The following is a 144,179-nucleotide window of genomic DNA, read 5'->3' as shown; positions in this document are numbered from 1 at the left end:
GGTATGTTTTAATTTATTCTATGCAATGCTTGTACATTTGCAAATGGAGGATTCTCATATTTCTTCAATTCAGAAAATTGTCCTGCCTCTATCTTTTGAAACACTGTTTTTCCACCATTAACACAATTGCATATGTCAGGTGTTCCTGTAACTGATGTATGTCAGAAACATTCAATATATTCTCCATACCATTAACTGTTCTTTTAATGTGTTTATCTCTCTTCACTATAGTTAAGGGAAATTCCTCAGTGCTAACTTCACATTTACTCTCTTATTTATTATTAGCACTGCAGACTTTATGCGGTCTGTTAACTTATTTTATTATATTAATAATTAATATTGTTAATAGTGTTAATAATTAATATTAATTAGTTAATTAGTTAATAGTTATGTTAACTATTTTATTGCTATGTTTTTCTATTCCCAAGATTTCTAATTATAATTTTAATTGATCGGCTTTTAATATCAATCAGTATTTTATTTCTGCCTGCCTCATAATTCATTGCCTGTTCCTTTCAACATCATTCCTCCATTTACCTTTGTGAGGCGGTTCAGTTTCTTCTGGAGTGAATTTATGCTTTGAGGTTTGATTTTATTGACTATTTTCATACATTATGGGGTTCGGAATTTGATTATCAGGTTCAATCTGGGTAGGAAGTTTGTCTTTCATTTCTCTTGCTCTCACTCTAGTTATTTTTGAAGTTGTGCTTCTCAGCCTACCCCAGTCCACAGGGCAGAACAAGATTTTATATTATAAATTATAGGCCTTCTCTTGCAGAGTAAACAGAGGCTATCATAGCTCCCCATTCAGTCACTAGTGTTTTTTCCTTGAGACTTTCTTGTATTGTCTGGGATTTTCTTCTGATTTACATTCCTTATTTTCTGATTTCTATGTCTTTCTATTTCTGGGTTTACTTCCTAATTTTAGGAAAGAATTACCTATTTGGGAAAGAGTGTGAGTTAAATTTTGGAGAATTTCCCTTGCTGAAAATGTCTTGATTCTACTTAATAGTTTGATTTCTCTTTGAATTAAAAGATACCACTCCATTGTTGTCTAGCAATTTGTACAATGCTTGAGAAATCTGTTCTATTTTTATTCATAATCTTTTGTATGTGACCTTTTTCTTTCTGTAAGATTTTAGGCTTTTTATATTTTGATGTAAATTTTACAATGATGTATTTTGGTATGGTCACGTTGGTGAACTTCAGTGTGAAATTCAGTAGGTAAATTCACATCTACGTGAAATTCAGTATGGAAATAAAGTTCCTGGACATTTTATTGTATTTAATAATTCACTCTCATTGTCCTCTCATTTTCTGGAGCTTTTATTAATGGGATGTTAGATTTTAATGTTTTTTGTTGTCCATTAGCTATTGTGAATACTGCTGCTATGGATATGAGTGTACAAATTATCTCTTCAATATTCTTTTCAATTCTTTTGAATATATACCAGAAGTAGAATTGTTGGATCATATGATAATTCTATCTTTATTGTTTTAATAAGATATTTTTCCATCCTTTCACTCTCAACCTATTTGTATCTTTAAATCTAAAGAGTCTCTTGCGTATAGCGTATGGTTGGATTGTGGGTTTTTTCTAACCCATTCTGACAATCTCTTTTTTATTGGAGAGTTTAATTCATTTATATTTAAAGTAATTATTTATAAGAGGGGACTTATTTCATTTTGCTATTTGCTTTCTATATGCTGTATAGCTTTTCTCGTATTTCCTGCATTACTCTTTTTTGTTAAGTTTTTGTAGTGAAGTATTTTAATTCCCTTATCATTTCCTTTTGTATGTATTCCATAATTATTTTCTTATACATCTTAATTTTAACACTAATTATTAAGTAGTCGCTAAATTAATGAATTAATTTATACCAGTCGAACTTCAATAACTCACCAAAATGTCTGCTCTTTCATTCCTCTGTGCCCAACTCTTTTCTTTTAGTGATATCACAAAATGACATTTTAATACAATGTACATTCAAAAATAAACTACTGATTAGTTTTTAAAATACATTAGTCTATTAGATTATGTGGAAAATGAAATATTTTGTTACAAACCAAAGTTAGAATGATGTTAGCTTTTAGAGTAATAATTATTCTAAATAAATGTATTAGTTTCTCAAATCATATAGAAAACAAAAATGAAGTTACAGTTGTTACCATAATGTTAGTTTCTTTTTAATTGTACGTATATTTACCTTTATTGAGATGTTTATTTCTTTATATGACTTTAAGCTTCGTCTAGTGTCCTTTCATTTCAACCTGTAGGACTCCCTTTCGCATGTCTTATGGAGGTCTAGTGTACAAATAATTTCTCTGCTTCTCTTTCTCTTCTTTTTGGAACTACCAAAATGCACGTTAGCACATCTGATTAATGTTTCCCAGCTCTTTTGGCTTTGTTCGCGTTTTTCATTTCTTTTTCCTTTCTGCCCCTCAGCCTGGATAATTCCACGTATTCTATATTAAAGTTCACTGATTCTTTCTTGTGTCTGCTCAAATCCGCTTTGGCTTCTTTTTAGTTTTTCCTATCATTTTAGTGATATTTCCATTTTGTTCATACGTCATTTTCCCATGTCTTTCTTTAATTCTTTGGACGTTGTTAAGAAAGGGAAAAAACTGAGAAGGGTTCGATTTAGCAGTCTACTTGACCCAGGAAAGGGTTCTAGAACCAGGCAACGTTCCAGAATAAAAATGGTTCAGAATGCCCTCACCTCCTTAAAAAGTGCAAAGAGGAAATGACCTAGATATTAAATGATTGGTGCAGCCTGGCATTTGTTTATTTGGGCACAATTAGGCAGCCTTCGACCTGGGATTGGCTAAGGGGTAAACCGCTGTGATTGGCTGAAATTTAGTGGTTTAGCTGCAAGAGTATGCTCTTAGATTAAGTTCCAATCTGACTGCACATCAAGCTAGGCTGCAGTTCACCATGTAAGACGCCCCTTCGAATTCAGGGAGGCTGGTTTAGGTCTCCTTATTACAATTCAACAGCGAGTGTGGTTTAGTTCTCCTTATTACAGTTCAATAGGATCTACTGGTCTTTCTCAGTGACCGTTTCTGTTGATTTATTTTTTTCCCTTTAAATGGGCCATACTTTCTTTTTTTCTTTTTCTTTTTTCGGGTACTGGGGCTTGAACCTAGGGGTGCTTTGCCACTGAGCTACATCCCCAGCGTCCCCCTACCTTCCTTTTGAGTTTTTAATTTTGAGAAGGGATCTCGCTAAGGCGTAGGGCCTCGCAAAATTGCTGAGGCTGGCCTGCAACATGCGTTCCTCCTCCATCAGCCTCCTGAGTGGCTAGGATTACAGGCACGAGCCATGGAGCCTGGGCATACTTTCCTTTTTCTTTATACAAAGAATGTGATTATTTGTTGTTTTTGAAAGCTGGATATTTGAATCTAATGATGTGATAACTCTGGTAATCAGATTCCTACCCTTCCCAGGAGTTAACTTTTTTGTTCGATTGCTTTTTTTTTTTTCTTTCTTTCTCTCTCTCTCTCTTTTTTTTTTTTTTTTTTTTTTTTTTTTTTTTTTTTTTGTAACCTGTTCCCCCATGTCAAAAATCAACCTGAGTTATATACATAAGGTCTCTTCAGATTTTTTTCTGAGCCTGTGCCTTTCCCTGGGCACATGCAACGACTTTCTACTTTCCCCTGAATATGCGGTTGCATTTGAACGTCCTAGTCTTTAGTGTCTGCACTGGCACAGGCCTGTAATCCCAGGGACTCCGGAGGCTGCAAGAGGATCACAAGGCCAAAGCTAGCCTGGGTAATTTAGCGTTGCCCTAAGCAACTTAGCGAGACTACATCAAAATAAAAAGGGCTGGGAACGGGTTGAGAGCTCCTGGGTTCAATCCCAGGTACCAAGACAAGAAAAAAGGAAAATGAAAGGGAGGGAAAAGGCACTGACCCTTTATATTCTCTTGCCTTGCTTCATCCAGAGGAGGAGGCAGGTTTTGCTACCTTGGAGGACCCGATTGGGTGGTGGTGGTGGTGGTAAAGGTGGTACAAAGATGACTGTTCTCCTCTGTGGCCGCTCCTCTGTGTTCAGAAGCAGCAGTCAGTGATTAGAATACAGAACCGTACTGGTAATGCAGCTCAGTATTAGTGCACTTCCTTAGCAAGGGTGAGTGTCTGCGTTGTATCCCCAGGACACAGCCCCCTCCACACACACACACATACATATAACACACCTCACCCTCCAAAAGAAAAGAAGATTCCTTTAACTGTAGAACAAATATGGTCCTTGTCCAAATGACTCTTGCAAGCTCTGTGTAAGCTGTTCCAAGAACAAGTACCCAGTTGCCAGCCTGGGGGATACAGGGTGGGGGATGAGCTAAGAGCTCAAGTTGACCAAAATTAACTGCAATTTTCCAGCCAAAAGTTGCAAGCCTTAAATAGACATTAGAGTTCCAAAATAGTTACATCAGGGAGATTCTACCAATCCTCAACTAGGTAGGGTGCCAGATGCCTGGTGCTTGCTACTCTGCCATCCTTCCAGGATATTTTTCTAAATACCTTTTATTTCTGTAAGTCATTTTTTGGAGGGAGGAGAATTTTTATGTGTACTCCATGGATTCTGTTAATTATTTTCATTATTAATTTAAAAATAATCTGTCTGTGTCAACACTTGTATAAGTAGAAGTCTACTTAACTCCCCTTCCTATTTATCTGGCAAATGTTTTAATCCTTCTGTTACACTTTGAGCTAGGAGCTGAATGTTGATAGCTTGTATCTATTTTTCAGTTACTCAGCTGCCTGAAGTAGTTGTGGAAAGAAGGAAAAGAGGTGGTGGAATAATGTAGTCTACTTATGAGCATTTTTCATTTAAATTTGTTGAGTATCTGTTGTTTTAGAGGCAGTTCCTTCTGTCATGGAGGAACATAGGCCATGTCGATGACAAGATCAATCTTCAAGTAAAGGCCTATGGACCTATAGACATATTCTTCACTGTCAGTCGATTTATTTAGTAATGCAAAGTTGGTTTTCGGTATTAACTTTCCCTTTTCTGCTGTGGTCTAGTCTTCCCTCTAGTCTTCTGATTTAGTCAGCCCTTTCCCATCCTTTTCCAAAGGACCTGACAAGAACAATTTTAGGGGATAAAAAGTTTAGTTGAGGGTTCACGGTTTCAAAGGTCTCAGTCCACAGATGACCAACTCAGTGCCTCAGAGCCCATGGTAAGTGAAGACATCATGGCAGAAGAATGAGGTAGAGGAAAGCAGCTCATGACATCACACAAGGAAGCAGAAAACGCTCTGTTTGATAAGGACAAAATATATACCCAAATGCATGCCCCCCATGACCACCTCCTCCATATTTTACCTGCCTAAAGTTACTACCAAATTAATACCTATAAGGGGATTAATGCACTGATTAGGTTAAGATTATTATAATCTAATCATTTAATCTGTAAACTCTTGCACTGTTTCACATATGAGCTTTTAGGAGACTTCTTATCTACACCATGTTGTCTCCTTTGCTGTTAGGAAATCAATGAGACACAAAGCAGCTTGACCATTGGGTCTCCTTCCTCTTTCCTCCTTTCCCTTTATGCCAACTTTAAAATTGTCATTGAAAATGTTAAAATGTAATACACATGCAAAAAGTAGAATTTTTTTTGCACCTATCTTTCAGGATTAGCAGTTGTCAACTCAAGACCAATCTTGTTTCATCTAAACTCTCTCCTATATGTCTTCCTCTTACTTTTTTTTTTTTTTTCCTTTGGTGTGGTGCTGGGGATTGAACCCAGGGCCTTGTGCATGCAGGGAATGCACTCTACCAACTGAGCTATATCCCCAGCCCATCTTCCTCTTACTTTTGAAGTAAATCTCAGACACACTATCATTTCATTTGTAAATATTTCATCAGGTATTTCTAAGTGACAAACTTCTTAAACAACAATACATACCTAATATTATACCTAAAATATTAACAAGCAATTCTTAATACCTATAGTCTTCAAATTTCCAATTGTCTCATAAATACTGTGTGTTTTTGTGTTTGAATTAGGAGCCAAGTAACTACCACACATAGTGATTAGTAAGTGATTTATGTCTCTTTTTAATCCATAGGTTTTCTTTTCTGTCTCTCTTTTCCTCACAAGTTTTGGTAGGCTAAGAAATCATATCATTTGTCCTATGTAGTTTCTCAAGTTCATACTGATTTTGCCCATGGTGTTGTTTAATACATTCTTCTGATATATATATTTTCTGTATATCGATAAGACTATCTCATAGGCACTTTTTTTGTTCTTCTGTAATGCCTAGTTTTCTCTCTTTCTTGTTGTGATATTGGCAGATGTCAAGTGTATTTAATTGGCAATCAAAAATTATTCATCCTTTCTCCTTGCTACTTAGAACTACCATTTTAGCTCAGGTGATGACTGACCCCATGTCAGGATATGTCATGTTTGGTTTGATTCAATCACAATCCTAATTTGCTTTGCCATCAATTGTTTCAGAGGTAAGTATGTGACTCAGTCATGACCAGTGAAATATAAAGAGAAAATTTTGGAGGGAAAAAGTTTCTCCCTGATTAAAAATGATGATAAAAAGAAAGACATTTTCTGCCTTTGCTCACCTCTACTTGGACCATGGCCAAGGGAGGATAAAATGCCTGTTGCCACTCTTATTCTTGTTCTTTATAAATTATCTTCTGTTTTTCTCTGGAAGTCTTCAGAATTTCCTCTTTGTCATTGATATTCTTAAATTTCACTAATAATTCATTGAGTTTTTTAAAAATTATATTTCTTATTTGACAACCTGTAAGCCATTCAGGGAAATTTTTTTCCAAATATTTTCTCTTCTCTCATGTGGAGCTTCCTGTTTTCAAATATTGGCACATTTATTTCTGTCTTACATATCTCTTGTCTTTCCATTTCTTTTCTTTACTATCTTATTATGCTTTTCTGCATCCTTCTGGGAAAATCCTTAACCTGTTCTTATGCGTCACTGAGTTGTTCTGTAGTTTAAGCCATCTTGTCAGTCATCAGTTCTGTCAATTATTTCAACTGCTTAATTTTTATATTTTGTATTTCACCATTCTTGTAAAGATTTCTTTTTCTAGTTCTATATGGTGGTAAAATCCCTCATCTCTTTAAGGATATTTAACATGTTTATTGCTCTATTAATTCTTCATCAGAAAGTATGTGTCGTTTGGTTTAAGATCTTTCCTTCTAATTTTCTTCTTGAGTTTTGGGAATGTGTACTTCTTTTCTGGATGTATGTTTGGGTCAGATTGAAAACCAGGTCCTAGTTAGAGTGTATCCCTAGTTAGTGTGAGAGTTTGAGAAGAGAGGAAAGAATTGTCCAAGAAATAAGCAAGGCAGGCCAAACATTTCTAAGAGTATTTGCTCTTAGTTGGTGAGATTTTCAGTGATTTTCCTTCATCATTCTAGTGACCATATGATTATCATACACATTGGAATGCTTGACTGTAAAGAGACAGAGATAGGGAAAATAAGTATACATAAAAAATTTCCTGGGCAGAGTTACATTGTCCCTTTACTCAATTTATGTAATTTTTTGGTATGAGAACAAGGGCAGGTTTTTGTAGTTTCTGGCATATGTTTGTTAAACTCTTGGCTACTCTGTAGCTTATAGCATCATCTATTCTCCTCCACCTGGCTGAGATGTTCTGAAATCTATTCTTATATCAATCCTAGCTGTTTTGTGTACTTTAATGTCATCCATATGCTCTCCTCTGTGGCACATAGTAGGTGTTCAAGAAAATTCCAGCTGAATAACATTAAAAAATAAACATTGGAAATAACATTGGGGAGGATACTGCTTGAAGCTCAGCTAACATTTGGTAGATCTCCAGGAGTTATCACCTTATAACATCTTTGACCAAGGAGTGTGACCATGTTATGTTAGATTTCCTAGGCTGTCTCATTTTTTCCATTTCCATATGCACTTGATTATATTGTTGGGGGTGGGGAGTTTGAGCTTGAGCTGAGAGATCAGCAGAAGGAGCAGATTCATTTTAAGAGAACCTAGATCTCCAAATTTATCATTTATTTCTTTTAATTATTAGTGTAGTTCTTAGGATTGCGTCTCAATAGCTAGTATCAAGCTATGGATAAAAAGCATGCTTACATATTTGTAAATGCATATATAAGCTTGTTCATTATGGTATGGTATGATATGATTTAGAGAGGAATCTGTAGAACAAACTGCATTTTTCATTTATATATTATTTTCAGGAGAAAATTTCACTGTTTTATATTGATATGCTTTAGGTCCATGAATCATGTATTTTAAAATTCCCATCAAAATTCCAAGGACATTTATAGAACTCAAAAAAGTATTTATGAAATCTAGTTGGAAAAACAAGAGGCCCAGAATAGCCAAAGCAATCCTTCATGAGAAAAGTGAAATAGGAGGCATCCCAACACCAGACCTTAAATTATGCTGCAGAGCAATAGTAACAAAAATAGCATGGTATTGGCACCAAAACAGGCAAGAAGACCAATGGAACAGAACAGAAAACACAGAGACAAACTCACATAAATACAGTTATCTAATACTAGACAAAGGCACCAAAACCATGAGTTGGAGAAAAGATAGCCTCTTTAACAAATGATGCTGGGAATACTGGAAACCCATGTGCAGTAGAATGAAATTTAACCCCTGTATCTCACTCTGCATAAAACTCAATTCCAAATGGATCAAAAACCTTGGAATGAGACCAGAACCCCTGAACCTGCTAGAAGATGTTGTAGACCGAACACTTCAACATATTGGCTCAGGACCTGACTTCCTTAACGAGACTCCTAAAATACACTAAGTAAAGTCAAGCATCAATAAATGGAATGACATCAAATTAAAAAGCTTTTTCACAGCAAAGGAAACAATCAAGAGCATGAAGAGAAATCCTACAGAATGGGATAAAATCTTTGCCACCTGCATCTCAGATAGGTCAGGATATACAGAGAACTAAAAATAAAAAATAAAATAAAAAAAAATTAACACCAAAACTAAACAACCCAATCAATAAATGGGCAAAGGAACTAAAGAGACACTTCTTAAGAAGAAATACAAATAGTCAACGAATATATGAAAAAATGTTCAACTTCTCTAGAATTAGAGAAATCAAAACTACACTGAGATTTCATCTTACTCCAACCAGAATGGCAATTATCAAGAATACAAGTAACAATAAATGTTGGTGAGGATGTGGAAAGAAAGGTACACTCATATATTGCTGGTGGGACTGCAAATTGGTGCAACCACTCTGGAAAGCAGTATAGAGATTCCTCTGAAAACTTGGAATGGACCCGTCATTTGACCCAGTTATCCCTCTCTCACTTTATACCCAGAGGACTTAAAATCAGCATACTACAGTGATGCAGCTGCATCAATGTTTATAGCAGCACAATTCACAATTGCTAAGCTATGGAGCCAACCTAAGTACCCTTCAACTGATTAATGGATAAAGAAAATGTGGTATATATACACAATGGAGTATTTCTCAGGCATAAAGAATGACTTTATGACATTTGCTGGTAAATGGATGGATCTGGAGACCATCATGCTAAGTGAAAAAAGCCAATTCCCAAGCCAAAGTTTGAATGTTTTCTCTGATATGTAGAAGCTAACTCATAATAAGGGTCTGGGGGAAGAGAATGGAAGTTCAGTGGATTAGACAAAGGGGAATGAAGGGAAAGAAGCCGGGTGGGAAAAGGAAAGACAATAGAATGAATCTGACATAACTTTCCTGTGTACACATATAAATATGTATACCACAGTGAATTTCACCATTGTGTACATCCACAGGAAGTTAATTAAAAAAAATAACTGAGTAAATGGTAGTTCAGTAGAGTGAAGGGAGCAGGGGTGGGGAGAGGGAAGGGAAAGGTATATTCCATGCTTATATAATTATATCAAAATATATTCTGCTCTCATATACAATTAGAAAGAACTTTAAAAAGCCAAAAGAAGTTTGTAATCAAGATGGAACTTTGTATTATCACCACCAACATTATCTTTACCATTTACATTACACTGAAGGTGCAATGGATTTCCCACTTCAATCTACCAACCAAGGGTTAAGTATGTTTTGCATAACTGAGAATTTTAGAGATCATATGCCCTGAAGCTAATAAATAGCAGTCAGGTCTTCAGAGCCAACTATTTAAAGCATTAATCTAGATACCCTATCCCTACCAAGTATCCTTCTCAAGTATAAAATATTACAGAGTCCTTTCTTAAGCTATTATTCAGCATTCTTTTGCAGGTCTTCCTTCTCTCTTTCAGTCATATTCTTTCCTTCTTGTTTCACTCTTTTTCTTTGCTAACTTCAAGGTTCAATACCTAAGAGATGAGCAAAAGAATGTTTAAGTGTTGCGTGTTAGGAAGAGGAAGAAGAAGGAAGAAGAGGAAGGGGGATAGATGAGGTGGATCTAATATTTTAGTTTACTTAATACACATATTTTATTTCTTCTGTAATATAGATGCAGGTTTGCAAGGTTTTGTAGGTGAATACATACATATAAGTAGGACTAAAGTTATAAAATGAATGAAGGAGGGGGTGCAATTTCTTAAAGTGAAAAACAAAAACCACATCAAAGCAAAACAAACTTGCCCATATCCCCCAACAGTCATCTTTTATTATAAAAAAAAAGAGAGAGAGATGCCATTTTCTCTATGATGTGTGTGCCTGTTTCTGGCTTACATACAAATGAAGACTGGGAGAGAGAGGGATGTTGTGTAAGGAAAGAAAATTCATTTTGTAAACATGTTCCATCATTCCATAATGTCCCTTTTGGCATTTTCGTAAGATTTCTCCTTAAGACTACTGTGGCTGTTTGTTCATTCACCTTTTCTCGGTGGAAGTGGATGGACTAACGGACACGGTGACAAGTAACAGCTTCCTAAGACAAAAGTGAGGATTTCTCACAAGCTATTTTAAACAATAGAGAAAATCTTGTGTATTGCTATGGCTCAACATTTTCAAAAGCATACGCTGACAATGAAAAGTAATTTATTTTATACATCATTTAAAGTTTTTAAAAATATCATAAACCCTAAACATGCTTAAGACCACGGAACCATAAAATAAAAGGCAAAAACGTCATCTTAATCCCCTTAATATCTTGGCATATTCCTCCGCCTCCCCTCCTTTCTGTTGTTAGTTTGTAACAGTTGCTGCCATACCCTTTTTTTTTTTTTTTTTTTTTTTTTAAGGAAGATAATTTGTGTGAAGAATGAGACTGACTTAATAGGTTGCATTTCTGAAATGGTCTAAAGGAGAGAAGAGGAGCCACATTTGTACTCTTTGTCCGGTCCTGTTGAGTGAGGTAGGGGAAGATTCCTTTGATGGGGATGAGAGACTCTCAGTGTAGACAACTTTCGGACCAGTTGTTAAATATGTGTATGTGTGGAGTTCAACATGTCTCCCAGAGTTGTGGACGGCAGCTTCTTTCGTTGACCGGGACTTCAATGGTTGCTAAAAGCTGCGTGTCAGTAGCAACTAATGGGAAGACGCCATTTGCTAAGCCGGAACTGATTAAAATCTGAGAGTTGAGCCCATTCCCAGTCAGCAAGAGCTTGCCAAGAGCACACAGTTCCTGCTTCTGGTGTCTACTCTGAAGAGCACAGAGTGGACGTCTGTCTGCCATTCCATTGGCAGTAGGACCTCTGCAACTGCCGGTGAGCAAAGCGGGGGAGCAACGAGTCAGTAGACAGGCAAGAGTGCTAACTGGAGAGGTCAGCAGTGAGTCCGGCTCCATGGCCTACTCTCGCCAAGATGAGGCGCGGACCCAGTCGGCCTCCGTTGTCTTCCGCTCTCCTCAGGTGCAACGCGGATCCCTCCGCCGCAGCGTGCATTCCCGATAGCGCTGCGCCCGGCTTTCCGGCAATACCCGGATGGAAGGGTAATGGCCGCCATCAGGGACTCGCAGGCAATGGGGACCACGACAGGTATTCTCCGTGAGCGGGACCGCCCGGACTGGTTAGGATGCCGGAACTTCTAGATGGCCAGCCAGAAGGCAAAGGGCGAATTTGTGGGGACTCTCGGGTATCCCCAACGGGCTCAGGGATCCGCCTCTTGTGATAGGAAGCGCCTGTTAAAATAGTCCCGGGCATTCAGCGCTTCCGCCTAACTTGCTGCAAAGTTTTTCTGGAGAAGTCAGTCTTTTTACCCAGCGCTTTTGCAGGCTGCTAGAGCTGGCATATTCGCCTTGTAACTGGGGGTTCTTTTAAGTCTGGGCTTTTGGAACTCCCCACTTTTCCACATCCTAGAGACTGGGCGGGAGCGCGGCACGGTGTGCCTCCGCGCGCCCGAGGGGGCAGCGGAACCCCGGAGGAAGGGGCGGATCGGGCTCGGTGTTTGGGGCGAAGCGGGGCGCGCGGCGCTCGAAGCACCACTCGGCGGCTTCCGCGGCTGGTGGAGACTGCATGGGCACCCTCGGGCCGCACCCCTTGAGCTGTAGGTTCGCTGGCCCGACTCGACGGCATCCCTGTTATGGTCCCAGTCTATGGTCATTGGGGGCTGTTTCTTGCAGAGGTGCTAAGCTCCCTGGCACGCGCACCCTCCTCGCCCTCGCCAGGGCTGGGCAAAGGTGCTCTTACCTGCAGACCCCAACCACACCCAATGGCAGATGAATTTCTGTGTAACTGGCTTTTGCACTTGTAGGGTCCATTTTGAAACTGTTCTTAACATGGTGTCCTCTTTGTCAAGTGGGTAGTCTCTGACTAGATGCCTTTGGTAATTGAAAGTATATGGGGGTGACTGTACATAAGGTAAAATGTTTTAGGTCTTAAGTAGACCAGTGAAACAGTTGTAACTTTAAAGTTCCGAAAACAAGAGTTAAGGCTCAGTTTTCTTTTTTAGGTTTAAAATTTGGTCTTTTAGTGTTTGTGAGCCATTTTAGTGAAACATGGTTGAGCATGTTATCAAAAGTCTAAAAAACCTTAGGAAAATGAAATAAGTCAATGTTTAAGGGATTCATAAGAATGTTGAACTTTGTATGATTGTCTTAGTCATGAACCGTGAAGACAACAAACACATCAGGGTAGAAAATTAATTTGAGAGTCTGTGCATATTAGGCATAGTCTACAGATACTGTTTGAATTTGCTTTTTCTGAAGCAAGAGGTTTAATTTGTAGTCTAAAGTTAGTATCTTCAGGTTGAATAGATAGCAACCATTTTAATTGACTCATTGAAATTCCCTGTCGTTCTCAGAGTTTAACTGCAGATCTATGGAAATGGATTCATTTTCTTTCAGCAATTTTTTTTCCCCCTGAAATTTATAGACATCGTGTTGCATTAATATTTTCAGGGCGTTGGCATTTCATGGGGGAAGGTAAACATAGTAGAACACATAGATTTTTGCTAAAATTGTAATTACCAATTCGAAACATTTTATATCTGGTTTTATGAAAAGATAAAAGGACAGTGACCACAATGAATATCTACTAGTTGAACGTTTAAGTGCTTCAGATTTTTACTATGGCATACTTCATATCCTATCCTGTCTGGTAATAGTATACTGTGATACCCAAAGTTTTTCTATTTTGAAATATTATGAAGGGAAATATTTTACCTTAAATCTCTAATTTGACTTAAAAATACACCTTACAATGCCCTTTTAACCTATTTTTGTTGTTATTTTTCTGTTGCAGTTTGGAATTGTTCTCATTGGAGTATTGTGTGCTTTAAGGCACTTAATACAACTTTTATTTATTTATTTAAATTATATGAGACTTGAATTTTGCCTGGATTCCTTCAGGTGCTCTAGTAAAAGATTGTTGACAAAACACTATAATCAGAAGAAAAGGACTGTTACAAAATGTTGAAATTTTACTTATTATCTGATTCAGGTCTGTAGGCATTGAATGGGATATTGACTTCACATGGTGAGCAGTTTTCATAGGACATTATACCAGAAGTGAGAATTGTTAAGAGATAATGTGGTAGTGGGATAACAGAGTTATTATCAGGTACAAATAATAGTTCTCGTTTTGTGATGTTGGGCAAGACTAATTTTCCCTATTTTATAATAAATAAAGATATTGAATAGATTAATTCTACACTTTGAGTTGTAACTTCTGTAAATGTATGATGTTATCACTGGTTATCAATGATAATATAATATGCATACATATAGAGGGGTGGTTTTTCAAAATTATCCTATAGTGAATGTGAAGTGAAACTGAATTAAGTACAGTAAAGTTTTACTAACAGTTCTTGTAGTCAAAATTTTAAAATCTTGCATTTCATTTGCAGATATCAACTCCTCCTTTGATCATTGTTGCTGATTATGACATTGTCCAAGCATTAAATTGTGTGCCTTTTATTCCTTCAAGAAAGAGGTATTGTAAAGACTGAAGTACCTGGAGTGTTTAGTCTGTTATATAGTAAGTTTGTATGTTTTAATACTGGATTAAACTAAAATAGTTACTTAAATATCATTTTTATAAGTTGTAAGTTATACTTTTATTTTTGACCTTAATAAAATAAAATATTTATACATGGGTTTTCCTTTTAATGGAAATCAAAAGGTAATTTTTGGTTTTATATATTACAAACATTTTGCTTAAAGCTCTAAAGATGAATTTTAGCTTTGTTATCTTTATGAATGTAGAGGTAGCATTAGGAGCATCTGAATAATGAACATTGGAGATAAAAATGGTAGAAACTTGTTTCATAGTGGTATAAATGAACAGAAGAGTGACTGTTTTGGTCTAGTAAGTGCTAAGTAGTACACGTAAGAAAAATTAGGTAATATGTATTTACATTATGATTAATGGAATCTACATTATGAGTCAGGAAAGGGATTTGGGAATCACTATAGATTTATTACTGGTTTCCTGGAGACAGTCGTCTGAATATCCTGTTGTGGACAAAAGAAAAGGCAAAAAATCTGCTAATAAATCCAGGGAAAGCTGGGAAATGTACTGGAAAATATTATACCATTGTATATTTATTTACTCCTGACACACAGATGTCCCTGTTTGTGTTTAATAGGTCCTAGCATCTTTGAAATCCAAGAATTCTTGGGTAAATTCCTCTCACCAAATGTATTACATACATACATTAGTATAGTCCTAAATAAGGAAAAAGATTATGTACGTAATTGCTGAAGAGCTGAAGCAAACTGTACCACCCTACATTATAATTTTAGTAGTCATAACCATGTTCTCCCTTGATCTTCACCAGCAGATGGTTTTCTTTTCAGGGTCACTTTTCACAAAGGCATACATTTTTAATTTTGTCAAAAAATTATGACAACTATTTTGAGTAGAGAGCAACAAAGTTGGAATTGGGATACCAGGTTATCACTTATGTTATTTACTTGAATAGCTTCTTCCTCTATAACTTTTGTTTGACCTCTTGCTAGGAGATTTACATGGGTACTGTGTTATTCCTAAGTAGAGAAACTGATGCTGAATACTAAGAGTTTTTATATTATGTTTGATCTACATTATTCAGAAAAAGTAATAAAAGTCCTTGGAATGAAAGCCTCGGATGTAGTGAAGTAAATAAGAGACTTATCTGATGACTTAGCAAATGATTTGGATTATTGCGTTTTGAAAAATTATGGGCAAAGTTTGACTAGAAATTTGTTGTAATTGGTTTGGCTGTGTGAGAAAGTGTCAGAATATTAAAATGAAAGTGCTTAGGATAAATACTTGGGCCTGGTAATACATGCTTGTAATTCTAGCTACTTAGGAAACTGAAGCAGGAGGATCACAAGATGGAAAAGAAAAATAAAAGGGGCTGGGTATGTAACTCAGTGGGCCCCTGGACTAATCGCCAATATCCCCCCCCCAAAAAAAAAAAAAAAAAGCTTAAAGAGGATTAAATGGGCTTCCCAGGGGTCTCATTTCAAGAAGTAGTAATAGCTAAAACCAAGTATTGACTTTGTAAAAAGTTAAGTAACTCCAAAATACAGTGAAGGCATCACTAGTTCCTATTTGAAGTTGGGTTGTAGGTTTTGACTGGTGGAAGACAAACACATTTTTGTCCATTCAATATCACACCATTTGAGGAAACAACCTTCACTATTCTGAGTGGTTGATGAGTGTCAGTCAGTATTATAACTCATTCCTCTTAAAACAGTGATGGTCTCTTACTCAAGCAGAACCTATTAAAATTCTTTGAAATTGATGTATGAATGCTATGAGAAAGAAGCTCCCTTTTCTTTGAGGTTATTAACTTGGGAGGGAGTTGGTGACATTCTTTCCCATGTGTATGAGAATCCCATCTGTAGAGGGATAATGTGAAGCCATTAGAGGTAAGATATGGATGGAGTGATAGAGTGCCAATTTCGGCCTTAGAGCATGTATATGGTACCTGTGTTTTTCTTTTGATTCTGTGAGCTGCCTGTCCTCAGTCCCTTGGGCTAAAATTCTGTGTATAATTGATTTGAATGGGATTGCAGCAGAAAGTGTTCTTATGAAGATTTTACGACTCTTGTAAATTTAAGGAGCATGCTTCACATGGTCATTCATATCCTCCACATATTTGCTCCTTTCCTTCACCTTATAAAAGATGCTTTTCACTTATTACTTATTCATCATTCATGCATACATTCAGTTCTTCCTTTGTTCAACTTACAAACATTTATTGTCTATTACATGTAAGTATGTGCAGCTCCCTGAATGGTTAAGGATTATATGCACAAGGCTGAGTGGATGGTGGACTTTATGTAATGTAGCACATTTTAAAAACATATTTAGTTTAAACAGACCAACAAGCATGTGTTGAGAATAATCAGTGCTATGTTTATTTTAATAAGAATTAGAGGAGTTCTTCAAATTCTAGCATTCAAAGTGCTTTTAGTTAAGGAATTTGAATTCACATATGGGGAACAACACAAAACAGATAAATGACTGCACAATTGCATTTTAAGTTCAGTTAGGAAGGAAATTAATGAGGATTGGCCCATGGAGGGAGAATTTTTTAAGGAGTTATAACTGTCTATGGGTTTTGACTGGTAAGTGGAGTTTTGATAGGCATAGAGAAAAATTAAAGAAACAGTGGGGGGACAAGAAAAGAATGGAGGAACTTTGGATGGTGTTGAGGAAAATGGGGTGTGGGAAGGAAAGATAGTAGTCTGAGACAGACATTATTACCCTATGTACATGTATGATTACATGAATGGTGTGAATCTACATTGTGTACAAACATAGAAATGAAAAGTTGTACCCCATTTGTGTATAATGAATCAAAACACAGTCTGTAAAAATAAAAATAAAAAGGGGGAAAAAAGAAACAGTGGAGTTGGAAATGATTATGGGCTGATTCAAGATGAAGTGGAGATTGCTTTGTAACATTGTTTTTGGGGAGTGAGAAGGTGGTAGCAAATAAGATTGACTTTTTAGGTAAATCCATATATGTGGCATTTGGAAAGCCAACCAGAAATTTCATTTCTTTCTACTTAGATAGAGATTTCTTTGAGAAAATCTTTTTATTTCTTTTAAGATAATGCCATTTTGGGATGCTGAAATATAAAGTGAATGTAACAAAATGGCGTAAAATTATTCATTGTGGAAAAAACTTTGTTATGTTTATCTAACTTGAATTTAAAAAAAAATAGTAATTAACTTGGAATGCTATTGTATGTTTCATATATATATTTTTTTACCTCACCTTTTTTGAGAGGTTTTTCAGTATAAACAGGTAAAACCATACCCTCTTTAGAATACAACCAGTTCAAAACTAATATATTTATAGATATAAAAACATTTTAAAAGAGACAAAGAACAAAATAGAAGTAATAATACCTGATTGCTTTTATATTTTTGAGGTTGATACTAGGAACAATATAGAGGTTAAGGTGTCACTTTGTCATTCAGTGCTCTTTGTTTTAGGCCCTTGCCTACCTTTTTCCCTCATCACCAGTTATCTGACCTTCAACTGGGAGAGTATCAGTTTGAGTATTCCATTATACCATGGTTGGCAAACTTACTGTAACAGACCAGATAGTAAGTTTTAGGCCATATGGCTTCTGTCACAGCTATCAGCTACCATTATAACCTGAATGCAGTCACAGTATGTAAATAAATGCATGTGGCTGTGTTCCAGTGAAAAGTTGCAAAATAGACTACAGTCCAGATTTGGTTCACAGATTGTAATTTGTTAGCCTCCATGGTAGACTTAATCACTACATTTCACTAGCTCTCAGTCATGTGTGCCTACCTGCTAACATCTCTGTCCGCACCTCTAGTTACTACAGGGGATTCTGTGCTCTTTTCTAAGTTTACTTGCAACTTATTCACTAGATTCTATCCCTTCTGACCTGTTGAAAGGCATTGCTACTCTATTTCTTTCCTTACCTTTACAGTTTTTCTATTTTACTAGATCATTTTAATATTCCTTTACAATCTTTCTATTTTACTAGATCATTTTAATAAGCATTTGATCATACTACAATTTCTCCTACCTATAAAAAGCAAGAAACAAAACAAAACAAAAACCCTATTTCAACTTCTCTACCTCTTGATCATTCATGGTAGAACTCCTTGAACAAGTTAACTATACTACAGTTCTACTTCTGTTCCCATTTTCTCTTAAATTCATGCTAATCAGCCTGTCTCCATTGTTAATTTCACTGAAACTTTTCCAGTCAGTGTCACCAGTGACCTTGACATTAAAACCAGTGGTCAGTTCTTAGTCATCCTCTTACTTGACAGAATTATTCCCTTATTCTGGGAACATTTTCTTCATTTTGCTTTCAGAATACTACATTCTGATTACCTTTAGTCTCACTGTTTCTTTTCCATTTTGTTTGATGGTCCTTTCTCCTCTTATTCCTCTGTGTTGTTGTATCTTGAGGCTCAGACTTTGAACTTCTTGTATTTACTTATGTTTATTTCATCCTGTTTCAAATATGTAAATTCTTACATATATCTATCCTTGACTCTTAAAATTTTATCTTGCACATCCAGTTACCCATTCCACATTTCCAGTTGGATGTCAGATAGACATCTCAAATTTTACATGACTAACACTGACCTTTTGATATAATTCCCTGCTACTTTCATAGTCCTTTTTTTTTCTTAGTAATGAGCAACTCAGTTCTTCAGTTGCCGAGGTCATAATTTTTAGTTATCTTTTCAGAAAGTATGTCAGCTAATCTTATAGGCCATGTTTTTCAAAATATATTCAGAATCTTACCGTGCATTATTGTCTCCATCACGACACCATCTTCTGTTACCTAGATAGTTGTAGTGTATTAACCTTCAAACTGGTCCCTTGCTTCTACTCTTAGAGCCTTCCCAAATGCTTTGTTCTTAACATAACAGCCAAAGTGTGATCTTTTTAAAAAAGTAATTTGGTTCATGTAACTTCTCTGCTTCACTAGCTTTCCATATCATGCAGAGTAAAACCAAAGTCCTTACAGCATCATCCATCAAGCCCCAAGTCCTTTTTTTTTTTTTTTTTTGACAGTACTAGTGATTGAATCCAGTGCCTCGTGCATGCTAGGCAAACATTCTACCACTAAACCACATCCCCACCTGTTTTTAAAATTTTGATTTTGAGGCAAGTTCTTACTAAGTTACCTAGACTGACCTCAAAACTTGTGATTCTCCTGCCTTAGCCTCCTGAGTAGCTAGGATTACAGGCATGCACCACCATGCCTGGCTCCCATGTTACTTTCTTTGACCTTATCTCCTGCTGCTGTGCCTTTCACACTTTCATTCAGTCTGCTGATGTTCTTGGCATTTCCCAAATAAGCTAAACATGGTGCACACTTTAGGCTGGTAGGGTGTGGCTGGAGTGGGTGGGTCCCTGGGGCATGCCTTTGGGGTATATATTTTATCCTTATTGAGCAGAGCTCAATAAGATTTTGGCTCTAGGAGGCTGTGGTTGTGGCTCAGTGATAGAGCACTTGCCTAGTAATGTGTGAGGCACTGGGTTTATTTTATTCCTCAGCACCACAGAAAAAATAAATAAATAAAGCTATTGTCTCCATCTACAACTAAAAACATTTTTAAAAAGATTTTGATTCCAATTAGACTTTTTTTTTTTTTTTTTTTGGGTGCTGGGAAAGCCTCCATATCACTCTCCCAACTCCTAATAAGGCCTTTTTAAGTGAGGTCTCCCTGACTTCATATTTAAAATTGAACTCTTTGGTTCTGCCTTTTCTTTCCTGCTTAATTTTTTTCGTAGGGAAATCAGTGTCACCTTTGAATATACTATATACAACTTAGTTACTTTATCATCTAAATAACTAGAGTGTTAGCTCCCTGAGGGGAGGGATTTTTGTTTCCTCCATTCACTGTTGTATTCCCAGTGCTTAGAACAAAGACTGGTACCTACTGGGTGCTACCTATAAGCCCAGCACAATCCCACATGCTAGTGTTACAGCAAAGAAAATGTTAGATATGGTCCTTATGGTTATGCAGTGTATATCGCAGTGATAAAGACAAAAATAAATTGACAAATAAATATTGCCAGAGATTAAAGTGTTAAGAAAAAGGAATACAGAGGGGTAAAATAATACTTTTTTTCTTTTTGAGAATGGGATGACTTAGATGAGGAAGGCCTTTTTAAGGTGGTGACATTTTAACTGAAACCTAAAAGATGAGAGGGCTTTCTCCGTTTGAAGGATGAGAAAAAGAACATTTCAGGCAAGTGGCAAAAGCCTGGATAGGAAGCTAGGAAAGGAATATTTGAGGAGCCGAGGGTTGTGGTGCCTTGCTGCAGTATTGTTATGGTTTAGCTGTGAGGTATTCCCCAAAAGCTCATGTGTGAGACAATGGAAGGTTTAGAGGTTAAATGTGTGGGTTTTGAAAACCTTAACCCAATCAGTGAATTAATTCCCCATAGGAGTTAACTGGGCGGTAACTTTAGGCTGGTAGGGTGTGGCTGGAGCGGGTGGGTCCCTGGGGCATGCCTTTGGGGTATATATTTTATCCTTATTGAGCAGAGCTCTCTGCTTTCTGGTGCCATTTTCCCAGATGCTTTCCTCCACCACACACTTCTGTCATGATGCTCTGCCCTTAGAAATTGAGTGGGCCATCTGTGGACTAAGACCTCTGAAGCCATGAGCCCCGAAAATTAACTTTTCCTCCTCTGATTATTCTTTTCAGGACTTTTTTGTTACAGCAGTGAAAAAGCTAACTAAAACAAGTGTATTTAGATGGAAAAAGTGATCTGAGATGAAGTTGAAGAGAGGTCCAGGATGAGTCTTGTTCTGGCCAGGCTTTTGTAAAGAAATTAAGTTGTATTTTATGTGCCTCGGTGCTATAGACTGGAAGTCTACGTCTCTCTTTGCACCCCTAAATTCATATGCTGAAATATTAATCCCCAGTGTGTTGGTAATAGGATGTAGGACTTTTAGAATGTGATGAGGTCATGAAAGCAGAGTGTTCATGCATAGGATAAGAGTTTGTATTAGAGACCTCAGAGAGCACCCTCACCCCTTTCACCATGTGAGGATGCAGTGAGAGGATGGCTGTCTGAATGAACTAGGAAGTGAGTCATTGTTAAGTGAGATATCAGATAACTGGTGCCTCCATCTTGGACTTCCCAGCCTCTAGAGTTGTGAGAAGTAAATTTAAGCCAATTATTCTGTAGTATTTTATTATAGCAGCCCAAATGGATAAGACACTGGGAAGCCCCTAAGGATTTTTTAGCAGAAGAGCATTGTGATCTTTATTGAGATTACTTTTGTTCCTCTGTAGGGAATGGATTTAGAAGACGATGGTAGGCAAGAGGGAAGCATGGGTGCCAGGTAGGAAGACTTGTTTTAATTCAGGTTCGACACAGTAATAGCCTGGGCTCAGATGATGACAGTGGATATGAGGAGAGGTATTTTGAAGACAGAATTGATCAGCTTGCTTGTGGATTAATGGGAAGTAAGGGAAGGGGGGATTGAGTAATTGGATTTTGGTGTCATATACTAAGGGAATTCTGGGGAGTGAAAATTTTAACCATTGGAGACAAGTATTTATAGACAGAAAAATCAAATAGTTTCTATCATTTGAGGAAGTTGAGGGGAGTGGATTATATGATGATACATGTTCTCCAAATCAAATAGCAATTCGTCTTTTTTTTTTTTTTTGCGATGCTGGGGATCGAACCCAGGGCCTTGTGCTTGTAAGTCAAGCACTCTACCGACTGAGCTATCTCCCCAGCCCTCAATTCATCTTTTGATTTTCTTCTCTTCCCTTATATATTCCAGAATTGTAAGTAAAATCTGCCTATTCTATATCACTGCCACAGCAAGATGACAAATGAAAGGAATGAAGGATGAAAATAATCTTTCTTCTTCCCATAATGGATTTAGTAGTCTTTATTTCACTTTGGACTACTTACTTCAGACCTTTCTCCCAAATCCTACATATTAAAAATGAGATTGCTGATTATGTATGTAAGTATTTTAAATCAAACATCAGATTGTTGCAGGAAGAAAGGTTATATATTCTTTGAAGTTTGCTATAAAGAGATTTAATCTGAAATCACAGAAAGTCAGATATTTAAATTAAAAATCAGTGGGTAAATTAAGAATGTGTTAGGTACCTGTGTACCCAATCTTGGTTGTTGAGAAGGTTGAAAAAATATAAAATAGTACCATAAAAAGGCTCTTATGTTTGCATTCTACTGTCATGTATAACTAATTATAACAAATTTTAAAAAATATAAGAAGGCTCTGTTTTAAGAAGTTTATAAATAATCTCTTAAATTTAAAAAGTGAAATGGCATAACAACGTAACACAATTTGTATGCCAAGGCACATGCTTGTAATCTCAGCTACTTGCAAGACTGAAGCAGAATTACAAGTTCAAAACCAGCCTTGGCAACTTAATGAGACCCTGTCTCAAAATATAAAATTATAAGAAAAGGGCTGTAGCTGTAGCTCTGTGTAGGTGTTTGCCTAGCATTCTCGAGGCCCTGGGTTCAATCCCAAGTACTACCAAAAAAAAAAAAAAAAAAGATCCAAACAAACAAATAAAACAGAACCAGATGGTGGTAAAGTGATGAGAAGTGACTACCCTTTTTGTGGATATTTAAAGAAGGGAGAGATTTAGTGTGTATTGCATAAGTTTCATGTCCCTATAGGAGAGAATTTGAAAATTCAACTGTTAATGAATTTATTTAGAGGAAGGGGAATGACATGCCTGGTGAAAGGAACAATATGAACAAAGGTGAATAAAAGTATGTGTGGGTATCTTTTATATTAGGCAGTTATGAATCATAGTTTCACAGCATAAGAAATGTTTTCCCTGAATCAGGAACAATATCTATGTATTTTAATATTTAATTTTAAACTTGTTCATGCCATCCCACCTTAGTGGTATGTGGCTCATATGTGCACTATACTTAATTACATTTGCATACTTAAGCCTACATTTCTATTTTCTGTGCTTATTAGGCAACATTGATTGGAAGGGAGCTGGCTTTGGTTATGTATGTCCATTCTACAAAACTTTTTTTCTCATTTAAAATATAACAGGCATTAGTTCCTCTGGTGAATTTTTTAAAAACTTGAAACAGCTACAAAAAAACATAACAAAAAAACCTCAAAGTATTTTTTTCCAAGTCATGAAAAGATAATAGTTATTTCAAGAGCACTTATATAGGTTCTGCTTTGAAAGTAATAGTCTTAGGGGCTGTTTTGTTTTGCTTTGCTTTGCTTTGTTCTGTTTTCTAGATTCTTCTTAGGCAGAACCTTGTATATTTCAGCAAAATTTTCCTGCCACGTGCAGGAAAATCTCCAGTCATATATGAGTGTTTCATACTTATTTATCTCTGCAGAAAAAAAAGTGGGTGATTCAAGGAATGCAGTAGTTACAAAAAAAAGTCATGACTGTTTTCCTGTCTATGTAATGTGACAAGTTACTTGCTGAGTCACAAATATGGCTCAGCTAAAATCAGAGTTGTTCAGTTCTTTGTGTTTAAGCAACTAGAATGTAGTAAGTAGCACATAGATTTTCCTTTTTTAGGCTCTGTAGTATGTCTTTGCTTTTTATTTTGTTGTAAAGAGTAAACAACTCTCCAGAAGTGGTATAGTTTGATTCACTCAGATTATCCTTGGCATTTGCCTTGGGGGTTTCTTTGTACCCAATGTCTGATTCCTGGCCTTTGTTAACATTGCCACTTCCCTGGTTCCTCACTTTTGATTTTAATTGTTACTCTAGTCTTCTAGTTTTCTCACTCTGTTTTTACTCTTTGGTCAATTTATCTTGCCTTGAGGTGCCATTCTAAGAATATTTCTGAAATACTGCTTTTGTAATTTCTCCGTCCTCATAAACTAACAATGGCTTTTAGTTACCTTTCATATCAAGTTCACATCTGTCCTCTGTAGTCTTTCTTACTTAATTACCCCATTATACATTCTCTCTTTGATCTAGACCCTTCAGCTCCTTGAGAGAAAAATGGTTTTCTTCCACCATTTCTTTCTGTTTTCCAGGTTTAGATAGCCTTTGCTTCCTTCTTAAATGTTTTAAGTCCTATGTCTCTTCAAAGGACCTTCACAAAACCTTTATTTTTATTAAATAAACAGCATTATCAATTTTTCATCCTAAGTAATAGAAACCAAAGTGAACTACTAGTTCAAGCTGAAAGGAGGAGTTACTTTAAAGATACAGGATTCCTAGAATTCAAGGGCAGGAGCATATGGGCAGACCTCAGGGTGCCTAAGAGAGCCAGTGATTCTCTCTCTATTGATTTGGTTTGTTTCTTGTGTGGTACACCATGCTGTCATTCCTTTTAAACATTAACCTGTTATCAGTAGTTTGGAGAATGTGTTTCTATAGATTTGTTTATGTATAACAAATATACAGTCATTGGATCTTTCCCTTGACAAAAATGACATAGAAATGACATAGAAATGAGGATCTTTCCTCCTAATTTAAAAATGTATTGCATGCCTTAATCTGCAACTTCCTTTATTTTAAAAATTAAAAATATTATTCACAATAAATATCTTTCCAAGTCAGTTCAAAGCATACATATTCTTTCCCTCTTCCTTCCCCCTAATTCCCATCCTCTATTTCTTTTCTTCACTGGCCAATAGTGGGCATTAGAAATATATAACGTGTTGGGGCTGGAATGTGACTCACTCGCCTCCCATTTGTGAGGGCCTGAGTTTAATCCCCAGCACCACAAAAAACAAAAACATGTAATATAACATCTGTAACAATCAGTTGGCAGGATTTTTCTTATTTTAATTTGTTTTGGATTCTATGGATGTTACTCTGTTTTCACTTAGATTCCTCTGTGACTTTATGTTCTTTGCCCATTTTATAATGAGCTTTTATTATTGTGAGACACATTTGTATACTGATGCATAAAATATACACATGGCTCAGATAACAAAACAAATAACCTGTATACTAACTGTTGTAAGTAATCGATATGTTCTCTTTGGTTCTGTCCTCCCAACCAATATGAAATTGCTATTCTGACACTTGGTATTTTTGTATTAACTCCAAATTCTTTTAGTTTTGAAAATTCGGTTAACAAGCCTAAATCTAGCACTAGGTATGCAGTGAAAATTAACAGTGCTATTAGATGAAGGCTCCCAGGGATGCCAAGGTGAACCAAGGCACTGTGCCATAGTCTAACTTTAGCTTTTGTGGTAGTTTACTTTGGAACCCTTTTGGAGAAGTTGGTGTGTAAAGGCAAAAGACCTAGTAGGAACCTTAGGGCTCATCATAATCAGAATGTGGTGAGTCTTGGACCAGATATTGGATATCTGGTAGAATGAGTAGTGTGGTCTGAAATTGGTTTTTTTGAGATCACCATGACCTCAGTGGATCTGAATATAGGAACATGAAAAGGAGAACAGAACAACTGTTCATGTCAACACAAGTCCAATACAGATGCGATCTGGGCCTGGCTCACTTGGGAGTTCTGTGATGAAGTTGAAAAGATGGTGTGAAGTTCTTAGTGATGAGTGTTCACGGTGTTTTGTCTTTGGAGTGCCTGCTGCAGTGTGATCTGGTGCCCAGTTGTTATCCTGGGATTTCCCTTCACTGTCATCTTGGGGGTATTACTTCTCTACTACATTTTATCTCCTGTTAACTGTTTTCATGTCTTTTCTGGTTTATTTTCTGATTTGGGTGGAATGTATCTTCTAGGAACTTCTTAAGGAAGGCTATCTGACTATCTGGTAAATTTTGAGGTTTTTTTTTCATGTCTTCATTTTATCCTTACACTTGATCAATAGCTTGGCAGAGTACAGAATGCTCGGTTGAAAGTTTTACCTCAAGATTTGAAGGTATTGCCCTTTGTTTTTGTCTTTCTGTTGTTGCTGAAATGTCTAAAGCCTTCTGATTTCTGATCCTTTGTTATATGACTTTTTTTTCTCTGTGGAAATATTTGAGATATTCTTTTTGCCTTCATCATTCTGAATCTTTTGCAGTGATATACCTTTGTTCATATGAGGTGCCTTGCTGTGCATATAGTAGACATTTTTATCCTGGAAACTGATTTTTTACAGTTCAGTACTGTAAAAAATTATTGATGGTTGTGTTCCTCTTTTAAGATGGTTGTGCTTTCTCCATTCCTGTTAAGTCAATGTTAGATGTCAGTGTTAGATCTGAATTGCTTCTCTTCCTTGTTTCTCCTATTTTTATCCTATATTTTTCTCCACTTTCTGAGAGGTTATCTCACCTTGACTTTCCACACATTCTACTTCCCCTCTTTCCTTTCCTGCCCTTCTTGTACTGGGGATTAAATCCAAGGGCATTCTACTTCTTGAGTTACATCCTCAGTCCTTTTCTAAAAAAAATTTTTTAAGTGTTGTGACAAAGTCTCCCTGAGTTGCCTAGGCAAGCCCCAAGCTTATAATCCTCCTGCTTCAACTTCCTCAGGACCAGTGATTACAGGTGTCTGTCACTGTGCTTAGTTTTTTTCTATTATCATTGTTATTGTTATTATTATTATTAAGACAGGGTCTTGCTGTGTTGCCTGTGTTGCCCAGGCTGTCCTTGAACTCGTGGTTCTGCTTCAGACTGCTGAGTAGCTGGGCCTACAGGCATGTGCCATTGCTCCTGGTGTTTATTATGTTTATTTAGAGTTCATTTTTGTTCTCTTAATATTCCTTTGTTTTGTAACATTCTGTTCTTATTTCTTATCAATGAGTTTTAGAAAATGTTTTGTCTTAATGCATAATCTTCAGTTTAACAGTCACTCTTTTCCATTGATTTGGTCTGGATTATGAACTAATTTTAGAGGATGGCCTCAAATGGCTTTACTGTTTGATTGAAATTTGACTTTGCTGAAGTATTTGCTTAAAATTTTTTTTTCCACAAAGAGTACATATGTCATATATTCTCTGAATCCGTTTATCTAAAATTGTTTCTTCCTAACATGAGAATTTTCCTGGATGTAGAATTAATTCTTGGGTTAATCCTTTTCCCTCAAAAAACTATGTTATATCATAGTCTTCTGGCATTTACAATTGTGATTAATATTGGTGTCTGATTAAAGTTGGTGTTGCTCATGAAAAATTGATTACCATTTCAGGTAACTACATCACCACATTTTGGGTAGCATTTAATTTTTATCCTTTAAAAGAATTTTACAAGGATAAATTGTAGATATTGAGTTTCATATTCTCCTTACTGTTAATCCTATTTGGTATTTGGGGAGCCTTTGATTTTGGAAATTCAATTCTTTCTGGTTTTAAAAACATATTTTTTTTCTTGTTTTCAAAATCATTATTTCTTTCCCATCTACTTTGTTCTCTCTGACATGACAGTATGCTCTTTTTTTTTTTCCAATGTGTTATCTCAAGTCTAGATGCCAATTCTAGTATTTCCCACTTTTCCATCGACAGCCATAGTCTAAAAATAGTAAATAGACAATTCAAGAAATAAACATGCATAAGTTTTTCATAAAGTGATGGACACTTTCTCTGCCCTTCCTAGAACAGTAATCATCCTTTTGTCTAGCCTGTCCGTGCCATATGTGCCACCTGCCCCTTCATCACTTAGTAGCTCTTTTCATATTAGATTCGTCTTCATGGTATCAGTGCTTTGTTCAGGTAACCCATATGTACTAGCTATGTCAAAATGACTGCATCATCCACCTCACTTCTTCTTGTCTTGCAGCACACAAGAGGGGGAGTTACACTATAAGAATCTGAGGCCACATTCACATAATTTTATTATGGTCTATTATAATTGTTCTATTGTATTATTGTTGCTGTCAGTCTCTTGTTATACCTAATTCATTGATTAGATTTTATCCTAAGTATGTAATGATGGGGGAAAAAACAGTGTATATGAGTTTTGGTTCCACTGGGAAACTTGGAATATATCCTCCCCAAAATAAGGGGGGACTACTCTATTTTTTTATTTACTTTTATTTGTTTTTTAACTTTAGTTGTAGTTAATATTTTTCACTTCTGGATGGTAGAAAGGGGGAGAGGTTTCTCTTGAGTATTCAGATTATATGAGGCAGAAGGATGACTTGAGGCCAGGAGTTTAAGGCCAGTCTGGGAAACAAAGGCAGAGCTCAGGTCAAAAAAAAAAAAAAAAAAAATGTAGTTGTTGGTTGGTTCAGCATTTGTTTTACTCTTCTCTCACTAGACCATTTTTAAAAAACATCTTATAATATACTTATGGAATGTTTTTCTAGTTCCTAACCATTTTGTAGTATTCTCTTTTTATTATAGTATTTGATTATTTCAATGAGTACTTGGGAAAAGGTGGAATTCAAATGGCTTAATTTGCCATCTTGATGCAGGAAACTCCCCAGATTATTTTAACACTTATAGAAATTTTCTTATTTTAAGACTTGAGGTGTTGGACAGGTCTCATGACCTGTAGTTTTAAGTAGCACATTTAAAATCAGTAATCCTTGTTGGTGGGGTAGAGATTGAACTGTAAACAAAAAGAGCATTAACCAAATAGGTTGGAAGATTAAAGTTATGATAAAATTTCTCATTACTTTTTGTACTTCACCTGAATGTAGTACATTTTTTAACCACAGGTGGCAACCCTAGCGTAAATTGCTATCAAGTATTCTCTTGCTTCCACATGCTTACCGGTTGAATGTATTTGAAGACAAAATAGATTCTCTAGACAAATTTGAAATTTGAGGGTAGATTGCAAACCTGAAACTACCTAAAAGTACAACTTCCCTCATATGGTATTTTATATGTTATAAATTAAATATAAAAATATTGACATTTAACATTAATTATATAACAATTATCAGACTGAAGACTAACTGGATTTCTTTCTTTTCTCAGTATTGTTTTGCAATTTTTGTTTCTTTTGTCTGGCAAAAATGTTCCTAATGAAGTTTTTTAAGCTCTTGTATTTGAACCTGAAGTTAGTGAAAACCTATATGAAGACTCAAGAGTAGTATAGAAGGTGGCAAAGGTGAAACAGGACATAAGCAGTATCTGCTAGGCATCTAAAGCATTTTGATACTCAGAAACAAAATAAAGATTTTTTTCATAATGTAGTTTTAATTTCCAAGTGAGCTGTAATTAAGGAAGGAAGAAGTCAAATTATCTGCTGTATTTTTAAATCTATTTTATTTCATAAACATTTTGACTCCTGAGTTACACAGTAGAGTCATTTGAGAGATTGAAACAGTTCAGTTTTCTCTTCAGAATTTCCTCCCCCAACTCTTGCCCTCGTCACTGAAGGAAAATCAGGAAGGGGATTTAGTAATTCTGTTTTTTAAAAAAATAATGTAATTCTTACATAAAATAACCTCAGTAAAGTAGTGAATTAAAACTCAACTCTTCCATTGCAGAGACTTCTCTTATTGGTAATGAGTGACTGGTCCATTCTACTAGAAAGAAAAGTACACTGCTTTGCTCATCATTTTGGAACTTTCCTTAAGTCCCTTCTTGGTGAGGGGATAGTGTCAAATGGCTTTCTCAGTCTTCTATCCCAGCTTCCTAACAGTTCCAGTTAATTTGGGTAGCTCTTTGTTTATTTCCTCCCATTCCCTCCACATCCTTCATCTTGTATTACTTTTTCTTTATAATATTGAAGAATTATAATAAACATTCCATTTCAGGTTCACTGTTTCAAAGATGGCCTCATTAAAGAGAGAGTTATGATCAGTAGCTTAGTTTCCTCTCTTTAAAGGGCTTGTTGAATTTCATAGTGACTTTTTTGAGTACAACTTTCCCTGTAGGGATCATCACTGAACATTTTGTTTTCTTGTTAAGATAATGCAACAAAATATTTGATAGAGTATTTGCTTATATGATTCTGTAATTTGTCCTATTCTGAGTTTTTAAATAAAATTTTTAATCTAGAGAGATTTAAATCCAGAATCTTATTCAATATACAAGGAACAGATAATCCTACATCCAGCTATGACAACATGTGTAATTGTAAAGCACATTGTCTTTGTGTCAGAGAGAGACATAAAAAATAGATAAGGGCTATGCAATAGATAGGGAAATTAATAAGCCTTTCAAGTAGCTCTTGAGTTATATTTTCAGTGTGGATTTTTAATTTTGTTGAAAATGTTAGGAGTTTTTAGGACTGCAGAAGTGCATATGGGGATGAAAACAAATGTAAATCTATCCTTCAGAAATACTTAATATGCATTGCCAGTCACTGTGGGGCATAATCCCAACACCTGGGGAGGCTGAGGCAGGAGGATCACAAGTTTGAGGCCAGCTTCAGCAACTTAGCGAAACCTTGTCTCAAAGTACAAAGGACTCAGGATGTAGCTCAGTGGTAAAGCACCCCAGTACCACAATAAACAAACAGATTTATGTACATGATATTTTATGTGCAAGGACTGATCAAGGACTGAAACTGTATCACTCTTCGTAATAGCAAAACATTGGAAAAGATTTTGTCCCACCAGTGAGTATATGGTTAAATAAACCAGAATACATCTGTTCTGTGAAATACTCTGCAATCATTAAAAAGGGTATTTCCAGGCCCTGGAAGGAAGTCTGTGATGTAAAAGTGAAAAAAGTAAAGTTGCAAAAGTTTATGGATAGTATTCTATTTACATAGGAATAAATCGAGAAAACCCCATATATATGTATAACTTTTATCTTTATTCATCCATCTACCATTAGGTAGTAACGCTCTGATTTTGTTCCAGGGAACTATCCAGTCTCTATTCTCTAATATCAGTTCATGTTATTGGATGGTGTTTACATGCTTCAGGCTCCAGTGAAGGGCCTGTAAATCAGGACTGATCGTTCATAAAAATTTATCTCACTATAGGGATTTACGCTTAAGAAAATTTGAGTCAAAACTTACGTTCTACTTTTGAGGGAGTAACATGCTCTTTTCTTATTCTTGTACCTAGAAGGGTGTTAGCTTTGAACTCCTTCCAGCAGTGATGTTGGCATCACCCTGAGCCCAGAAATGAAGCCGCGAGGAGGAGGAGGAGGTACCAGAGGCAGATTACATTGTTTGTGCATCTAGGGAAGCCTCCTCTCAGCCTAGTGTATTAGACATCTCCAGTATTTGTAATTCTGTTTTGCTTAGATCAGACTGAGTTGGATTTTTGGACATCTGTAACTGAGAGCACTAACTCTTGTGCATACAGGTATATGTTATAAATACATAGAAAATGGTCTGGGATTTTACCCATCAAAATGTTAACAGTGCTTCATGGGAGAAGAATTGAATTGAGGGAGAGGATACCAAGGGTCCTTTCTTCTTTTCGCCCTAAATCTGTATTATTTTGATTTTTTTACATGTATCTAAAAATGAGCAGAAACAAAAATTGGTTAAAAACCTAATAATAGAATACTACATTCTAGAGAGAGCCAGGTATAAATTACTGGTTTTCTCCACTCTTCTCTGCCTTCATTATTTTGAATTATAAAATGTACTACAATGCTACTTTTAAAAATACTTATAAACATAGTACTGAAGGTATTTTTTAGTGTCTTCCTTTCTTGCATGAACCCTTTCCTCTGGTCATACTAGTGTACTCATTATCCTCTGGATACCTGAGTCACATTGTTATCAACTTTTCTCACAAGTGGTTATTCAAAGAAAGCTGTGGGTAGTATCTATTTAAATTCAAAATTATGCCAACTGTGTTTTCTAAAATAATAAAAGGAATACATAGTCTAGCAGGGGAATTTGTGCTGTTTCTAGTATGACAGGAAACATGGAAAATGTAGTTTAGACCCTAAAATATTAGGCTTTTTAAAATATTTGGATGGTTTTTATGGAAAGTCTAAGGAATGTTTAAAGATGATACCAACCCATAAAATCGAGGTTTGTGATGTACACATGTAGACACAAATGTTAAATAATCTTCCTAATTTAAAAACATTTGTCATTGTCAGAGAAATGAGAATGCTAAGTGAACTTTCTAGATCACTTTTTTTGGGGGGAGGGATACTGGAAAATGAACCCAGGGGTACTTTTCCACTGAGCTATATCCCCAGTCTTTTTTATTTTTGAGACAGGGTCTCATTAAGTTGCTAGTCTCAAACTTATGATCCTCCTGGCCTCAGCCTCAGCCTCCTGGGTGGCTAGGATTATAGGTGTGTGTCGTTGTACTCAGCAGCTCACATTTGATGAAATTTTTCAATATGCTAAAATGCATTAAGTAATTTCATACCTTCTTAAATAGGGTATTCTTAGTATGATAGGACTCTTTCTTGACATGTTTTGGGGCCGTTATGATGTTATAAGTAGTTGTTCTGTTTTGCAGAATGCCCTCAGAAGTTATTGGCACACACATAACTGTTTTGTTCTTAGTCTAGGTTACTCTGACTAGGTATGCTTTTAAGATTGTGTGCCTTACCCCCTTTTTATTGGGGTGGAAATCACATAACATAAAATAGCCTTTTTTTTCTTTTTTTTTGTGGCGCTGGGGATTGAACCCAGGTCCTTGTGCATGCTAGGCAGGCACTTTACCAACTGAGCTACATCCCTAGCCCTTAAAATTGCCATTTTAAAGTGGATACAGTAGTTATACTTACTACATTTATCTTCTGTACACCCATCACCTTCATCAAAATATTTTGATCATCCCCAAAGGATACTCCATACCCATCAAGCAGTCAGTTCCATTTCCCGTGTTTCTTTCAGCTCCTGGCAACAATGAACCTGCTTTCCATCTCTGTGGTTTTAACTGTTCTGGATAGTTCATATGAATGGAATCTTCTTTTCCTCTTCAGAAATATTTTTGCTCTCTCTGCTAAGGAACTCTTAATCTTCTTCATTTGCTAAGGATTATGAAACCAACACAATTTTATTTAAATTGTTTGGAATAAGTCAAATCTCTTGAGAATGTGCAGAACTTGCCTAAGAGGAGAGCTCATGTACTTTGATGAATGGACTTTGTGGCATCTCTTTTGGCTAATGCACATCCTGCTTAATATTTTCTGTTCCTTGTTTGTGTACTGGAAGGGTTGCTGGATAGTCAGCACTGAATAAGCAATGTATTAATGCATATGTCCTCTCTCCTTTAGATTGAAAACTGCTGTAGAGCAGGGACCATGTTTTTTAAGCTTTCCATAGTACCCATCAAAATACTTGATATTCATTAGGTATTTATTAGTTTTTATTAGATTTTTTTTGGGGGGGGGGGTAACCAGGAATTGAACTCAGGGGCACTCAGCCACAGAGCCACATCCCCAGCCCTATTTTGTATTTTATTTAGAGACAGGGTTTCACTGAGTTGCTTAGCACCTCACTTTTGCTGAGGCTGGCATTGAACTTTCAATCATCCTACCTCAGCTTCCCGAGCAGCTGGGATTATAGGTGTGTGCCACAACACCCAGCAGATTTGGGTTGTTTTAAAAGCCTGTTTTTACACTGGCTGTCAGACTTTGGGAAATGTTACTTTTATAAGAAAAAATTTAATTGTACAGATATTTTGAAATGGAATTGATAGTATTTAGAAGTATGAAAATCTAGTTTTTTGACACGTAGAAATATATTTTTGGACATGCAATATGACTACAAAAAATAGTTTTTTTTTTTTCTAACGAAACCCGTGATAGTCCTCTCTTGATTATATGTAGCAATAAGTAATACCTTATATGTAGTAATACCACACCGTGGATTTTGGAAAATGGAGAACAACCTTAATTATAAAGTTTCATATGTTTGAACCTTACCCTAAGATTCTGGTATGGTGAAGGTTCCATGGGTGGTTATGATTCTTGTCATTGTTGACAAATTGCTCTATAGGGAATATTCTCATTTCATGTGGAGTGCCCACTAGGTACCATTGAACTTTTATCTATCCCTTTATTATTTTTTTGTACTTTTGAAGAACAGGTTTTTACATTTAGTGGTACAGTGAAAATTTAAAGTAAAAATTTTAACATTTTACTGTACAAGGCATGGCATATTACTAACTAGTACCCTTCTGATACATACCATCAGTTTAGCATATACATTAATGTGCTTTTTAGATGTGGCCTATAATAGATTTGAGAAATATTATAAGGATATCTTAATCTAGAAAGTAATTTTATTTTTATTTTTTATCATATTCCCTCAGTAAAGGATTTCTGTGGGCTGGGGTTATAGCTCAGTGGTAAACACTGCCTAGCATGCATGAGGCACTGGCTTTGATCCTCAGCACCACCTAAAAATGAATAAATAAAATAAAGGTATTGTGTCCATCTACAACTAAAATTAAAAAGAAAAAAGGATTTCTGTAATAGTGAAGTTCCTAGGTATTTAGATTAATTACAATTTAACATGTCCTTTTGGACATTAGGAGTGGCGCTTAATATGATTTACACTTTATTTTATTTAGCTTATTCAGTTTTATCTAATATTCACTTATGTATTTAAGAACATAAAAATAAGAAATGTAAGTTTTCTAAAATACAGTTTGATAATGTTTACTACTGAAACTTTAGTACTCAAATTCCAATCTCAGCAATATAATGATTACCATACCTGGTAATCACATATAGAAAGTAATGGTTCTTAACAATTTGTTAACAATTTTTATGTGTGTTTTCCTTTTTTTTTTTTTTCCTTCTTCTTTCTTTCTTTGGCACTGGGGATCGAACCTAGCCCCTTGCACATGCTAGGTAATCGCTAACTGCATCCCTTTTTATTTTGAGATAGAGTCTCACTAAGTTGTCCAGGTTGGCCTTGAATTTAGTGATCCTCCTGCCTCAGCTTCCTGAGTAGCTGGGTTTACAAACATATGCCACCACAACCTGGATATGTGTATTTTGTCATTTAATTTTCACAACAACTTTGTGAAAGAGGAAGGGGAAATACTAATTTCCCCCCATTTTACCGAAGAAACGAAAACACAAATTCAAACTGCAACCCGACCAGTAGGTACTTTAATTTATACAGATGGATAAATAATGGTTATGTTCTAACCTGCCAGAGGCTTTCATTACTTCCATCTGCCTGAGTACCAGGGACCAAAAAAAAATCCCAAATAACCCAAATGGTAGGAAACCAGGCAGGTTTAGATAGACTTCAAGAACAAGGGAAATGTGTTGTTTCTTTCAATTTTTCCTATTTATTATTTTTTACCAGTTAGTAATGATAACTTTAGATAATAAATAATGTCTTTTGTTGTTTGTGTTCGATGAATGAGGCTTTTATTTTAAATGTAGATCATCCCTGGGGACCTAAGGAAATAGAAAATTTGGGTGAAATCTTTTGGGGCTGTCATAAGGTAATATGTGTAGGGTCAACTATGCAAGTAAAAAAGTTAATGGAATGCATAAACCATGTGTGTTTAACTGGTATAACTGGAGCTTATGTTTTTTTTTGTTCTTGTTAGAATTGTTTTTTCCCAGAACTGGCATATGAACCCAGAGCCTTGCAAGCAGTCTACCACTGAGCTGCATTCCCAGTTCCCCCCTCCCCCTGCTTTTTGAAAAATAATATTTTGAGACAGGGTCTAAGTTGCCCAGATTAGCCTTCAATTTGTTATTCTTCTGCCTTAGCCTCTCGAGTAGCTGGAATTATAGGCCTGTGCTACCATGCCTCGCTCTGAAGATTTCTATTCAGTCAGGTGTAGTGGTGAATGCCTGTAGTCCTAGCTTCTCAGGAGACTGAGGCAGGAAGATCCCTTGGCCTCGGAGTTTTAGGCTGGCCTGGACAGCATAATGAGAACCTGTCTCAAAAAAATAATTTTTTAACCCTGTTTTTTTTTTTTTTTTTTTCTCTTTAATTTTAAGAGATTGGCTTATCTCACTTAGCATGATATTCTCTAGCTCCATCCTGCAAATTACCTGCAAATGCCATAATTTTATTGTTCTTTATGGCTGAATAATAGTCCATTGTGACTATATACCACAGTTTCTTCACCCATTCATCTATTGAAGGGCATCTGAGTTGGTTCCACAATCTAGCTATTGTGAATTGAGCAGCTATAAACATTGATGTGGCTGCTTTACTGTAGTGTGCTGCTTTTAAGTCCTTTGGGAATAGCCAAGGAGTGGGATAGCTGGGTCAAATGGTGGGTCCATTCCAAGCTTCCTGAGGAATCTCCACACTGCTTTCCAGAGTGGCTGCAATTTGCACCAATTTGCACTAATTTGCAACTCCACCAGCAATGTACAAGTGTGCTTTTTTCCCCACACTCATGCCAACACTTATTATTGCTTGTGTTCTTAATAGTAGCCATTCCAATTGGAGTTAGATGAAATCTTAGGGTGGTTTTGATTTGCATTACTCTAATAACTGGAGATGACAAGCACTTTTTCATATATTTGTTGATTGCCTGTATATCATCTTCTGAGAAGTGTCTGTCCAGTTCCTTAGCCCATTTATTGATTGGGTTCTTTGTATTTTTGGTGTAAAGTTTTTTAACAAATTTTGGAGATCAGTCCTCTAGCTGAATTACGAGTGAAAAAGATTTTCTCCCACTCTGTAGGTTCTCTTTTCACATTATTGATTCGTTTCCTTTGTTGAGAAAAAGGAATCCATCCCATTTATTGATTCTTGCTTTTATTTCTTGTGCTCTGGAAGTCTTGTTAAGGAATTCTGGTCCTAAGCCAACACGGTGAAGATTTGGGCCTTGTTTTTCTTATGTTTGGTAAAAGGTCTCAAGTCTAATTCCTAGATCCTTGATCCATTTTGAGTTGCGTTTTGTACAAGGTGAGAGAGAGGGGTTTAATTTCATTTTACTACATATGGATTTCCAGTTTTGCCAGCACCATTTGTTGAAGAGGCCGTCTTTTCTCCAGTATGTTTTTGGCACCTTTGTCTAGTATGAGATTAACCGTACTTATGTGGGTTTGTCTCTGTGTCTTCTAGTCTGTACCATTGGTCTGCCTGTCTGTTTTGGTGCCAATATCATGTTGCTTTTGTTACTATGCTCTATAGGAGAGTTTAAGGTCTGATATTGTGATACTTCCTGCATCACTCTTCCTTGCTCAGGATTGCTTTGGCTGTTCTGGGACTTTTATGCTTCCAGATGAATTTCGTGATTGCTTTCTCTGTTTCTATGAGGAATGTCATTGGGATTTTAATTGGAATTGTGTTAAATCTGTACAGCGCTTTTTGAAGTATGGCCATTTTGACAATTTTAGTTCTCCCATCCAACATGGGAGATCTTTACATCTTCTAAGATTTTTTAAAAATTTCTTTCTTTAGTGTTCTGTAGTTTTCATTGTAGAGGTCTTTCACCTCTTTTGTTATATTGATTCCCAATATAACACATTCCCAAGTATTTAGTTTTTTTTTTTTTTTTTTTTTTTGAGGCTATTGTGAATGGAGTAGTTTTCCTAATTTCTTTTTCCGAAAATTCATCACTTATGAATAGAAATGCATTAGATTTATGCGTGTTGATTTTTATGTCCTGCTACTTTACCGAATTCATTTATTAGTTCTAGAAGTTTTCTGGTGGAGTTTTTCAGATCCTCTAAATATAGAATCATGTTGTGAGCAAATAATGATAGCTTGACTTCTTTTCCTATTTGTATCTCTTTTTCCTGTTTGTATCCCTTTAATTTCTTTGGTCTGTCTAATTGCTCTGGCTAGTGTTTTCAGGGATGATGTTGAATAGAAGTGGTGCAAGAGGACATCCCTGTCTTGTTCCAGTTTTTAAAAGGAAAGTTTTCAGTTTTTCTCCATTAAGAATGATGTTGGCCTTGGGCTTAGCATAGATAGCCTTTACAATGTTGAGGTATGTTCCTACTATTCCTATTTTTTCTAGTGTTTTGGGTATGAAGGGGTGCTGTATTTTATCAAATGCTTTTACTCCATCTGTTGAAATAATCATGTGATTCTTAACTTTAAGCCTATTGCTATGATGAATTACATTTATTGATTTCTGGATGTTGAACCAACCTTGCATCCCTGGAATGAACACCACTTGATGGAGGTGCACTATCTTTTTAATATGTTTTTGTATGCGATTTGCCAGAATTTTGTTAAGGATTTTTGCATCTTTTGTTCATCAGAGATATTGGTCTAAAGTTTTATTTCCTTGATGCCTCTTTGTCTGGTTTGGGTATCAGGGTGATACTGGCTTCATAAAATGAGTTTGGAAGGCTTCCCTCCTGTATTTCATGGAATACTTTGAGGAGTGTTGGTATAAGTTCTTTGAAGGTCTTGTAGAACTCAGCTGAGAATCTGTCTGGTCCCCGACTTTTCTTGGTTGGTAGGCTTTTGGTGACTGCTTCTATTTCATTGCTTGGAATTGATCTGTTTCAATTGTGTATGTCCTCCTGATTTAGTTTGGGAAGATCATATGTCTCCAAAAATTTGTCAATGTCTTTAAGATTTTCTATTTTGTTGGAGTATAGCTTTTAAAAGTAGCTTCTAATTATGTTATGTATTTCAGTGGTGTCTGTCTTGATACTTCCTTTTTCATAACAAATTTTAGTAATATGAGTTTTCTCTATTAGTGTGGCTAAAGGTTTATCTATTTTGTTTACTTTTTCAAAGAACCAACTTTTTTGTCAATTTTTTGAATTGTTTCTTTTGTTTTAATTTCATTGAATTCAGCTCTTGATTTTAATTTTTTTCTCTCTTCTACTTTTGGTGTTGATCTGTTCTTCTTTTTCGAGGGCTTTGAGCTGTAAAGTTAGGTCATTTAGTTGTTGACTTTTTTTCTTGAATGTGCTCCTTGCAATGAATTTTCCTCTTAGTACTGCTTTCATAGTGTTCCAGAGATTTTTGTTGTTTCATTGTTCTCATTTACCTCTAAGAATTTTTTTTAATCTCCTCCCTGATGTCTTCTGTTATGTGTGCTTCATTCAATAGCATATTATTTAGTCTCCAGGTATTGGAGTAGTTTCTGGTTTTTGTCATTGATTTCTAATTTTATTCCATTATGATCTAATAATATCTCTTTTTTTTTTATTTACTAAGGGCAGCTTTGTGGCATAACATATGGTCTATTTTTTTTTTTATTCATTCTGTTATTTTTTCCCTTCCCCCCACCCCTCCCACCCCTCTTTTCCCTCTATACAGTCCTTCCTCCATTCTTGCCCCCCTCCCTAACTGTAACTCTAACCCTAACACTAACCCCTCCCACACACCCCCATATGGTCTATTTTAGAGAAGGATCCATGTGCTGCTGAGAAAAAAGTGTATTCACTTGTTGATGGATGGAATATTCTGTATATGTATGATAAGTCTAAGTTATTGGTTGTGTTATTGAGTTCTGTGGTTTCTTTGTTCAGTTTTTGTTTGGAAGATCTATCCAGTGGTGAGAGCGGTGTGCTAAAGTCACCCAGAATTATTGTGTTGTGGTTTATTTGGTTCCTGGAATTGAGAAGGATTTGTTTGATGTACATGGATGAGCCATTGTTTGGGGCATAAATATTTATAATCATTATGTCTTCCTGATTTATGGTTCCCTTAAGCAGTATGAAATGTCCTTCTTTATCCCTTCTGACTAACTTTGGCTCAAAGTCCACTTCATCTGATACACGGATGGAAACCCCTGCTTTTTAACTGAGTCCATGTTTGTGGTATGTTTTTTTCCCATTCTTTCACTGTTAGTCTGTGGATTTCTTTTTCTATGAGTCTCTGGAAGGCAGCATATTGTTGGGTCTTTCTTTTTAATCCATTCTGCCAGTCTGTGTCTTTTGATTGATGAGTTTAGGCCATTAACATTCAGGATTATTATTGAGATACGATTTGTATTCCTGGTCATTTTGGCTTATTGTTGGTTTTTAACTTGACTTGGTTTCTCCTTTGATTGTCTTTACCTTTAGGGTAGTTCCTCCCTTTGCTGACTTACATTGTCGTTTTTCATTTTCTCCTCATGGAATATTTTGTTGAGAATGTTCCATAGTGCAGGCTTTCTATTTGTAAATTCTTTTAACTTTGGTTTGTCATGGAAGGATTTTATCTTGTCCTCAAATCTGAAGGTTAGCTTTGCCTGGGTATAAGATTATTGGTTGGCAACCATATTCTTTCAGAAATGTGTTGTTTCAGGCCCTTCTAGCTTTTATGGTCTGGGCTGAGAAATCTGCTGATATCTGTATTGGTTATCTCTGTATGTAATTTGATGCTTTTTTTCTCACAGTCTTTAAAATTCTGTCTTTATTTTGTATGTTAGGCATTTTCGTTATAATGTGCCTTGGTGTGGATCTGTTGTAATTCTCTACATTTGGTGTTCTGTAAGCCTCTTGTATTTGATTTTCCATTTCATTCTTCAGGTTTGGGAAATTTTCTGATATTATTTTGTTGAATAGATTTTTCATTCCTTTGGTTTGTATCTCTGTGTCTTCCTCAATCCTGATTATTCTTAAATTTGATTTTTTTCATGATATCCCCTAATTCTTAGAATTTCTGTTCATGATTTCTTACCATCTTCTCTGTTTGGTCAACTTCATTTTCAAGATTAAATATTTTGTCTTCATTGTCTGAGGTTCTGTCTTCCAAGTGATCAATTCTGATTGGTGATGCTTTCTGTTGAGAGTGTTTTATTTGGTTTATTATTTCTTTCATTTCAAGGATTTGTTTGTTTGTTTTAGAATCTCTGTTTATTGAAATTATCTTTTGCTTCCTGCATTTGCTCTTTTAACTGTTTATTGGAGTGATGGTTCATTGCCTGCATTTGCTTTCTTTATTTCATCCTTGGCTTCATGGATCATTTTAATTATGTATATCCTGGACTCCTTTTCTGACATTTCTTGTACCATGCTGTCAATGGATTCTATTAACATAGAATCTTGGTTTGTTTGGAACACTTTCTTCCCTTGTTTTCTCATGTTGTTCACGTATCTTCTAGCAGTGTCAATCTGGGATATTGCATTTTCCCCCCTATAGACTTATAGTGACCCTGAGAATGAACCCCTGGTCTCCAGCAGGCATCTCAGGGTGGGATTTGCCTTACGTAGAGATGGCGGCTTCTGCTTCCAGGATAGTCCAAGATGGGTGCACAGGCTCCAAATGTGTTGGCAAATGGGGAGCCACAGTGCAGGGTGTGGGTGGTTGGGCTGGGGGTCCTGGAGATGGGGCATGGTTGGTTGGGCCAGGGGGTCCAGGAGGCAGGGCACAGTTGGTCAGGCCAGGGGTCCTGCAGGTCTTGGCTTTTGTCCCAAAATGGCAGCAGCCATGTGTAACCAAGCCTTCGGGTACTGTGACAGTAGACTTCCAAGCAATAGCAGGCAGCAGGTGATCTGCTGGTGGTCTGCGAGCGGCCTGCAGGTCAGTGGTGGGTGATTGACAGGTGGACCTCGGATGGTGGGTGATGGGTAGGTGAAAAAGGCAGGCAATGGGCAGGCAACTGGCAGGCAACAGGCAAATGGCAGATGATAGGTGGCAGACAGTGAGCGATATGCTGACAGAACGGGTGATGGCAGTGGATGAATGGGTTAAACAGCAGGGGATCGATGAGCAGCAGAGACTGCCTCACAGAGAAACAGATTTTCCTCTAATTGAATCCATGGTTTTCTTTAGGTGAGAAAACTGAGGTGCAGAGAAGCTCAAGCTTTCCCAGTGTCATATAATAAAATTCAAACTAAAGTATGTGTTTCCTGACTTTCAAATAAGTTTTAGTTTTACTTTAAATGATTACTTCTTGCTAAGCTGTTCTTAATATATTTAATAGATGTTTTGTATCTTTAATATACATACTTGATTAGTATTCCTAATCTGCCAAAGTGAACGTAAAGATATGAAATTTAATTTTGTAAGGAAATTTTAATTTTTTTTTTTTTTTTTAATTTTAGGTGAAATGGTGTGGGAAAAATTCTGGTTATTTTGAAGATGTCTGAACACAGTATCGTTTCCTGTTTAAATTACAGATAACTTCAAAAATTTTCAGATCAAAAGAAACAGAGTTTTAATTAAATCATGCCATCTGAACAGAAACAGTTATTTTGTGATGAAAAACAAACTACATTAAAAAAAGAAAAAGATGTGCAAAAGGTGACGTCTGATCCTATCAGATCAGCACCTAGACCAAAAATTTCAGAAAGTCGTTTTCATTATGAACTAAAAAATGTGAAAATTGATTTGCCGAAGATAAATATTCCAAATGAAGTCCTAGTGAAAAATGAAGTTGACAGATACAGAAAATTATTTCAGAGGAAACCACAGACTGCAAGAAAATCCATCAGCGTAAAGACTGTGAGCTGTGTGGAGGAGTGCATATTACTTCATAAGTCTGAGAGACCTGAAGAAGAGGGAATAAAAATGTCTGCAAAAATACTCAATTTCAACTGTTTAAAATGCCGAGACAGCACTCGCTATAGCCCAAATGATTTACAGAAACACTTTCAAATGTGGCACCGTGGTGAATTACCTTCATATCCTTGTGAAATGTGCAGTTTTTCAGCAAATGACTTCCAGATATTTAAACAACACCGACGAACCCACAGGAGCACTTTAGTAAAATGTGAGATTTGTAACAATGAACGTGTATATACTTTATTGGATTTGACAAAACATTTCACATCTACACATTGTGTTAATGGTAATTTTCAATGTGAAAAATGCCAATTCTCCACCCAGGATGTTGGCACATTTGTCCAGCACATTCATAGACATAATGAAGTTCATTATAAATGTGGTAAATGCCATCATATATGTTTTACCAAAGGGGAGCTTCAGAAGCACCTTCATGTGCATTCTGGTACTCTTCCTTTCACTTGTCAATATTGTAGCTATGGTGCCACCCGGAAAGACTATCTTGTAAGACATGTTATAACTTTGCACAAAGAACACTTATATGCAAAGGAAAAACTGGAAAAAGACAAATATGAAAAAAGGATGGCCAAGACTTCATCAGGACTCAAGTTAATACTGAAAAGATATAAAATAGGTGCATCAAGGAAGACATTCTGGAAACGTAAGAAAATTAATAGTGGAAGTGACAGAAGTATAGAAAAAAATACTCAAGTGCTTAAAAAAATGAATAAAACAGTGACCAAATCTGAAGACCAGAGCTATCTTGGTGAAGAATGTTTAAATGAAGAAAAGGGTGAAAAACTACACTGTGAGAATAGTGATAAGCTTGCAGAGTTGGAGTCAGGAAAGCCAGCTCTTCTGTCCACTGGTCAATGTAATGGAGCCGAGGAGGCATCCAGTGCTACTTCAGGTTTCTTGAAGACTGCTCTACAAGGACCTACAGTGTTAATGGTGAAAAATAATAAAATAACAATTCCTGCTAACTACAGTGCTAAGTTTATGGGCTTCAAGATGGTAGATGGAAAACAGCATATTGTAATAAAATTGTTACCTACAAACAAGCAGAATTTATACTCACCAGCCTCACAGTCAGATGCTGCAAAGGACAGTACTACTAATTTGCAACCCCAGACTTTGGACACACCTGGATTTTTAACAAGAGTAACAACTGAGTTAAGTGACACAGTTTATATGAAACCACCTCCATTTTCATGTTCATCTGCTGTACTTTCAGGGAAAGTAATTTCAGAAAAAGAAATGACTTTGATATCAGAAAGGAATAACATGCTTCAAACAGTGGATTACAGTAAAAGTGTGTCTTCTTTGCCAACAACATCAGAATTGGTTACCCCATCAGTGAGTTTGACCACAAAAGTTGAAGCAAGGGATAATGTTGACTTTTGGGGAAATCATATTCAGAGTCATCCTGAGGTGTTAGGTACTACTATTAAAAGTCCAGATAAAGTCAACCATACTACCAAACCAAATGCATACAACAGTGGAGATATGCACAACTATTGCATTAATTATGTCAACTCTGAGTTACCTGCTGAATCCTCCAACCAAGGATCATTGCCTTTTCATAATTATTCAAAAGTGAATAACTCTAATAAGCGTCGTAGGTTTTCAGGAACAGCAGTGTGTGAAACCCTTCTGAGAGAGTCTTCATCAAGTAAAACAGTTGTTCAGCAACCGGTCAGTGAGACAGCTTTATCACTAGTGAGGAAGGAGAGTTCAAACCCAGATAGCCTGTTATCATCTGTCAGCTTTTTAAATGATAAAGAAGGAACTTTAAAAATGAAAACTGAAATTGAAGAACAAAGTGTTTTAGAAAAAGGACAAAGCATTGAGGGACAAAACTTGTACACTAATGAAAACCAAAACTTAGAGAATGGAACTGAAAAATCTAAATGGAATGACATTTCTAGTGTTGATTCACCTATGATGCCTAGAATTACATCTGTTTTTTCTCTCCAGAGCCAACAGGCATCTGAATTTTTGCCACCTGAAGTAAACCAATTGCTTCAAGATATATTGAAACCAAAATCTGATGTAAAACAAGACTCTGAAACTCCAAATAAAAGCCTGCCACTTCATTGTGACCAATCATTTCAAAAACATGAGGGAGAAGGCACAATCGTTGAATCTTCAAAAGACTTCAGAGGGCAAGGCATCTTCCCACTTTTATCTGACAGTGTAGGTGTTGGTGTGCCTGCAAATGATCTGAATTTAAAATGTAATGGAAAGGAAAAACAAGTGCTATCCATGTCACAAGATGTGAGAGATTCAGAGAAGACACCTAGAATTTCAGGTATTGGCACGTTGCTTAAGACTCAGTCAGATGCAATAATAACACAGCAGCTTGTAAAGGACAAACTACGAGCCACTACACAAAATTCAGGTTCTTTATATATGCAGAGTCCACTTCTAAACTCAGAACAAAAAAAAACTATATTTGTTCAAACTCCAAAAGGTTTTTTTATACCATTGCATGTTGCCAACAAGCCTGGTTTCCACGTTGTTTCAGGAAGACCACTTCCACTGGTTAATACGCAAGGTGTACCTCCTCTTCTTTTAAACAAGAAACCTGGGATGATTTTGACATTTAATAATGGGAAACTTGAAGGTCTTTCCGCTGTCAAAACTGAGAGTGCTCAAGTTTGTGGAACTGTAACCAAGGATCCTTGCAAAACACCTTTTTTAAAAGTAGAACAAAACAACAATTGTCTTACACCTGCACTTTGCTCCAGCATTGGCAGTTGTTTGAGCATGAAAAGTAGCTCAGAAAATACATTGCCATTAAAAGGCCCTTACATTATTAAAACATCAGCAAGTTCTTCAGTGAAAGCTGTTCCTATTCCCAGTGCACTGTCTGAGCAGCGGGGAACAAAGTTGAATATCTTGGATTCAGTAAAACCTCAGAATGAAATTTTTTCAAAAACACCACTTTATACCCTCTTGCCTGATGGCACACAAGCTGTCTTTTTAAAGTGTGTGATGCCAAATAATGCTGAGCTGCTTAAGCCTAAGTTAGTCCAAAATAGTTCTTATTATCAAAATATACAGCCAAAGAGACCTGAAGGAACACCACAAAAAATATTGCTGAAAATTTTTAACCCTGTTTTAAATGTAACTGCTGCTAATAATCTATCAGTTAGCAACTCTACATCCTCACTGCAGAAAGACAGTGTACCATCTAATCAGACTATAGGTGGAGAGCAGAAAGAGCCAGAATCTTCTAGAGATGCCTTACCCTTCTTATTAGATGATTTGATGCCAGCAAATGAAATTGTTATAACCTCTACTGCAACATGCCCCGAATCTTCTGAGGAACCAGTATGTATCAGTGACCGTTCAGAGGCCAGGGTATTAAGGTGTAAAACAAATTGTACAATTGAGAGAAGTTTCAACACAAGAAAGACTTCCAAAAAAAATTTTTCAAAAATAAAAACAAGTGTAAGAAATAAAGATTCTGAAACTGCCTTTGTGACTAGAAACAGAAACTGTAAACGAAAGTGTAGGGATAGTTACCAAGAACCTCCAAGAAAAAAATCAACATTGCATAGAAAGTGTAAAGAAAAGCCTAAAGCTGAAGATGTCCGTGAAACATTTGGATTTAGCAGACCTAGGCTTTCAAAAGATTCAGTTAGAACTTTGCGGCTTTTCCCTTTTAGTTCCAAACAGCTTGTAAAATGTCCTAGGAGAAACCAACCAGTTGTGGTTTTAAATCATCCTGATGCAGATGCACCCGAAGTAGTGAGTGTAATGAAAACTGTCACTAAATTTAATGGACGTGTACTTAAAGTTTCATTGTCAAAAAGAACTATGAGTGCTTTACTAAAACCAGTTTGTTATAACCCTTCAAAAACAACTTATGATGATTTTTCCAAGAGGCACAAAACATTTAAACCTGTTAATTCTGTGAAAGAAAGATTTGTGCTAAAATTAACACTCAAAAAGACAAGCAAAAACAATTATCAGATTGTAAAAACTACCTCTGAAAATGTTTTGAAAGCTAAATTTAACTGTTGGTTTTGTGGTAGAATATTTGACAATCAGGATGCTTGGGCTGGTCATGGGCAGAGACATTTAATGGAAGCCACTCGGGATTGGAATATGTTAGAATAATGTATCGTAATTACCAAGGAAAAGAAAAGCAACATTACCTTAGAAGAAAACAGTGAGTTGAATTACCATACTACAGTTTTTACTTAGTGTAGTTCCTGAAATTAAATGCTTTGAAAGTCGATTATATGTCTTTGGAAAAGCAAAAACTTTATGTGTGGTATTTGAAAATGCCATCATTGCACACATAAGTTTTGCAAGAAACTAATCAGCACAGATATATCTTGATTTTTTTTTTTTTTTTTTTTTTTTTTTAAGATGTGTTTGTGGGAAGTTAGGGCTAAAGAAAATTTTAATAAAAGTTTTCCCAGTTTACTTTAGAGACTCTTAGTAGAGGGTAATGGCAGCCCCATTCCCTCTCTTCTTCCACCAGCCTTATGAATCTGATAAATACAGCTCCTCTGAAGATGGAGAGCTCTTTCACTGATGGAGCTGAAGGAATTTCTCCTCTCTTGTGAAGATCTGAGAGCTTGGGTAAAAAAGTTACTCTACATCTGCTAAATACAGTTCATTTAAAGGGTATTAGACTCCTTCAAAAGTATATTTAACTCACTATAGTTACATCTTAAATAAAGTTCAGAGTTTAGGTCAAGTAAGTCCTGTTTCATGTTAAGCTTTCTCCTACGTCAGAAATTGGAACATCCTCCCAATGTGATTTTCATTTTCTAAATGGCCATGTCAAATATTGCAATAGATGGGCAGCCACAAGAGAATCTCTGTCTAGTTTCAAGTCCAGTTAAAGAATTTCAACATTTTCCTTAAGCTGATTATATTCTCCAGTGATCCCATTGCACAGAAATACGCTTATCTGATTCAAATTGTCTCCTCTAAATCAAGTAACCATCTTTTTTCTTGGTTGCCATTCCTTTAACCGTGGAACACAGAAGCACTTCTAAAGGAATAGATTTTCTTGAAAATTAAACTTTTTTTTTTAACAGATAATATTTTGAAGCAAGATTAGTAAGGCAGATCATATTTTTGTCAGTTTACTATTATCTGAACATGTTCAAATTAGGACAAATCATTTTTGTTAGCAACTTTTCAGTATGATGGACAACCCAAAGTAGATATATACTGATTGTTGGTGTTGGAAACTGGGGAAGAATTAACTGTGGACTCTGGCAGTTCATAAAACTTTTTGGAACATTTCCTAAGGGACATGCCCAGAGGAGTTTCTGAGTGAACATTTTCATGATAACAATCAATAGATTTAAATTTTTCACCTTGTAAGTTTGGATCAAATTTTTTTGGATCATTGGATAATGAAGTTCTTACATTACAAAATTGTGTGCTGTATGTTTTTTGTTACATTGTTACTGTAAGTGTTAATGCTATTTTCATTGATTGGATGAAAACTTCAGGGCTTCTTTTCTGTATATAAGAAAGAAATGTGTACATATTTTTTTGTACTTTGTTATGTAAATTTTGCACAGAAAGTTTTTGTCATAAAATTTATTTTCTTTTAGTTTAATTCTGTGCATGCACTAATAAAACTGGTTTAATTTTAAAAGAATACGTAAAACTTTAACCCATGTTATTTTCTATTTTTCCTGGTTATTATTTCAGATGTAGGTTTTTTTTTTTTTTTAAGGGTAAAATTGATTTTTCAGGGATTGAACACTATTGTTAGCAAGTGCCTAAAAAAGATGTGAAACAGTTTACATATGTCAACTGTAACAGTAAGGTCCCAAATGGGCCCATTCCCCTAATAGTTTTTATTTTGAAGAAAGCCATACATAGATGCTTCAAGCTATCTTGCTATGCACATTATACTTGTACTGTTTTTGTGCAGTTAATCTACTTTCTTAGTGAAGTATTTTTTGTATAAAACCTGTTAAAATTGTGTTTCTTAAATTGAGCCTAAGAATGGAATTGATTGGAAATACACAGTATATATTAATATTGTATATGGTGTTTAAAGAATGGTAAAGCATTGTTAATTTCATTGTTCATTGTTGAATGTTTTCTTCAATTAAAGTTATCTTAAGTTTGTGTTTACACAAGAATTTTTTTTACTGTGCTAAAATCTAATGGGAATTTTATTCTGATTGGGTAATTGCTTATATTTCTAAGTATGTGAGGTTTTTTTTTTTTTTTTTTCTTCCATGCTAGTGAACTATACAAAATAAAGTGTGGGACTCTCCTTGCTAAAAGTCATAATATGAGATTTTGTTTGAAAAGGGTCACATTTACCATAATTTTCTTGTGGTTGTGCTGTCAGGGTGAGCCATAGGTGGCTTACGCTCTTCAGTACCCTACAACAGTAAAACTGAAATGCTCTGTTGTTAAGGATAGAACCATAATGAGCCACGGCCTCCGGTCAATACAAAGGAGAAAAGGAATTATACTGCCAAACATTGCGATGCTCTAAAAATACTTTCCAAATAGCCTTTCCAGAAAAATTAATGTTGAGATAAACTTGTTTGAAAATTTTAAAAACCACTTAAAATCAGCTGTAGATATTCAATGGGAACCTTTTGGTTTTGTTAAATTAGGTTATCTGAAGAACACAAACCTGCTTTGAACTTCTTTATGGTCAGAGCAGGAAATAAACAAAACCCTCTGTCTTTTCTTTTTTCTTGATTGAAATTGAGCTAAAGATGACTCCAAAAATATTTGGTATTTTGAAGTTCTTAGTGTAACCAAAGAGTTGGTTTCATTTTTTTCAATCAAATGTCAGGGTCAAGAATTGGTTTTATTAATTTTCCATTTTATCCATTTCCATTGATGTGGGCCTCTCACTGTTGGTCTTTGATTTTAAAAAATAATTCACTTTTCAAAAAAGTTTTTCCTGCTGAGTATTCAGTTGTACAGATTGATATGCAACTGTTTTTATGAAAAATGTTATGTTTTCATTGAGGGGTCAGCAGTTTTTTTTCAGTAAAGTGAATGGTAGATAACTTAGGCTTTATAGGATATAGTCTCTGTTGTAATTACCCATCTCTTAAAAATGCAGTGGTAGCCATGAACTATACATAAATGAAGGTAATGCGTTTTAATAAAATATTTACAAAAATATGCAGTAGTGGGGCTGTGATGGAACACTTGCCTAGCATATGTGAAGCACTGGATTCAGTCCTCAGCACCACACAAAAGTAAATGAAGTTATAAAAAATTTTTAAAAAATAAAAAAATAATAATAGGCAGTAGTTTGGATTTGGCCCACCAGCCATAGTTTACCAACTATTGCTGTGCTCTTAGAGTGGGGTATGCATTTAACAATACAAATTTGATAGTTTGTGATACACTCCATCTTGTAAAAGAGTTACAGAGTATAAAAACTAAATTGTGATACATAAAGTTGTCAGTGTAGATATTTTTGTGTAAAAAGTAGAATTAAGTAGTAAGTATAATGAAATCAATAAGTGGGTAAATGTGTCATCTGTGTGCCACGACTAATGCAACTTACGGAGGGATTTTAAAATGAGGAAAAAGCAGAATTGCAGAAGTTATGTCCAGGTTAGATAGGAAATAGATACTATTTTTTTTAGTCATTTGAAATAGTTATTAAAAAGTAATAGATTTTGCATAGGACACGATGGAGGTGAGGTGAAAGTAGAATATTACCCACTATACACACAGCTGGCAGATACTTTTAAAAATGAAATTCCTTTTTACCATTGACATTTGCTTTTTAACTTGGGGTATGTACCCCATTTGGGTTAGTAGCTTGACTCTTTGCCTTAGAAACTTGTTCTTAGTAAAGTATTCCATCTGGCAAAACTTGCTGGGAAATTTTTTTATTTCATTGTTGCCAATTAAGAGTAGCATTAGAAAATTTTCCTTATAATGGACAGTAAAAATGGTTGATTTTGATGCTTGTTGATTTATATGTGCTTCCTTTAAATACTAGACAGTCAAGAAATAATTAGTATCTTGAAAGAGATGATGAAGTCTGAGTCTCTTTTTGACCAGTTCTCTAAAAGGGTTTCTGTTAAATCACTGCCTCCAAACTCAAGAATCATCTTTCTTTAAAAGGAGAAGAAAAATCACAACAATGTAAACTTTTGAGTAAACAGTATAGGAAAAACATTATAACAGATCAGTTTAAAAAGCTGTGATGTTAGGAGATGCGGATAACATACTTAATTTAAATACTCATCCTTAGCAAAGAGGTTTTTATTGTTAGGGGAATTCTTCCCTAATAATTTAGAGCACTTCAACCCAAAGTGTGAGTTTTGTTCAGGTTGCAGCTTTTGAAATACTTCTTTCGATTAAGGAATGAAACATCAATGTCTGCTATCAACAAATGTTACATGTTATTGCTAATGTAAAAGGATAGGAAAGCAAAATACTGTGAAGGACTTGATTTCAGTGTCTTGAAAGTCCAAGGGAGTACACCGAAAATTACATTCCTTGAAAAATTAACAGTAATTCACTGGGAAAACAGGTTTTGGTTTTTGTTTTTTAAAGGCCCATTTATAGTAAAGGCACAGAATAACCGTAAGAATTGTATGAAGCTACTGAAAAACTATAAACTGGGAGGTAGACAGGAATATCTCGATGGAAGATTAAATATACTCAGCAGATTACATTTTTCCACAGCTTTGTTCTCTCTGCTTCTCCCTCAACAGCAGTTCCAGGGAGGATGTGGGTAGAGCATTCAGTGAAGAACCAATTTTTCATTAACCCCACCTCCTGCTTCCTAGCACAACAGCAGTTGAGAGGGTTGGGGTGAACTTCAAAGACTGATGACATACTATGCATTATAAGGTCTGTATAGGATTCTCTGGAGAGAGAAAACCCATAGGCAGTATGGAGATATATATGAGAGAAGACTTATTAGGGGAATTGGCTCACATGATTATGGAGGTTGAGAAGGTGGTCTGCAAGCTGGAGACCCAAGGATGATAGTAGCTTTCATTGCTCAATCTGAGTCTCAAAATTTCAAGACCAGAGAAGCCAGTGGTGTAAGGGCTGGCGACCAAGAGGCTGCTGGCCTCCAAAGGCCAGAGACCCAAAAGCCCCAATATTCCAGGGCAGGAGAATGTCACCAGTTTGCTACAGGAACAGTGTGCCCACTTCCTCACTCAATCCATCAGCACACCAGTCTCTGGAAGTAACTTCAGAGACACATCCAGAAATAATGCTTTACTAGCTCTCAAAGAATTCTTCAATGTAGTCGTCAAATTGATGCCTAAAAAATCTCAGGGCCCGACTTTATTTGGGGCAGGCCTGGAACAGTGAATATGCTAAAGAATTGCTTAAAAACTATGCAGCAAGCACCTAAAATTTAGTTGGAAGCTAAAGGTTGCTGATGGTACCAATAGATACAACAAGATATTTAGGGGAAAGAGATAAAAGAGTCTGGATAAAACTGCAGATAATCCTTGTGATCAGGAAGAATGCATACTGAAGCCTGTGACCTAAAAATGAAGAAAGAAGGAACTGACTCAGGAGCAACCCCTAGGAGAGCCAAGGGAGAAGTTGAAGAATACTAGTATCTGAGGCTGCACACTGAAGAAGGAATAGGCTTCATGAATTAGTCCAGACATGTCACTAAATAAAAACAATACATCTGAGGAAGGGGACAAAGGTCAATATGCAGATATGCTGTAAAATGTTACCTAAAGCATACAGTTACAACACAAAATTATGAGATGGCAAAGAAAAGTGTGATCCATATGCAGAGCAGCAGACAATAGAAATTTCCTTTGAGGGGTATCATAGAATAAATCCTGAGCAGCTATTTTAAATATGTTCAAAGAACTAAAGGAAACCATACTTAAAGAATTAAGGAAAGTATGATAATGCCTTATTAAATAGAGAAGGAAATAGAAACTATAAAAAAGAGCCCATATAAATATTCTGGAGTTGAAAAGTACAATAACCAATCAAAAAATTCAATAAAGTTTCAGCAGTAATTTAAACTGACAAAACAACCAGGAAACATGAAAATAGATTAGAGATTATGTAATTTGAAGCATAGATAGAAAAGAGGATGAAGGTAAAAAAAAATCTTCACCCTAAAAAAATACACAAAAATTAACTCAAAATAGATCATATATTTTAATGTAAGCAAAAACTGTAAAACATTTAGAATAATATACAGAAGTAAATATTTGTAATCTTTATTGAGACAAAGCTTTCTTGGATATGAAACAAAAACAAGGTCAATTTTTAAAAAATACATAGAAATTTTATTAGAGGAGATTGTAAAGCTAATCTATTTGTCTAATTCAGATTAATCTCAATTTCAGTAAGTGACCTATATAGTTTTATTCCTTCCTATGCTATTTTTGTCACATATTGCATATTTATAAATTGTCCATATATATAGATTTATAATTGTTGCTTTATGGGGTTGTTGGCTTTTAAAGCAGGAGGAAAAAGAAGTCACAAACTAAAAATTCATTTACTTAAAAAAAGTATGTTCTTTATTTTTGTATTGATATTTATATTTACCTTTGTCAGTGTTTTAAAATTCCTTCATGTGAGTCTTTCCAGTCTCCTCTCACTTCAGCCTGAAGGACTTTGCTATAGTCTGGATCTGGAATGTTTCCCCAAAGGCTCATGCTACAGGCTTGGACATCAGCCTATAGCACTACGGGGGACACATGGAATGTTTAGGAGGTGGAAGAAAATCACTGGGAGTGTGATCTTGAAGGGGATATTGGGACCCCCAGCACCTTCCTCTCTTTTGCTTCCTGGTAAGATTACATCTGCACCATGAAACAAACAGGATGGGAGATGTCAGGCTTACTTCTTTTGTAATGACCCTCTCAAAAAAATTCAAAGAATCTGCTATTTCATAACCCAAATGGCTCAGGAAATCCCACTAGGCCTCACTGAAAGTTTCTACCACTAAAATAGTGCCACCTTGGGGACCAAGTCTCCAATCACATGCCCCTTGGAGAAAACTTATACCATGCCCAAGCTATAGCACATATATAAGTTCAGAGAAATGCTGGACACACTTAAGTGCATCGTACGTGTAATAGAAGTAGAAACAAAAAATATTTAAAAAAATGATGACTACAAATATCCTAAATTTGATGAAAAACATTACATTTCCAAGAAGCTTAACTAAAAATAGGATAAATTCAGAGATCCATAGGCATACATGTTATAGTCAAAATGATGGGAGGGAAGAAGAAAATCTTGAGATCATTAGGGAAAAAAAGACTGAAACCAACTCATTACATGCAAGGAACTGCCAATGAAATTGACAGCAGACTTCTCAGCAGAAACAATGAAGGCTAAAGGGAAGTGGATGACATGCTCAAAGTTCTGAGGAAAAAAAATAGTCTACCAAAGACCTTATTTTAAGCAAAACTACCTTTCAAAATTGAAGGCAAAATAGACATTCCCAGATAAACAAAAAGAGACAATTCATTGCTTGCAAACTTGCTTTACAAGTAATACTAAAGAAAGTTTTGCAGATGGAAAGCAAGAAAGATCTCAAATCTACAACGTAACTTTATATCTTAAGGAACTAGGAAAAAAGAGCAAACTAAACCAAAAAGCAAACAGAAAGGAAATAAAAGAGAGTTAAAATAAATGAAACAGAAAAGTACTAGAGCAATGAATGAAACCAAAATTTAGTTCTTTTAAAAGTGTAGCAAAATTGACAATCACCAGCAAGGCTGGTCCAAAAACTGAAAGGCGGAATGTTTTCCCTCATAAGTGGAGAATGATATATGATGGGGGTGGGGGGTGGGGGTGAGAGAAGAATGGGGGAACTTTGGATTATGTAGAGGGAAATGAGAGGGAGTGGGGTATGAAAAATGGTGGAGTGAGACAGACATCATTACCCTATGTACATGTATGATTGCATGAATGGTGTGAATCTACATCGTGTACAACCATAGAAATGAAATGATGTACCCCATTTGTGTACAATGAATCAAAATGCAGTCTGTAAAAAATTAAAAGATATATAAATAAAATAATAAAAAAGGAAAAAATAATCAGAGAAGATTCAAATTACTATACAATGTAATGGAAGAGTAGACATCACTATTGCCCTCACCGCTTAAAGTGAATATAAGAGAATACTGTAGATAATTGTATGCCATATAATTAGATAACCTAGGTGAAATGGGAAAATTCCTAGAAAGAACTATCAAAATTGTCTTAAGAAAAAATAGAAAATACAAAGAAACCTATAGCAACAAAGATATTGAATTAACACCCCCCCCAAACAGAAACATTCTAAGAAAAACCCAGGATCAGGTGACTTTAGAATCTAAAGCTGAACACTAAACATTTAAAAAATAAATACCAATTATTCACAAACTCTTCCCCCAAATAGAAAAGAGGTGTTATTTATTTATTTATTTATTTATTTATTTCAAATAGTTTGTTTTAGCTGTAGGTGGACACAATACCTTTAATTTTTGTGGTGCTGAGGATCAAACCCAGGGCTCACACTTGTTAGGCAAGTGCTCTACTGCTGAACCACAACCCCAGCTCCATACATACATAATTTAAACAGATCAATTTCAAGCAATGAAATAAAGACTCCATCAAAAGCCTATCAACTAAGAAAAGCCCAGGACCAGATGGATTCTCAGCCAAGTTCTACAGGACCAGATGGATTCTCAGCCAAGTTCTACAAGCCTTCTAAAGAAGAATTAACACCAATACTCCTCAAATTATTGCATGGAATAGAAAAGGAGAGAACCCTTCCAAACTCATTCTATGAAGCTAGTATCACCTTGATACCAAAACCAGACAAAGACACATCAAGGAAAGAAAACTTCAGACCAATATCCCTGATGAACATAGATGCAAATTTCTTAATAAAATTCTGGCAAATCCCATACAAAAACATACTAAAAAGATAGTGCACCACAATTAAGTGGGGTTCATCCCAGGGATGCAATGTTGTTTCAACATATGGAAATCAATAAACGTAATTCATCACATCAGTAGACTAAAAGACAAGAATCATATGATTATCTCAATAGATGCAGAAAATGCATTTGACAAAATATAGCACCTCTTTATATTCAAAACACTAGAAAAACTAGGACTAGTAGGAATGTACCTCAATGTAAAAGCTATATATGCTAAACCCAAGGCCAACATCATTCTAGATGGGAAAAAATTGAAAGTATTCCCTGTAAAAACTGGAACAAGACAGGAATGCCCTCTTTCACCACTTCTATCCAACATTGTTCTTGAAACTCTAGCCAGAGCAATTAGAAGAAATAAATTAAAGGGATAGGAATAGGAAAAGAAGAGCTCAAAATATCCCAATTTGCTGATGACATGATTCTATATTTAGAAGATAAAAAAAAAATTCCACCAGAAACTTCTAGAACTCATAAATGAATTTGGCAAAGTGGCAGCATATAAAATTAATAACCCTAAACCAATTGCATTCCTATACATCAGTGATGAATCTACTGAAAGAGAAATTAGGGAAACTACCCTCTTCAAAAAAAACTGCCCTGCCTCAAAAAAAATGGGAATCAGTCTAACAAAAGAGGTGAAAGACCTCTACCATGAAAACTACAGAACACTAAAGAAAGAAATTGAAGAAGACCTGGGAAGATGGAAATGTTTCCCATGCTCTTGGATAGGCAGAACTAAAATTGTCACAATGGCCATACTACCAAAGGTGCTATACAAATTTAATGCAATTCCTATTAAAATCCCAATGACATTCTTCATAGAAATAGAAAAAGCAGGGCTGGGGATATAGCTCAGTTGGTAGAGAGCTTGCCTTGCAAGCATAAGGCCCTGGGTTCGATCCCCAGCACCGCAAAAAAAAAAAAAAAAAAAAAAAAAAAAAAAAAAAAAAAAGAAAAAGCAGTTATGAAATTCATTTGGAAAAATAAGAGATCCAGAACAGCCAAAGTAATACTTAGCAAGAAAAGTGAAGCAGGAGGCATCACAATACCAGACCTTAAATTATGCTACAGTGCTATAATAACAAAAACATCATGGTATTGGCACCAAAACAGACATGTAGACCAATGGTACAGAGTAGAAGACAAAGAGACAAACCCACTTAAATACAGTTATCTCATACTAGACAAAGGCACCAAAAACATACATTGGAGAAAAGATAGCCTATTCAACAAATGGTGCTGGGAAAACTGGAAATCCCCATGTAGCAAAATGAAATTTAACCCCTCTCTCTCACCCTATGCAAAACTCAACTCAAAGTGGATCAAGGACTTAGGCATTAGAATAGAGACACTGTACCTAATATAAGAAAAAGGAGACCAAAATCTATATCATGTTGGCTTAGGAACCAACTTCCTTAACAAGACTCCTAAAGCACAAGAAGTAAAGAATCAATAAATGGGGATGGAGTTGTGGCTCAGTGGTAGAGCACTTGCCTAGCATGTGTGAGGCACTGGGTTTGATTCTCAGCACCACATATAAATAAATAAATAAAATTAAAGATGTTTATCAACATCTAAAAATATTAAAAAAAAAAAAAGAATCAATAAGTGGGATGGAATCAAACTAAAAAACTTCCTCACAGCAAAGGAAAAAATCAAGAATTGAAAAGAGAGCCTACGGAATGGGAGAAAATCTTTGCTAGCCACATCTCAGAGCATTAATCTTTAAGATATATAAAGAACTCAAATGACTTAACACCAAAAAAGACAAATAACCCAATCAATAAATGGACAAAGGAACAGAGCAGACACTTCACAATCAGTCAACAAATATATGAAAAATGTTCCACATCTCTAGCAATTAGAGAAATGCAAACTAAAACTACACACAGAGCCCATCTCACTGAAATCAGAATGGCAATTATCAAGAATACAAGCGACAATAAATGTTGGTGAGGATGTGGGGAGAAAGGTACATTCATACACTGTTAGTGGGACTGCAAATTGGTGCAACCACTATGGAAGACGGTATGGAGATTCCTCAGAAAACTTGGAATGGAACCACCCTTTGACCCAGTTATTCCACTTCTAGGTTTGTACCCATAGGACTTAAAATCAGCATACTGCAGTGATGCAGCCACGTCAATGTTTATAGCAGCTCAACTCACAGTAACTAAGTTATGGAACTAACCTAGGTGTCCTTCAACAGATGAATGGAGAAAGAAAATGTGGTATATATATACAAAATGGGATATTACTCAGCCATGAAGATGAATGAAATTATGGCATTTGCTGGTAAATGAATGAAACTGGGGAATATCATGCTAAGTGAAATAGGCCAGTCCCCTAAAACCAAAAGTCTAGTGTTTTCTCTAATATGCAGATGCTAATTCACAATAAGAGGCCATTAAGAAAGAATAGAAGTACTTTGGATTAGACAAAGGGGACTGAAGGGAAGGGAGGAGGAATGGGAATAGGAAAGATAGTAGAATGAATCAGACATCACTATACTATGTACATATATGATTACATGACCAATTCTACATCATGTACAACCAGAAGAATGAGAAGTTATACTCCATATAACATGTCAAAATACATTCTACTGTCATGTATAATTAATAAGAACAAAAAATACCTCTGAAAATGAGGTAAAAATTTGAAGTAAGAAAGTGGAAAAATAACAATGTAACAATTTAAAAATGTAAGATGATTCAGCAGCAGCAACCCTGCACTACCATAAGTGTTAAATTTTTTAGGTGGAAGGAAAATGATACCAGGTTGATATTTGAATCTACACAAAGGAATTAAGAGCACTGCTTTTTCCCCTTATTCTTTATTTTAAGGAAAATTAACCATTAAAAGCAAATAAATAATAATAACAAAAACATGTTACAAAGTCTTTAGCACAGCAATAAAATGCATAATGGCAGTAGCATAAAGTCTGGAAAGAGGGAATGGAATACAGTGCTGTATTTGAAGATAGACTATGGGAAGTTCAACATGTATATTGTATATCTATTTTTTAGAAAGCATCTGTCAATATTGAAGGTAGAATAGATTTTTTAAAAAACCCTCCACATGGGTCTGGGGTTGTGGCTCACTGGTAGAGTGCTTGCCTAGCATGTGTGAGGCTCTGTGTTCAATACTGAGCACCACATTATCAATAAATAAAATTAAAAAGGTCCATTAACAACTAAAAAAATATTAAAAATGAACCCTCAACACAACAAAAGGCAAAAAAAGAGCAAAACCTAAAAAGGTGGTAAAATATGGAAAACAAATAGGAAGATGGAAGATTTAATCATACTAGAAATTACATAAAATGTGAATCATATCAACACTCTCATCAAAGGCAGAAATTGTCAGAGAGAATAAAAATTGTAGACTTCAGAATCAAAAGTAATACTAAGGATAAAGGGGAACATCTCAATGATAAAGAGATCCATTTTTTAGGAAGCTATAACAACCCTAAAGGTGTATTCCTATAATACTAAACCTTCAAAACCATGAAGCAAGATGGACAGAACTACAGTAAGAAATCAACAGATCTACCATTAAGAGGGAGACATTTCCACACTTCTCTCTCAGTGATTGAAAGAACAACTAGCAAAAAAAAAAAAAAAAATGTACTAAGGACATTGAAGACTTAAACAATATTATCAACCAACTTGAACCAAATGACATTTACAAAATGACATTTACACTGCACCCAAGAAGAGCAGAATGCACCTTTCTTTTTTTTTTAATAAATGCATATGGGACCTCCACTGGATAACTACAATTTTTCAATAAATTTAAGAGAAACGAATTTATGCAATGTATGTTTTCTATCCAAAACAGAATTCAATTAGAATTGAAAAAAATATTTAGAAAATTCCAAAATATTTGGAAATTAAACATTATATTTCTGATTAACCAGTAGGTTAAAGAAGAAGTCATAAGGGAAATTTCAAAATATTTTGATCTAAGACAAAGTGAGAAAACAATATCAAAATCGGTTGGATGTCACTAAAGCTGTGCTTGGAGTGAAATTTTCAGCTTCAAATACAGTTTGTTTTTTTTTTTTTAAATCAAGATTTAAACTCAATTATTTAAGTTTCTATCTTTAAAAAGTTTGTAAAGAAGATCAAATTATATTCAAAATAAGGGGAAGGAAGTAAAAAATAAAAGTATCCATGGAAATCAACAAGTAGAAAACAAATGAATAGAGAAAATAAATAAACCCAAAACCTGATTCTTTGGAAGGATCAATAAAATCAATAAACCTTTAGCTAGACTGACTAAGACAAGAAAGCAGATGCATATTCCCAATATTAGGAACAAAAGTGGAAGATTACCATGGCTTTTGCATAACTTTAAAGTATTATATTACAATATCACCTTTATGTAAGTAAATTTGGTATCCTGGTTGAAATAGATTTTTTGAAAGACACAAATTAACAAAACACATGGAAGAAACAAAATCACAATATCCTGTATCTGTTAAGGAAATTGAATTCATGATTTAAAACCCTTGCACAAAGAAAATTTCAGCCCTGATGTCTTTGTTAGTGAATTCTATGAAAAGTATTAGGAAAAGTCAAGGGAAGTAGAACACACCTGTAATCCCAGCTTCTCAGGAAGCTGACACAGGAGGATTCCAAGTTCAAGGCCAGCCTGGGCAAATTAGCGAGACCCTGTCCCAAAATAAAAAATAAAAGAACTGGTAATGTAGCTCAGCGGTAAAGCATCCTTGGGCTCCATTCATAGTACTGAAAAAAAAATTAGGAAAATACAGTGTCAATATCAATAAAATAGTACTAATGCTACATAAGTCCTCTCAGAAAGAAGAGAAGGGAACATTTTTCATGTCGTTATAGGGGTGCAGCATTAACACTGATAGGAAAACCTGGCAAAGACATTACAAGAAAACTGTAGGTCAGTGACCCTTACAAATGCATTTGCTAAAATCCTTAATACTAAATTAGCAAATCAAATCCAGCCATCTATAGAATGGACAATGTATCATGGTTAAGTCAGGTTTGCTCCAGGAAAGCAAAATGAAATATTCACAATACATATACACACCAAGGGACTTGTATCTAGAAAATACAAAGCATATTTACCACTTGTTAAAAAGGGAACAAATAATTCAGTTTTTAAAATGGGCAAAATATTTAAAGACACACTTCATGAAAGAAGACGTGCACATGAGATGTATAATATTAGTCATCAGGAGCAGGAAGCAATTGAAATCTGCCACATTGCTAATACCATGGTGCATCCATTTCAGAGACAGTTTGGCAGTTTCTTATAAAGTCAAATATGCACTTTCCATGTGACCCAGGATCATTCCTACGTATTCACCAAAGAGTAATAAAAACACATATCCACATAAAGACTTATACACAAATGTTCATACAATTCCTCCATGTAGCCCCAAACTAGAAAGAACCAAATTCCTATCAACAAATGAATGGGAAAAAAAATTGATGTATATCCACATGATGGAATATTATTTAGCAACAAAAAAGAAATGATGTGATACACACGACCATATGGATGTTTCTCAAAAACATTCAAGCCCTGGAGTGTTTTTTCCTAAGTTTCCTCCATTTCCCTTTTTGATGTCATCACACTTATCTAGAGAGTCAGCACTTTGGGCACGGTTTTCTCCAGTAGCTGTCTGTCTCCAGCCTCTTCATTTTCAACTTATAATGTCAGAAAAATGTTCACAAAGCACTCCTTCTTTATGTCATCATGAAAGCCAACAAAAGTAAAATAAAATAAAATACAACTGGTATTCATGTTAACATTGAGTGCAGTTCTCTATAGGCCCAGTCCTTCCCCCAACCCTCAGAAGAACACCTTCTAAGATTTCTTATCAGACCAATAAAATATTTTTTTCTCATATTAGTAAGTTTACTTATGAAGGTAGGTCTTCTGACTTGTTCTGATAACCTATTCCAGGAGTCGACCTTGAACGTTTTTATCTTAGCTTTGCATGGGTAAGGACATAATCTAGGTTCCCTCTCTAGACTTTTCTCCCTTGGTTAGAGGGACTTCCATTCTTCAGGTTATCCAGAGTTGAAACAATGGAGTCTGTGGATCATCTCGCTCCTCTATCCCCTGTAGGCAGTCAATAATTCTTCTGTATTTATTCCTTACACATCTCCTTTTCATCTATATCTTTATGTTGGACCCCAGGCACTACCTCTGTCTTCTCACAGTAGGTCATGTAATAATTCAACTATCTCCTGTACTTCTAGACTTCTAAATGGGCCATTTGAGTCTTCAGTTGTGATAACCTCATTTATTGAGAATCTACTTTGTCATAGCAATAGGCATTTGGATGTACTATTCTTATAAAAACTCTGTAAGGCAAATAAAAAACCAAGCTCATTGAATAACTTGTCCAAGATCATAATAGCTGGTGGGGGACAGAGCCAGCATGAATTCAGTCTGGGCATCAGTAGCTCATTTATAGGAAAGATACAGAAAACAGGTGAGATTTACAACACACTCCACACTGGGAGAGGGAAAGGATGAGGCACTGCAGTTGAGACAGCAGTTTAGGGCATATTAGTGGGCACTTTTATTCCCTCTTACAGTTTTTTATTTAAGTGTTTTCCTAGTGAGAGGATATTCTTTTACATACAGTAATTCTTAGATAAAAGTCCATTTTTATAAAATGATAACTCTGACTCAAAAATCTCTGAGTGGCTATTTGGATACTTTCAGGGACTCTTCCTTTCATATGCCTGATATACATACTGAGAGGAAGCTTGGTAATTGTTGGTTGAATTAATGAATTGATAATTCACACTTTTGAATATTTACAATTCTTAATATGTTCATTGAACAAGCCCACAAGGCAAATTGCCTTATCACCTCCATTGAACAAAGGGAGAAACCAAGTTAACACCATCTGCCATTGTTGGAGCTGCAATTCAGTTTGAGGCAATTTATTCCAAAGCCCTGTGCTAAACCACATCAGTATCCTGCTTCTCATCTAGTGAAGGCATACGTTTAGGGTTATCCAGGTCTTTAATAGAATAGAATGCCCATTTTGTTATGTCAAAGTTTAAGAAGAAGGTAGAGCAAGTGTCCTTAGCCTTTTATCGTTGGATCTTTGATCCATGGTTAGGCCTCAGGGTCCTCAATTCATGAAAATTAATGTGAGATTTTGTGCATATGCATAAATATATTTTTCCCTTTCAGCCAATGCCCATACTCTTATATGATTCAAAGAATTTTGCAACTACTATAAGATTAAAAACCACAGATAAAGAGAAAATATTTGGGATTTTTCTTAAAATATAATCAAGATTATTAAATGCCCCAAAATGTATATAGGTGGATTTATTTAAAGAGTTATCCACAGCTAACTTTTCATCTTTACTAAGGAGATATTGGTTAGGGAATTAGGAATTAATGTTTGTTAGACATAAATTAGTGTTAGGCGCTTATAGTATGCTAGCTTTTTTAACTCTTGTATCACTACCAGAAAGATATATTTTTTTTTACAAATGCAAAAACCAAGGCTTACAGTGGTAAGATTATGCCGAATGATATGGTGATAAATGGTAGATCTAGGATACCCAGAGCTATATCTAAATTCAATATCATCCCACTTCATGGTTAGACACAACCACTAAGTGCCCAGGGCATTTGGTATAATTAGCCTTCTGGAGCAGATCTTTTAGTGGTTTCATGCAACTCTACCTACAAATAGAGGCCATGCTATGTGTCACCTTAAGGACGTTTTTAAGAACAGAAATTTGGTCCCACTTTAAGATCGCAGCCCAAGTGCTGCTGGCTTTTCTGCCCATTTCTGCATTCTCTTCTCTGGGACTCCCTGTCAGGCAAAGCTGACTCAGCTGCAGTGAGTAGTTTAGCTGTCAGAGTGCAGGGCCATTGAATGACTGCGGTGGCTAACTTGATAGACCTCAGTGCAGGTTTCTGATGTCCACAGGCCAAACCTTCCTCTCTCAGTTGTCCACTTCAACAGACTTGCAGCATTCCTATTACCACAGCTGCTGTCTGGTTTGCAACATTCTCAAAACAGAAACAGGAACTGGGATGGTGCGTTTCCTTTTTTAGCTTCTATACCATGTACTTCTCTTTGACCAGTGTGTCCTGTCCCATCACCCACCTTGCTGGAGAATTTGTCTGTGAAAAACCACTTATTTGTCAAGCATTAAAAATCATGACCAGGCTTTTGAGATCTCTTGAAGGCTTTTCTTGCCTCATCCAGAACACCACTTGCAGAGGAAGGTTTTAGAGAAGCAGGTAGTGTTGCCCTCTTCTATGCAATGGGGGTGGGGCTGGTGGGAAGACTGGCGTGTTGAATTGGGTATTTCTCCCAACACTGGGAGAAAGAGAATTCCTCTGCAGAGAAGGGCTTATCTCCGGGGTCTCCCAGCCTCTGCTCCAATAAATCCAGCCCAGCAGTACTGAATATCAACCGATTTTGGATTAGCATAACAGTTATGATCCTCCACCTTGCTGGGATAGGCCACTTGGGGGAGGAGAGTGGGGACCAGGCAAAAGAGGTTGTGATGGAGCCAGGGTCCTTGTGGCAGCAGAAGAAATGAATGAGGATTTACTCACACAGATTTACTTACACTGAAGAAAGCTGATAGAGAACTAATACTTCATACTGTGAATGGGTTCTTTGTTTTACAAAAGATGACCCATTTTCTTTAAGTTGTGAAGTGTCCTCTTAAATACATTCTAAATGATTCCATTGTTTACTTAAAAGGGGAATGAAAACTTTCCATACACAAAATTTCCCAAAACCATACCGATCTAATTTCATTGTAGAAAGTATATATCAATTGTATTCGTTTTCTAGGGTTGTCATAACAAACTACCACAATCCAGGTGGTTTAACAATCCCAGAAATTTGTTGCCTTCCAGTTTTGATGCTTGAAGTCTGCAATCGAGGTGTCAACAGGGTTGAAACCTGTAAGGGATATGGCTGTCCTTGTTTCTTCCTGCCTTCTGTAGGTTTGCCAGCAATCTCTGGCACTCCTAGGCTTTAGATGTGTCACTCTGATCCCTCATCTGCACATGGTGTTCTCCCTGGGTGTCTCTGCATGGTCTCTGTCTGTGCATATCTCTGTCTGTGTCCAAATCTCTTTTTCAGAAAGACTCCAGTCATTGGATTAGTCCCTAACCTTCTTGGCCTCACCTGGACACAGCTACATCTCTAAAAACCCTGGACACGTTTCAATCCATAACATAGTTATCATGAAAGTATGACATGTAAAATTGCCATTATCTTTGCAAAGTGAGTCTGAGTTACTCTGAAATCATTACCTTCTACCTTTCAGAACACTTGCAGATACTGTTATCTTATTCAGTGATCAGTTGTGTTTCTCATCTTAATTATTCATCTTAATTACTTGCTCCATCATTCCAGTGCAGTCTAAAATACACAGTAAAAGAGAGGGCTTTGATACAACAAAGCATAATACACTGCTGGACTGATGTCAGAACGTGGCCATGGCTGCTCACAGTGGTACTTTTTATTCCTTTAGCATTCATCAATATCTGTTTTTCTGTCCTTGTTCTGCTGGATGTTTTCCTTGGAATTGGCTTTCCCATCTCGTTTATCTGTCTCTTACTTTGAACCTCATATCAAGTTTAGGTTCCATTTTATAGGCATGCAGATCAAAGAGGGTATAATTATTTTTAATAAGCAAAGCTAGCAACATAATCTTGGAGAACTTCCAGAAAGTTCATTTCCATATACATCTCCCATGGTTGGGGGCACATAAAAAAGAATCCAATGCATCCACCTTGTCTGTACTTAGAAATGCCATACATTGCCTATAATACTTTGTTTTCTACACATTAAAATTTTAACAAGGCATAATTGTCAGAGCACTGATAATAGGCAATTCAGCTACATTTGTGCCTAGTAACCATTGTGGGGCCTAAATTTTCGACATCTTTGTTGGTCCAAGAGTATAATTTTCTTGTTTTGAAATATAGTGTTCTTGATGGTGGATGTAGCTCAGTGGTAAAGCACTTGCTCAGCATATGCAAGGTCCTGGGTTGGGTCCCCAGCAACGCCCCCACCACATACATACACACTAAAAATACAGCGTTCCTTTCTTATAAGACTGAGAATATTTTATTCCTGTTTCTTTTAAATACATTTGTTTGGAGAATATTAGTAGCATGGTAACTCAACCTCCCCAGGTATTAGTTCCTCAGGTCAGGCAACAGACTGAGTAAGTGCATGTGAGCATCTTAAAAAGGAGTGGATGACCACCTCAATAACTGCCTTAATCTTCTATTTTATTATTCATGATTCATAATCCAAAATATGAAGTTTGGGTACTTCTTCTCAAAAGGAGAAACTTGAGGGAAATATCTGAAGCAAAGATATTGACCTTCTTTTTCTTTCTTCATGAAACTTTAACTGCATATTTCAGTCTGGTGGAATCTTTTGTGTTATTCTGACTGTCAATAAGAACCAGGGGACTGTGCTGATGATTCTTGATGATTTCAGTAACACTTCCAAAGTACTAGAGGAAGAAAATATAAATGAGTTAGATATTGGCACTCACGTTAACTTCACGTTCCACTCCTCTCATCTTCTCCCCCTTTCTGAACCGGGTAAAATTATTAGGTCCCAGCTGACATTCTACCCCCAAAGGTGTGATTTGAACAGGCTGAATCCTACAGGGTGGCACAGTCTGTATTTTCCTATATTTAGTAAGACTAGAACACACTGGTATCCTCAATTAGTATGACTTCTTGGAGTTATTACTTCACGGAGTTATGATACAACGTTTTAACATCTTGCTTTTTAATTAATGTCAAACATGAAACTATCATGTGATGAATTTTTTATATTCTTTACAAACACATAGATTATTATGTTACCAAGTCTTAGATACAGGATGCTGTGATTTGGACCTTGAATGACTCCCAAAGGTTCATGTGTTAATAGTTTGGTTCTGGGTGGGGGGTGTATTGGAAGGTAATGAAAACTTTAAGAGGTGGGGCCTAGTGGGAGGTCTTTAGTTCACTGAGTGTATTGCCCTCAAGGGGTATTACAGGGACTCTGGTCACTTTCTCTACCTTTTTTGTTTCATCATGCATTCCCACCATGTTCTGTTGTCTTGCCGCAGGTCCAACCAACAGAGCCAATTATTATAGACTGAAACATCCAAAACTGTGAGAAAAGTAAACTTTTTCTCTTTGTAAGTTGATTATCTCAGGTATTCTGTTATAGTGACAGAAGCTGACTAAAATGCAAAGACCAATGTAATAAATTAACCTTAGAAATTAGTACTGGAAAAAATTATTTCCTAGATAAATTTATGGTTTTTTTTTCTCTTCAACATGTAAAGAAAGCTTTATAAACCCTCATATTTCCATACATGCTTGGCTACTAGAGTTAACTTAGTGCCTAATTTACAATGAAATTTCATGACAGACTCTCACTATACAGATTATCTTTTTGTATTTTAATTTCTCTTGTATGCGGGTTTTAATTTAAGGATGTCACAAATTTTGTTATGAAAAGTCTTCAAAGTTTTCAACGTAAGATTAAATAAATGTAATCCAGATAGTGAAATGAAATGCATTGAGGATACAGGAGTGCTACAAGTTCATAATGATCAAATAATACATTTAGAATAATTTTTTTAAAGTGGTAATTATCCTAAGCAGTGCTGAGAACTTAGAAATTAATATCAGTTTATTTTCTTGTCTCTTAATTTTTCAGATAAATAAAAACATCTGGAATAAAAAAATTTAAAAGCCTTCATTAATTGTTTGAATGACTTCCAAACTCTACATTTTGAATAAAGTATTCAGAATATTGGTTAACTTTTTCAAATGAGATACCAGTTGTCTCTTAAATAACTGGCTCTCTGAATGTTAGGTAAGAGAGGAGAGGGAACTTCAAATACTTTTATTCCTTATTTCTTACTTTCTTTTCAATTATGTGTCCCTCTTGCAATCACCAATGAAATTATTTTGTGACAAATCCCATAATACATGCATTGTTTGTTTGGCATAGAAAGTTGTAAAACCAAGTGCAGCTGGAAATTAAATTTCTAGACTAAAGGACCAGGAAATAAAATACCACAGCCTCTCTGAAATGGACCATAAGTGAAAAAGTATGTTCTCAACCCAGGAAGCACAGAAGAGACACTAGTGAACACCCCATTCTCTCCATCTAGACCCTGAATCATTTTTGAGTATTGTTCTGTTGCAGTGTTTGAGGACTGAAATGTTTGCAGTAGGGCCTTGACTTGAATTGAAATATTTGAAGTAGGGAATGGAATTGAAGCATATCAAATTTAACCGAAAGATGAATTAGACATAATGTAGTTGCAGTTTTCCCTCAGTTCTGTTTTTTTTTTTTTTTTTGTCACATTGAGTTTGAGATATTCACATACACAGAAAAAAAAATTGTTTGATAACTCAAAATATCATGGCCAATAAGTAAAGCAGACAGTTGTCTAAACTGCAAAATTACTCAATACTACATCATCCAATGCCAAAACAACTGCATGAAAAGTTAAACAATTAATAAGTTGGTTACTTTATTGACCTGTATGTACACAAACACAAATGCACACACTTCTGAAAAAAATATATATACACACAGTCAGGATCATGTAACCAGAATTTTCATTTTCCATTCAGATGATCAATATATGGAGACATGATTTTCTTACTATAGATAATTTAAGTAAGAGTTCGAACTGTCAGTACATTTAGATGCCATTATAATAATATACTAATGTTTTGGCTCAGGAGATGGATATGTTGGGAATGGGGTGAAATACTGGTCTATTAATTCTGGAATAGGCTAAGAACTTCCTAGAAAAACAAGGGAGCCCACAGCCCCTCTGGGAGCTCAAAATTTATGAGAGAATTTCAGGACCTCAAAGCAGGACAGCTCCCTCACCCAACTTCAAGCCTCATAGAAAAGAGCTAGACACCAGAGGCGGCTTTAAAATGAAATCCTCCCTCCAAAGTCACTGTTTCCTACCAGAATCACCACTATCTCCTACCATTGATTGTGATTAAGGAGAATTTTTAAAAATTTGTAAGATAACATTATCAGCAAGAATGAAGAGTTTTATGAACAAGGAAAGGCAATTCTGTTAAGAGTTTAACTTATGTTAAATGGCAATGCATTTTTTTTTCTACAACTTAAAATCTACAACTTAAAAGCCAAGTTTAGTCTTAGTGGTCTCTGAATTAAGAGTTTTGCATTTTATAATTGAGACTTAAAAAAAAAAAAAAAAACCAAAACCCATTAAAATCCTAGAAGACCACAAGGGAAAAGCTTTGTGACACTGGATTTAATACTGACACTAAAAAAAACAGGCAGCAAAACCAAATATAGAAAATAAGACTACATCAGACTTAAAACCATTTTGTTCATCAAAGAGAACAATCAACAAAGTGAAAAGGTAACCTAACAAATGGGGAAAATATTTGCAAATCATTTATCTGTTGAGAGGTTAATATTCAGAATATATGAAGAACCCCTAAAGCACAACAACAAAAAGGGTGAAACAATCAGATCAAAAAGTGGACAACTGTTTTGAATAGACATTTCTCCAAAGATGATATCCAAGTGGCCAACAAGCTTATGAAAAGATTCATATTATCAGAGAAATCAAAATCAAAACCACAATGAAATGTCACCTCACTTTCATAGGATGGTACGCAAACACACACACACACACATACACACATACAGTAACAAGGGTCAGTGGGAATGTAAAGAAGTCGAACTCTTGAACACTGTTGATGGGATTTTAAAAAGGTTTAAGTACAATGGAAAAGTATGGTTATTCTTCAAAAAATTTAAAATAGAAGTATGATATGATCCAGCAATCCCACTTCTGGATATATATCCACAAGAATTAAAATCAGGGTTTTGGAGAGGAATTTGCACACTCATGATTATAGTAGCACCATTCACAATAGCCCCAAAGTGGAAGCAACCCAAATGTCCATCAGTGGGTGAATAGATAAACAAAATACAGTGTATACACACAATGAAATACTATGTAGCCTTAAAAAGGAAGGAAGTGCTGTCACATGCTACCACATAGAAGAAGCTTGAGGACATTGTGCTCAGGGAAATAAGCCAGTCACAAGAAAGCAAATACTATATGATTCCACTTATATGAGATACCCAGAGTAGTCAAATACACAAAAACAGAAAGTAGAATGCTGGCTACCAGGGGCTGGATGAAGGGGACAGGGGGAGCTTTTTAGTGAATATAGAATTTCACCTCTAGGGGCTAGGGAGATAGCTTAGGGAGATAGCTTAGGGAGATAGCTTAGTTGGTAGAGTGCACGCCTTGCGTGCACAAGGCCCTGGGTTCGATCCCCAGTACTGCAAAAAAAAAAAAAAAAAAAAAAAGAATTTCACCTCTAGAAGATAAAAAATATAGGGAGATCTGTTTCACAACAATGTAAACATTATTAACCTGACTACATTACACTTAAAAATGGCAATGATGGTAAGAGTATATGCTTATGATAAGTACTTTTACCACAGTTTTTCTAAAAAGCTAAAGAAAGAATACACAAGAACTTTTTATCTATTTTCCTACTTATAACTACTCAACCAACAATTCAATTCATTTATTTAATAAATATTTATCAAGTATTCATTGAAACCAGCCATTGAATTCTGGTTCTGGAAATAGGTGAACAAGACATAGTCCCTGGCCTCATCCAGTGGAGAAGATGGCTGCTCTTCAGCAATTGTGACACCTTCTTACAAGTGCTGGGTTTGGAATGGGCGTGGCTCTTTCTGAAGGAATCTGGACAACAAATATTTCTTGAACTTTATGTTGTTTTCTCTGCTTAGATTGCCCTCTCTACTTTTTTATTTTTCTTCCTCCAACTTTCATTCTACTAATTCAAATATAACCCATCATTTAAGACCAGAACAAGTTTCACCTCCTGTCTGGACCATCCGTGGATTATTCTGACTCATATTTCAGGGACCCTTACAGGAACAGGCCAACTAAACTGAGCTATGCTAAGTTTAGGCTAGTCCAGACAACAGATGTGTTGAAGTTCATGTCTGGTTGATATTTAAGACCCATGCTATTTTTTTTTTTTTTTTTTCATGCTGCAGGCTCATAAGCTCATTCTGATCCAAGGGCAGTTTTAAAATCAAGTTCCCACATCTTTTCTGGATTCTTCCCTGCTCACCTACCTTGGCACCAGAGTTGATTTTCCAGGTCTTGACTTTGCAGCTCTACCATGACTTTGACTTTTAGAACCCTAATTCTGCATGACATTCCAACCTTGATTTATACATCCTTTTGGGCGAGTATCTTAGGTCAGACGAACCTCAGTAAGTAGCCAGGTAAAAGCATTAGGATGTACATCATACCACTCTTCCCTCTTTTCTGTTTTCTCATAGGAAATACTTCTGAAATAAAGCCTTTTATCTTGTTTTCTATTCATGACATGTATGCAAGCCTCGGTCTAAGTGTTCATACCCTTTTCCTTCATCTCTAGCACCTAATACGGTGTGAAGCCACTGTGTTCCGTGGGTAGTTATGGAGTGGAAATAAGAGGAAAATTACTTACCTCTTCACCATTTTTCTTTCTGCCCAAAGCATATTGTTTCGTGGCTTCAATAAATCGCACAGGAATATTATATACTCGCTTATTAAAGAATACAACTAGTGTATATGGCTGTTTGGAATCATGGCCAGAACTTTTCCGAATAAGAAACGATCCATCCTGTTTAATAAAAGAAAATCACAATTATAGTTAATATTATTTATGTTTGTACAGGCTACAAGTCGATTTACAAAGAATACCTATATTCTATTCAAAAGGTGATTATTAAGCTATATTTTTTATTATTGGTTATTCAATTTTATTTTATTTTATTCCAAGAAAACAGTTCAACTAAATATAGAAATCTACATACAGGGGCTGGGGTTGTGGTTCAGTGGTAGAGCGCTTGCCTCGCATGTGTAGGGCACTGGGTTCGATCCTCAGCACCACACAAATAAATAAAAATAAATAAAATAAAGGTACTGTGTTCATCTACAAGTAAAAAAAAAATTAAAAGGAAGTAAAAACAAAAAATGAAAAGCAGTACAAAGAAATGCAACCAGAGCTGATCAAACTCAGGCAAGAATTTGAGGAAAAGGAATAATGTATCTTAGAAACAAAGAAAAAAAAAAAAAAAAACCACAAAATACCCAGGAACTAAATAGACTCAAATAAAGATTTAGTTCACAACACTGGAGGAAGGTGTGCACACAACCAAGACATTTAAATAATGACCGTTGTGCAAGGTGTGGTGCACACACCTGTTATCCCAGCTGCTTGGGAGGCTGAGCAGGAGGACCCCAAGCTCAAGGTCAGCCTGGGCAACTAGGCTAGGCCCTGTCTCAAAGGGGGGGGGAGGGGAAAGACTGGGGATGTTGCTCCGTGGCAGGGTGCCTGCCCAGCGTGTTCAAGGCTCCTGGTTCAATCCCCAGTAACTCAAGAGGGAAAAAGAAGGAGAAAAAAAGGAGAAAAAAGAAAGAGAGGCTAAAATGCATGTAATTTGAGTCTTCGAAGAAGAAGAAAAAAAGCAACAGAACTGCCCTTTAAGACTATCATTTGAGAAAACACACAACTATATATTGCAATGACTTCTGTCTACTTGAGAAAATTGACCTGGAACAATGAACTCAGAGATATATTCGAATAACATTATTATACTAAAAAAAAGAAAAGAAAAGTTGCAGAGTCTTCAAACTAACCTCTCAAAGGGCAAGAAAATGACCTTAGCCTTCTCAAGAGGCTCATACAGAACTAGGTAAACCAACAGACCAATATTTTAAAAGACTCAAGCTAAGGATTTTATATCCAGCCAAGGTTTCCTCCAGGTGGGCTATGAACAAAATAGTTTTTAATGTGCCAGAACCTGGAATAATATAGACACATAAATTCCTGAGAATCCAATGCTTATAAGTTTCATCAAACCAGAGACTTAATGGGGCACCAGGGGGGTATCAATTGTAGAGGGAGGACTAGAACAATGGCAGGGGAGAACAATGGTATGTAAATCCTGCATATTCTGACGGAGAAGGAAGCGACCACCGTTTTACTCTTGGGTTGTCCAAGCCATCCACAGTGTTCCTACATGACTGGGGTTAGGCCCTCAAGAAATTTTATTTACGGGTTTTTTTTGACCCATTTGGCCATTTGGACCCAAATCTTTAATCCCACCAATCAATCCAAATTAGCTTGTCCCTGCTCATTCCTGAACGGAACTCATGTCGGAACACACCTTCCAGATATCTCCCTGGAATCCTTTTCTCTGCCACTGTTTGGAGATCATTAGAGCCTTGAGAAGAAAGGACTGGTAGGAGGAGGCGGAGGAGCAAGGAGGGATTGGAGAGAGGAGACAGTTACTCTTGATTCAGTAAAAAGACTCCTGCATCCATATTGTTGGGATTACATAATCAGCATTGATTGGGATGGCAGCTGTGTCTATTATAGGCGGAGGGCACAGCAGAGTTTAAAGATGAGCAAACCTTGTTAGATCTGTGCAATGCTTCTTCAGCAGACTTGCGATCGCAGGCACCAGCATACCAGGGTTTACCGTGAATGTCAGCTTCCTGTGAAAGGCAGATATTGTTAGATAAACACAAGCTGGTCCTTAGAAGACTCTGCAACTTCTGCACACTGGAAACAAAGATCCATTTTGCACAACCAAGACAGGAACCAAAATCGTAGATTTGCAACAATAACATGAAAATGAGTTAGCGCTTCCTTTGGCCAACCGCAAGAAGTAGGTCCCTGGCTCTTTCCTGTTTGGTCTTGGCTACTAAATTCAGTGCTTGCACATAACTAAATGCTGTCAGGTTCCTGAACCATTTATTTCCTTCTCATAAATAAGCTACAGTCCCTCCACTGTGCTCTTATCCTTGTTGACTTGTGGAGTGCTTAATAATTTCGAAAGTGTTTCTATGAATATTATCTTATTTGATTCTTGAGAGCAAGGATTCATGCTATCACCTCTATCTTACATTTTTATCTAAGCTCAGAGACTTGTTCAAGTGTGCATGGAGTCCTTTTTCTGACTCTATAAGCTGTACCATTTTATATGTGTTTTAATATTATAAGCCTTCACAGGTCTATTCTGAGGAAATTACAAAGTTTAAATAAATCCATGTGAGAGGAAGAACAACGAACATAACACATTTCCTTGCTATTTTGAAGAAACCCAAATTGTTATTCAGGGCATCTGGAATACAAATTGGAATTAAATGGAGCAGGTCTTAGTCATTGAAAAAAAAAAAAAATCCAGGATATTTTGTACCCCTTGGAAAATGACAACTTACAAAACCAACTTAAAACACAGGTTCTGTTCCCAAAACTTTTCCTGATTTTCTCTTCCCCAAAGAAACACCCTTTCCTGCAGCTTCCTAGTAACAATTTAACCATATCATGATATACCTGTTCTGAAAAAGTGGAATTAGATGAAAAGCTGGGAGATGGTCCATCCACCATTGGGCTTCCCCCTTCCGAAAATCCTGTGAAGGATTTGAAAAATCAATTAATCTTCAGTGTTTCCTGAGCAGTTATTACACCTACGCCTCATTGCTGTGCTGGGTGCTGCAAGAGATACACACACTACAAATCCTTAAGACAGTGGTTCTCAAAGTGTAGTCCAAGGAACCCCATGAATGAATCCCCCAGATCCTTTCAGGGACTTGAGAGGTCTTTACTATTTCTAATTACCTATCTCCATGAAGCCCAATTTTCTTCATATTTGTCAACCAGAAAAACATTGCAACAGATTGAATGTAGAAACCCACAGGAGTATCCAGCTGTCTGTATCACTCCAGACATAAAGTTATTTGCAAAATGTAAAACAACACCATTCTTCCCACTGAATTGTTTTTGTTTTTTGTTTGGAACGTGAGATCAATTTTCATAAACGTACATTTTTAAATTATCATGTAATAAATTTAATATTATTTTAAAATTGTTTAACAAGTGTTTGGAAAGTTTCCATTCTAATTCTTAACACACTTAATATCAATAGGAAGAAACATGTAAACCAAAATTCTTTGAATCCGCCATGATATTCAGTGTGTTAAAGTGGTCCTGAGACTAAATCCTTTGAGAAACTATATCTTAAGACATAAACTCCCTCAGTTTACAGTCTAAATGTGGAGCCACCTGAAAGAGAGAAAATATCCAGCTGCCTGCCTGCCCACATTCCTTCTTCTATGTGCCTGCAGTGGATAAAGGCCTTGGGGATGTAGAACAGTCATCAAAGAAGCAAAGTGCCCTGCCCTCTTGGAGCTGAGGGCGATAAAGACATGAGTCAGTATATACACTATATTAGAGAGTTGTAAATGCTCTTGAGAACAATAAACAGGGAAGGAAAGTCCTGCTGAGGTGACACTTGGGTGGGATCTGTTGGTAGAGAGGGAGGAGGCTTATGAACATCTCAGGAAAGAATGTCCAGGCAGAGGGAACTGTGACTACAAGACCTGGGATACTGGAGGAGTAGCAAGGGGGTCGTTGCGCCTGGAGTGTGGTGAGGAAAATGGAGAAGAATATGAATCTCACAAGAGACGAGCGGGGACCAGATTCCTGGGACCCTTACCATGACTCCCGCTCTAATGAACATTATGTGGGAAGCTTTGGGAGGTTTTGGAATGGAGCAGTGACATGATCTGCCTGCCTGTAACCATCACTCTGGCTGCAGGGCTGGAAGTAGAAAGGGGCAAGAGCTAAGAGGGGAAGCAGGTCGGGGTTCTTGCTGGAGATGTCTTGGAACCCATTGCAGCAGTGGGAGAGGCAGGGTGGATGAATTTTGGATATGATTTGATGCACTAGCTGGAAGATGTGTGAAGAAGGCAAGTGAGGAGTCAAGGCGACTCTGAGGTTCTGACCTGTGTTACGATGGGGAAGTCTGCAGGAGAATCAGGTTTGGGGGAACTACATGCTTCAGACTCTACTGCCTAGTCTAAGCAGGCAGCCATTGTTGTAACCAGAGGGCAGTGATGGAAGGCCTGGCAAATGAAGATGGCCTAAATGAAGGCCCTGGGATGTGCAGCAGTCAACAAAACAGCCCAAAGCCCTGTCCTCCTGAGCGTGGTTTCAGTGTGCTGAGCTAGGCAGTGAAGACATGGGAAAATATACATACAGTGTTGGAGAGTGGCCACTAGTCAGTGCGCACAGCACTCACAGGGGGCAGCAGAAGCGAGTGGGTGGTCAGACCCACCTGGGGCACATGGACAGGGTGGTCAGTGGTTTGTGCAGTTGGGCAGTTAGGGGAGGCCCTTGGCTAACATTTTCTGAGCCCTGGACATGAGGCAGGTCTGCTAGGTCATCTCATCCTTCCCCTGCTCTTTGGGGTGGGGGATTTATTGGGTCCCTTTTACAGAGGTCTTCCCAGACGGCTCATCTGAGAGAGCAGCCCGTGCTGTTTCCATTACTTTCTGCCACCCACCCACAACCACCATTCAGTTTTTCTTTATAGCACCTTAGTGTGTGCCCGCTGTGGTATTGTTTGTTGTGTGTTTATTTATATTGTCTGTTTTGTTCACAGAGTACTAGCTCAGGAGGACAGGGTCTTTGTTTGATCCATCCTGTGTCAGGAATGGTACCTGGCATATGGTGCATCTGGTTAGTAATGATTGGAAAAATGACTGGGGTTAAAAAACAATAAAAGGTATACCAGTTTTTTAAATAAAGAAAAGGCCAAATCATTTTTACAGTTTGTGATGCCAGAATTATAAAACTATTTAGTAAAAGTTTCATTTATTTCAGGTGAATCAGAAATGTTATTATAAGCCCCCCCATAAGTAAGTGTAAGTGATAATTATTCTATTTATCTGAATGGGCTTAATATTAATTATTTTGGACTATATTACAAATTATCCACATAAGGTAGAATTCCCCCCCAATACTGAAGAGAAATAAAATTAAGGTTTTGGGGCAGTTATATTCTGTGAGCCTGACTGATCTGATTCATATAATTTTAGGGTGAAGTTGGCTTTAGGAAAATTATCCAGATACTTGGATAATTTTTTCAGGGTATCCTTGGTAGATATACTTGATGATCAAGATGTATTTTAGATTTAAATTAAATAGTATCATTTACCAAGCATTATGCCAAGTACTTCTCTTATTTTGTTTTACTTTCTCTTTTTATTTTAAAAACAATTATAGTGATTTGCTAAAAAAAAAAAAATAAAAAATCCAACCAGTACCATATTAAACTAATACTGAAAAAAAAAAAAAAAAAAAAGAAAAATATTGTCTCACTTCTATTTACCTTTCAAAACAACTCTATGAAACAAATATTCTTGCCCTCCTTTTACAAATGAAGAAACAAGCAAAAGAAGTTCCAAAGACCATGCAGCTAGGAGTGACAGTGTTGTGCTAGAACCTAGGTCCATCAGACACCAATCAGACTTTAACCCCTCCCTGAGGCTGCTGGTGGTGACTCCACTGTACTTACTTGGCAGAGGTATGGGTTTTTGATGGACAGGTCTGAAAGGAAGAATTGCAAATTAATTAAAGGGGGAAAGCACAATATAATTTTTTTGTTTGTTTACACTGACAATGCTCTGAATAGGCACATTGCAAAGGAATCAACCCCAATGACCAATAAGACATATTTAAAACTAGGAGAGACATTGGAAACCTTGAAGATAAGTAATATTGTTTCCTTTGGCTTTGAAAAAGGAGGAGCCTCAGCTAAGGTGTTATATTTTAGCTAAGTCTAATAATTAACCCTGACAATAGGCCTCTTCAATCCTACACAGTGTAAAAGTTGCTGAACACCTTTAAAAATATAATTTCAAGACAATGAAATATTGGATCTTTACTAAGCACTACAAGCTAGCGTCACTGTGCAGTGCCACTAGGCACATGCTAATTCCCATAGCAACAAGAGGAAACTTGGTTTGAAAGACAAAATTCTTACTTCTGGGCAGGAGGAAACACTGGTGACTGCACAGCCTCTTGTCTGTGACTAGACCCTCGGTGGCGTTCAGCAGGTACAGGCTTTTCTGGATTAGGAGAATTCTCATATTAGGATAGAGTAGAAGGTCTGTCCCCATCCCTAAACCCAGCCATATGAGCCTAGAAGAACCACATTTGGTCACATTCTTCTCAGGAGCCTGTCTTCTTCCAGAACATCATTGATCTGTGTCCCTGCCAGTTTGCTGCGATCAGGACTCCCACCCCATATACCTCTGTGCTCAACCTCTGGCAATGTGCATGGAGACTGAGCCTGTGGGGGCTGGATTTTAAATGTGTGAGCACGGGTCGGTGCCAGAAGATGAGCAGGTCTTGGCCACCCTCTGCACCCTACTTTCCATGTAGGACAGCATCACCCCCCACCCTCCCAGAGTATGCCTTGACTAGTCAGAAGATGCGGAGTCACTTGTCACTGGTAAGAGGTGAACATCAGGATTCATGAATTATTCATTCTTTTTGAAGAATTAATTGGATCAAATTGAAAGTTATCTCTGTAATGTTAATCTCACTGGCATTTCACTGTTTTTCTTGAGGAACGGATAGAAAATGGGCATAAACTTCTAATGTAAGAAATTTATGTTGAAGCCCATGGGGAACGTTACTACTGAACCATTAATAAATATAATCCATAAATTATTTTAATGCTTTATTCTTCCTCTTGGTTTGGGAGTGTGTTAAAATCTTAGTATAGGTGAATCTCTGGCAGGGAAGAAAGATGGAGAGTTATAGGAAGCCCAAAGGAACAAAAGAAGCAAGAACTCATAGATTTAAATGCTGTAAGTGGTAGGATAGACTTCAGGGTTTCTTATGGTACTCTGAAGTTCAGAAGCCTTGAACCTTTGTAAACTGTATTTTGAATGCTACTTTGACCTGTCATGTTTTGTTCATGACTTTAAAACCTGGTAATTTCCAAAGATAGTACAAGGACCACAGTAGGTTCCAGCAGCTTTTGAGCTTTGACCACACCAGATTTGCCTCTGCTGTACTGGAGGCTTCCTTTGAGGTGACAGAAGGCTGTTCCCTTGTTTTGGGTTTGGATGACCATCACCCCTGCTTTTGAAATAAATACACCAGAAGCGACAAGCTAAGTTCCCGTACTGGGAGTCCTCTGAGAAGGAGGGCTCTTGAGCAGTAGGATGCATGCCCTGAACCTGGTTTTGGAGGCTCCCAAAGTCATGAAGTTGGCACAAGGTTGAACTTACTTCCTACAGAGGCTTGGAGTCTTGGAAACCTCTGTATCACCCTATGTTCCCTGCTCAACAGGCAGGAGAGACTGCAAAGAATGGAAGAACGTGTGAGGAATGTGTGGAATGTCCAGGAAGAGGAAGGCATCACGGGAAAGGCAGGGAAAGAGCAGAAAAGAAGTGTTGTCTCCAGATAACCTGGGGGGAAACACATGGGAAGTAGAATGGAAAAACTAATGGAGCAATTAAAGCGGAGGTATGAGTTGTAGGCACAATCACGAAAGATGCATTGTTCATCGTCAGAGAAAGCAGCACATTCTATGTAGATATGTCCGCCTTAATGCAGGAAGCAGTGAGAGGAACATTCACTATGGCTTTAGTATTGGGCACCTTTGGGCATGGAATTAGATGGGTGTAGGACTTGAATGCTATGTGATGTTTTAAGTGTTGATATTATGAATGATTCTAAGCCATTTTGTTTCTACCCATTACATATTTTTCAAATGTAAATATTTTAATGGGAAAGTTATTAAAAAAAGGTAAGATTTTTGAGTTATGATTTAAAAAAAGGCAGAAGAGCATTTGAAGATGTACTAAGACATTTGAATTTGAAAATATCAGTTTTAAAACTTAGCAAAAAGAACTCATTCAGGGCTGGGGATATAGCTCAATGGTAGAGCATTCGTCTAGCATGTGTGAGACTCTGAGTTCAATCCCAAGAACTGGAAAAAAAAAAAAAAAAAAGAAACTTGTTCAAATATTTCTAAGATATATTAATAGCTCTAAATGAGTCTTTACATCTATGTAGGGTGACAACACAGTTTCTTGACCAGTCATACCTATCTGCAAATGGGCAGGTATTTGGCAGGTACTGTAGTCTACTCCAAACACCCTATCTGGTAAGCTCAGGTTGTGAGCTAGCTTTGCTACTCACTACTTGTTGCAAAGTGAAAGGCTATTTAGAAAATTCAACTTCATATTTGCAATTGCCTTACAAAGAGTAAAAGAAAAATAGAATTAGATTTACGTACAAATCTTTAATTAAAATTACTTTTAAAGGACGTGCTCATTTTTCACAATAATAGATTTACCTTCACAGCCACTTGATGCATTCTGTTGAGAGGCAACTGGAGTCTATGTGAGGGGGAAAAAAAAAGGTAAGGATCGTCGATATAGTGGAGCATAGAAATAAAAGCCAAAGCAATATTACTAAAATAAACATTTTGGCAAAATTTTCTTTGATGCCTGGCTAGTCTTTCTTTTTTGGGGGTGGGAGGGGTACCAGGCATTGAACTCAGGGGCACTCAGCCACTAAGCCACATTCCCAGCCCAATTTTATATTTAATTTAGAGACAGGTCTCACTGAGTTGCTTAGCACCTCGACATTGCTGAGGCCAGCTTTGAACTCATGATCCTCTTGTCTCAGACTCCTGAGCTGCTGGGATTACAGGCATGCACCACTGTGCCCAGTCATAGCTAGTCTTTCAACCACAACAACAATTATAAACACACAGTCCCCAGCCCAAACTTTGCATTAAATGACAATTGGTTGGAAGTTCTCACAGAAGAAACAGTGTCATCTCGGTGTGGGAACCCTCTATTCCATCATTAGGGTTGATGGGTATGGTGACCCCAGCAGCTGCCCAGTAGTAGCACTTGTGAAGTGGGCGTCCAACATCTGGAAGAGGCTTCGGTCTCTTGGCCCCACCTTCTATGTGTTTGCTAAGGGATTGTCAATGTCAGGTTCCAGAGGAGGTCAGGGCTGCCTTGTATAACAGGGTGGCCCAGGTTCACCAAGTTCTGCCAGAATCTGAGTTTAGTCTGAGTCTATATGCCTGATTGACAATGGCTTGCCATTTGCTGGGGTGTCAGCAAGACACAAGGGGTTTCTGTGGGGAAGGCTGAGGTGGTGGGAGGCAGAAAGCCTGGCCACCCCTGCCGATCTGCTGCACACCCTCAGTGAAGCCACCAGGGTGGGGTGAGGATGAGCTCCCCCTAGGCAGCACCCTCCAGGCTACCTGAGGATTCCAAGTTCCTCTGGACTATTTGCATACCAACCAGCTTGTGGCTAAGATTGCTGCGTTCACTATAGCTGGAAGCACTGTCCACTTCAAATAAGTGGATAAGAATAAACGCTGCAGAAAATATGAGGCACTTTTAAATGCAAAATTAACTTACAGTCTTCAGTGGTGTAGCTGGTTTTTTCCTGGGGAATAAAAAGAGATCAGCTTTGTTAAAACACAATGAAGATAAAAGTAGCTACCATCTACTCCCAGATTTAAACCAGAACAATGAAAGAGATAGGAGTGGGTAGGAAGGCTGTCCTAGCAGGGCAGAGAGGGACAGAAGTAGGACTGGGTTATGCCCGCCTGACTCAGGCAGAGTCCACTGGCAGGTGAGGAATGGCTAAGGGGAGAGGAACAGGAGCAAGCAGGTCTAGCTCTTGCTTCAGTTCTGATGACATGGTGACCCTGGGCCCTTTCTCTTGACTGTGTGGCAAATCTGAGCCTTAGTTTCCTCACCTGTGACACAAGACTAGGGTCAGGATTTTCGAGGTGTGTATGCAGAGCCCTCCCTGTCCCCTCTGGCACCTGAGCCTCTGCTTGGGGCAGCAGTGGGGAGAAGAGGACAGCGAGGCAGGGCAGGTGGTAGCTCCCCACACCAACCTTCGCCCTGCCTTTAGGTGAATATCCTCTGCTACACTTCTGTGTACGATTTCATTCAGAGAGATCCAAGGCCAAAACAAGTTTGCAAACTACTGTGATTTGTGGCCCTAGATGTCCTTGCCTTCACTAACATTTCTAGGTGTCCTGGTTCCAACACAGCCAGGAACCTAATATTGCTCAGGTTTGGTGCTTCTCTCAGGTGTTTATTTTAATCCCCCACCTTTCCTCTCCTCTCTGGTTTTGGCTGGGAGCTGCAGCACAGGGGGAGAAGGGAGGTACAGCAACAATCACCCAGTGTCTGCAAGAAGCCTAAGATGGGTTAGGGTCCCCACAATTATTTAAACCTTTTACAATGACCCTTTAAAATGAATATTATCATCATATTTTAGAGAAAAGAAAACAGAGGCTTAAAGAGACTAAGTAACTTGCCTCAAGTGATAAAACTGAACCAAAAGAGAAGTAGGGAGAATTTGGGTTTGTAAACCCCTGAAATTAAGGCTTTTCTTTTTCTCTTTTAGTTTCTATAGAGTCAGAGTTAAGATTATAACCATGTAGACACTATATATATATATATATATATATTTTTTTTTTTTTTTAAGTGCTGGGAATTGAACCCAGGAACTTGGGCTTGACAGGCAAGCATTCTATGAACTGAGCTATATCCCCAGGCCTAGACACAAATATATTTAAGTGTGCTTTTAAAGTAACCTATTGAGCCAATATAATTTTATGGGGTCACTGTTTGCAATATTAACACATTACAACATTCATCTGACCATTTACAAAGCCCCTTTGAATTCAGTAAGAAAGAATAACCCTTCGTGTCACTCTGTAAGGGAACCTCCATGGTGTTGCTGTGAGCACTCTAATGTAGGCTGCAGATGGTACACACATTTATTTATAGACCATTCGAAAGTAAAGACGAAACCTGTTAGGAAGCCTCAAAATTATTTTGGTGCTGGAGCCTCTAAAAGTCAAGGTGTTATGTGAAACATGGAAAGTCAATGAACTCAAGATTTAGCTAAAACTCTATGGGAGGATAGCCTCCTCGATTCCCATCTCAACAGGGACTCCCCTCGTCCAAGTGCATCAGGAGATGGAGGGAGAGGAGAGCTTCTCATGGAGTCTGCAGGGCAGCAGGGTGCTGTCATCCCACCCTCCCAGATATCGCAGAGATGCTTCCCGAAGCAAGTACTCACCCCACCCTCGGCAGTGGGGATGGTGCAGCTGGTGAAGAAGGTGACTTGGATTCCCAGGCCCCACTGTTTCGACCTGCATTAACACACACACAGTTAGTCCCGGAGTCCTGCACCTGTGGCTGATGGTCTCAGTGAGGCTGGCCTTTCTGACAGACTCAGAAATATACACATCTCTTGTTGCTTTCAGTTAAGCATATATAGCTAATTGTGAAGCCATGAGCTCACACTTGCATCTATATACTGTACAGAAGTGCATTGTGGAGGTGCTGAGAGAAAGACAAGGTCAAAGTCACCACTCCTGACACACAGTATAAACCCTGCTCACCCATAGCCCCACTTCCATAGAATATATGGCACTTCACCTCACATTGGATATTCCCTTGTTCACTGCCAACTTCTCAGGGCCTTTGCCTAGGGCACAAATGGCCAGATTGGGACAAGTGGCAGGCTTCTCCCTAAATAATATCTTTCAAAGTCATTGAAGGGACCCAGAGGTCCTTGTCCCCTGACCCACCTCCCTTACCTGAAGACAGAGCCAGATAATCATTACAAAGAGGAAAGCAAGAGAGGCAGGAGAGAGCTTCACAGCTAGGAACAGCAAAGGCCTGGAGGGGAGAGGCCAGAGCAAAGTTGGCCCTCAGTGTCTGCTGGCTGCTCCCTCTCAGGCAGATGTTGGGCTGCTAGGACGTTGTCACTCAGTGAAACCAAGGGGGTTCTGATAAGACTCCTTGTTGAATCAAATTAAATTGAATAAATATTTAATTAAGAACCTACTAGACCCTGTCTCTAAATAAAATGCAAAATAGGGCTGGGGATGTGGCTCAGTGGTTGAGTGCCCCTGAGTTCAATCCCTGGTATCACAGAAAAACAAAAAAAGAATCTACTATATTGATAAGTCCACAATTCCCAAGGGACTTAGAGGAGATACTCATAAACACGAACTGGACCTGCTTCCCTTAGTATGTATTATTTTAGTTTGCAAGATAGCATGGAAGTAACACTGAGACAATAATAAGAGCACATAATAGCACTGGGTGTGGGTCTTGAAGGAGTGGACAGAGGCCTCTGCCTTCTTCACAGGCAAGACATGTGTGTCTTAGGTCATCTCATCTGAACACTAACAAGAGAAAAAGGCCTCAAAAAGTATTTCAAGGGCTGGGGAGATAGCTCAGCTGGTAGAGTGCTTGCCTTGCAAGCACAAGGCCCTGAGTTCGATCCCCAGTACCACAAAAAAAAAAAAAAAAAAAAAAAAAGTATTTCAAAAGAGATCTGGTTTATTCTCATGGACTTTACTAGAGAGAGGCCCTCGGGCTTCTGCCCAGAGCCCAGCTCCTCTTTTTCTATGCACAGTTTGTGCACAGGACTAACTTCCCAAACACAAGAACAGCAATGGCAAAAAGTGGGTAGTTTTTTGATTCCAAAGGGCAGCCTTCCCTAGGACCCCATGAAGCAATGCCACCTCCAATGTCACTCCTACTTACAGGTTGCCTGACTTGGATGTGATTTTTAAAAGCTATTTGGAAAAAAAGACTACATTGACAATTTTACATTTCATGTGACAATAAACTGAAATGACATCTCATTATGTAGTATGAGTCCAGCTGAGTTTAGTTAACTAGTGTATACAATCGAATACTCAAGATTGACACTGCTCCAATATCCCTGGGCTCCTCATAGATTTTAATGGAAGGTTTCAGGGAAGAGAAAAAAAAAATCTTGTCCAAAAAATAAGGAAGTAAAAAGAAGGTCTAAGTCAGAATTTCCTTCCGGGGGTTTCCGGCTACTTAAATGCCAAGGACTTACTCAGGCTTGGTAAGTTATCTTTGTTCGACTCACTGCCTGGCTTTTCTACTGCGCTTCCCTTTCCCTCCTATCTCTCAACACCCTGCCAACGTCTTTCCTTTCCTTCACCTCTCCGTAAATAACTTCTGGTGACCAGAGGAGAAGGAGGGCCCCTGGCTCTTCTCTGTGGTGGAGGACAAGTGCTGGCTGAAAACCAGTGGTCTTGAATCAGGAAGATAGGGTTCCAGTTATTTCCTTGTCACTAAACTGGCTGGGTGCCTCTTGCAAGTCACCATGCCTCAGTGATGACTTCTCTGAAATGGGGGCACCACTGTCTACCTAATCTAACTCAGAGTTATTGTGGTAAGATAATAGGGGAACTTCGAATTTTAAAGAATTGACCAAATATGAAGTAATACACTGGGAAGAGATTAAAAGTTTCTGAGGGTCAAAAACATTATGCTAAGGGAAAGGAGCCCAATGCAAAAGACTACATATTGTGTGATTCTATCTATACAAAATGTCTAGAAAAAGCAAATCTATAGCAACAGAAAAGCAGACCAGTGGTTGCCTGGAGCTGGGGGCAGGAACAGCAGTAAGTGACTATAAATGGATATAAGGGATCTTTCGGGGTGGGGTGGGCATGGAAAATTTCTAAAACTGAACTATGTTGTTAGTTACATAATGTATTACTATAAATGTAATGGTTTGCAAAAATCATTGAGTTATACATAAGATGGGTGAATTTTATGATATGTAAATGATAGCTCATGAAGGATCTTGATAAACATGATTATTATTGATTTTGTTTTAGTGTCTTGTGATCAACATCACAGTATCTCTAGGGTGCCGGCGAGTGCCAGGTACCGTGAATGTGTCACCTCCAAGTCTCATGTAACATCACATATAGCAAACAGAGGCTCAGAGAGAGTGGGTGGCAGGGCTGGGGTTTAAACCAAGGCCATTTGAGCCTAAACCTTGGCAGGCACTTTGCTCTCCAGTCAACCCCTTCGCAGGGCGTGATTTAGCAAGTCAGATTCACTTGATGCTTCTCCCTTAGGAGGGGAAAGATGAAGGAAATGGGGTGGGGGTAATTTTCTGGATGCCCAGGGAAGATAGAAACTGACTATTTCATGGATCAGTGTTTTCCTGCTGCTCTGGAACTGAACCAGACCCAGCTCGCTTGATATCTTCTCCTTACTTCTAGGACCCTTGCTTTCTGGGAGAGCTGAATTCTTGGTCAGGATACTTCAAGGGAAAATGTGGAAATGCAGTAGATGTTTCTGGCTTCTCGTGGGAAGAGGCCAGGGCTGCTGCCAAACATCCTCCCAGTGCAATCCCACAACAAAGAATTGTCTGACCCAAAATGTTAATAGTGACAAGGCCGGGAAGCCCTGATTTAGGGTTTAACATTATATCAAAAGGAAGAAACAGCATTGTTCCTGGAGAGGTACACAGGATGCTCCACCAGAAGGGTCCAGAACCAAGGCAGGTTAAACAAGGAGTCCTGAACAGTGACTGTAATAACAACAGGGACCCTTCATTTTATGGTGCCATCCTTATGTATTGACCCCTTTAATATTCACAGTATCCTAGGCATAGGTGCCATTCCCCTGTTTTTCAGTATAAGAAACTAAGACACAGAGATTACTTCACTTGCACAAGGTCCTAGTAAATGTCAGAGCCAGGATTGGAACTCTTTGGCCTGGAGCCTGGGCTGAGTCCATGTCTCTGTGCTTCTCAGGGGGCAACGCCAAGGGGAGGGCAGAGCCTACCAAGGGGAGGGCAGAGTCTATCAACACACCTAATTTTCTATGCCTTCCTCAGCAAGCACCTCACTGGTTATCACAGAGCCAAAAGCGACATTTACCAGTGTGGTAAATGTCACCTTACTGCCTCGGGCCCGCGTCTTCCCGCCCATCTGCAAGCAACAATCCCATAACCAGGACATTATTTTCTTGTTTAGGTTTGGTTTCTTCATCTGATGCCTCTGGTCTTAAAATACAGCTCTACTGGGTTCATATCAAACTTGTGAGTGATAAATCCAATGGCTTAATGCCCTCTGACGGTGCCATGTGATTCTTCAAATACAGCCAGTGTTTAGGGATTCACCCTCTTAACCAACTGACATGTAACTATTCTGGTGCCTCCTTTGAATTAGGTCCTGAGCCAGCTGGGATGTGGAAGTGATAGTCTAAGAGGAAAGATAGGAATCTCCCCAGGGGTCACGGGATGAAGGTGCATGCAGGGCACCCCAGGAGAGCACAGCCTGGGATCCCCCCATGTGGGGTCAGTAAAGGCCTCCTGGACGACTGCCATCAGTGGCAAGGTCTTCAAGGAGCCCGCAGGAGTCTGCAGTATCCTCAGGGAGATTGGACTCAGACACAGAGTAATCAGGGAAGAGGTGAGGGCCAAGGGTACGTGGGGGCACTTTTGGTAAAGGAGAGCTCTCTGAGCGCCACAGAAACCCAGAGCTGGAGGCCTCGCATTGGGTCTTGAAGATGAACAAGATTCAGTGCCTTAAATGTAAAAACCCACATAAAGACCAAAAAGCAGAATCCGTGAAATACAGGCTGATCGGAGTACAGATTGTGTTTTAGGGAAAAGTCCTTGTAAGGCGAGCAGAACTGAGATTAATAAACTGGTTTTCTAAAGAGGATTTAGGTCTTCATTCACTTGTTTCAGCTAAAGTTTTCCTGTCCCGGTGGTAGCAGCTCTCCTCCTGACTCAGTGACTCAGGTCTCCATTCAGCTGGGACTATAGTAGCCTCACCATGACATTATGGGACAGGGTGTGTGGGCGCGGGCAGTGAGCTGACCTTTGCCCCCAGAACATACGATGAGCTCTGACATACAGGGCTCTGACGCTGACTTCCCATCCCCAAATACAAAGAGGCTGTGGGTTCCGAGGGAGAGGGTAAGTAGAACTAGAACTTGTGAGAAAGGTGAACAATTTCACAATGAAAGAGTCTAAGAAATGATTTTCCCTTCACTTTCTCTCAAGGATCCTATCAACGGAAGCAGAGCCTAAACTTCCAATCCCTTGAGTTCAACTCTGGGACAGGGTGTGTGTGTGTGTGTGTGTGTGTGTGTGTGTGTAGGAGAGGGGAGAGGGAGAGAGACAAAGACAGAGAGACAGAGAGGCAGAGAGAGGGAGAGGGAGGGAGGGAAAGGGACAGAGAGAGAGAAAGGGACAGAGAACACCACCCTAGGAGTGCAGGAGTGGGAGTCCCACCTCTCTCTTGGTAACAGAGTGGGGCTGTAGGTGTCACTCAGTATCTCTGGCCTTGGGGGTTGTGGGTACCACTCAGTATCTACAGGTTTCAGGGCTGCCAAAACCTACAGGAGACAACCAGGAACTTCTGGACGTCCATGGTTCCGGTAGGAGTGACATAATGGGATGAGCTGACAACATCTGGAGGAGTTCAGAAGCTCGATCTAATTGCTGAGGAGAGAGCCAAGAAGCGGGGGTGTGGCTCAGGGACTGACCAGAAGGTATGAGGTGATAAAGTGAAGAAAGCCCCGCCTAGGGTGATGGCTGCTGAAATGAAGAGCACATCTGGGAGGAAGAAACAGCTGGCTCTGGAAAGAACCCAGGAACTCTGAAATGTGTAGCCTGGAGGAACCAGGATGCCGGGAGCCGAGCCCAATGATGAGCTTTGAGCTTGCAGTGCTGGGACGCCATGACCTTCAGAAGGGAAGTCAGGCTGGGGTTGGAGTTACCCGTGTAGACACAAGAAGCAACGCCAGAAGAGTGGACGAACCTAACGACGTGAAAGGTCATTCTTTCCTGAGCACCAGCTGTGTGCCAGGCACTGCATTGGGAGTTCCTGTCACAGTTTCAGGATGCTCCTGTCAAGGGTAGGGTTGTTGTCTCCACTTAGAGATAACAAAATCTGATGCTGGGGTTGGGGAGCACAAGCCCAAGATGGTACAGCTGGCAACCGAGAGTGTCAGGATTCCAACCCAGGTCGCTTTGACTCAAACCCCCTGCTTTTAACTACCACAGTGAGGAGCTGAGGCTAAACCCTGGGGAAATCTTCAATCAGAGGCTGGGACAGGAGAGGAGCCGGCCAAGTGCTCCGTGGCTGAGTGGAATGAAGACCAGGACTTGTCTAGCAGAGGCCAAAGGGCCTGGGGTGGGGGTCCTTTCCACACAGGGGCCACCAGGCAGTGGATAAGGATAGACTTTCTGTTCCTATCTACTAAGAAATTTGGAAATATGAGTGATAATTTCTTCATGTTGGATCTGAGCTATAGATCTCATTTGGAAAAATTCAAAACCAAACCAAATCATTTGATACCGTACCTGAAGCTGTTGCTGGAAGAGAGGCCAGCTTGGAGGAGCTATTCGGCTTGGTTGATCTATTCACCATAGGAGCTTAAACACACAAAAATATATACAGATAATGATGACAGATACATTCCTCTGGGGAAAATTACCACATAGGGAAAACTAATGAGTCCTAATGGATCAGATCACAGAGTTTACAAAGAATAAGAGACACCCTTATTAAACACACAAACCATTCAAAGAAGCCACCTCAGAAGAAATCTCTGGAATGAATATATTAATGATTAAAGGATAGATCATATTATTTTATGATAGGAATTTTGTTAAAATGAATACAGGGAATATCATTTGCCAAACCAAAGTTCTAGGAGATGAACGGGTTTTGTTTTAGTTTTGTATTAGAAGTGTGTTCCACCTAAGGAGTACAGGAAAGGGTTGTTATAGTGAAAACTAAGTATCACTACCTTGCTTATTAGATGAGTGGCATTACCCGAAGAGGCAAGTGCATGGGATTATATTCTCCAAAGAGACTAATTCAGAATAAACATGCCCTGTTTCGCTGCCCAACCCGAGAGTATGGCACTGGCTTTTTTTAGGTAACTTGTTTGTGAGGGCATCTGTTACACTGTGAAGGATTTATAAGTGAAATGTTTCTCATAGGCCTGGGATAACAGTACCTTTCAAGAATCAGGGTGCAGAACACAGTTCACTCTTTCTCCCCATCAGTCCTCCATAGAAGTTGTTCCCAGTGCACTATTTATGAGACAACATGGTGCCTTGTGACTCCATTTGATTTTAAGAAAAATTCATTCTGCACAAGGGCAGCTGAAGTAACAACCCAGTGCTTTTGGAACTTGGGATGGAAATATTAAATCATGGGAGAGGAAAGTGGAAAGAAGGAGGAGGGGAAGACCCTACAGATGAGTTGCTCACTGATCTTTCTGCTCCACCAGCCAAAGAAGGCACATGCAGTGGCTATGGAGGAGAAAGTCCCAGTATTGCCACGTCTAAGCCCTTAGTGCTTGCTACTGAAGAGTCCTGATTATCCTGAAGGACTTCTAGAAGTTGTCAGGTGCTGGAAACTGCAAGCTCTTACCTTTTTCAGATGGAGGTGAACTGCCTTCTGTTGGATGAATATAGTTTTCATCATTATCTTCCACAGGGACCACATAATCAGCCTAAAGGAAATGCAGAAATTAATGAGACGGATCTGTATAGTCATAGTTGACTGTATGGGAGGGAAGGAGGAATTTTTAAAACAAAACTTTATTTATAATTCACACGACATAAGACTGCACTATGGCTACTTAGTGCACTTTGATATATGGCCATCCCTTGGTATCTGCAGGGATTAATTCCAGAGCCCTCTCCCTCCACAGATACCAAAATTCCCTATATAAAACAGATAGTGTTTACATATAATCAATGCATATCCTCTTATAGATTTTAAAAAAATCTCTATATTACTTAAAATACCTAATGTGATATAATGCTGTGTAAATAGTTGTCAGGGAATAATGAGAAGAAAAAAAAGTTTCATACGTGTTCAACACAGGCACAATTTTGTAAAAATTATTCTCTCTCCACAGTGGGTTGAGTCTGGATGTGCAGGGTAGGTTGTGTTCACAGAGTTGTGCCATCATCACCACCATCTAATTTTAGAACATTTTTATCGCCCTCTAAAAAACCTTGCACCCTTTTGTCATTCCCCCATTCACCCACTCCCCTGACCTAGACAACCTCAAGTCTACTTTCTTTTTTGGGGTGGGTGGTACTGGGGATTGAACTCAGGGGCACTTGATCACTGAGACACATCCCCAGCCCAATTTTGTATTTTATTTAGAGACAGGGTCTCACTGAGTTGCTTAGCACTCACTTTTGCTGAGGCTGGCTTTGAACTCGTGATCCTCCTGCCTCAGCCACCCAAACTGCTGGGTTTACAGGCATGCACCACCGTATCCGGCCACAAGTCTAGTTTCTGATGGTACAGATTTACTCATTCTGAACACTGCATATAAAGAAAAGCATACATTGTGTAGTCTTTTGTGACTTCTTTTACTTACACGATGCTTTCAAGATTTTTTCGTGTATTATTATATCATTCCTTTTTATGGACAAATAATATTCTATTATATGGATATACCATATTTTGTTTATCAGTTAATGGGCATTTGGTTGTTTCTACTTTGAGGTTGTTATGAGTACTGCTGCTATACACATTTGTGTACACATTTTTGGGCAGACATTCATTTCTCTTAGGAATTCACCTCCTAGGAGTGAAATTACTGGGTCGCATGGTAGCTCTGTGTTTGACAGTGTGAGGAACTGCCAAATGTTTTCCAAAGTGGCTGCCCCATGTTCCATCCCCACCAGCTTTGTGTGATGGTTCTAATTTCTCCATATATTCGCCAATACTTGTTATTGTGTGTCTTTTTGAGTATAGGCATCCTCAAGGGTGTGAAGTAGTGTCTCTCGTAGTTTTGATTTGCATTTCTTTGGTGACCAGTGATGGTGAGCATTTTTTCACATGCTCATTTGTATCTTTGGAGAAATGTTTATTCAAATCCCTGCCCAGTTTTAGTTGGGTTATCTTTTTATTGTTGAGCTTAGAAGAGTTCCTTATATGTTCTACATACAAGTCCTTTATCAGATATAAGATTTGCAAAATTTTTCTCCTATTCTGTAAATTGTTTTCTCGTTTTCTTGATGGTATCATTTGTGGCATGAAGTTTTAAATTGTGAAGTTCATTTTATCTATTTTTTCTTTTGTTGCTTGTGCTTTTTTATTGTCATATCTAAAAGACCATAGCCAAACCCAAGGTCATAAAGATTTTTTTTCCTAGGTCTTCCTCTAAGAATTTCAGAGTTTTAGCCCTTACATTTAGGTTAATGACCCATCTTTACTTAATTTTATATATGGTATTAGATAATGTCTAATGCCACTTCAGTTTTTTGAACGTGGTTATACAGTTTTTCAAGGCCTATTTGTTTGTCACTTTCTCCATTGAATTGTCTTGGCACCTTGTCAATAATCAATTGACCATAGATGTAGGGGGGGAATTACTTTATACTGATAAGATAAAAATGAGGCAATAAGATCTTAAAAGTGATTTGTACAATCTATCCTGGTGGGTAATCAAGAATGGTACTAAGAGAAACGAAAACCAAATATTTATTGCCAGGTGCTTTTCTAAGTACTTTGCACATATTGTCTCATTTAATCTTTCTAACACCCAATAAGGTAAGTACCGTCATTGACTCCATTTCAAGATGAAGAAATTGAGGCATAGAATAATGAGGTAGCCTCTTCACGGCCTAACAGTTAAAAAGTGGTCCATCCGGGATTTGAACCCAGCCTGTGCAAGAATTCAGGACCCATACTCTGATCCACGACATGGTAGTACCTTGGGTCTTCCTCCTTCTCTTTCTGTTATATTTTTATCCTTTTTTTCCCATTTGATTGCTATTTCTCATCTCTTTCTTCACTTCCAAATCTGGCCAAAAGGTCTCAGGTGGTTCTATTCACACATCACCTCAATTCTACAATCCTCTTTAGAGACGATTTGGCTGAGGGAGTGAGGCTTTGGAGTTGGACAGTCCTGGGAGGAAATTGTGCTGGGCTCTTGTCTGGTTGTATGACCTGGTCTGGCGGAGGGGTATACATTCCTGAAACAGTAGAAGTCTTTTAGATCTGCCAATCAGAGGGGAACTCTTGTATCTCTGCTCTGTTGCTGGACTCACTGTGTCAGATTGTGAACTCTTAAAGAACAGGTTCTCTTAGCTGTGTTTGTATTCCCAGCGCCTGCACGGTCAGGAGGCTCCGTGAATTGAATTGAAATTGGCTAGTCCAAGAGCCAAGGCTGAGATAAGCTGATTTAGCAGCATTGAATGGTGGGGAAATTGAGAGGCTACAGTATCTTTGCAGGACACTTTTGGCCCGGAGAGTCCACCGCTCTAGATTAGCTGGCAATTTGGGTGACATTGCCAGAGTCTAGTTTTTCTTGAAGTGACTAGTTCCTGTGACAGAAGAGGCTGAATCCCCAGGAAGCATGCCCTTACTCTTAAGCCTGTAGTCAACAAAACCCTCAAGTTTCTTGACATTGGCATTGGTACCTGGCAGCAATACCTGATGGTTATAGGGAAGCCAGAAGCACAGCACCCTACCCAAAGCTTCCTCGCCTGACTTCATGCTTTAGAATTGATTCTTTCTGAATTCTCAATTTATACTTGTTTTGTCTGCAGTACTTGATTACAGTAGAAGCTGTTTTATCTGTAATGTCTAGAATTTGAGCTATTTAGAATAATGATATTTCTGGAATCAAGACATTTTTATTCCAAAAGAGCAATAAAGAAAAAAAAAATTGCTTTAATTCCAACAAGTTCTGTTTGTCGGCTTGGCTTTGCCTTTTACAGAGTTTACAGTCAGGGAATCGTAATATGTATTTTCAGAATTGCCATTAAATGCTTTAAGATTATTACCTGACAAAATAAGTAAATGATCAAGAACCATTGCAATTTGTATCCTAAGAAGGTCACCCTGGCATTGCTGAACTGTTTAAATATAAACCCCATTATCCCATGAACAAATCACAACTGCTTAGTTGTATTGATATCATTGATAGTTCTTTTTCTCCCCTGGTACTAGGGATTGAACCCAGGGCTTTGCACATGCTAGGTAAATACTCTACCACTGAGATAAATCCCCAGCCCAATTTTTTTTTTGTTTTTTTTTTTTTTTTTTTTTTTTTTTTTGTGACCTATGTTTATTAGCAATGTTTTATTTATTATAATAGCATGATTCAAAAATATAAGTAAATTATCTTAGATCAACTACAATGTTCAGATGTTTCGGCATTAAAATACCATTTTTCCTGTTTGCCTTCCCCCACGCTAGAGACTGGAAAATGGGAAGTGCCATAAACTCATCCTATTTTCACGTTGCCATTGCCCCAGACCCTGTTTATTTATCAAAGATTGTTCTAATTAGCTATTACATGCCCATACAAGATTCTTTGTGGGCTTTTCATAGCTTTACTAACATTATTTTAGTGATTTTTTACAGCAATATCTACCAAGTTAGGTATATTTATCCTGATTTTAAAGATGAGGGACTTGAGGGAAGTCCAAGGGTCAAAGACCACAAGTATGAAGCCCTGTAAAGACAGGCACTTGGTCTGTTTTGGGCATCACTGAAGCCCTGAAACCCACACAGTGCTTGGCACATCTGTGTTGAACGAGGGCCAGTCTCTCCTCGGTGGATGCTGCAGAGCATGTACTGGGTAGCTGTTCAACACCCCAGCTCCAGCATCTCACTATCTGGGTTCAAATGCCAGCTCTACCATCTACGTCTATAGACTTGGATAAAAATTTTCAACCCCTTGCACCATGGTTACTCATCAGTAAAATGAAGATGTTAACAGCACACACTGCACAGGGTGGTGATGAGGCTTTACTGAGATAACATATACTGTGTAATAACATCTCAGCAACCAGTTGAGACAGCTCTCATTAGGTGTTGGCACTCTCATCATGACAGCAGAGATGCCCCTTCCTCTGAAATCAATGTTTTCAGATGTGCTTATACTTGACTTCTTCTCTTCCCATCTAGAAGTTCGGCCACCCCTCCTCCCCACCTTCTCTGAACCTCGGGCAGGGCTAGGTAGACCTCACTAACCACATTGAAATCATATGCTACTTTATTTGCAATGCTGGAGATTGAACTCAGGGCCTTGTGCACACTAGGCAAGCACTCTGCCACTGAGCTATGCCTTTATTCCTTTCATTGGCCTCTGCTCTCTGCCCTCCCCCACCTTTTTCTTATCTTGACTCTCTATCTTCCCATCCCAAAATGCCCTTCCTCCTCTCTTCTCTCCTCTCAGGGATCCACTCTCAGTTATTCAGAGATGGAGAGTCTCACATGGTCCTCAGTATCCATTTGCATCCTGGGTCTGAATTCACACCTTCATATGCATTGCCAAATGCTACTGTTATTCACAGCGAGACTCCAACAGCTGTTCTCCCCTTCTTCTGCCCTGCTGAGCTCCACCCTGCTACCCTATTCCCACTGGAAAGGCCAGTATCACCTCTCAGACCAACAGACAGACTGAGGACTGACAGCCACACTTTCTCCCCAACAAGTCTGCTGACTTTCTGTTTTCCATTGTCCCTAGAGCAAGGATCATAGATGGAAAGCACAGGGGCAGGCAGGGGACAGGGATGGGAAGCATGTCGCGGGGGGGCGTGTGCCCATGCGCTGTAGGAGCAGTGGGGACTTTGGCAAATGGGAAAGGGGGCAGGGATTCGCAGCTGAGCTAGAAGGTTACCAGGAGGCTCAGTGGCTTTGAGGCCACTGCTGGCTACCACCAAGTCTTTGTTCTTCAGGAGAAACTAGAAAACTGAATTTTATAAAGAATCTAGAATATGGTAGAAAGGAATCCAGCACATATTAAAGTCTTCTGTGTGTCAAGCTCTGTATTTAGTACTGTGTCTATGCCTCTTATGAATCTTCAAAATAACCACTCAGAGTGGTCATCTGACTTGTCCAGAGTCGTACAGCAGGAAGGGTCAAGGCAGGAATTCGGGACTACATGCTGCCTCTATTTTGATTTAACACTTTCTCTTGTCTATCTCTTCTGGGCTACAAGTCACATCCAGGTGGAAATGAAGGTCGTTTCATCATGTACACAAGCCAGAGCTTGTATGTCAGGGTATTTAGAAACAAGTTGTTTCCTAGAGAAGTGGTGATAAGATTATGTCTGGGGATGGTTAAGAGCTGCCTCTAAGGTTTTTTGCTTCTCAGACTGGCACACTTGTAGGGCTGTCTAAATGGCTATTCCTGAGGGCTTGTCTTTATCCTTATGGAAAATGCAAGTGGCTCTGGGAGTCATGACCCAGTCATGGCATTAGAAGCCATTACTACACCGGTCGGGATGATTTCATTTATTTATTTTCAAAGGCAGCAATTCCACAGGGAGTAAGACTCAAAAAAGGTGCTGACAGAGGGGAGATTGATGAGATAACCCCGAGGGGGACTCTGGATACCTGGGGTGGTTGGGAAAGGGGAGGGAGAGGCAAGAGCTGTCAAAGGGGAGTGGGGGTCAGCCCCTCTGTAGGTTGTGCAGAGTCTCCCTACACTGGAGTCCCTATAATATGACTGTAGTGTGGGAGTCCCCATAATATGTCCCATGTTATCCCTCTGCATCTGGGAAGAGGAAAGTGGAAGCACAGAGAGAAAAGAGGGTGGAGGAAAGAAAGCAAGGCCGGGACAGGGCAGAGAAAAGGAGAATAAAGATAGGGAAAGAATATCTTATGGAAGAAAGAGAAAATTCACAGGAAACCAAGGTGAAGGAAAAGAGGGTCAACAGGAAGGGCCACAGAGCCAGTACTGACATGGTACGATACATCTCCAGAAAATCAAGAGCCTTAATGTGAGATCTTATGTGAGATTATTAGAGAAAACCGCCACAGACCAGGCTGTCCTGGCCACTTCTCTTCCCTGCTGTATCATGGGGAAATTCTGGGCAGATTTACTGTACCTCATCCTCAAGGAGGTCTCTAGGTTTGGGTGGGATCTGAGGCTTCTGCAGAGAGGTTGGGGCCGGCAGAGTGGAGACCAGTCTCGCTTTTGCTGAAGGCCAGCTGGGCTTACTGGGCAGTGTCTTGCTGAAGGGTGGAGACTGCCTCTGGCTCGACCGATTGTCTTGAATGAACAAACAAACAAAAAACAAAACACAATACAAAAGAGGTTCTGGGTCATTCCTTGGGTGGACGCCATGAAAATCTAGAAAATATGTAGCTACTGGCATCTATGTAGCTACAAATGATCAATGGGGCAGTCCTTATAGGAGCAAACTGAAATGCAAAGCAAACAGTTCCAGCTGTCTGTGACTTGCACGATAAACCCCAAAAGAACATCCTCATGGAAAATATCCTCCCTGGGGAGCAATGGAAGCCCACAGGCCCAGGAGAGACACCAGTCCAAGACTGCCAAGCACAGTGGACTGAAGCCGAACAGGGAGGGTGTGTGTGTGTAAGAGGGTGTAATTCTCAATCCTGTTTAAGTATCAGAACCCACTGGGGAGGCTAAAAAATGCTGAGGCCTAGGCCCCACCCCAGACCTATTATGTCTGAACTTCTTTTAAGAAGTTCCCCAGGTTATTCTAAGGTACACCCAGAGTGGCCACCACTCATGTGGGTCCACCTGTGTTCCTTCCCTCAGTGACTTCCCTCGATTCATAGAGAACCCTCATGGCTCCCGTGCTCCAGGGCCGTCTTTTCTCAGCAGGTGTCAGGGAAGGTTCCAGCTCTGAAGATGATTAGGCTGGGTTCTGCCCTCATCTCTGCCACTCACCACCCACCGCCATTGGGCTGGTTATTCAACCTCTCTGGGCCTCACTTCCTCATTTTAAAACAGAAGATCGTGATACCCACTTCAGAGAGTTATTGTAGGAATGAGGAAGATGGCAATGAAAGTAGCGGATGGGGTGCACCTGCCTAATCAACAGAGCTAACATTACCGTGCCAGTTACAAGGGCTCAGGAACCACGAGTCTACCCAGCCAATGCTGTGAGCCAAGTTTTGATTTGGACTGATACATTTTAGGAAACTCTCAGCACAGGAACAACCTGGTGCATTTCCTATCTTGGGGACAGCACAGTTGCTTACGGTGGCCCACCCTGCATCACTGGCTTCCTGCTGCTTCCTCCTGTTACAGTCCCCTGAGCTTGGTGCAGCTGCCCTTGCACAGCATGCCCCCGACTCTATGCCCTTCCCCCATGCCTGCTCCTGCCTTCAGCCCTTGCTTCTTCCTGTTGAAGGCATGTGGTTAACTTCACATTTACTGTGCTTGGGTACTTGGGCATCCACTCTGCTGTGCCTATTAAGAACTCAAATTTCTTAATGCAATATCCAAGTCCACCCAAGGCAGCAAAGTGTAGAAGACAGGCTTAGAAGCCCATGCCCTTGAATGAACCCCCTAGCCACCCTGAATTGTGGTTTCCTGGTCTGCAAAATGTGCCTATCAAAACTCCTCCCTTTCAGGGCTATTACAAAGACTGAACAAGATTATTTACCAAATCCAGTGGGCAGTGTCTGGAGCACGGTGGGGAGCACATGAACCTTGAACACTGAGAGGTCAAGTTCACGTAGAACCTCAGCCCAGTTAGTTCATCCTTCCAAGCCATTCCTCCTTCCTCCTCCCCTACCAGCACCCCAGATTAGAAATGGAGCCCAGGGACACTGTACCCCTGAGCTGCATCCTTGGCCTTTTTAATATTGAAGCAGGGCTGTTCCTAACTTGAACTTGCCATCCTCCTGCCTCAGCCTCCTGAGTTGCTGGGATGACAGGCTGGTTCCAACTCCTTCCTTTTTAAAGCAGAGATGAATTCCTCTTTCTCAAGGTTTGGAGAGGTTTGATTAGGTCACAACTGCAAAGCACTAAACTGTGAAGTATAAAAAGTCTGGGGAGTATGTTGTCCAGTCTGCTGAATGCTGAGTGCTTAGCAGAGTTCTGGCACATAGTAGATGCTCAATGGACTAATTGTGAAACAAAGCAAGGAGCAGCTGTAGTCTGTAAGCAGTTAACAACAATGAGAAAGGATAGGAGCCCTTTCCAGGAGGGAACACTTGGTACAAGTGCTTGCACTGCCACTGGCCGGCCTCACTTTTGGTGAACTCAGTGTCTCCTGCTAAGACTGGAACATAAATGTTTTCTGGATGGACAGTAAAGGGAACATTCGGCCCTCAAGGCCAGACCTAAGCTGTGTCCATTTGACCTGTGAGGCTAATTCCAGGCCTGGTAGGCTTCCCCTACTCCCCTGCCCAGGGTAAAAGTCTAGACTCCATGTGGGCAGGGGGCAGCGACTACTGGGGTGGGGGTAGGAGGTGTTTAGAGGACACTGGGATCCTTGAAGGTCATCATAGTTCTATATGGGCTTCTTAAGCAATATTCCAGAACCTTGTGTGCAGGAAGCCCTAAGAGAAGCAGGTACTAATCTCAGGGACAGAGAGGGGCAGGAGGGGGCAACATCAGAGTGTGCTTAATTAATTAATTAGCTTTTGCTTGTTTTCAGTATTCCTGATTTAGGACAGATACCCTTTCACCTGGAATGGGAAAATTTACCACTTGGACTGCATCTGTGAGCACTCAGATTTCCTGCTTGGAGGAGTGAGCCCCAAGGGTAGACAGGGTAAAGGGCCCTTGGGCAGCAGCTGGTTTGTCCACCTCCCTCCCTGTGGACCTGGCACTCAGAGCACCTGGTGTTGGAGTGTGTGTGTGTGTGTGTGCACGTGCACACGCATGTGCACATGGGGAAGGGGGGTGGCCTCACCTACATACTCGCCCCTGGTGAAGGGCAGGGCAGGATGGATGGTCCTCGTTTCTTGCTCCACTGGAGGTGGCTCATAGCTATCATCCCCATTCTCCTCTGCAGGCATCACATACATCTCTGAGTCCGAGTGCTCATCTGGATTTTCATAGTCGCTGTCCTGCAAATGTAGACACCATGCTCAGTGTACCTACCTGTGTCCCATAGTCACCAGCACAATTCCTACCTTAGCTGGTCAAGTGGTTCCCCGAGTAGTGATGGCGAAGCCAAGACTGGGAGAGGCTGACTTTGCAAGGCCAGCTAGCAAGAGACAAAGTTGGGGTCTGAGCCAAACCTTCCTCCCTCCAGAGTTTGTTACCTTGGCCCCTGCAGCACGCTATTTACCCCCAAGGGTGACTGAGACTGTTTATAAACTGACAACAGAAGATAAAAGACATTTTTTAAAAGACAGAAAAAGGACCCAATTGATATATAGAATAACCAATAGGTTTTATTGATCATCGATGCTGAGGAAAAAGTGGGTGAAATAGAAGAAGGTGAGGGGATGCCCCAGAAACAACACAGATGTCTTTGAGGGGATGTGGGTTGTTTTGTTTGAAGCAGGGCTGGTAAGCTAGGGCAGAGGGGAGTCTAGACTTGAAATACATTCACAGTCCAATCTCTTTCTTTTCCTTGTTTTTAAAATACAATTTTTAAATCCACATTAAAATACACTGGCGTGGTCTGATGCTCAAACAGTGAAGGTGAAGTCTTTCCAGCCTCTTCTCTCCCTAGACACACCGAATAGCTTGTTGTGAATGTTTTCCAGAGACAGCTTATCTAGGTATCATTTACGCATACATTAACATGGAGGGAATGTCTTATTCAGGATAAAAGAGGTCTTCTGACCTCTGGGTCCACTGCCCTCCCTACTGCCTGTCACCATGCATGATCCACATGTGGCTTTCCAATGAATGGATGGGGAACTTGCTTTTTTGGCCTGTCTCCTTTCACTTCAATTTTATAACAGGAATGCCTCAGGCAGACTCAGAGTCTTTAGGAACAAGCCTGGATTTTATCCTATGTGCAATGGCGGACCACTAAACTAAAACTAATGGTGAGTGAATGTTTACTCAATTCTTGTTACAGCTGGTATCTTAATTTTGGTTGTTTGACTTGGGGACAAGTCAGTTCCTCCTCTCCAGGCTGATTTTTTTTTTTTTTTTTTTTTTTTTTTTTTTTTTTTTTTTTTTGCGGTGCTGGGGACTGAAACCAGGGCTTTGTGCTTGACAGACAAGCATCCTGCCAACTGAGCCATATCCCCAGCCCTCCAGGCTGATTTTACTTTGTGTTTTCTGTGCCCCCACTGTGTGCTCTTGTCATTCCATGTTCTCGCTCCTCTGGATGTGGACCACTGGGCTTCTTTCCTTTACTGTAGATGTGGCCCTGTGATGTGGCCAGGAGGGGGCGCAGCTGCAGCGCTTCTGGGGATCAGCAGCTGTGGAGCTCCGGGAGGGACTCCAAACCCAAGTGGCTGGCAGGGAAATCACCTCTTCCCCTCATTTTTATTTTCTTTTTCTGTGGTTGGAAAAGGAGGAACTGTTGTATCCTCTGGCTGTCTAAGCTCCAGGTGGTGTACACAGCCCAGAACTGGGCTTAGCCTTGATTCTGGTGCCTAAGTGGAGGTCTGCATCTTGGATTCTCATTCCACTGGCTACTGATTGACATTGAGAAGGTCATTTTAATTCTTTTGGCTTCAGTTTTCTTCTCTGGGAAGTGGGTGCACAGGTGTGTGGAGCCTTATTGGATTCCCTTCAGATCTGAAACTCAGATTGGATCAGGGTGGAATTCTTGATGGATTTGATGTACATGAGGAATAATTTTTGTGAGGAAGTTTTTAGGACATCTTGTCCCCACAAGATTCCACCTTAAGAGATACATGACTGTAGGGGCTCTTGTGATTGTGGCAATACCCTGGGGAGGTCCACAGTTCATTCTGGCACATCACCTGCCAATGTCTTCATGGCCTGGTCCTTCTCTCTTACTCTGTGACTGCCAGAGTTCTGATAATGTCCTCCTGGTCACAGTAGCCACCTCACCGGTTAAGAGTCTGATTGTGAGCTCTGAGGGCCTGGGTTTGAATTTGGAACTGCAAGTTACTGAAACTATCCATAGTTGGTCCTGGAGGCACTTTGCTGGAGGCATTAAGTCTTTAGTTGTTAGTGTGTTCGGGTTCCAGGGCAGGGGTCAGGAGGTGATGGAACACTAGGGAATTTAGGGCAGAGGCATTTACCAGCTAATAGGGAAATACTTCAAAACATTAACATCTATCCTGGTTGTGCTGGTGACAGCGCTGAAAACCTCGTTAGAGCTGAGGTGAGCATTCAATGAGGTAAAGTTCTTAGCCTGGCATGTAGTGAGTGCTGGGTCAAGTCAGCCTACCTGAGCTTACTTCTGCCTTGTCTGCAGATGGCCTTTCCAGACTTGCCCTCTCCCTGTGAGTTGCAGCTGACCACCAGCGAACATTTCAGCAAGAAGTCATTTGAAAGACCTCCCACAAGGCCTTGGTACCCCAGACCCCAGAGCAGATACTTACAAAGTCATCTGACCACTGCTCCTCTTCCTCAGCAGGACTCTCTGAAATGGTATGAGGGACACAAGAGTGTATAAGCATGAACCTCAGCTGGCCAGCTCCAGCCTGTCCACAAGCTCCCCACACCTGCATTCACTTCCTTGAGGTCTCCTGGTGCCATTTTCTTAGCCTTAAATAGTTACTGCAGTCAGCTGTTTATTTATTTATTTATTTACTTACTTATTTATTTATTTATTTTTAAATAGATTCTCAAAGCATCAAGAGGAGTCCCACAGGAACAGAGCAAAGGTGCTTCTGACCTGTGCCTGTCTTTGTCAAGGGATACTTCTGGGGCCTTAGGGTAACTCAGTAGAGACCTGCAGTCCATTCCATGTGACTTCTAAAGCTTTCTTTGTATCCACATATGGATCAACATGGAGCGGGAGGAGCCCTGGACAGGGAGACAGAGCTTAATCCTCATCCTGATTCTAAGTTTGATTTTGTTGTTACTGATGTTATAAAAAAATAATTATCCAGTGCTTTACTGTGTGCCAAGCAATATTATCAGAGCTTTGCACTCTTTTAGCATTCTCAAAAACTTGTCAGGAAACTGTGGCCTAGAGCAGATAACTCATGTGCGCAAGGTCAGATAGTAAATGGTAGAGCCAGGAGTGGAACCCTGTTGATTGACTTCAAAGCTCTTTCTCTGAACCCCAACGCCATGTTGCAGGCAAAGTCCTAAGGTCTGGAGGGGACATACAAATGGATATGACATCTGCTGTGGGCCTTAAGTAGCTTATAAGTTTGAAGAATAAGGTAGTTCTGGATATTTCACCTCCAAAACACATTTTGAGTTTAGCATCTACCCCCATCACAAAAACTGACCATAGAGGATAAGTGAGATTCACTTTGCTGATCCAGATAACAGTCCACATGGCAGAGTGGCTCTAACCACTGTCCTACAGAGGATCCCAGCTCCCCTCTCACCCCACTGGGCAGCCACTATTTCCGAGGGCCCAGGAGATGGGCCCTGAATACCCCAAAACCTCTACAGAACCTTTTTTTGCTATTTCTACTTCACACTCTAGCAGACCACTGACCCCCGTTCCAGGTAGGTTCCATGGAGACACCAGCAAAGGAACTGTAGAGGTGAAACGGGTCAGGAAGGAGGGCTCTGGAGAGAGGCCATATTTTTAAGCAATGGTAACAACAGTGCCCCCTCCTGGGGAAAACGTGATGGGTGCTAAGAAGGAGTCTACTAACCAAATATGGGTCAAAATTTGACATCAACAGAAAATAATTCTTAAGGAATTGCTCTTTGAATTGACCAGGAGCAAATTATAGTGCACAATGATCATTGTGTTTTCCAGGAAATTAGAGGAATGGGTGAATAAGTCCTCTTCCCAAGATAGTTACCTAGAAGAGTGGGGGAAAGAAGTTTCTGATTCCTTACGTTAGGGGATGATCGAACATCAGCACTTACGATGGCAAAATGTTTTGTTTCGACATTTCAATAGAAGCCTTTAGACAATGCCTTTATGAAACCCAGTGCCCCGCCTTCCTGAATCAGATTTGCTGAGACTTTTCTCAGTGAGTCGGGGCCCACTTCACCACCTGTCACTTAACTAGTTGCTCTGTCTCTGCTCTTTCGTCCCTAACTCGTCCTACAGTTTGGATGGTGTCGCTCCTTTCCTCAAGGATCATCAGGGACTCCCTATGGAATAAAATCAAGGTTCTGCATCCACACATTCAAATGCTGGGCCCACTGTCCCTCCACCCACTTCTCTTGCCGCAGCCTTCCATGCCTGCTTACAGTGGCACCAGGCAGCTTGTTCCTGCAACTGTGCACTTTTAGTTACTCTCTGCTCTGCTCATGCTGTTGCCCATTGTCCTTTCTCCTTGGAAAGTCCTATCCTTCCTCCCACATAAAGTCTTCCCCAGAACCTCTTGACATAACCATTAGCCCTTTCCTCTGGGCCTTCTTACATGCTGCTGGTGTCTTGTCATAAGCACTTCATTTTGTCCTGTGCTACGATGAGGTTGTGTCTCTCTGAACTGAAAAGCAAGGCTTATTCAACTTATCTTTGTATTTGGATGGTGTTTTGCATTTGCACTGCATGCACTAGTAGGAAAAAGTGTGAACTAATCAGTGAGTCAAATGAAAATCAGGATGATAATGATTCCTATGTGCTGGGTGCTAGGCTAAGTATTATAAGAGTATATCCTGACAATAACACTGGGTATGTGTGATTATTGTCTCTATTTTATTATTGAGAAGTCTGGGCCTAAGAGAGGTTGCAAAAACCTCCTGATTAGTGAATACAGGGGATGAACTGGCTGCCTTTATTGGTCCCTGTCACTGAAATCTCACTTGAACTGCCTAGCCCTCCACTGAGCGTTCAGATAAAACCCAGGAAAAGCAAGAATGATCCAGTCCAGACATCTTAGTGCAATGGAGGCAGGAAAAGGAAAAAAGGGCTTTGAGGTAGAGATTATTGATGGCATCCCACCCACCCAGCTACTTCTATCTATCCAAGGGCAACTCGTAGCACTATGCTTGCAAAGTCACAACCTTGCTGTCAATCACCCAGACTGAAAAGTGTGACGCTCCACAGTACTAGACCCAAAGTCATGGCTGGCTCTCTGGTGAGTCAGGGAGCCTCCTGAAGTATGCAGGGAGTGGTTTTAGAACCAGGCTGTCTGGGTTCAAATCCCAAGTCTGCTCTGTACTAGCTGCTTGGCCTTGGACCAAGCATTTAATATCTTTCAAGATTCAATTTTCTCACTGTAAAGCAAGGACAATAATAGGGCCTGCCTCATGTTTTAGTGAGAATCAAGTAATACAATACATGTAAAGTGCTTAGCAAAACCTGGTAAATAATGACTCTTAATCTTATTTTGCCTTGGACTTTGCAAATGCCTCAGTAAGCCCTCAAACACCAGCAATGCTAATTTGCCCCAGTGGCAATCATGCAGTATGGCCACCACAGACAAGTGGATCCAAGAAAACCTCTAGTGTATTGACTAAAATGTTTGGGAGGATTAAGTTCCAGTTTGCTCTGGGCCAGAGGTTTCATTGTGTGTGTGCACTTGCCCAGCCCCACCCAGGGAGTGAATGTCCTGGTCAGGCCACCTTGTCAGGTGAAGCCTTTCCCATTGTGTCCTTTCTGGATTTATGGGCTTATGCTCCATTTGTCATGTCAGAATCCCATGGTGCACAATGGAGGGACTCCTCCTCTTGCCTGGCCCAGGCAATTGGGACTGGCATGCTCACCCTGACCTATGGGGAAGGCATCAGGCACTGGGAGCCACCTGGGAATGCCATGACTACTCCAGGCCGAGACATGGGGTTGAGCTTGGGCACTGGGGTCAGACTGCCTACCTCCGAGCCCTGATCCTGCCATCTGGCAGCAGCAAGGTCTTGACTAAGCTGCTTAACATCTGGGCCTTGGTTTCCTCAGCATTGATCAGGACATTGTTTTAATAGTCTCTCTCTCTTGCAGTTTTGAGGGGATGAAAATGAAAGAAAAGTAAAGTGCTCAGAAGAGTATCTGACAGAGCAAGGGTTCAATGAATGTCGGTTACTGTCATTAATTTACATTCTCTGCAATTCTTAGAAAAATCTGAAAGGATAGATTCTTTCTCCAAATTAAGGATTGGAGGCTCAGGAAAGTTGTAAAATTGTTCCAAGTTCACAAAGTGCTCAGAGGGCAAAGCCAGGATCCCCATCTGACCTAAACAACCCCAAAGTCCAAGGTCTGCACACCAAAGCAGCTTTCGTAATGGAAATAAAAGACCTGAAGACCAAAAGCACGATCAAGCATTAGACTGAGCACAGTCCAGGGTCAGGTAAAATTTCTTGATTAGCATCCCACACCTGGACTCTTGGCCAGGTCCTGGGAAAGTTCAGAGAAGGGTGGGTTGCTTGTGAGCTGAGAGGTTGGCTGCTCCTGCTGTATGCTAGTGTAGGACTGAGAGGGACTCTGAGGGATGGGCAGGATCCCAGAGGCTCCTCTTCCTCCATCGGCTAGGGCAGGGGCGTATGTGTCAGTCCTAGAGCAGGGCTGAGCCAGTGGACAGGAAGGGACCTCCATAAGGAGGCACATGTGCACAGGATGAACGAGTCCCACTGCGGGGGACAGGAAGCCATGCTGAGTGGTAACACAGAGCTAGGTGTGCTGTCAGTCAGCGGGGGCTCCAGCCACCTTGGACACTGCAGAAGAGACAGGCTAGAGGTGAGGAACTGATGAGGGTGGCTTTGAAGACAGGAAGGCTCACCCAGACGGGTTCTGGGACTGGGGAGGGATGGCTGGAAGGACAGTGAGGACTCTGTGGGAAGGCGGAAGCACAGCGGGGCAGGCGCAGGTGGGAATCCAGCCTCTGGGTCCTGAGTCCCCAGGAGCACCAGAGACCCTGGAGAGAGGCCTGAGGTGTCCCGGCCTCCGTTGTGGCCTCGATCCTGCTCTGCAGGCCATGCTCTGGACCACTGGGCCCTGCTCATTTCTTCCCTTACAGAGCTGGTGGTAGCATGCAGGAAGCCCAAGGAAGGAAGGAAGGCAGGCACACAGGCGAATAGGCAGGCAGCTGACCGTGGCGTGGGGACAGATGCAGGGACAGAAAGAAAAACACAGGCTATAGGGAGGCAGTGGGTGCCCGTTCCACCAACACCACCCTGAGAGGAGAGGGGAATGTGATTTAGAATGGGGCAGAGGACAGGCCAGGGTCCAGGCTGACTAGGAGAGGTGCTTTGAGTCTAAGTGCTTAACACCTTAGGAACTCCCTTTGTCTGCATGTTTATTCATCCTTCAAGGGATCATCGGCAGAGGAATAGGGTACAGTAATGGATGGGGCCTACAGTCCTGGCTCAGTTGTGATCTCACTGTGTGACTTTGGGTGGTTACTTTGCCTCTCTAGTCTCCGGTTATCCCAAAAATGAGAAGTGTGGATTGGGTGATCTTTGAGAACCTTCTAAGCTTTAAAAATACAAGTTCTATGTGGCAGGACTCATCCTGCATACGGGAGCTCTCTGTGTCAGCTTTGCAGGTAGTGGCAGGTTAGAGCATAAACAAGGGCATAGGCAGGATGCCAGGGCAGGGCAAAAGCAGTGCTGTGTCCCACTTCTTTAGTGGACAAGGGTGGCTGTGTCTCTTTTGCATCTGTGGTGGGCATTTACCCAAGAGTCCCCATACCTTCTTTACCCTGGAGTCTTTGCCTTTTCCTTCTTTTTGTTTTCTTGTTAACAATAACAAAAAACCCCACTTACTTTATTTTATTTATTTTTTATTGAGATGAATTATATTTTTTATTTAAATTAAATTTATTAAATTTATTTATTTATTTATTTATCATTTATTTTCTTTAAATTTATTTTTAACTGACACATAAAACATAAAAATAATACATATTGACAGGGTAATGTGATTTTTGATACATGCATATATTGTATAATACTTAAATCAGGGTAAACATATCTATCTCCTCAAATATTTACCTCCTCTTTGTAATAAAAACTACCAATATCCTTTCTTCTAGCCTTTTGAAATGTGCGGTACATGATCACTCTTTGTAGCCACCCTACTGTGCAGCCCCACGGCCAGAACTGCTTGCTTTTATCTGACTGTGACTGAGCACCCACTGGTCAAGCCCTCCCTATACCTCTCTCCTCCCTACTCCCACTGCCTCTGGAAACCACCATTCTACTCTCAGCTGCTGTGAAATCAGCTTTTCCAGACTCCATGTCTGAATGAGGTTCTGGGCACTTGTCTTTCTGTGCCTGGCTAATAACCAGCACAACGATCTCCAGTTCCCTCAGTGTCACTGCAACGACAGGACTTTATTGTTTATTTATGGCTGAATAGTATTCCACTGTGTGCATGGGTACCACATTTTCTTTATCCATCAGTAGTTGATGGACACTCAGGTTGTTTCCGTGTCTTGGATCTTATGGATAATGAACACTGCATTAAACATGATAGGATGGATGTTTCTTCAACATATAAATTTCATTTACACACACACACAGTAGTGGGATAAGCTAGATCATAGGGTAGTTCATTCTCTCTCTCTCTTTCTCTTTCTCTCGCTCATCTCTCTCTTTCTTTCATACTGGAGATAGAACACAGGGCCACACATATGCTAGACAAATGCTCTGCCATTGAGCTACACCCCAAGTTCCTACTTTAAATATTTTGAGGAACCTCCATACTGTTTTCCATAATGGACGTACTAATAGTCTTTTTCTTATGACTGCTCTGATTCCCTCCCTACAATGATCGGTAGCAAGAGAAGGAGGAAAAGGTGAACCTCCTGAAATATCCCAACAGCCCCTGGAGATCAGAGGCCAATGGTACAAGAGGCCTTGTTCAGTTCTGACCTCATAGGGGTTTGTGAAGGGACCAGGGGGACTTCTTCAATGACCCTCAAAAACTCTGTACCAAGCCTGATCTCAGACTTCAAAGATGCAGGAGACAGTTTGTTATGGCTAGATTGCAGTAAATCACAGAGTCAATTAAAGCAGGAGACGGAACCATCTTTATTCACCAGCTGGTGGGCCCCTAGCTGGTGGGACAAGTCTACACTCCTCAGCCCCCTCCAAGGGCTAGAGTATACCTTTACAGTCCAAAACCACATTAATCATAAGTGGCTATTGCTATGATTCAAAACCATAAACAAACATCATGAGATCTAGAATCATAAGCAGAAGGGGAAGTGGGTCAAAAAACGACCCCAGTTGAGTACAAGTTAGAGAATGGTTATTAATGTCTAGACAATAATTTTTCTTTTTTTCTTTTTTTTTTTTTTTTTTTTTTTTTTGGTGGTGGTGCTGAGGATTGAACCCAGGATTTTGTGCTTGGGAGGCAAGCACTCTACCAACTGAGCTGTATCTGTAGCCCAGACAATAAATTTTTTGACAGGGTACATTGTTCAAGAAAAACAGGAACCAAAAAGAGAACAGTTTTACATTGTATAAGGAGAACAGTTTTACATTGTATAAGAAGAACAGAAACATTTGTGTTTCTAAGAAAGGTGTGCTAAGCAGGATCAGGATAGCAGAGGTGGAGTTTTCCCCGGGGAGAAGCATTTCTTACATGGCATGGAGTCACAGGGTAAAATGGAGTCTGTTTGGTCATTGCCCCTATAGCCTGGCCCATAACAAGTTCAGCTGTGAAGGCTCAGGAACTGGGAAGCAGGTCCTGGGTTTAATGTCAGGGCCTGATGCCTTCAGAACAATAATACATGTTCCAGAAAAGTGTAAACCTCTTCGCTTGGGTCAAAGGAAGAAGCAGTAGAAAGGGACAGAGTTGGGGTTTCCCCTTAGTGACTGTAGTCACTTTGGCAGGTTTCTTAATGTCTCTGAGATGCAATTTCCTCCTCTGCAAGATTGAGATAGTAATTTCTGTATAATGATGCTTGTGGGAGGATTAAATGAGAGATGCTGGTAAGGAGCTTAGTGTAATGCTCGGAGCAGAGTAAATACCCACAAGTCTGGGATCTCTTCCTTTCCCACAGCCGTACCAGCTCCCTGGGGCCAACACACTCTGCTCAGAGGATCATGAGGACCCTGCAGTCAGGGTTGGTGGGTCTGAACCTGAAGCTGCAGGCCTCCATTATTGTTACCTCAAGTTTTGTTCTGTAGTCTAAGTAGAAGACGATTCTCTTAACAACTTCAAGAGGGATGCTAGTTCTTTCCAATAGCTGCCCTGAAGTCAACCCACTCCTGGCTTAGAGGGATTAGGGAAGCTATTTGCCCCCAGGACTGAAAAGAGAACACAATTCCAGGGTCTGGGGAAACAGGTGGGGCCCAAGTCTCCACAGGTCCCTGGAGAGCAGTAGTCTGGCCTTCCATGTTCTGGGGGTCTGGTGTGTTCAGATATTTCTGCACTGGAATCATGAAGGTCCATGAAGACTCCCTGGGTTCAGGGCTCATTTCTGAGGCCCTGGGCATGCAGCTGGCAGGGAGTTGCAGCTCAGGGGAAGCAGCTGGCAATGCTCCTGAGACTTGAGTAGGGGCGAGGGAGAGAGGCGAGGGAGGACACTAACTGCAGGTGTAGATGGTGGTTTTGCCAAAAGACAGTTTCCGGGAATTGAGTGTAAGAGCAGAGAGACTGGGCCAGACTCTAGTGGCAAAGCAAATAATATGAATTTCTGAGATCCTGGAACTTTAATGGATTGTGGCGGGGGACCCACTTGTCTTTTAGGTTGGCAGAAGTGAGAAGGACAGACAGTGCTTCTAGCAGGATTTCTCCACTTTAATCTGCATGAGTGCTTGTTAAAATGGCAGTTCTCATTAGTCATATTGCAGGACTGAGATTTGTGATTTCTCTCTCTCTCTCTCTCTCTCTCTCTTTATGTTACTGGGAATTGAACTCAGGGCCTCCCAAATGTTAGGCAAGTGCTCTACTATTGAGCTACATCCCCAGGCCCCTTTTCAATTTTATTCTGAATCAGAGTCTCACTAAGTTTCCTAAATGGGCCTCAGATTTGCAAACCTCCTGCCTCGGCCTCCCGAGTAGGAGTAGCTGGGATCACAAGCATGCACTTCTGCACCCAGCCAAGAGACTGCATATTTCTAACAAGTTCCCGTGTGATGCAGCTGCTGGCAGGCTAGGGAAAAAGAAGCTTAGGAAATCAGTCTTCTAAGTTGGGCCACATTTCTTTTCCAAGAGATCTTGTGCACAAAGGCACCGAAGTCAAGACTATTTAGAGTACTTCAGGGGAGAGAGCAGGTATCGGAGGTCAAGAAACAACACTTTGGAGCATCAAGAAGATTGGCAGATGCAAATTCCTAAAGCCAGCAAATGTTAGGAGGGGCTCACTTCATCAGAGGGTTGCAGGCCCCAAAGATCTGTTTCCATAGATGTACAGAATGTTTGCACTGGAGGAACCTAACATTGCCTAGTTCAGTCCCCAAATGATAAAGATGAGGCAGGGAGAGGGATATGTTCAAAACTCCAGAGCCAGTTAGTGACAGACATTAAGGACCTTGCAACAGGGCTCAGTGATGTGCAATGCCTTTTACAGTTGATTGCATTTCAGAGCAGTTCTCTGGTGGAGAATAAGAATTGGGAGTTTAAGAGACATGGAATCAGGAATTAAGAATTAAGAAACTAGGAATTAAGGAGACTCCTTAGAAGCTTCCGTCCTAGCAGAAGAAAATTAAATGATGAGGTCTGGAGCTACGGTGCCGGGAATGGAAAGGGAGAGACTTTAGACAGACACTTAAGAGAATCAATAGGATTCGGAGATTAAGTTTTGTAGAGATGGGGGAAGAGAAGGAATCAAGGCTCATCCCCAAGGTGTGTGGACTGCCTTTCCCCAGAAAACAGAGAAGGAGGGGACTTGGGTGAAGGGATGAGCAACCAGCAGGTGAGCATGAGGGGACAATCAGGAGAAATCATGTATATCAGTCTACTTAGGTTTCCAAGAATTGACTCTGAGCTCCTAGCACTGTGTCCAGCATCTCCAATGCTCTTCATCAAGTGACAACATTTTTGTGCATTTGTCTCCCAGAACTTGAATTAAATGCCTCCTTCTCAAAGAGACCTTCCCAGACTGCCTAAGTTGTCCCCACCTGACAGTGACTCCCATCACTACACCAGCCATTTTCCTCCATCTCAGTTACCATGCTTGGGAAATGACACTTATCTGTTTGCAATCTCGAGCATTATCTGACTTCCCACTAGTCATTATACACCTAAAGGTCAGGGGCTATATTCTCTTCCCCATTCCATATCTATTCTGTTCCCCATTCCATATCTAGGACAGTGATAGTCACAGAGGACGCACTTATGAAATGTTTTTTGAGGGAGTCGAAGCCTGTGTGGAACAGCAGAAGCACCTGGAGATGTTTATTCTAAGGAAGAAACTATCCAAATGTCCTAAGTTCTTAATTCTGTGCTTTGGAGTTGCACAGAACAACTCTGTTTCTACTGTCTTTATTATTTAAAGACTTGTGTTGTGTGGCCATTAGGATAGACACAGGAAGCCAGGAAATGAATCCATCTATGTCAAACCAGGGCTGTCCATCCCTCACTGGACCACACAGTTTCTGGAACACAAAAATCATCACTGCAGGTATTCTAGCAGAAAATGGATCTCCTCTGTGAAGGGACAGGGTAGTGGAGTAGGGTTTAAGTCCTATATAAACTCTGGAGTTTCTTTTAAATCCCAAGACTCCATAATTCCATTATTTTTCCATCAAACCTATTTAGGTACTTAACAGGTCTAGTCTGCTTTCTTTTTTTTCTTTTTTCCTTACTTCAGAACTTGAGAAGAAAAATGCATTTGTAGATTTTAAAGCAGAGGACATGATCCCTCTTTCTTAGTTTCAAACTGTGCAGGAATCCCCTGATCAACTCTCAGTTTACAAACTGGTTCGCAGGGTGAGGTCAACAAATTACTCTGTGACCTATTGAGTTAGGGAAAATGCTACAGTGTGTCAGTAACACAACTATCTTATTTATTGCTATCTTGATCAATGACAAAAAAAAAAAAATAGCCATCACTTAAGGTTATGATTTGGTTTTAGCTGTGGCCCTGCAGAGGAGGAATGATCAAGGATGTCTGTAATCCTGTGGTTTTCTTTTTTCTTAATTTTTTTTTTTTTAGTTGTAGATGGACACTTAATTTATTTTTATGTGGTGCTGAGGATCAAACCCAGTGCCTCACACGTGCTAGGCAAGCACTCTACCACTGAGCCACAACTTCAGCCCGAATCCTGTGGTTTTCACTGTGGGATATATAGATATATAATCTTTATACTTAATGCTGTAGAAAGAGATTTTAGACCTATCTTCCCACCTACTGAGGTAAGAAAAGTATGTTGGATATTTTACTTTGTTCACAAAACTAAACCTTCTCCCACCAAAGTTGATGCTAGCTGGAATGGGGTGAAGGACTAGCTCAGAGAGGACTAAGTAACCATGGGCCATCAATAATTTAGTCCCTCAACTTTTCAGTAGTCCTCAAGTATGCATTTAAACAGCTTTTAACAGAGGAAGACTTCCCTCTCTGCATCACCTATCACAGATTAGATAAGTCCTGCTGTGCTGCTACACACTTTCCCTATCATGGGGAATTGTAATTACTTACTTCTGACATTGGCCGTCTTCCCTTTTAGACATAAATTCTGTGAGTGTGAAGACTATAGCTAACTTATTTAAAACAGCGTTTCTACTTAAGACCTTGTATACACCTGGGACATGCAAGATGCCTAATAAATGATAAAGGGCTGCAGAGATGGATGAATGGATGGAGGAAAGAAGGGAGGTGGGAGGGAAGAGGGAGGGAGTGCTACATCTGCTCTACAGTCAAATGTCTAATGGATTTGGTCATTCTTGAGATCGGGATGGGCATCTTTTGTTTTCAAGTGAGTGGAACATATTTCTCTTTCCAACAAAAATATGAACATTAAATTAGTCATACATCAGTTACAATATTTTAGAAATACTCTTACCTAAAGCATAGTCCCTTCGAGGAACACTTGGAGGTGCTTTGACTTTCAGCCTGTAGATAAAGCCATCAGACCAAGGGTCAGTGCGTAGGACAACTCTTGCCAAAGCACATAATATAAATAGAGATGACAGACAACAGAATAAACTCCTCTTTGGACCCATCATATTGAAGGATTTAATGTGCTGTAAAGGTAGTAAGGCCACTGGTCAGAGGTTTGCCACCCGTCCCCAGCTCCTCTGTGTACCATGTGGCCCTGACCTGGCAAAGGCAGAGTCAAGTGGTCAAGGGGCTCTGAGAGTTCAGAAGGTCAGTCAGCATTGAGTCAGAAGTTCAAGCAAGATAAGTGTTGACTGACTGATAGGAAGGTAAGAGAAGATGAGCTGTATTGGTTTACAAATGCTTTAAATAAGAGGACAAAAGTCAGCTATAATAAGCACTTTAGTTGTGTTAGGATGAAATTATTTTTGTGCCAATTAAAAACCTGACAAATAGGAGAGCACTATTTCAAGATTTAATGTTTACAGTAAATTATTATGTTAATAATAATTATCCACTCTATTTAGGAATGACTTGCTTAATGGAATTTTAAATACATGCAAAAAGCTTACATCCAGTAGCTTTGTCTGAATAAAATATAATATCCTTTTATGTAAGCAGTGCAGTGTGACCACTATATATAAAATTTATTTCTTTAAAAAATACACAGTACAGGGCTGGGGTTGTGGCTCAGTGGCAGAGCACATGCCTAGTGTGCCTGAGGCACTGGGTTTGATCCCCAGCATCACATAAAAAACTAAATAAACAAAATAAAGTTGTAGATGTGTCCATCTACAACTAAAAATATTTGAAAAAAAAAGTACAAAAATTCATGTCTGATTAGAACAAAAAAACTTTACAAATTAGAATTATAATTTTGCAAAGGACAGAAATTCTTGGGTGTCCCCCCACAGTCTCTCATATCTATAATTTCATTCATTTCTCCTCATGAGCTAACACAGCATGCTGGGAAGATATTACCATTAAACTTATGATGAGATCTGGAAAGAAAAATTGTTCAAAGTGTCATAGGAAAAAAAATCAAAAACAAAACTGGATCTGGTGCCTAGGTCAGTTCATGGAACAGTAAAACTTCAAAACACACAAACCAACTATTATCCACTATTACCATCATTACATAAAAGAATGGAAAGTGTACTTCAACAACCCTAAATCATCTTGCAGTAAAGACCAAACTCAAGAAAGTACTGTTGGCCACTGAATACAGGTCAGGAATAAAAGTGCGGCCTGAAATTTACTCAGAAGCCAGTAGCTACACACTCCCCACCCCAACGCTCTATAGTCTTTCTATGCTCATGTAGCTGGGACCGGTGAAAACTGTCATGGTCTTGCAGAAAGGAACCAGTGTGTTCAGCTGTGCTTCCTCTTTTCAAAGAGCACCTGTCGCCTTGGCTTCAAGTGAGAGCTTAATGACAAGTCACTTTCAGTCAAGGGGCCCTTGACTTCACCCAGGGTAATAACCATGGTGGTCATATTTTCCAGACTGAAAAGAAACATAGTTTGTCGAATAAAATGTGCTCTGGGGTACAATGGACAGAAAGTCTGAAATAGAAACTGTTGGAAACAGTTTGAGCTCCAAGGCTGCTGTGAACATGACTGACCATGGAACAGAGAAACATTCCATGCAGAGGCTTCAAATTATTGAGAACTGGAGCATTGTAAGCCTGGCAACTATGAGACAATCTAGAATCACTGATCATAACAGTGATTAGTAGGGCTCTCTCATAGAGAATAATAGTCTGTATGTATCAGAAATAAATAAAAATAGCACACTGTTAATCCTAGCGATTAGGGAGGCTGAGGTAGGAAGATCAAGAGTTTAAAGCCAGCCTCAGTAAATTAGTGAGACCTTAAGTAACTTAGTAAGACCCTGTCTCAAATTAAAAATCCAAATGGTTGGGAATGTAGCTCAGTGGCAAAGTGGCCCTGGGTTCAATCCTGAGCACCAAAATAAATAAATCAATTCAACAGAGCAAATTGGTAGAATGGTACATGTAGTATATGCCATATGCATATGTATAAATACATGTCAGTGCATGAATATGTGTGCATGAATATATATATATGTATGTATGTATATACATGCACATGTATATATACATACACACACAAAGAGAACTCACTAATGACAATGTCTCTTTCTGGGGAGTGGGTTAAGGTAAAATTGTGAAAGGAAATAAGCAATTTTGACTTCATGTAATTCTGAATTCTTTCATTTATTCCCCTGCCAAATCTGTATTACTTTCATTAAAAAATAAAAATTAAAAAAAAAAAAACTGAATACAATACTAATTTGCCTCTCCCTTTGACTTAGACTTTGAGTGGCAAATGCAAGCACACAGAATTTCTATTTTCTCTGTAAGAAGCTTAAAGGTTTTTGGTATGCAGGAAGATTTGGGATTCTAGCTTTCCTTCTCCATGTGCTTATTGAAAACACTGATAATTGAAATTATTTAAAAAGTGGAAATCAAAATGCAGATAACAGATATAGCATCCCAAAGAAGTGAAGGCTGAGTTTTGTGACTTCTTATTTGGATTTCTCCCAGATGTGTCTTGCTTTGACATGTGTTAAGCACCCCAATGAGCATAGCTCACCTCTTCTTCGGTGAGAAGGAAATCCTGAGTTTTCCCTGAGTGCCCAGCCGGCGCATAGCCTTGTTTCCAGAATGTAGACCTAATCCATGCTTCCAGCCACCAGCAAGATAGAGTGACAAGCTAAACAGGTTCAACTCCTTGCTCTAGTAACTGCAGAACTTTGCTTCTTCCACTTAGCACAAATTGACCTATTTTATATAAATAAGTATTTAAATAGAGTCAAAGCTTACTTTTTTATTTTGTTCATTATTCCTCCTTCATTGTTCTTAATATCATGGACCATCTTTTGAAGTTGCCTGTTAGGAACAAAATTAAACCTAAGTATTAATACATGAATTATATTGTGTTTAATTAAATGAACAATTTGAAAACTTCATTTCAGGCATCATCTGATTTCATTTTATTAGTTTTTGCCATCAAATAAACTTCAGAATCAGATCAGTAGTTCTCACTTTAAACTGCACCAGAATCCCCTGCAGGGCTAATGAATGGCAGCCAGCGGGGCCCTGCCCGCCACTTTTCTGATTGGGCGCGCCTGCGGGGTGCTGCTGCTGATGTGCATTGTCAACAAGTTCCCAGGTGTTACCGGCGCCACTGTCAGAAGCCCATCCTTGGATCACCACTGAACTTTGATAGATCATATCTTTTTCCACTCTCGCTTTTTAATTGTGCCCAAGTAAAGCAAAATGCCTGCATGAGAAAACTAAAGTCCTTACTGACCCAAGCGCAAAGTTTTAAACAAATCAGCTGAGTTGTCAGTCTGATAACATAACGTGGCAGTGTGCTTTGCTAGACTTGCTTCTTTATGGGACTCTTGACTTTTCTGGTATGGCTTTAGACCCAGCTATGTCTGAAGGTTAGTTTATTTTATAGTCGCACTGCTTGCATCCCCCACCCCGCCCCCCTGCTGGGAAACCCAGGGGCGCGCTGTGCTCTCTTCCTGAGCAAAAGTTGTAGTTAGTTGGCAAAAGCTGCTGATGGAGTTGAAGGGACTGTAGCAGAACACACCTCTCACATTGCATGACAAGGCACCGGACCTGCTGGGAGCAGAGCCCCATGGCGGGCCGGGACTCTTTTGCCATTCCTAACGTGGGGCTCTAGCACGTAGTGATGTTGAGTACTGTGAAATCAAATGGGAAAACGAAACAAAAACAAACAGACAACAACGTGACCTTTTATCTTTTCCTTTCTCATTTTCTTTTCTCCTTCCTCCCTCGCTCCCTTCCTTACTTTCTATCACAGGTAAAGTGTGGCCAATTACATAAATTATATAGCCTTCTATTTTATAACTATTTCTCATTAAAAATGTACTATAGCCTAAGTGAAAGAGGTCAATCTGAAAAGGCTACATACTGTATAATGCCAACTATGTAAATGATGTTCTGGAAAAGGAAAACTGTGGAGACAGTAAAAAGATCAAGGCTTTCTACAAGTTTGAGGGTAGGAAAGAAGGGGTGAATAAGTAGAGAATAGGGAATTTTTAGGAGAAACTAATTTTGTATGATACTGTAATAATTGATACATGTAATATGTATTCGTTGTATCAAAATTTGGAAATAATATTTAAAAACCACTTTCTAAAATATTTTTTAGTTGTAGATGGGCACAATACCTTTATTTTATTTCATTTTATTTTTTATTTTTATGTGGTGCTGAGGAATGAATCCAGTGCTCACACCTGCTAGGCAAGCACTTTACCACTGAGCCACAACCCCAGCCCTAAAAAACCACTTTCTTTTTTATTGGTACTTTTTAGTTATACATGACAGCAGAGTCTATTTTGACATAATTATACAAGCATGGAATATATCTTGTTCTAATTAGAACCCCAGTTTTGTGGATGTACGTAATAGTGAAATTCACTATGGTGTATTCATCTATGTACATAGGAAAGTTGTCAGATTTACTCCACTGTCTTTCCTTTTCCTGTGCCCCTCCTTTCCCTTTATTCCCCTTTGTCTAATCCACTGAATTTCTAAACCCCCAACACTTTATTGTGTGTTAACTTCCACATATCAGAGAAGGCATGTTACCTTTGGTTTTGTGGGATTGGCTTATTTCACTTGCTGTAGATCCATCCATTTACTGATGAATGTCATAAAGTCACTTTTCTTTATGACTGAATAATACTCCATTGTGTATATGTAACACAATTTCTTTATCCATTCACCTGTTGAAGGGCATGGAGGTTGGCTCCACAACTTGGCTATTGTGAATTGAGCTACTGTAAACATTGATGTGGCTGCATCACTGTACTATGCTGATTTAAAATCCTTTGGATATATACTGAGGAGTGCTATAAGTGGTCAAATGGTGATTCCATTTATAGTTTTTTGAGAAATCTCCATACTGCTTTCCAGAGGGGTTGCACCAATTTGCAGTCCCACCAACAATGTGTGAGTGTGCCCTTTTTCCACATCCTCACCAACATTTGTTCTTGTAGTTTTTATTTTTTGAGGAGGGGGGCATGGTACTGGCAATTGAACTGAGGGACACTTGACCACTAAGCCACATCCCCAGTCCTATTTTGTATTTTAGAGACAGAGTCTCACTGAGTTGCTTAGCACATGGCTTTTGCTGAAGCTGACTTTGAACTCATGATCCTCCTGCCTCAGCCTCCTGAGCTACTGGAATCCCAGGTGTGTGCCCCCGCACACAGCCTAGTATTCTTGATAACTGATGTTCTGACTGGAGGGAGATGGAATCTCAATGTAGTTTTAATTTGATTTCTCTAATTGCTAGAGATGTTGAATATTTTTTTCATTTCTCCATGTATTTGTTAACCATTGGTATTTCTTCTTCTGTGAAGTGCCTGTTCAGTTCCTTTGCCCATTTATTGATTGTATATTTTTTGTCTTTTAGGTGTAAAGTCTTTTGAGATCTTTGCTTATCCTGGAAATTAACACCCTAAGATACAGGTGGTAAAGATTTTCTCCCACTCTGTAGGCTCTCCCTTCATGCTCTTGATAGTTTCCTTTGCTGTGAAGAACCATTTTAGTTTGATGCCATCCCACTTATTGATTTTTTTATTATACTTCTTGCACTTTAGGAGTCTTAAGGGAGTCAGTTCCTGAAATGACATGTTGGGGTGTTGGGCCTACATTTCCTTCCAGTAGATTCAGGATTTCTGTTCTAATTCCTAGGTCTTTGATCCACTTTCAATTGAGTTTTGTACAGGGTGAAAGATAGGGGTTAAATTTCATTCTACCACATATGAATTTCTAGTTTTCCCAGCACCATTTGTTGAAGAGGCTACATTTTCTCCAGTGTATGTTTTTGGCACCTTTGTCTAGTATGAAATAACTGTATTTATGTGGGTTTGTCTCTTTGTCTTCTATTCTGTTCCATTGGTCTTCTTGCCTGTTTTGGTGTCAATATCATGAAATTTTTTGTTACTATAGCTCTGTGGTATAATTTAAGTTTTGGTATTGTGATGTTTCCTGCATCACTTTGCTTGCTAAGGATTGCTTTGGCTATTCTGGGCCTCTTATTTTTCCAAATGAATTTCAAGACTGCTTTAAAAAATTCCTCTTAATTCAACTTCCACCACTATCTATCATTCAATTAAAAAGCCTTTCAAGTTTGTACTACCCATGCATAAAGGTGGACAGAGTTTACAAAATTAAGTTCATCCTTGACATTTTGTAATCTACATTTCCCACTTCATGTAGATACATAACACCATAAACTTGTTCAATTTCATTTCAATTAAAATTAATAAATACATGAGTATTTATTCATTCATTTTATATAAGTATGCATTTATATAAAATAAATATAAGTATAAATATATATTTATCTTATTTATTTAAAATTAACCCATAAAAATTGAACATATTTATTGGGTACCATGTGATGTTTCAATATATTATGACATTGTGCAATGTTCAAATCATGGTGTGTATCTCCTTAAATATTTATCATTTCTTTGCAGTAAAAAATATTGAAAATTCTTCCTTCTAGCTTTTTTGGAATATATAGTACATTATTATTTACAGTCACCTTGCTGTGCAATAGAATACTTATCAAGCCATAACTTAGTACCCATCGATTGACCTTTACCCTTCCCCCTCTTTCCCCTGCCTTTCCCAGCCTCTGGTGACCCCCAGATATTCTCAGCTTCTATGAGATTGACTGTTTTAGATTCCCCAATAAGTGAGGTAGGTCATACAGTATTTGTCTTTCTGTGCCTGGCTTATTTCACTTATCATAATGCTCTCTAGTTCCACCCACGTTGTTATAAATGATGCCATTTCATCTCTTTTTATGGCTGAATAATGTCCCACTGTGTACATATGTATCATGTTTTCTTTATCCTTTCAGCACTTGATGGACACTTAGTTATTTCCATTTCTTGGCTCTATGGAATAATGCTGCAATGAATGAGTGAGTGCAGAAGTCTCTGACATATCCATTTATTCCCTTTGGATGTATATACCACAGTGGGGTTGCTAGATCATAGGATCTACTTTTAACTTTTCGAGGAGCAGCCATACTGTATTCCATAATGCCTATCCTAATTTACGTACCCAGGAACAGTGCATAAGTGTTCCCTCTTCTCCACATCCTTGCCTGCATTTGTTATCTTTGTCTTCTTGGTAGTAGCTATTCTAACTGCAATGAGGTGTTACCTCATTGTGATTTTGATTTTCATTTCCCTGTCTTCTTTTGGGAAAAGTCTATTTAGCTCCATCCAATTTAATTTTAAATTAGATTGTTAGCTTTTTGCTGTTGAATTATTTGAATTTGGATATTAACCCTTTGCCAGCTGTGTAGTTAGCACATATCTTCTCCCATTTTGTAGAGTGTCTCTTCACTCCATGGACTGTCTCCTTTGCTTTGTAGAAACTTTTTAGGTTGGATGAATTCCATTTATCTATTTTTGTCTTTCGTTCCTGTGCTTCTGAGGTCATATCCAAAAAATCCTTGCCCATTCTAACCCACTTCAGGTATTTTGAATATTCAAATACATCTTTCCTGCCTCTGCTAACAAAAGCACTTTTACACAGCTGCAACTCTGCTCCAGGATAGGAAGTGCTGAAATATCAGGACCCCCAAAATTAGGGGAGGAAGGAGAAGACCAAAGCAGACCGAGGAGTCCTAGAGAAGCAGTGCTGTGTGAGAACCAGTGCTGATTGCTGGCTTCTGGGAGCCTTGGATCAGGAGAGCTGGGCCTGAGGGACAGGGAAGGAGAGAATCCCAGGTTCCCCCCCTGTGCCTTCAAACCTGCTCTCTCTCCCAGGTCACCCTCTGAAACAGTGTTTCCTGAGATACTGTCTAAAGTTTGCCTATATCTGTTTATAAAAAGTTTGGATTACTTGACCCTAAACCATACCAATGGGGAGGGGGGGAAATCCCAGTAGGGCCCAGCAATCTGTATTTCAATAAATTCCCCAGGACTGGTAACCCTCAAGCACACCAAAGACTGAGAACCATTGCTAAAATGACCAGGTCTGGGTTATTGCCTTCTCAGACATTCAGGGACCATTATGATAGGACAATGCAATTAACTCCTGGGCACAGTAAATTATTTCCCTCTCATAGCATAGCAGACTGATTCTCTACCCTTCTGCTCTTTTCAACAGACCAGTCATGAGACCCTGAAAAAAGCAGAATGCTAGCACAAGATGGGATTGTTACCGGAGTAAAACCTAAACAAACTCTCTGGCTTCTTTTGTTCTTAGCCAAGTTAAAAATCACTAATTTGGGGGGTGATACACTGGCTGGTGGTTAAGACCCTAACGTAGCCCTCTGCTTTCAATTGTAGTTCTCACATAACTCTCTCTTCTTTTTGGCCCCCGCCTAGCTAACTTACCCAAGTTTGTCTCTGTAGGCTTCAACAGTTTCAATCAAAATTAATGGTTGCCTGGTGGCCTAACCCATTCCAAGTCAGAAATCTATGCTGCTGACCCTTTTAGATCAGGGAGCAAAAGATTTTTATAACCTCCAAAGGTAGGCAGGATCAGTGTAAGAATGTCACCCTGAAAAGTCACAGAAGAAAATTTTGGTCCTTGTCTCCCTAAGAAAAGGGGGAATCAAAACCTCTCAGAGGGGAAGAGACAGTCAGGAACCACCCCAATGGGACAAAAGGCTGTGACAATGAAGTAATCCCTGGGTGACATAAGCTGTTACCCTCTGTAGCATGGTGAGCTGCTTCTTTACCCCTGTGCTCTTTTCGTCAGATGTGTGTGTCATGAGACCCTGATAAAACCACAGAAGCAGAATATTTGCACAAGATGAAATTGTTCCTGGGGAAATTTGCAAATAAACCCTCCAGTTTCCTTGGCTCTTATTCAACTTAAAAATCATGAATTTTGGAGGTTGCACAGCTGGACAATGCATTATTAGCTTCCTGCTAGTGGTGCTATAACTAACACCTCTGATGGGTGTGTTATCAATGATAATGGTTGCCTAGGTTACATTTCTAGGACTTGAAGGGGACTTCTGCTGAGAACACTGACTTTTCACTTGGGCCTGCAGATGTCTGATGGGTAGCTAGAACAGGATGAAAGTCTCAGCATCTTTGTTTTCATACCACATCTGTCTCCTTCACTGCCTTAACTTTGGGTCAGATTCTACTTCCTCCACCTGTAGATGTGTTGATTGCCCATTGGAGCTGGACTGTGTTTTCTCCTACCCCAACCTTGTGCTTTTACAGCAGCTACAGCAGCTAATGCAGCCCAAGCACCCAAAGTGCTTCACCCCTATCATAAGGCCCAGATAGAGCCCAAGGCCAGGATGCTTGCCTAGGATGATGGTGCCAGTCACAAGAGTAACTTAGCTGTTCTTAATACAAGTTGACTGACCACCCTTGGTCCAAGCTTCATGTAAGAAGAAACATATTTTGGAATTGTGCCCCTGGTCAGTGGAAAATTACAGACTTTAGCCCACTCCAGCAAATCAATAAAAATTTACATCTCCCTTTGTTTGGGTAGCAGCCTGGTCTTCTTGATCAGTGCTGTCTCTTTTCAGCTGAAGCCTCAATTAAAACCTTTGCCCTTGTGTGCTCCCTAAACTTGGTTTGGTCTCATTTCTATTATTTCTAAGCCAAAAGATTTCCTCTCCAGAAACAAAAAGAGTGAGACACAGAAGGCAGGTATCAGGAACAAGAAGTGCAAAGGCTCAGAGATGACTTTTTCTGAGATGTTTGGGGTCTAGAATGAAACAGGAATGTGGGGTGTTGTGGGAGAGATATAGTCAAAGATGAGACTGAGGGGCTTAGAGACAGGTGTCAAAACCTTGTTAGTGTAAAAGCCAAAGAAATGGACAGTGGAACGTCACTCAGGAGAGCATTCCTCATAATTAGGGTGGCTCTGGGCCAGGGGACTCTGGTGGTTGTAAGATCAAGATGCACTACTCTGCTGAGCCCTAGTCCAAGCCCATGACAGTGAGGTGCCAAAAGCAATGAAATGATTTTAGGAATGCCTTTAGGGCTTCAGCTGGGTAGGAGAAGGAGTTGGTGGTCACTAGGCTGACAGCTCTCAAAGAAGAAATTACTGAGACAAATTTGTACTAATTGTTTTGGAACCGGAGGCAAAAAAATAACAGTAATATTGATCCCGTCTTCATTTAAATTTCAATATTTAGTTTATTATAAATTCATTATTACCATTTTGGTGAAAATAGTATTTATCTTGATTTCCTTACTTTTTTTTTTTTCTAGGCTCTCTCTTAAAGTTTAATATCATGATTTGTTGATTTTATGCAAGACATTTATTTGTCTTATTTATTCCACATTTAGTAAGTGTGCAATGAGCAAGGCCCATGCAGGACACAGACTCAAACTGAACACAAACCCTGCCTTTTCTGCTACCTTATCACTTGACAAAATCCTTCTGGCCTATGCAAAGTCAGAGAAATGAGACAGAGAGAGACTAGGGGGTTCTAATTTCTGTTTAAAGATGAAGACTTCGGCTGAAACGGAAGGCCACTTTTTGACTGTGAGGTTATTTGGACATGGTGGGACACCTCCAGTGACCGGCATCCTGCCTCCCTGCTTTCCACAGCCTGGTTGGGCTCTCGCCCCGTCTTCCTCAGGCCCACTTCCTCCAATCTGGCAGTCCTGTGGTATTATTGGTGTTATTATTAGATTTGCAAATTCAGCACCCAGGCTGCTTCCCTCTAAAGAGCGAGCCTATGGTGGAGCTGGCACAGAAGTTTCAACAGCCCCTTCTAGAGTGTGATAACCTGCGTGAGCCCCCCAAGGTTGAGCTAGTGCTGCCACTCCATTCCTCAGATGCAGACACAGGCCTACAGAGTGCATGATGCTACTTCAGAATACCTAGCTTTGAGATCCAGACTCCTAATTTAGCCTGTAATTAAAGTGGTCATAGAAATTAATAAGTAACAGAGACTTCAGGAAAATTATGCAGGAACCAACAAATTAAATTCCAGGGAAATTTGGCAATTGCTCCAAGGTTAATTTCATGGAAGTTCCCTCATCTCTTTTCATTGTACCCTGCTCCTTCCCTTTCCATATCTGGTCTGAGTCTCCTGGTGGAAGATAAGCTTTCCCATGGCAGGGAGATGCCTCCACCACTTTGGCCAGCCCAGAGCCATGATTATAGCACAAGCCCTACAAGCCATTGTTGAAAGCCTGCCTCGCACAGAGCAGTAGTCAGACTTGGAGAACCAACAGTAGTGAAGGCAACATTTATGGAGCATGTATTATGTGTGTATTATTATCGCATGCATTTTCTCACTGGGCTCTCACCACCTCCCCATGGGATAGGTCCTATTGTTACCCCATTTTTTAATTGTAATAAGAAAATTCTTAACCATGTTTAAGTGTACAGTTCAGTAGGGTTAAGTATATCCACACTGTTGTGGCTATCCTTATTTTTATAAATCAGAACATTTGGCCCAGAGAGTTCGTGTAATTTGTCTAGTCCTACAGCTGGTAAACGGCAGAGCGGGTGTTCACAGTAGGTTGTGACTCCAGAGCCCATACATACAGCCCCCTCTGGAGGATACATACTGCTTTGTGTTAACTTGGCCCCTCATCAGGGTAGGTGGCTAACTTCTTTCACCACAGGCCTCTCTAGTCACCTTCCCCTCTGTCCCTGGAGATGGCATCCAGTCCCTGTATCAACACAGCAGTCTTGTTGGGGTTACATGTGTTCCCCACTCCTGCCCTGCCCTGCTATTGATTCCCAAGGTCAGTCTTCTTGCTAGAGGGAGCATGGGCTCTTAGGACCTGTTTTAGTCTTTAGGGCCCGCACAGAAAAAAGAGAAAAGGGACAGATAGCAGGGGAGGGGCGTCAAGAGAGGCGATAGTACACTCAGGGGGCAGAAGGGAACGGGGTAGGGACTTTCTGGGCCTGGAACGTGCTCAGAAGTAGAGGGGCTGAACAGAGCAGCTGGGACTACACCAGCACCATGGGATCATCTCAATACCTGGTCAAAATGGCCAGTGCTGGAGAAGAGTGACTGTCCACAGGACAGGTGAGCATCTCTCTGTCAGCATCCTCTCTCACTAACAGCCTATTAACCATAGAAAGTAATTTGCAAGTTTTTCCAGGAGGTTCACACCCTTCCATTTCTTTTCTTCCTGCAGAGATCTGCAAATATTTGGTGGTAGTGGTTGGCATGTCTGAACCACCCAGCTGAGTTATAAGCAAGCAGAACCTGGGCTGTCTTGCAGAGTCAGGAATAGGATGAGTCCACTATTACCCTGTAGCTTTAAAAAAAAAAAAAAAAAATTCTGGTCCCATTTACCCTGAAGGAGGCAGCTAGGCATGGGACAGCCACACTGAGACTGATGAGATGACAAGGAAACTATGCTACAGTCACTTCAAAATGTTCTTAAAAGATTTGCCACTGCATGGCCCTTCTCCTTTCTGACTTTGGGGGGCCAGGAGCCCTTGGACCTCTCGGGATACAGCCCTCTCTTCCTGCTAGCCCACAGAAGTCTTGCTGGTCCTGGCTCTCACCCACCCACGCTGCAGTCAGGGGCGGGTTAAAGGAGAGTGTCTTCATAAAACCAGCAATAGCAAGTTGTGAAAACCGAAAAGCATTAAATGAGGGGCCTATATCTATAGACCAGATGCTTGAGTTTGAAAGAACCCCCCCAAAGGGCAAGCTGTTTAATTCTGTCCTTATGATAGACTCTGATGGACTGAATTTTTTTTTTTTTTTTTTACTGAGAATTGAAAACAGGGGTACTTTACCACTGGGCTACTTCCCCAACCCTTTTTTATTTTTTATTTTGAGACTAGGACTTGCTAAATTGCTGAGGCTGGTCTTAAACTTGTGATCCTCCTGCCTCAGCATCCCAAGTTGCTGCAATTATAGATGTGTACCACCATCCTGCTGACAGATGAAATTTTGAAAGCAGTCTCTCCTCTAAAAGCATAAAAATCACTGTGCAAAACTGACGTTCCTAAACCATTCAGCTGCCAATCATTTGTAAAACTAAGTGGCAAGACAGACAAACCAAAAATCTAATCCTATTTTTTTTTTAATTCTGAAAATTTAATTCTAGAAAATAAAGTGTTTAAGACTTTGAACATATCTTTAAAAGATTAACTTCATAATTAGTGGGAAAAAAGAATTTTGGCTGGGCCTACCTGGTACCATTCAGTATTGTCATCTTCTTGTCCAGCCATCTATTTCTGCAGCTCAAAGCAAAGATATTTTTGGGAAAAGAATGATTTTGAGGGATGCTTTTTTCCTGTATCCTGAAAATATTTGACCTAGTTAAATTCTTCTTCCTGGGCTCTGAGTTAAAAACAAGTATTGAGGATTTCTTGTGTGCAAGGTTGAAGGTGAAAGGAAGCTTTGCAATTCTTAAAAGGCATCTAGAAATATGTATCAAGAATGCATATCAAGATCTACTTTAAAACAATATCTAATTGGTCAAAGGAAAATATCAGAGGCCCCTCCAATATATCATATTATGTTAAATAAGGCAAGTAGTTTCATTATTAGTTTTAATTGTGATAAAACACACAAAGTGTAAAATTCACTCTTTCAGCCATTTCCATGTATTTGAACCATTCAGTAACATTTAGGAAATCTGCAAGATTGCACAACCACTACCAATATCTACTTCTAGAACATTTTCATCATCCCAAAAGGAAATCCCATACTCAGAGAGTAGGCATTAGCAATTTTAAAGCAAAATTTTTTTCAATTTACTTTTGAGGTATTTCACACAAATAGCTTTTGTTTTCTTTTTACTTTATGGTCCTGAGAATCAGACCCAGGACCTTGCGCCAAGCATGTGATCTACCACTAAACTACATTTCCAGTCATGTTTTAACCATTTTAAGATGTTTTTGACAGTATTCACCCTAAAAAGTAGCTTTGGGTATGTCAGGCCCAATCCTTTGGAATTGGCTTGCAAACTGTGATGATCCTTGAACTGGAAGGTGCTATGAAATAAGCCTTTCTACTGCAAAGAGAACCTTGACCCTGAACAGGCTGTAAAGACAAAATAATCACATATATGTAGAGTTCGATTTCCCAGTAAGTTGGTATTGAGAGTCCCATTTTCTTTTTTGGAAGTGTATTTCTCATGTTTGTATTTGATTCTATTGTCATTATTTGCACAAAAATAGAATTACTCTTTCCTTTGCTCGTAGGTCCAGTACTGAATGTGGCATTAACATACTTTTTGTGCTTAAAAAATTATTTGTAACGCTGCATCTTTTACACCAAGTAAAGTTGTAAAGTGATGAGGTGGGGGTAGAGCACAGGAGGCATTTTGTCCTGTGTTTGAGCTCAAATTCTCTATTTCAAGCACCCTTGGGCTCAGCGTCCCCCTGGGGAACTCCGCTTAGGTGTGGTCACTGGCTTCTGACCTTTCCTTCTTTCTCACCACCTTCTTGAACAATGTTCCATTCATTCAGCCAACAATGTTGATTGAACTGTCCTCTGTGGGAGGTGGAGAAGACAGCTCTGTGCCCCTGGATATAAGCTGGCTGTCTGATAAATGATTCCTGCCTGGGTGCTAGTGGCAGATAATGATTTGTCTCCTTAACCTTCACCTGTTCCACTTGGGAGTTGAATCTGAACCAGAACCCTGAGACAATGCCTGTGTGGATGTCTAACAGCATGATTTGGGACACTAGGGAAGTTGAGGCAAGGGATAATTTTGGGAATGGGACATTCACTGAGCTCTTTCCCTCTATTTTACATATTTACAGATACAATGCTTCTATTATTTATGTTATATATTACTTATATACATTTTTATTTCCATTTTCCAGATTAAAAAAGAAAAAAAGCAGACTAAAATGGATTGACTTTCCCAAAGACTATGAGCTAGTTAGTTACAAAGCAAGAATTTAAACCCTAGTCTCTCTGAGTCCAAAGTTCATCTTCTTTTCAGTACAGCAAAAACACCTTGCCAGCACACCTGTTAAATGATACCACAGGGGTGTTACATGCTCCGTCTGTATGTAAGGCCAACTTTGCTCTTTGTAATTATAACTCACTCTCGGATGACATGCACTACTGTGGGAGCATTCTTTGAAAAACACACAGTAGTGTCCTGAGTCAGCATGGAACTCAAGTTTGGGCCTGGAAGCATGCAATAATCTGAAATACTGACAGCATGAAACTCGGGTTTCTGACTTGTAAGTTGGCTGCCTTTTGGTTTAAAAAAAAAAATGTCTAAGAAAAGAATAGAACACTGACTAAGCTGGAATGTTATGTTGGCCATAAAATTACATGATGAGAGTAGAAAAGGGGTACGTGGCCACCCCTTCCTCCTCACAGGCAGACGTGGAGGTGCAGCTCTAGGTTTGCCTTTGCTGGTATGAGCTTGAACAGGAGACTTCACCTCTTTGACCTCAGTTTTCCTACCTGAGAAACAGAGGGCTGGACAGAGGGCCTCTGAGGTCCTTTTAGGTGAGCTGCAGTGCTTTTCCACCATGCCATGTCTCTACACACGGCAGGGTAAGCAGGCATGGCTGCTCATGGACACTGTGGCCAGCGCTGGCTCATCATTTCTAGGGTCCCATGTAAAATGAAAACGCAGGCCTCTTGTTTGAAATGATGAGGAATTTCAGGACAGCATTAACAGAGTATCACACTAAGCACAGAACTCTTCTGTATACATGGCCACACACCAGGAAGCTCAGAGATCTGACTGTGTGTTCCCTGCCTTGTGTGAAGGGATGAAATCTGGGACAGACTGGAGCCCCCAGCAAATCTGGGGGATTTGCTCCTGGGGTAATAAGATCCTTCTTTAGGGAAGTGGTCAACAGAGAAGAGCAACCCAGCAAGGGGACACTGTATGTCCATTAAGTTGGCTACCTTGCCTTACTTTTGAAATAAGCATTGGCCCAGCCATGTTGAACTCAGGAGAATGGTCTGTTTGGGAGGCCTAGATCATAGTGTTGTAAAAGGGTTGTGCAAATATCGTAAAAAATAAGCTTTCAGATGTAGCTGCTGGTTGACTCCCTGTTAGAAGGAAGGTGGAGGCAGAACAGGCAGGAGGGGGTGGGTCAAATGAGCAAAAGCAGGGGCCTGCAGGAGGAACTCTTGGGGGGCTGATAGCTTCAGCTGTGGAACAATGTATGGAGAGGAAGGAGGTGGGAGGGGAGCCAAGCTTGCTCACTGATGGATGGAGAACTGGGGATGGGAGTGTGAATGTTCTGGGGAAGACACACAGCCGGAGGTAGAAATCCCTGAGAGGTGTCCACCATAGCCAGGCCATCCCAGAAACAGCCTGCCACCCCTTGCAATGGTGTCACCAGAGTCCCCCACTCCCTTGATCTAGAGGCAGGCACAGAGATGGGGTTAGAATTCCATTTAATCTGCAGGGCCCATTTCTAGAGCAATAGGCCTGTTGTCCTCTTGACCCCTAATTGTGTGCTTGGTCCCTGGGGTCTAACAAGCACAGCAAGGACAAGGAATGAGAAAGCAAGTCTGTTCCTGAGAGCTTAAACATTAACACCCAGTACAGCAAAAGGAGAGAATCAAGGTCTCCTTAAAGAAGCAGAGTGGCCCTTCCAAAAAGAGCAGCTGAAAGCAGGAAGACTTGCTGCAGCTCAGGTGAACCATGAGGTCACACTGAGAGAAGCAGAATCGGGGTGTGCAGGGGCTGGGAGGAGAGCGGCCAGCCTGGGGGTAGTTTAATAAGCACAGAACTTCAGTTTTGCAAGATGAAAAAGATCCTGGAGATGAACGGTGGTGATGGTCGCCTGACATTACGAATGTGTCGAATGCTACTGAGCCATACACTTGAAGAGCCAGAGTCTCGGTGAAGTGAACTTAAAATCTCCTATGAGTTCTGTCTATAGTGGGTCAAGGGCACCACAGCCACATGAACTTGGAGGCAGGATCTAGAACTAGCCACCAGCCTGGAGCACCTGACTTCATAACAGGGAGCGGCTCCTGCCAGCCTGGATCCTTCACGGGCACCTTCCCTCCTAAGAGCATCAGAGAAGCCATTTCTGAGATCTTGATAAGATCAAAAGTAACTTAAAGAGTCGTTTTATAGAGGGAAGATATAGAATTACTTAATAATCAAGTTAGAATAAACTAAAAAATTGCACCCTCAGAACCCACCCAGCAGTTTAAAAAAAATATCCACCCCTGGCCACAGGGAAGTCATCTTGGCTGATGAATGAGTTACCCCACATCTGTATCTCAGACACTGCTACAGGATTTTCAGTTTTGACTAAGAAGATGTTAAAACGTAGACAACAAAAGCATACCATCTCTCCTGCACCTCTTGCTTTGTCTTTTCCTTCTTTTTATGGAGTCATATACGTATTTCTGGGATAAAAGTATGATCATTCCATACGTGTATACAACAAGTAATGACAAAATCAGGGTAATAAACATTTCTGTCTCCTTACCCATTAATCATTTCTATGTTTTGGGAACTTCCAGACTCTCCTAGTTACTTTGAAATATAGATTGTTGGGTACTAGTTACCCTACTAGGCTGGAGAATACCAGTACTAATTCCTTCTATGTAACGATCTGAGATAGTCTCTTGCTATCCTGCTCCCCGCATCCCCCAACTTCAGTGACCACTCTTCCACTCTGTTCTTCTGTGATATTAATTTTTTAGTTTCCACAAATGAGTGCATACATGTGGTATTCATCTTTCTGTGCCTGGTTTATGTTCTCCAATTTCACCACTTTGGCACAAATAACATTTCATCTTTTTAATGGATGACAAATAGTCCATTATACATATTCATATATATGTGTGTACATGCATACAGAATCAGCCACCGGCTGGGAGCATCTAACTTTCCAACAGAGAGCACACACCACATTCTTTATCCATTCATCTCCTGATGGACATTTTGGTTGATTCCATATAATCTTGACTATTTGAATGATACTGCAATAACCATGGGAGTGCATCTCTTTGATCCAATCATTTCATTTCCCCTGATATGCACCCACTGGTGGGATTGCTGCTTTGTAGTTTTCCAAGGAATTGCCATAATGTCTTCCATAGTTGCCATTCTAATTTTTGCCACACAACAGTGTAAGAGTTCCCCTTTTTCTGCATCTTTGCCAACATTTTTTATTTTCTGTCTCTTTGATAATGGTCATTCTAACTAGGGTGAGGTGATATCCCATTGTAGTTTTGATTTGCATTTTTCTGGTGATTAGTGATACTGAGCATTTTTTCATATTCTTTTGGCCCTTTGTATATCTTTTGATAAATGTCTGTTTAGGTCATTTGCTTTGTCTTTATCCAGGGTCTTCAAGTACTGGTCTCCATGGATCTCAGACCAGCATATTCTGCTCCAGAAAAAGCACAGTGCATCCACTTCTGCCCAGAATTTAGGTATTGAACTAGACTCACAGCCCTTGGACTTCTTTATAGTTGCTGCCAACTGACTTGCTTTTGTCCCAACCTTCAGGGTTTCCCCTCAAGGTTTACTAGGTCTATTTATAAAAGTAGAAACAGAGACCATTTCAATCCAGACTCATGCCTGGAAATCTCCCTACTCTCATTTCTCTGCCCAGGAAAGGATGATAGATACCTCAATGGTGCATGAAGCTGTGGAATCTAGTTTTGCTTTTTTTTTTTTTTTTCTTTAAGATTTAAAATTAACAACAACAATTCACTGACATACAGGCCCAAGAACTTCTAGCCTTTTCCCTTGGCAATTTCTCCTTCAAACCTCTCAGACAGAAAAAAAAAAAAAAAAAAAAAAAAAAAAAAAAAAACACAATCTGCTGTGAGCAGAGGCCATAACAATTGCAAAGATGTCTATCATGGGTTCTACATTTTAAATACACATTGTTACTCTAAGCAAATACAAACGAAAGTCTGCTTCTTGTTCTAGAGAGACTACATTGCACTTGTTTGGAGTCAGGGTTTCTGAGTGGTGGCACTATTTACATTTTGGGTCAAACAATTCTTTGCCGTGGGGATTGTCAATTAGATGGTCTAGCAACATAACTGCTCTCTACCTACTAGGTGTCAGTAACAACCTCCAACTGTGAGAACAAAAGATCCCCTGGGGGAAAAATTGTCCCAGGCGGAGAAGTTCTAAAAAATACAGTTATGTTCTGAGTGAGACCAAGGGAAGGATAGGTCTGCATTTTATTAAAAACCAAAGAAAGCCTTCTCATGCTTCAATTTCCTTCTAACAAACTGTCATTTAATTGCTCTCCCTTTCTCCCTTGCTCATGTTCTTATCAGACTTAGATTCCTTGATGTTATTATAAGAAGTCAATAGTAAGGTCCTCTTTAAAAATAAGCCAAGTACCCGGATGTGGTAGTGCACACCTGTAAACCCAATGATTTGGGAGACTGAGGCAGGAGGATCACAAGTGTGAGGCCAATTTTAGCAACCTGGCAAGGTCCCAAGCAAGCTAGTGAGACCATCTCAAAAATGAAAAACAGAAAGGGCTGGGGACGTGGCTCAGTGATTAAGAACCCAGGGTACAATCCCCAGCACAGAAAACGAAAGAGAGAAAGAGAGAGAAAGAAAGTCAAACTGGTGAAGTCTCCATGTATTAGCTGGAGTTAATCATCTGTGGGGAAAACCCAAGAGGCTGTGAATGTGTGCCTCCTCCAATCTAGGATCGATCTAGGAGGCAGAGCTGGAACGCAACTGTGGTTCAGTCTCGGCAACCTGACCTAATTAATTGTATCCCAACCCTTTTGGAGATGGTTTGCAGGAACAGGAAGGAGCTGTCCCGCCATGGCACACACCAGTGGTTGGATTGGGAGAGAGGATACTTCAGACACGCAGACTCTGGTTTAGGGTTTTCCAATCATAGTTACACACAGATGGGTGAGAGAGTCGCCTGAGTTTTCTCGGCTGACAGCCCCAAGGTCTACTCACTAAGTAAATTTCTGATAATGCAGAAATTAGCTCCTATGCAGCTTTCCCACAAGGAGATAGGGCCCTTGTCCAGTTGCTCTGAATATTCCATTCATCATTGTGACACAAGACAGTCAGTTGGGCAGATTCTAAGTGGACCCGTGGCAGGTAGGCAGTGAGAGGTGAATGGGAAGCCAGGTTGCCTGGGGGGCTGTCAGTCTCTACCATCAGGTGGTGAGGCTCCTGTTCGCGCCCCCGGCCTGCCTGACTCTCCAGTTAGGAGGATTGGATCTGTAATGTGACAACCACCCACTTGCAATGGGTGAGGACTGAGGTCCTGGCTGTTGGGTTCACTTCCTGTTTACTTCTTGTACTGACCCAGTGACATCTACTATGCTGGGTACTCCAGCCCATGGTGTCCTGCTTTGTCTTCCAAATAAGCCTGAGGAAGGCATGCCTCATTTCACTTGACAATTGGGGAAACTGAGGTACAGGGAGGCTAAATGACTTCTTCAGGACCCATGGCTACAGGAATCAGTCATTTTGGACTCCACTTACATCTTCCTTCTAAATAAATCAAGAAGTATCTCCTGGGGGTCATGGAATAAAACGGTAATCTTAGAGACTAGAACATATCTAAAATGTCTCTGTGCTTCAAGGATCACAGAGCATTGGGGCCAAGAGGGATTTGGGGGATTGTTTGGTCCAAACTCCTCATTTTATAGAGGAATTTGACAAACCTAGGGGACCTAGAAGAGATGAGAACATGCCCAGGATGATGTGAAAGAAAAGAACATAGATAGAAATAACATAAAGGAAAGACGATGGGGTGTGGTAGGTGAGTGGGCATGAGTGGAGGTGAAGAGAGAAGGGTGAGTCAGACTTAGAGCTGATCATGAAACCATGACTGAAACAGGAAGGACCAGGGAGGGAGCCAGTGATGGAAAGGTAAAAAGAAGTTGAGTTGGTTTCTGAAGAATTGAACTTGAGAAGTCAAGGAACTGGGAACTCCAGCTAAAAACTCTAAGACCTGAGAAGAGAAAACATATCGCAGCAACTGTCAAATCTCAGGGCGAGCACCCTAGCCTTGAGACCCAGGCACCCATGGCAGGACTCTGTCATGCTCAACGGTTTACTGCCATTTAGATGATGGTTGAGAGGGCTATCTGTCATGTCTATAATCCATGCAAAGCAAAATACCACAGATGTCACAGAACCAATAGACAATATAGTCAGAAAGAAGAAATGAAACTGGTACCAACTTTATCAGGGATCAGTGTAAAGTCCACTGTTCGTGTTCAAATCAACGGCACAGCTGTAGAATTAATAATAGCAATGACAATAATTAATAGCTATTATTCTTAAATCCAATAATTGCCACATGCCAGGATTACTATGGGATCACAAGCTGATTTATTTAATCCTTCTAATAGTCCTATGACATTTGTACTGTTATTCATCTTTGACTTACAGGTGAAGAAACTTGGTTCAGGGAGGCCTCAAGTCACAAACACCTTGATTTGTCTGACTGAAAAACACCACACTCTTGAACCAATAAGATGAGGATTGGGGAGACCTGATTTGATCATGCTTGTGTCAAAGAACTTTTCTACTTGTAAGATAAGTAGGTGTGTGTGTGTGCGCGCACTACAAAGAAAAACACAAAAGCACAAATGATGAGCTAATTGGGAAGTTATCAAAATGGAAAATTTCCTGTAACCTGAAAAGAATGAATTCAAATGTGATTCAGGATGGTGAAGTTTGAAATGTTCACTTAGACGTGTAACATTTTTGAGATCATAAGAACAATGTTTATGTGGAAGAATTGAGAACCCAGGGGGGTTTCTGATGATATCACTACCTTATAATATCATGCTAAGTGAAATAGGCCAAGCCCAAAAAACCAAAGGCTGAATGTTTTCTCTGATAAGTGGATGACAATATGTAATGAGGGGGATGGTGGGGGAAGAGAAGAATGAAGGAACTTTGGATGGCATAGAGGAAAATGGGGTGGGAGCGGGTGGGGAACAGAAAGATAGTAGAATGAAACAGACAGTATTACCCTATGTCCATGTATGATTACATGAATGATGTGAATCTACATTCTGTACAACCATAGAAATGAAAAGTTGTACTCCATTTGTGTACAATGAATCAAAATGCAGTCTGTAAAAATAAAAAAAAAATTAATAAAAAAAAAAAAAAGAAAAACAATCAAGGGAAAACCACAGCTAAGAACCAACTAGAAGATCCTGAGAGTCTATGAACTCCCCCTGACAGGGGAGTCCACCTCACATTGTGCCTTGGTGGGAGAAAACAAAGTGAGATTCATGGCCACACATCTCTGTGATCACACACAGCTGCCCCTTGCATGCCTAAACTCCTCCACACACTCTTGAGGTGAGTGCCCAACCCAGTCATCCATATGGGAACCTTCTCTTTCTCCTCCGTTTCAAGAATCCTCTACTTCCCTCCCAATCCTGCCCACCCTCTTTTTCCTTGGTTCACTCTGCTTTTCTCCTGGTCATTCCTTTTGCCTCCAGTTCTCTTCAGCCCTAGAGATACACCCCCTGAGCCAGGGTCCTCCCTTGCATCGCTTGGATGGACACTCACTATTTTTTTTTTTTTTTTTTTTTTTTGGCTAAGGATTGAAGCAAATTCCAATAGAACTTTGACAAGCATAAAAGGATAAACATAACTGTCTCTATATATTGTTATCTGGTGCCAAATAATTGCACAGTGGGGCAACCTTCTAAATTGATGTTGACCCAGGAAGGAGAGAGGACACAAGTCATAGGGGGCACGTATTCCATCTATCTGTTCCTCACCAGGACTTACAATTACAGAGAAGATCTAGGATGATGTTTTGAGTCCACTGTGTTTACAATTTCATTTCTTTGAAAAGTTCCACGTCGACAGTGCACATTTTATGAAAACAGGCCAATGCTGTTAAGACAACTTAGTAACTGAGTCGGGGAAAAGCTACTTTTCTCTCAGCAGCTGAGTGTAGTGTATGATTATCCACAATATAATTTCGGTTTTCTATCCTGTAATCTATGGTTGCATATTGCCTATCAACCACTCTGTGATCAAGCTGGACTTTGTCCCAGAGGGAGGGATCATAAAATGATTTAAGTTCTATTGCCTTTCTTTATTTAGATTCCCATTGGGATTTCCTGGAAGAGTTTCTAAGGTTTAGTGTAGCTGCAGGTTATGGACTATGTCGGAAAAGTCACTTTGGAACCCTCTGCTCCCTGGAGGTCTGTGCCTTGTTAGTTTTTTTCTCTTTCCCATGTCTTGCCCACCTTTCTTCTTTCCCTCGTCACTGCCTTGCCCCAGGTCCAGACCCACAATTCTAGGTGCTTGGATTACTTGAGTCTCCCCCACCCCCACAGTATCCCTACCTCCAGGTTCCTCTGTCCAATCCATCCTGCCCACCCCTGCTAAGCCTGCAGGCATGATATCTCCAACAACACAGTAGCGGGCTCTCCACTCCCGTGACTAGAACCTTCACTGTTCTTTCCGAGCTGTCTCCACCCTACACATCCAACCTTCTTAGGACCTTCTGGTCCCACATGCCCAGTTCTCCAGCCTCTGCTGGGCAGAAAACTCTCCTCACCATCCCACGAATGGACTATACTCATGTCAGCTTCTGCATTTCCACCCTCCCAGCATGTTAACTCTCTCTCTGCAGTTTTCCAACTGCTTTACTCTGGTCCATCTCTCAAATCCCAGTTCTTGAAGCGTCTTGTCCATGGAAACCTCTCCAGCTACTCCAATTCTCTTCTATACTGAGGGAGTCCCTTACTATTTCCTCTCACGGAGGAGCAGCTACCGAGACCAAAGACCCAAGGCAGCTGTGGCACCTCCTTGTCCCCCAGCCGTGTTGATGGTGCCACGCTCTCAGCAGCTCTCAAAATGGAAATGGCTGCCTGGCTGAAGCTGCCTCCTCTTTGCAGATGGAAGAGCATCTTGAATGGCCTCTTATCAAGTCCCAACCAGGTGGAAGACCCATATCCTAACTGTGAAGGGTGGTCCCTCTGCCAATTCCAGGCTAATTTCTCTTAAATGTTGTCTGAAAAACTCCAATTCTTCACTTTCTAATTATTTCTGATAATTCATCTGCGACCCATGTCACATCACCCCATGGAAAACTAAAGCTCTGATATACAGCGGGAATAAAGCACACTCCCTGTACCTTTAAAAGTTCCAATTTCCAGAAGCCATGATGTCATTATAGTAAGACAAAATGAAGATCTTCAAAATCAAAATTTGGGAAGTTGTCTTTTCCATATCTCCTTGACTCATGCCTTGGGCCACTTCTGGTTTATTCTAAGTGTTTTGTTTTTATAAGCCATTGTTACAAAGTCATGAGGGCATTGGAAAGACAGATAAAGTCCCCCACCCCCATAAACTTGTGATGAAAATACACCAAATAAATGATAATAAAACTAAAATGAATACATATGGTTACAACTATCCTGGGAATTCAGTAGTAATCCACAATGAAGCAGGTACAGACTCAGTTTAGACAAACCCTTCATTAGCAGTCTGTTGCATTCAGACTCTGAAAGCGGACTTTTGGTAGAATCTGAGCCATTAGTTTTTCTATTTCATTGTCTCTCCTTATATTTATCACTGGCAAAAGCCAGAGCTAAAGCAGGCCTTCTTGCTCCTACACATTTCTTTTAAAACCCACTATATTCCCTATAGCAATTGCCACCCACTGCCCTCAAAGTGGCAGAATATTCCAGGGTTTCAGTATTTCTGAGATGCTGTAAGAGCATTTGGATGGGGAGGTGGAGATGCGGTAAGTATCAGATGGGAAAATCTTACCTCAACTTCTGACTGGCGGGCACAGTTATCTTATTAAGCTTGTCCATTCTTTTTGGTGAGGAACACGAGTCACCAACCCGTGGTAATGTCAGCAGTTCCTGGCCCTCCTGGGGAGCAGCATGGTAAACCTCTGGTCTCCAGGGCTCCAGTCACTGGATCTGACTTCTGAGAGTGCAGGCTGCTGGCAAACACCCCTGCACTAGGGAGAAGTAAAACTTGCTGGAGCACATAGTCAAGTTTCATGTTTCTACGTAATCATGTGACCTGGGTAGCCAGCCAGCTTGGCCGATGACTCCACGTTGTGTAAACTTTAATAGTGAAACCTATCGGGCATGCAGATTTCTTTCCAGCTGCTTTCTTTTAAAATCAGGTTTGTTACCAGGTTGGGACAACCTTCTAGCTGGGTCACTACTTCCTGTTTGTCCCAAATACATGTAGGTCCCAGATTTTAGCAGGTGTCCAGCTGTCAGCAGCAACTTCCTTGGCTCAAGAAAGAACAGAATAATGAATTCTGTCTGAATGTCTTTTTGGGGGCTTCCTGAATATTTGCATAAAGTCATGGATAAGCTTTTTCCATTTATAGAACTATTATATGAAAATGGGACTTTTTTAGCACTGTTCTTCCAAATGTATATCAGCGTGGCAGAGACACAGTGGCAATAGTTTACTCAGAAAGTTAGAGTCTCTCTTCCCAGGGTTCTATTTAAAATGAGATGGGCAATTCTTGGTACGAGGTCATTTGAGGGTGACCTGGGCCAGGGGAGATACCTCCATAATAAGCCATGTGTCCTTCTTATCAGCTGGTAGAATGCAGAGTTACCATGGTGATAGCCTGATGCTTTCAGATAAAACCAGGATGTACCAGAGAGTCAACTGAGGAGAACTTATCTATTTTCCAACATTGCAATTCCAACATCAGACAGAAGTCCTCTTATAAGCAGTCACTCCACTCCCTGCCTTCGTCCTACTCATCCACTGCTCACGTCACCCTTTCATCATGCCCAGCAACATGCCAGACATGGAGGCATCCCAAACAGACAGGTCGGGAAAGGCTGGGTGGCGGGAACCCTACCTGCTATGGCTAAACCTATCCAGGAAGCTCTACTTCCCTCCTGGAAGACTTCACTCTTCCTCTACCTGATCTGAAAATCAGGTTTATCTGTTGTTTAAAGAGCAGGAGGAGAAAGACAATGAGAAGCCTTCTTCCTTTTGTACCTGGATGCACTTCCCTGCAGCTAACAGGAATGCCCTGATTGCCTCTGTGAAGTAAGGTGCAAGTGTGCCACATCAATCAGGGGGCCAGGCCTCTTCTGGGTCTGAAGAACATACCGGGGGACAAAGAAGAGGGCTCCTAGTTGCCTCTCTGTTATAGACTCAAGGTCTGGCTGAAGCACCATGGGGAAAGAGTAGTGGACTGAAGAGGTGGAGCCAGAGAGCAGGTCAAGGAGGAGGACGGAGAGGCAGCAGGGGCAGTGGTAGAGGTGGATGTATATGGATTTCTTCTCTCCTGGCCTCCTCTTTGCACAGAGATCCTATAGTTCTCCAGGTAACCTTGATTATTCACAGTTATGAACTGCATCTGAATTTCTGGTTCTACCAGATATGTCTGCCTGGCCAGGCCAGCAGGAGAGCAGATGATCTTCATGAGAAAAATGCAAGTGCTCGTCTCTGATGGTTTATTTTCTCCAGTCCAGTAACTCCATCTTCCTGTTGTATATTCTAAAGGAGCTCCGGACCACTGCTGGTCCTCTCCCACAGCTCTTAGCTGAAAGAAACAAGGAAACCAATTCAGTAAAGGCACATACATTGTCATCAAAGACCTTGAAAGCCAGGCTTCACTGAGGGGTTGATAACACTCAGCTCACTCCTTCTGAATTATTGTAAAATGCACCATCGGCCCCTTGACTTCTGTCTCCACCAATACTCTCTTCAGCACCTGGGTTGGCAACCTCTTATTTCCCCAGAGAAAAAGATAGGCTCAAGGGTTACACTTCTGCTTTTTCTTTCTACAGCCACTTGTCTCTCTTCTTTTTACTGTATTTAGTCTGACATGCTGAAAATGAGAGTCTGCTTTTCCAGACTGGACATTTTGCCCCATGTGGTGTGTGGTGCGACCACCTGATGTTCCAGGCCTTCCATGATTGTTCTACACTGGCTGACCAAGAAAGTCAGTGCAAGCGTGGAAACTGACAACACCAAGTCTGAGCTGGTGACTTATAAATGAAGTGAGACCACATGTGGTTTTATAGCACATTCGCAACAGCATACCATAATAAGCATTCCAACCTGATCTACAGGCACATTGGATGAGGAAAGTAATTCATCAGAAGATTGACAGATGACAAATGGACACTTCCAACCTGAAATAAAATATAAAGTTCAATCACTCTGGAAACAGTTTGGAATTATCCAAAAAATTTAACATATTTATGACCCTGTATAGATCATAAATGTGCAGAGCACTCCTAACTATGTAGGCCAAGGTCATGTGCACAAATTTCCACAGAAGCACTGTTTCTAATAGAAAAAAAAAAAGTCCTGGAAATATCCCAATTTTCCCTCAAAAGAAGGATGAATAATTGTGGCATAGTCACATGATGGAGTACTACTCAACAGTGAAAATTAGTGAACTTCAAATACATCAGTATGGATAAAAAACAATTTGTGCAGAAAAGGCAAACTAAAAAAGCTTATGCAATATTATTCCATTCACATTAAGGTTAAAGACATATAAAACCAAATATGTTATTTAGGATACATGCATAGGCAGCAAAACCAATGAAGGGGACAATAAATGTAAAAGTCAGATGTGTGGTTACCAAAGAATGGAATTGGAGTGAAGGGGTTCATAGGATTTCCAAACAACGACAGTGTCCTATGTCTTAAGTTGAATGGCAGGTATAAATGTTCATTTTAATGTTTTTATAATTCACCCATATTGTAGGTATTTAAAAAATAAATGCTTAACAAAAATAAATGAAGAGAAAATATGGCTTAGGATTATTGGGGAAAGCCAAAACAGCATGCCTAAATCTAAGTCAACTTTGTAAGATGATAAGGCTTGAGAACAAGATGACAGATTGTCCTGGAGCTTGGGGACAAGACCTAACCAACCGTGATTGCTCTTGGGCTCCTTCTCCTGCTTCTGTGGGAGAAAACTACAACACTGTGCTTATTGAATGCTCCCTCTGTTCCCTCTACTACGCTGACATTGATTTTACATCCTCAGCAAGGTTAAGTAACTGGTCCAAAGTTAAGCCACTTGTCAACGGAAGAATTGGGACTCAGACCCCCTAGTCTGTCTCCATGCTCTAAGCTGCTAATCAGAGGGCTCTGCCATTGCAAGAGAGAGCTTCTGTGAGGGCCCTGCCCTGACATCGACCTTGGGTGAGTCACCCAGTCTCCCTGACTTCAACTTCTCTCTTTTAGAACACAGGAGCAGGGGTTCAGGAGGGATCGGGCTTTTTTTGACTTGGAATCTGGACACCGCCAATGTGATTGGCGATTGTTTAACACTAGCTGCACACTCTTGAGTTTCCAGAAGAGAAGTCTTCCATTCTCCTTATGAGACTGCTCCCTAAGGAAGGGATGGGTGGCTGGGCTTTGGAGGTTGTCCAGGTCCTCCCTGGGACCAGGAGGTCAGTCACAGTTCAACCTATCTGCTCTGTTATACCCACCCATCCATTGCTGTTCCCCTGCAGGGGCCAGTTTAAGCCAACTGCAGAAGAAAGTAGTCATTGTGTGGTGTTGGTACTGGGCAGCCTGCTTCTAGGCTGCTCTCCTGATGCTCAGCATGACAACAACTCTGTGGGGGTTAATATTATCATTCCTATTTTATGATGCAAAATCTGAGCCTCGGGAAAGTGACAAGATTTACGTCCACCCAGTTTTCCTGACCCTTCAGCTGGGGTCTCTAACTCCCAAGCCATTCATTCTCCTGTCCTTTCTTGTGCCTCTTTCTTGGGGTGGGGTAGCGGGGCACATCCTGCAGCAACAGCAGCCCAGTAGCAAGCAGGACCCTTGCCAATGGTCAGGCCCAGGCCTGGTTTTTCAGCTAGTGCCAGCTCAGGGCACAGACGGAAGAAGCATTGGGAGGAAGCTAAGGAACCTGCAGGACAGATGAGGAAAATAGCAGAAGAGGGTGGGGGAAGGCAAGCAGAAAAGGAAGTGTGGCTGAGGCTGGTAGCAGTTTGTCTGTTCTCCTCTTTTGTGGCAGGAGAGGCAGGAAGGGAGAAAGAAAGAAGAAGAAAAGACATCTGTGGCTTGAGCAAATGAGCAAAGGCCCTTTTAAGCTCAAAGCTGTACTTTCTATGACACAAATCAGTTCCCTATTTTATCTGTACAGTAAACTTAACATTCTGTCTATCAAACTGGCCTGGGGTGAAGCACCTGTATTATTAAGAGAACAACTTTGATGAAAACAGCTTTCGCTCACTGCACCAGTCGAAGCCCTGTTGGAAAGAACGTCGCAGTAGCCTCCTGGAAAGGACAATTCCTGGCCTTCTTCTCCCCACCCCCTGCGTTCAGTCCTCAGAGTCTATCTGCCAACGAGATTCTCCTGTGAAATATTTCTGCCATCACCTGCTTTCCCTTGAGCCTTGGTCTCCCCTCTTGCTACTTCTCCATAGCTAAATCCACCCCCACTCTCAGGCTTCCAACAGCAGACCCACCTTTAGGGCCTCAGAGGCTTTTTGTTCTTCTAGAACCACTATGAATGCCATGTATGCTCTCAGTGATTGAGACTCCCTGATGATCCACCTTATTCCACACGGATTCCCAGTAGTTGACAATCTCTTTGGTCAGACTGGCCACCAAACACCATTTTCTCTCATCAGTCCTATGGCCCAGCCACTAGTTCAAAACAGCCATTCAGAAACAGAGTGGGTGTAGATGATACGTGGGATCCCAGGCAACCAGGAGGCCAGGTGGTTCTCATCGGTCAGGCCATGTGAAGAGCAGGAGAGGGTAGGAAGGAAGAGTTTTCTGGCCTAGGAATGGGTACCTCAGAGATAGGGAAACCAAGATAAGGCTTGTGACCTGCTAGAATTGAGGCTCTGTCCTCCAGGAGAAATCCTCGGCAGCACAGGACATGGCTGTTGATTACCAATTTTCTGTTGCCTTTTATCTGGTGAAGCTAGATTAGTTTCTGGTCTTCCTACCCAAGCAGTCCATCTGGGTTCAGAAGGCCCCCAAATAAAAGACTTGAACAAATGAGATGTTTCATGTTCTTGAATAGATGATTCAACATTATAAAACTGTCCATTATCTCCAATTTAAATTAAGTAAAAGGTTAATGTACTCCCAATAAAAACAGCAATAGGAGTCTCTCTCTCTGCTCATGTTGGAGCTAGACAATTTGATTCCAAATTTCTGTATGAAAATAAACAGGCAAGAAGAGCGAATAAAAACCCTGAAAAAGAAGATCAAGGGTAGGGAAAGGACCTCACCCAGTCAGATATTAAAGCACACTGAAGCCTATCTAGTAAAAACAGAATGGTAAAAAAAAAATAATAAAATAAAATATTACAAAAAAAAAAAAAAAATCTGCAGTGTGGCACGGCTGCCTGGCCAATGGAACTGCAGAGAAAATGTAGACATACATTGAAGAGTATAAGGAAATGAAGTCTGTTATGAATGTGACATACCTAATGGAGAAAAGATGGGCTTTTTAATAAATGAAGAAAGTATAAAGCCATTGGGAAAAAGACAAAAGATCAGATTTGTACCTCAAACCATTTGCCAGAGAAAACTCCTAATGGATCCAAGATCTTAATATAAGAGATGAAGAATCCACAGTTAAATTTCTTTATAACCTTAACTATGACTTAAAATCTAGAAGTAATAAAAGATCATTCTTATAAATTTAGCTAAAGAAACATAGGGAAACATTTTATGCAAAAAAAAAAAAACATAAGCAACATCAAAAGATATAGGCAGTAGAGCGTTACATTATGTTTTATAATAAAAGGCTACTCTCTCTAATGGATCAGGTGTTCATAAAAGTTGAGAGGGAACCCCCACAAAAATACCCTAGACAAAAAGTGGACAAAATGATCTTTAAATGCATGAAAAGATATTCAATCACACTTCTATTAAGAGAGAGGTAATTATAACCAGGCTGAAGAAATATCTCACATATCAGATTTTGTAAATTTTTTGTTTGTTTGTTAGTTTTTGTTGCAGTGCTGGGGGTCAAACCCAGGGCCTTATGCTTGCAAGGCAAGCACTGTACCAACTGCACTATCTCCCCAGCCCTGATTTTGTAAACCTTAAAGCCTGATGAGAGAGTGTTGTTGAAGCTCTGATGAAACACTTATGCTTGCAAAGTGTCACATTCTCTGTAGAGGGCAATGGGCAACACATAACAAAATTACTTTCATCTGCCTTGTGACCCAGGAATCTCACTTCTAGGTTCTTATCCTCAAGATACACCTTCACATATGTACCCATGCAACATCTGTATACAATTGTTTGTTGCAGTTACATTGGCAATAGCAAAAGATTGGAAACCTAAATGTCTATCAGTAGGGATCTGATTGAATTACATTTTGGTATATACATATGTATACACATATGCAC

At 39.6% G+C, this 144,179-nt stretch overlaps 2 protein-coding genes across 7 annotated transcripts; one reads left to right on the top strand and one right to left on the bottom strand.

Moving 5' to 3' along the window:
* Positions 1 to 11,788: 11,788 nt before the first annotated feature.
* On the top strand, positions 11,789 to 47,863 carry ZNF518A (zinc finger protein 518A). Of its 6 annotated transcripts, none has more exons than XM_079136049.1 (3): positions 11,789 to 11,924; positions 14,233 to 14,318; positions 42,077 to 47,863. In XM_079136049.1, the coding sequence occupies exon 3, from the start codon at positions 42,126 to 42,128 to the stop codon at positions 46,587 to 46,589; it is 4,464 nt and encodes a 1,487-aa protein (XP_078992175.1). In that variant the 5' UTR covers positions 11,789 to 11,924; positions 14,233 to 14,318; positions 42,077 to 42,125; the 3' UTR covers positions 46,590 to 47,863. The 6 variants fall into 6 exon arrangements, with proteins under 6 accessions (XP_078992175.1, XP_078992171.1, XP_078992173.1 ...); XM_079136045.1 differs by having other exon boundaries at positions 42,002 to 47,863; XM_079136047.1 differs by having other exon boundaries at positions 14,233 to 14,363.
* A 15,045-nt stretch (positions 47,864 to 62,908) lies between these two features.
* On the bottom strand, positions 62,909 to 137,810 carry BLNK (B cell linker). The gene is made up of 17 exons (XM_079136055.1): positions 137,601 to 137,810; positions 115,738 to 115,803; positions 112,857 to 112,906; positions 101,426 to 101,466; positions 98,854 to 99,010; positions 96,061 to 96,224; positions 89,622 to 89,703; positions 88,541 to 88,612; positions 82,451 to 82,523; positions 80,764 to 80,791; positions 79,677 to 79,719; positions 77,346 to 77,430; positions 76,878 to 76,909; positions 73,853 to 73,929; positions 72,928 to 73,011; positions 70,976 to 71,131; positions 62,909 to 65,910 (listed from the first exon to the last, which is right to left on the bottom strand). Exons 1-17 carry the CDS (start codon positions 137,645 to 137,647, stop codon positions 65,791 to 65,793), a joined length of 1,377 nt encoding a protein of 458 aa, XP_078992181.1. The 5' UTR covers positions 137,648 to 137,810; the 3' UTR covers positions 62,909 to 65,790.
* Between the last annotated feature and the right edge of the window lie 6,369 nt (positions 137,811 to 144,179).

This window comes from Sciurus vulgaris (genome assembly GCF_902686455.1).
Source record: "Sciurus vulgaris genome assembly, chromosome: 4".
Taxonomy (NCBI): domain Eukaryota; kingdom Metazoa; phylum Chordata; class Mammalia; order Rodentia; family Sciuridae; genus Sciurus; species Sciurus vulgaris.
The sequence above is the reverse complement of the archived record's forward strand: the minus strand, read 5'-3'. Positions and strand labels throughout refer to the sequence as shown.

What these genes read in the sequence shown, in the direction of transcription:
- ZNF518A (XM_079136049.1), top strand. Translation starts at nt 42,126, where the DNA reads ATGCCATCTGAACAGAAACAGTTATTTTGTGATGAAAAACAAACTACA.
- BLNK (XM_079136055.1), bottom strand. Translation starts at nt 137,647, where the DNA reads ATGGACAAGCTTAATAAGATAACTGTGCCCGCCAGTCAGAAGTTGAG. An exon ending in GAGACCTCCTTGAGGATGAG is followed by an intron (nt 89,704 to 96,060) that starts GTACAGTAAATC and finishes CATTTCCTTTAG; the next exon opens with GCTGATTATGTGGTCCCTGT. An exon ending in GTGTTTCCTCCTGCCCAGAA is followed by an intron (nt 76,910 to 77,345) that starts GTAAGAATTTTG and finishes TCTTCCTTTCAG; the next exon opens with ACCTGTCCATCAAAAACCCA.